Source organism: Bombina bombina, chromosome 4, assembly GCF_027579735.1.
Source record: "Bombina bombina isolate aBomBom1 chromosome 4, aBomBom1.pri, whole genome shotgun sequence".
In the NCBI taxonomy this organism is placed as follows: domain Eukaryota; kingdom Metazoa; phylum Chordata; class Amphibia; order Anura; family Bombinatoridae; genus Bombina; species Bombina bombina.
Genome location: NC_069502.1, coordinates 622,621,772 through 622,765,950, shown reverse-complemented (window position 1 = coordinate 622,765,950; position 144,179 = coordinate 622,621,772). Strand labels below are relative to the sequence as shown.

The 144,179-nt window shown below is 38.4% G+C and overlaps 1 long non-coding RNA gene across 1 annotated transcript; it reads right to left on the bottom strand.

Annotated features, from left to right (window-relative positions):
• Positions 1 to 36,433: 36,433 nt before the first annotated feature.
• LOC128655510 (uncharacterized) lies at positions 36,434 to 129,976 on the bottom strand. The gene is made up of 4 exons (XR_008401832.1): positions 129,925 to 129,976; positions 37,734 to 37,898; positions 37,564 to 37,617; positions 36,434 to 36,923 (listed from the first exon to the last, which is right to left on the bottom strand). It is a non-coding gene; the product is annotated as an uncharacterized LOC128655510 (long non-coding RNA).
• Between the last annotated feature and the right edge of the window lie 14,203 nt (positions 129,977 to 144,179).

Below are 144,179 nucleotides of genomic sequence, written 5' to 3'. Positions count from 1 at the left end.
GGGCTGCTGGTGATGTGGGTGGTGGGTCATGGTCTATTATGCAGGCTGGAGCATCTAGTGAGTCAGGCCACTCCCCCTCACATGGCGGCTCTTGCGAGACTTCCTCCTCGAGATCTTCCAGTGAGGAGGATTGCGGCCGCCATCTTGGGAGGAGGGGCGAAGGCCCAGATCACGGCCCACATGACCGGAGCACCCAAGGTAAATTGGGGAGTCTCCGGATCGTGGATGGGGCCGTAAAAGGCATGGGGCGGGTCTTCGGGGCACCAGGGCACTTACCGGGTTCTGGATCATGTGGCATTTATGTAGTAGGAGGGGTGGATGGCCCACGGAGCACAACTGATGGGGGTATGAGGAGCATGGTAGGCCCAAGAGAGAGTACAAGTGTCCATGATGATGTGTGCGGATGCATGGGGCCACCCGGACCGACAGCTGTTACTTGGGGGATGAGTACAAGGAATGAGTTTGTGCAGTTGGAGGTTGGGCATGCGGGGATGACGCATGTGGGTATGCATGGTGTCCAGTATGGCACAAGGGGGCACGTTGTGCATGGTGAACAGATGCTTAGGCCTAATGCAGGCCAGGGTGCTGGTATGCATGCTCAATCTGGTGGAGTCACATAGGATATCATTAGGAGGGCAGTGGAGGCTGCACTGCGTGAAGTGGGCAGGCCTCAAGCCCCCCCTGGGTTCAGTGTGCACACCCGGGAGGGGTCAGGGCAAGAGGAGATTATCAGGAGGGCTGTTTCAGCGGCTTTGGGTATGAATGTTGGGGGAAGTCAGGGGGAGACGAATGCGAGTTCCTCTTTTGAGGGCTCATTCGTGGACCGGAGTACTCCCCAAATTGCTTTGTCTCCACAGGTTCGAGAAAAAGATTCAACAGCTATGGTGGTTGCAGGGTCCAGCAGAGAGCAGCTGGCAGAGAATGGAGCAGCGCCCCAGACATCGAAGGAAGGATATCAGCCAGCGAACTGTGAGTACTATGCACCCGACATTACACACGCTGACACAGGGTCATCCACTAGCGGTTCAGGCTCAGAAAGTGGGGAGGAATTGGGGCTAGTGGGTAAGGGTCAGCAGAGAATGTTTAGGTGGATTAAAAAAATGGCGGCTGGGCAGGCGAAGGCTAAGGCTGGGGTTTTAGGTGGAAGTGCCAATGGGGGCATCAGTGCTAGGTGGCACCACACACTCCGCAGGGCAGGTTCCAAGGAAGGTGGCTGCTCAGGGGGATATCTATTTCTGTCTGGTGCACTCCCTGTTTGGCCACCTCAAGATAAAGATCATTAGGAAAATTCAGGAGGGGTGATACGTGAATGTGTTCAAGCTCTCTCTGGATGCATTTAGAGCTAGGGAAAGGGCGGCGGACGGCACGGGTCCTAAGAAGGTGCGCAGGCCTGAGACCTATAAGGAATGGTTGAAATGCTTCAGGGTTTTGGCTGCATGTTACATAGATAAATCCCATAGAGGATATCCATATTAGATTTAAGGAAGGGGCATGGCGTGAATACGACATGGCTTTTCGTAGAAAGATGGTGGGCAATCCTTTATTGCATTTTGGTACACAGGACATGCACCTATGGTCGAAACTGGGGTTAGAGGGGGGTTCCCCCTCCCCAGTGCCGGCACGGCAGGGGGAAGCATGTCAGGGACCCCGACAAAAGAGGCGGGGTAGGGAGTGCTGGAAATTCCAGGACAGGCAATATGATTAGGGGGAGCAGTTGCTCCTTTCGTCACATATGCAAGTTCTGTAGTGGCCCCCACCCGGGAGTCAAGTGCGGCAAAAGAAAAGAGCAGGGACAGGACAGACCAGGTCCCCAGCCGGGAGTTGGTGTCAAGGGCCCCAACCCCGCTTAAGCTGGCAGCCATGGGAACATGGCTGGCACACTACCCGGACCAGGATGCAGCATGGTTGCTCTGGTCAGGGTTGGAAGGGGGGTTCCGGATCCCAGTGCTAGGCAAAGTAGTGGGTCTTTCCGGTCATTGGAATTTAAAGACGGCATACGAATTCCCGCAGGTGGTCAGGGAGAAATTGGCATAGGAGGTGGCAATGGGCAGGGTGACTAGCCCATTTGCAGCCACTCCTTTCGCTGATCTCGTGGTCTCTCCTCTGGGAGTTGTGCCCAAGAAGGAGGCAGGGATATTCAGGTTGATCCATCACCTGTCATTCCCAAAAGGGGAGTCAGTAAATGACGCTATTGACACGGAGCTGAGCTCTGTGCACTATCAGTCTTTTGACGATGCATTGGAGATAGTCAGGACTTGCGGCCCGGAGGCCCTTATGGCAAAGCTGGACATTGAGTCCACTTTCCGGCTGCTGCCGTTACACCCGTCAGCCTTCAGGCTGATGGGGATGAAGTTCGAGGGAGCTTACTACGTGGACAGATGTTTACCAATGGGGTGTTCATTGTCCTGTTCCCTATTCGAGTGCTTCAGTTCATTCCTTCACTGGGTGGTACAGAAGGCATCTGGGGGTGGGTCAGTGGCCCACTACCTGGATGATTTTCTGTTGGTCGGGAGAGCAGGTTCCACTGAGTGTGAAAGGCTTATGGAGGTAATGCAGGATATGATGGCAAGGTTGGGATCCCGCTTGCGGAGGATAAAACGCAAGGCCCCTGCATGTGTCTCACATTTCTGGGAATAGAGATTGACATGGTGCGGGCGGTTTGCAGACTACCAGAGGACAAGGTGCATGGGGAAGACAGGGTCCGCATCAAGGAGGTCCAGTCATTGCTCGCCTTCTTAAAATCAATCTCTTTGTTGAATAAATTGGTTGTGTGTAAAGGTGGACCAAATGTTTAATTTTTTATGATCTATTATTATGAAATGTAAAACGGCAAGAAGCATTATGAAGAATTAAGGTAAATCAACCAATAGGTTTACAGTTTACATCTTGTCATCCTTTATGTGAATAGATTATATTGAGTAGATTCTTTATTTTAGTAACATTAATACTCTTGCTGCAAACACAGACAAGTATATGGGTTTTTAAATATGAAAAGGCTAGTTAAATAAGAAAAGCATGAATAAGAGGTACAAAATAAATTACCTTCAGCCTTGATATGTTGCTGTGTGGCAAAGTTTGGCAACACCAAAAATGTATAACGTATAGAACAATCTGTGATGTTTCCCTTAAGATGTAAATGAAGAGCTTCTGGGAAATATTGTACAGTCATTTTTTCATTCACACAAGCATGCAATGTTAGGGAGCTTTGAAATTGGATTGGTATTAAAATGAAGCATTTTACCTTCTTTTTCACATTTAACCCCTTAACGACACGAGTCGTACAGGGTACGTCGCACACAACCTGGTCTTTAAAGACCAGCGACGTACCCTGTACGACTTTGGGGATTAAAGCAGCTGGAAGCGATCCTGATCGCTTCCAGCCGCTTTACGGTTATTGCAGTGATGCCTCGATATCGAGTCATCCTGCAATAACATTTTTCCCCCATCCGATGCAGAGAGAGCCACTCTGTGGCCCTCTCTGCACCGACATCGATGGCCGCAATCGTTGGTGGGTGGGAGCTGACCGTGGGAGGCGGGTGGGCGGCCATCGGTGACAAATTGAAGAGAGAGGGGGGCGGGATCGGGGGCGGGGTTGTTGGGCGCGCGCACGGGAGCGTGCGCGTGCATGGGGGCCGGTGGGTGGGCACGTGCACGGGGAGGGAGCGGGTGGGAACCGCTACACTACAGCACAATAATTATATAAGACTGGCAGTAAGGGGGGATACAATCCCCAACAAAAATAAATCTAAGGGATCTGGGAGCGGGTGGGGGATTTGTCTGTGGGGGGGGGGGAAGCTACACTACAGAAAAAATGGAAAAAAATTAAAAAAACCTAAAAAAAAACCATTTGTATTTGCAAACAGGGTACTGGCAGATAACTGCCAGTACCCAAGATGGCTCCCAGTAAGGTAGAGGTGGAGGGTTAGAGAGCTGTTTGGAGGGGGGGATCAGGGAGGTTGGGGGCTAAGGGGGGATCCTACACAGCTGCATATGTAAATATGCTTTACCATTTTTTTTTAAATTTTAAATATACCTTTTATTTTAGTACTGGCAGACTTTCTGCCAGTACTTAAGATGGCGGGGACAATTGTGGGATGGGGGAGGGAAGAGAGCTATTTGGGAGGGATCCTGGGGTGTGATGTGTCAGGTGGGAGGCTGATCTCTATGCTAAAGCTAAAATTAACCCTGCAAGCTTCCTACAAATGACCTAATTAACCCCTGCACTGCTGGGCATAATACACGTGTGGTGCGCAGCGGCATTTAGCGGCCTTATAATTACCAAAAAGCAACGCCAAAGCCATATATGTCTGCTATTTCTGAACAAAGGGGATCCCAGAGAAGCATTTACAATCATTTATGCCATACTTGCAAAAGTTGTTTGTAAATAATTTCAGTGAGAAACCTAAAATTGTGAAAAATTTTACGTTTTTTTTAATTTGATCGCATTTAGCGGTGAAATGGTAGCATGAAATATACCAAGATGGGCCTAGATCAATACTTGGGGTTGTCTACTACACTACACTAAAGCTAAAATTAACCCTAGATGCTCCCTACATGCTCCCTAATTAACCCCTTCACTGCTGGGCATAATACACGTGTGATGCGCAGTGGCATTTAGCGGCCTTCTAATTACCAAAAAGCAACGCCAAAGTCATATATTTCTGCTATTTTTGAACAAAGGGGATCCCAGAGAAGCATTTACAACCATTTATGCCATAATTGCACAAGTTGTTTGTAAATAATTTCAGTGAGAAACCTAAAGTTTGTGAAAATATTTGGGAAAAAGTGAACAATTTTTTTTATTTGATTGCATTTGGTGGTGAAATGGTGGCATGAAATATACCAAAATGGACCTAGATCAATACTTTGGGATGTCTTCTAAAAAAAATATATACATGTCAAGGGTTAATGAGGGATTCCTGACAGATATCAGTGTCCCAATGTAACTAGAGCTAATTTTGAAAAAAAAAAAAAGGTTTGGAAATAGCAAAGTGCTACTTGTATTTATGGCCCTATAACTTGGAAAAAAAAACAAAGAACATGTAAACATTGGGTATTTCTAAACTCAGGACAAAATTTAGAAACTATTTAGCATGGGTGTTTTTTGGTGGTTGTAGATGTGTAACAGATTGTGGGGGTCAAAGTTAGAAAAAGTGTGTTTTTTTCCATTTTTTCCTAATATTTTATCATTTTTTTTAAAGTAAATGATAAGATATGATGAAAATAATGGTATCTTTAGAAAGTCCATTTAATGGGGAGAAAAACTGTATATAATATGTATGGGTACAGTAAATGAGTAAGAGGAAAATTACAGCTAAACACAAACACCGCAGAAATTTAAAAATAGCCCTGGTCCTTCAGGGAAAGAAATTGAAAAATGGCTGTGTCCTTAAGGGGTTAACTAATATCTTCAGCGTTGGCATTAACATTAGTCTATATATTATGTAGTACAAATATGTTTGTATGCATTTTTAAAATGTACTCACTGTAAATGATACAATGTTGGACACAGACAGGCCCATTTATCAAGCTCTGTACGGAGCTTGACGGGCCGTGTTTCTGGCGAGTCTTCTAAAGACCGCTGCTCCATAACCCTGTCCGCCTGCTCTGAGCAGGCGGACAGGAATCTCAGGAAATCAACCCGATCGAATACGATCGGGTTGATTGATACCTCCCTGCTGGCGGCCAATCAGCAGGGGGCCGCGAGTCAGCAGGGGGCGGCGTTGCACCAGCAGCTCTTGTGAGCTGCTGGTGCAATGTTAAATGCGGAGAGCGTATTGCTCTCCGCATTTAGCGAGGTCTTGCGGACCTGATCCGCAGTGTCGGATCAGGTCCGCAAGCCCTTTGATAAATTGGGGCCACGATCTAGGCCGATGTACCTTGAAGTAAAAATACCCACACAAAACTACGTGTTGGTGGAATCCGTGAGAATTGGGTAGGGGGATATTGCCAATAAATTCTACTTTTTAATAAATACAATCCATGATTACACTATATATATAAAACACACACACAATTATCTTTGCACATGTTTTTCAAGTAACAAAAAACATTTTGAATACATGTGCTTTATTTTTTCTTGTTACTAAAATTATCCACATAGAACTTCCATTAAAAGGTTGCACAATATTCATAAATGAGTCTACACTGATATTGTTGACCACAAAAGGAACATCAAAGCATTAAAACAGCTTCAGCTGTCAACTTTAAAAATTCCAATAGAAAGAGAAGCAGTCTGCCAGGGACAAACAACAGCTCAGTAGCTTGTTCTATGGCCCGGTTACCACCTGGGAGTAGCTTTTTTAGCCCAATTGTGCTTTTCACAGAGAAAAACTTTCCTGAAGTATATCTGTCTGATCTCGCCTATCAAAGTCAGTCCAGTCCCGAAATACCAGGCAATTCTACTCTGAACAAGGGAAATGGCAACCCAGATGATCGTTTTGGCCTCCTTTGGGCTTCGTAACTTTAAAATTCTAGTCAGTAGTGGACCTACATAATAGAGGGCCTTTTTTGCAAAAATGTTTTTGGGCCCCGGATGAAGGTAGCACAGCAATAACCAATAGTAATAATATGCATGTTTCTCTGTATAATGATTCTGAACCAGACTAGCGCCATTATGTTTTTTGTTTTTTTTTCCGGTCAAGTGCCAACTGCGCTCAAAGTAAGATATTTATGCAGCCAGATTAGCATGCATAATACAAGTTGAAATTAAAAAGTTAGCGTGCAAGCGAAAGATTTAGGCACGATAACTTCAGGACTAACTTTCAGCGATATTGCTTATCATTGCTCACGCTATCATTAGTGATCCACTTGTAATGTTATCCTCTGTGTGTGTATATATATATATATATATATATATATATACATAAATATATACATAAACATACAAAATACATACATAGGGGTAGATTTAACAAGGGCCAAATGGCCCTTCTTCCCCTTGTTTCCGCACGAGCCTTCAAGCTCCCTGGATAACTTGTCCGCTGCCTTTGATGCTGCAGTCTTCAATCCGCCTGATCCTATACGATCGGGCTGATTGACACCCCCTGCTAGCGGCCGCAAATCTGCAGGGTGCGGCATTGCACAAGCAGTTCTGGTGAACTGCTTGTGTAATGATAAATGTCGACAGTGTATGCTGTCGGCATTTAGCGATGTCTATGGGACATGATACGCTACAGCGTATCATGTCGGAGGACAGACATTGGTAAATCTACCCCACTGTGTATATAAATACATAAATACTCACTGATAATGATCATGCTGAACTTGACACTAAACAATTATACACTGACATTGTGCACTCTGTGCTGTATAATTATGTTTCTATAAAAATCAAAAATCAAAATTCACAGTACACTTATTTAATTGACAGAAAAGTAATACATTTCTGTTTCATTTGTATTTACTGCAAATTGTCAATTTATATTAGTGGTGCTGCCCTGCTAACCTCACTCTCCCCTGTGAGATTCTCCATCCCAGAGGACTTCATTAGAAGTTAGCTCTCATCTGTCTGGGACTTCCAGGGTCCATCCTGTTTCTTCAGTGAGTTTAGCCCCTGTGAATGTTAGCTCTATAATTTCTTCCCAAGCTTAAGCATTTTTGATAATTGTCACTGTCTCCAAACTTTTCTAAATTAGTAAATATGCTCCACAATGAATTGGTTTACTTAACAGTAAGCCTCTTACCCTTTACAGAAGAAATATAGCAGTCTGCTGTAAATTTCCTGGAAGTATATAGCATGATTTCTCAAAAGGCAATTTACAAATGCCTTGTAAATGGTCAAATGAATGTACATGTTAATGGACTCTTAGACTTAATGAAAATACCTCTGGGTAACATTATTCCATCTGTGCATTTGTTATCTAACCTAGCAAATATGCATTAAGACTGCTACTGTATGTAAAACCTAGGATGGCGGTGGGCAGTTTACTGTACATTATTAGTTATATAAATTGATTCTATTCAGATTATACACGGCACTAAGTTGTTTTTAGTAAATTAAATATATTTTGCTAGACAGACAAAGCAAGTTGTTGGATTTTAAAACGATATGTGTCATTGCTGTATTAGATAGGAGTCTTGTGTCACATACTCTCACACTTAAAGGGACATAATACTCATATGCTAAATCACTGGAAAGGGTGTATTACTAAGGGCTGAACAAGTTTTTTGGCGCTCTTTTCACTTACCTTGACAGGAGAAAACGGCTGAAGTGCAGGGCCGGATTGGGAATTCAGACCAGCCCTGAAAATTTGTTTAGACCGGCCCTACCCCAGACCCCATTCACGTCCCCAGCCATGCCCCCACCCTGCCCAGCCATGGTAAAACTCCTGTGGTCTCCAGCCCAATCCGGCCTTTACTGTCTTACAGGCAGGGGAAGACTGGCAACTTTTGGGCCCGCTTCCTCTAAAATGTTATATATAACAATAAAAACAATCATTCAAGGGAACACACATAAAGATCTGGGATTGTCACATAAAATAACACATTCAAAACATAAGTAATGTTATTTATATAAGTTAATTTCTGATTTAAAATATATGGTTAAATATCATAATATCTGTATCAAAAAATACATTACAATGAGGATTCCTTATTAAAGGAAAAGTAAACTTTGACACACAGCTACTCAGCTTTTGCAAGTAGTACTAAAATAAGTATGAGTTTCATTCATCAATTTTTTTAACACTATATATAACATTGTTATAAACTACCTTTCACTATGAGCGCTCCTATCTCCGTAACTCTGCCTGTCAGTTTTTTTGTTTTTGTTTGTGGATGACGATTATTATTTCAACTGTTTCTATTGGTCCCCCACTGGATTCCCAACATACAAGATTACCGCCCACTACTATCAACACACATGCATGAGTCTTTAAATTTGCGACCGTATCATATGCGCGTTAAACATGTTAAACGCATGCGCATTATCTGCTTGTAAGCTATTGATGTTATAGCGGTGGTAATTATCGATCGCAACGAGCAGTTGATCCGTTTTTTTCTAATTGTAAGTATATATCACGTTAGATTGATGAATTGAAGTACAATATAAATATGCGCATGCGCGAATTACGGTGAAGGACGAGAACACACACGAATGTACACATAAGAGCGGGAGGGCCCGCTCTGACGTGTAAAGTATAGAAATACGGAAAGGGTCGGGTGGGAGGAGTGAATACGGAAAAAGGTATAAGATATCAGATAAAAATAACTTTTAAATAATACTATTAAGAAGAAAAAAACTTAGCGACTATATTTATCTCACAAACATAAATGTATAACTTTATTGCGGATGCTGTAAATTTACTTTCACTTTAAGGAACATGTGCCTCTGAAACAAATACATACAGTATAAGCTTTCATTAGATATTTAAATGGTAAGGAAACTTACAGCAGGTTTTCTCTCTGTCTCTACCTTATCACTGCAGAGAGTTTAGCAGGTGTGACCCCAGAATCTCTCGGCTTGCTGATTTACTTGAAATGCTAGGCTCCTGCAAAATGCATCTAATCGTAGTATAGTCACACTGTCAGTGGCTGCCTCCCTCTCCCTCTTCCCTCCTTTCCGTGTGCGTGGCTACCTAGGACACTGTGAGGAAGTGATGGTGGAGTGGGAGGTCATAGTGTCACCTTTCACTTCTTCCCAGGCAGCTGAGCCTGCAGCACAGATCTGGACGGCCCCTCCTCCTTCTACCCTTGGCCGGATCGATAGCAGTCTCCTGCCTGCATACAGCGACCGTGAGATCCACTTGCAAGAAGTAAGTGGAGGATTTACAGTCTCACAACTGCTGTATGCAAGTCTGTGTCCCTGGTGCAGCCATTTTATTGTGCATAAGTGAGGCCTAGGGAGCAATTGCCCCCCCCCCCCGGCCCAGTCTGCCCCTGCTGACAGGTTTGGCAGGGCAGATAGTGCAGCAGCCGATCCCCCCCCAACCCCTAACAGAGGTGCCGCTACTGGCTTAATAAGTTGAGTTGAGCTCTATATGCTGGGCTGGTGTGTGTGTTTAGCTCCTCCCAGTGCCGCAACTCCACAGCCTCACCTCCTCAATGTGCAGGGCTCTCTCTGCTAGGGCGGTCCACTGGGATTTTTCCTGGTATCCCGGTGGCCCAATCCGGCCCTGCTGAAGTGCCTATACATACCATAAAGAATATGCTGGAGCAGTTGACGGCTTTGGGCAGATGCAGGGGCCCTGAGTGGATCTGGGAGCAGCTTCGCACAGCAGTGGAGCCTGGCAGAAGTCCGGAGGCAGATGCTGGTGGATCCAGGAGAAGGACGCCGGTGTGTTTGAGGGGGAGTCTGGGAGGTGTTTTTTCCTGAAGGATGGGGTGCATCTGAATAAAGTAGGGTTACACTTCTTCAACTTTACTTTAAAAGAGGGAATTGAAAAAGCCGTGGCTGAGGTGGGCAGTGCTCGTCGTTAGGTTGAGCTGTGGCGGGGTGCTTGCCCTGGGTGTGTTGGCTTATGCCATTGTGTGGGCACTTGGTACATCCTGTTGGGGTTGACAGGAGAGGTGGTTTTTCATGGGGAGGCGTGCCTTATGACTGCACGCACAACAGAATGTGGTTTGTTTAAATAAACAAGCTATGGCCTTTTTTATCCCATATTGGAGTATGTGTTTTATTTGGGGGTTTAAAAGGGTTGAGCGAAATGAATGGACAATGTAGGGTCAAGGAGGAACCAGGACGAGGGCAATGGAGGAAGGGGTTAATTGACCCCAATTGGCTGAATGGAGGTTCAGAGAAAGGGCAAGGGGTGGGGACTTGGGCGGGGTTTATTAGTTAGGGCTGAACAAGTTTTTTGGCGCTCTTTTCACTTACCTAATAGGAGAAAATGGCTGAAGTGCCCACCCACCCTCCCTGTTTTTTCAGTGTTATCTTTGTCGCAGCAGTGGCGAGGTGCTTGCCCTGGGTGTGTTGGCTAACGCCATTGTGTGGGCAGTTAGTACCTCCTGTTGGGGTTGACAAGAGAGGTGGTTTTTCATGGGGAAGCGTGCCTTATGACTCCAGGCACAGCAGAATGTGGTTTGCAGGGCAAGCTCTGGTGTTTTTGTTTACAAAGTTTATATGTTTGCTGTAAATTTTAAATAAACAAGCTGCTGCCTTTTTATCCCATAATGGAGTATGTGTTTTATTTGGGGGTTTAAAAGGGGTGAGGGGAATGAATTGACAATGTGGGGTAAATAAAACAATAGCCACTCAGCATCAGCAGTGCTGAGCTCATACTTTGCTGTGATCTCATCAGATTTCACTGAAATCTCGAAAGATTTTATAGTAAACGTCCTTAAACTGAGGAAGGGATTAACATGACTGTGGCCTAACATGCCAGATGCACGCTCACTTGCAAGTCCGGGACTAGCATCCTAATTTTGGATATATGGGTTTCATGGTACTACTACTCCAATATCATTAGTAGGGGATACTGCCACTTTAATGTTAGCTTTTATCCCAATTGTTTGTGTCTGAATGGTGCTTTGTATCAATTAACATTTTCACTTTCAGTTAAAGACACTGAAAAAGGAGATACTGTATAAGCACTCATTTCATCCTTCTCTTGTATTGTGCATGGTTGTCATACATCATAAAAGTTAAAACTTTATTAGAAAATGTTTATATATCTATCAATATCTGCTGTCATTCAGTAAACAATTAATCTAATATTTAATTGTTTACTGAATGACAGCAGATATTGATAGACATATAAACAACAGCCAAACTATTGCAAGTATAACAGTATAACTTCCTTCTTTACATTGAGATATTCAGGTGGTATTTGCTAGTTAACTTTTTACAGCTATTCTGCATCACTTTCATGTGCTCCAACATTTGTGCATCATGTCCCTTTAACTACTTTGATGTAAGTAAGGTTTCTTATTTATAATACACACTAAACACACGCACATTATATCATCATCTTATCTGCTGTCAGCCTACAATCACAATGTAAATAGGGGCAGTACTTCATCCTATAGAGCTTTCAACATAGTAGACTATCTACTTTCCACAAATCAGTCTGCACTTTGCCCTTAAGATACATGCAATATAGATAAAGCCTTGAAACAGTCTGAACGCACAGCATGGACTTTCTTGGGAGGTTTAATAAAAAAAAACATTCTGTAAACATTTTATTAAAAATATTTTTTTTTCCAAGAATGAAAATAAAATCCATGTTGTTTATAATCTGTGCCATTTATATACATTGTTAAAGATCAGAAACATTATAAAAATATAAAAATGAATGACAGATTTGACAGATAGACAGACATACAATGAGAGGGAGAGAAAGATAGACGACAGACAGACAGACAGACAGATCAATACAGGGGCAAAACTACAGGGGGTGCAGAGGTTGCAATTGCGACTGGGCCCCCAAGGGTGGGGCCCAGCTTAAAAAAAAAAAAAAAAAACCTTGACCTGCCACTGCCTGCACTGATATCATGTGAGTGTGACATGATGCTTCACTAGTGTCTCTGACTACAGGGGTTAGTGTTTCTGTTTAACCCATTGTTGTTTATGTGTGTGAGTGTGTGTGTATTTATACATGTATGTGTGTATGTATGTATTTATGTATGTAACTGTGTGTGTATTTATACATGTGTGTGTGTGTATGTATGTATGTTACTGTTTGTGTATTTATGCATGTATTTGTGTGTGTGTGTGTGTATGTATGTGACTGTGTGTGTATTTATACATGTGTGTGTGTGTATGTATGTATGTTACTGTGTGTGTATTTATGCATGTATTTGTGTGTGTGTGTGTGTATGTATGTGACCGTGTGTGTATTTATACATGTGTGTGTGTGTGTATGTATGTATGTTACTGTGTGTGTATTTATGCATGTATGTGTGTAGGTTTGTGGAACCAGCAAATTACAGACCATGTTCCTACAGCATGGGGGGAGGGGTGTAAACAGTGTCACTATACAGTACCACTATATACAGTACGGGGGGCTGGACCATGTCACAGACTACTGTGGTAACTTTATAAAGTACTGGGGTGGGTAGGGTCAGGCCAGCCACCTCATCGGCAGATTACAGACTGTGTCACTGACTCACAATATACAGTACTGGTGGGTTAAACAGTGTCACTATATACAGTAATAGGGGGTCAGACCATTTTACAGACTGTGGGCACAGAGTACCTCCTTTTGCAGACATGTAATCTGATTCACATTTTTTTTTTCTGTGTTAAATGTAAAAAAAAAAAAAAAAAAAAAGGATATGTATCAAATTCACTTTTTTGGGGTGGGGTGGCCCCTTCTTAGATTCTTGCACCTGGGCCCTGTGGTTTCTAGTTATGCCTCTGGATCAATAGATAGATAAATAAATTGGGTGGCTTTGCAATGTGTAAACATCACCATTAATTTGCAATGAGCACCTCCCAATGATTTTCAAATCCATTAGAAAACACCCTTTTAAATATGTTTTCTCATAATATATGAACTTCTCTGTTGTTACGGCCTTGACCTCATAAATCCTCACGTTTGCCTTTTTCACATTACACACCTTGACTTCTTGCATAATACTTTCAAATATTTAAAGTGTTCAACAATTTTCATTTCACATAGCTCAAATCACACTTTTAAACTAGGAAATTTATGTAAAATACAGTCACCACAAAGTAGATATTTGTATATTTAGAAAATGGTAAGTTAACTAGAACTGCTTGTGCAATGTTAAATGCTGACAGCGTATGCTGTCGGCATTCAGCGATGTCTGGCGGACATGATATGCTACAGTGTATCATGTCCGCCAGACAATGATAATACGGCCCCAATAGATGATATATTATAGATAGATAGATAGATAGATAGATAGATAGATGGAAAAATAACCATTCATTTAGAGAAAGTTATTTAAAGGGACACTGAACCCAATTTTTTTCTTTCATGATTCAGATAGAGCATGCAATTTTAAGCAACTTTCTAATTTACTCCTATTATCAATCTTTCTTTGTTCTCTTAGTATCTTTATTTGAAATAGAACGCATCTAAGCTATTTGTTTGGGTCAGAACCTGGAAAGCACTTGTTCATTGGTGGATGAATTTATCCACCAATCAGCAAGAACAACCCAGGTTGTTCACCAAAAATGGGCCGGCATCTAAACTTACATTCATGCATTTCAAATAAAGATACCAAGAGAATGAAGAAAATTTCATAATAGGAGTAAATTAGAAAGTTGCTTAAAATTGCATGCTCTATCTGAATCACGAGAGAAAAAATTTGGGTTCAGTGTCCCTTTAATTTAAAGAAATATAAATGTCAAAACTGAAATATGCATGGGTCCATCTCAATTTTAAATATAAACATTTTGCAATATACTTCCATTAGCAAAATACTAGTAAAATGTATTATTGCCTCAGCGGCATATGCACATATGCTATTTGTGACAGCTGGCAGTGGTGTGTATTGTGTTAGTGAAGACATAATTTGTGTCATACAAGCTGCTGCTGACTCTCTGAGAAGATTTTTAAATACTAATGCAGGGGTCCTCACAGGATATGTGCGTACCATAAAGGGACAGTAAAGGTTCAGAATAATGTTAATGCACTCAGTGCAGAATTATATAACATTATTTAATCGGTAACTTCAAAAATGTAAAAGTATTTACAGATTTTGCAGTGAACGTTGGACTCCGCTCCAGGATCTACTGAATGGGTATTGGATATCAAAAGCGCACTGCGGGCTTGCTGGCTAGTCACAGCACGCCCAGTCGGGCTATTGGACTAAATGTAGCTCGCTCCCTCTACTAGACCAGCAAGCCCGCAAAGAGCTTTGGATATCCAAGACCCGCTCAGTAGATCCTGGAGTGGAGTCCAACGTTCACTGCAAAATCTAAAAATACTTTTACATTTTTGAAGTTACCGATTAAATAATATTATATAATCCTGCACTGTGTGCATTAACATTATTCTGAACCTTTACTGTCCCTTTAACCATAGAAGCAATGTTCTGAACCCTGTCCATACAATTTTGTTTTATTCTTAGTATCTTTGTTCTATAAATTATTAATGAATAGGGAAACATGCTTTGCATCTTTTTCAACCATTCAGCACATATTGACAAGGCTAATTAGCCATTTGAGAAGTGTGGATGATTTTTTTTTTTAAAAAGAAAACAAGGATAAATATATAGTTATTTGGTGAAAATATGATTAAGGTATTTAAATGGCTATAAACCTGCAATAGAAAATGCTCTAAACCTCCATAAATCAGCTAACCACATAGTTAAAGGGATACTAAATCCATTTTTTCTTTAACAATTCAGATAGAGCATGCAATTTTAAGCAACTTATCTAATTTACTCCTATCATCAATTTATATTTGTTCTCTTGCTATCTTTATTTACAAAGCAGCAATGTAAAGCTTAGGAGACGGTCCATTTTTGTTTCAGAACCTGGGTTACACTTGCTTTTTGGTTATCTGAATGAAGTCACCAATAAGCAAGCGCTATCCAGGGTACTGAACCTAAAATGGGCCGGTTCCTAGGCTTTACATTCCTGCTTTTTAACTAAAGATAGCAAGAGAACAAAGAAAAAATGATAATATGAGTAAATTATAAAGTTGCTTAAAATTGCATGCTCTATCTGAATTATGAAAGAAAAAAAATGTAGTAAAAATCCCCTTAAAGCTAGCTTTAGAGTGTCAGTACACTGATAATCCTGGTCTGAACATGGCTGTTGATTGGCAACTATGCACATATACTGCCCCTGATTGACTAAGGGCCCATATTCAGCACTGGACAATTAGTGCCATGCCAGTCTAGAATTAATATTAATTATGTGTTTAACTCCTTTGCAGGAGTTTAACACAATGTAGATATAGGCAAGTAACAGTACAATAAGAAAATGCACACTAGAGCATTTTGCAGCTTTATCTCCCTTAAAGGGACAGTCTACTTAAAGATTTTTACTGTTTAAAAAGATAGATAATCACTTTATTCCCCAGTTTTGCACAGCCAACACGGTTATATTAATAGACTTTTTACCTTTGTGATTACCTTGTGTTTAAGCCTCTTTTTTTTGACAGGCTTGCATTTTAGCCAATTAGTGTTGGTTCCTGCATAAGGCCACGGGAGTGAGCACAATGTTATCTGTATGGCACACATGAACTAGCCCTGTCTGGCTGTGAAAAGCTAATAAAATGCACTGAGATAAGAGGCAGCCTGCAGGGACTTAGAAACAGACAGAGATTTAGAGGTTTAGATGTTATAAAGTATATTAATATAGCAATGTTGGTTATGTAAAGCTGGGGAATGGGTAGTAAAGGCGTTATTTTTTTTAAACAATAAAAAAATAAGTAGACTGTCCCTTTAAAAAAAACAACTAATGAATGAACAAAAGTGATTGGATAAATTAATGTTTTTACCAGTCCACTTATAGTCCTTTTAAGAAAAGTTATGAAGTTAAAGTGAAGGTAAACTTTGATGAATCAGTGCCCTGTTTTTAAAAATGATGAATCCGGCTTCCTCCAATCACGCTTCCCCCCCAGAGCAAACATTGCCTGAGGCCATGCCGCGATTGAAGGAAGCCGGATTCTTCATTGGTGACATAAGAAGACACTTGCGACGGGCGGGCGAAGCACTGGAGCGACTTCCAGAATAAAAGATAAGTAACTATTTTTACAAAAACTGTGAAATGTAAACTTTGATGAATGAAAGTGCCCCTGTTTTTAATAATAGGCACTGATTTATCACTTCACTTTAACTTTTTACTGACATTCAGACTGACAAATCTACATAAGTGACTGTTTTGTTTAAATGATAATTATTTTCTAGTATTTTACTGCTGTTTATCACTTTTAAAGGACCACTAAATACAGTAGACTTGCACAGTTAACAAGTGCATAATAAAAAGACAATGCAGTAACACATGGGGCTAGATGTAATAAGCAGCGGATGCTGCTTTCTCTGCCCAAAGTTTCCGGCTCGCCAGAAACTTAAAGGGGCACTGAACCAAAATTTTTTCTTTCGTGATTCAGATAGAGCATGAAATTTTAAGCAACTTTCTAATTTACTCCTATTATCAAATTTTCTTCATTCTCTTGGTATCTTTATTTGAAATGCAAGAATGTAAGATTAGATGCCGGCCCATTTTTGGTGAACAACCTGGGTTGTTCTTGCTGATTGGTGGATAAATTCAAAAAGTGCTGTACAGAGTTATGAACCAAAAAAATAATAAAAAAAAAAAGCTTAGATGCCTTCTTTTTCAAATAAAGATAGCATGAGAACGAAGAAAAATTGATAATAGGAGTAAATTAGAAAGTTGCTTAAAATTTCATGCTCTATCTAAATCACGAAAGAAAAAAATTGGGTTCAGTGTCCCTTTAAATTAAGAAGCAGCAGTCGTAGGATCGCTGCTACTTAACTTGTCTACCACCTTTTAGGTGGCACACTGCAATCATCCTGATCCGATCCGAATGATTGACACCCCCTGCTAGCAGCCGATTGGCCGCGAATGTGCAGGGGGCGCAATTGCAAAAGCATTTCACAAGAAATGCTTGTGCAATGTTAAATGCCGACAGCGTATGCAATACCGGACATAAATGATTCGCTACAGCGACTGATGTCCGCCCGGCATTTAATAAATTGACCCCTTACTCTGAATTTCAAATAGGATTAAGCAGTAGATTTTTTTCTGTCAACTGGGCCCCCTGTATCATGTGACATATATCAGTCAATCACAGACTAGTATATGTGTACCCTGTGAGTTTGTGCACATGTTCAGTAGGAGCTTGTGCCTCAAAAAGTGTGCATATATAAAAAAAATTGATAATGGAAATAAATTGGAAAGTGTCTTAAAACTGTGTGCTCTACCTGAATCATGGAAGGGTAATTTTGACTTTGGTGTCCCTTTAAGTACTCCTACAGAAGTACAGAACTATAAAGCACAGGAACACTACAAGATTACACATTATTCAGAATATGATCAATTAAGAATGCAGTTGAAAATGGAGAATTCAACAGAAATACAACCAGCACTTGCAAGAAATTTAAAAACATTTAAACAATATAGGATTAGGATAATGAAGTAACCAGTATTCTGCATCTGTATTAGATTTACAATATATTGGAATTACTGAATCCTTTTTAGCTTACACTTTGCATCAATTATTAATGAAACTGTAATGAACATCAAAGCAAGATAGTGACCTAAGTAAATAGTTGCATGTGAAACTGATCATTCTAAAAATGAAATATAAATATTCCAATTTCTTCTAGCAACAACTGATAAGCTGTTAGACAAGAAAACCCTATTTGTTAAGCATGATTTTTTTTGTTCCCTGATTAGATGGGTTTATCACAGTCTTGCTCTGGTTTCTGTACAGAACCATATTTTTATGTCGGGTTATCACACTTGAGAATATGCAATCAGGTTTGCGTGCGAGTAGAGTGTTAGGTTTTTTCAATTGTTTTGCTCCATTGACTTATATCGGGGAATAGTTAACGCACGCACAATATCCTAACCGACTTTTTGCACTTAATGGTTAGCGTGCGAACGAAAATTTTTACTTTCAACTTGTAATACGAGAACTACCCGAAGCATGCAAAAGGCTTACTTCAAGCAGAATTAGTGCAAAAGCAGGATTGTTAAATACCGATCCACTTGTAATTTGACCCCTAGTCGGTATGTATGTTTGTTGGGTTATGGATTTTATAATTGTTATTTTTTTAACTTTAATTGATTGGGTAGTTAGTGTTTGTATTTCTTTGGCGATGTCACCAATATTGCAGGGCAATGACAGTATGTTTTGCACATGCAAAATCTTTTCAGTGTATTCAGTAATAAATGGAAATGTGTTCTTTGGTGTTTATCAAATCCTTTAGCTGTAGAATTTCATAAGTGAAAAATGTCCCTTTAAATATGTCCTTAAGTATCGAGAATTTAGTTTGTGATCAGGAAAACAGGACTGGCATATGTTAAAGGGACACTGAACCCACATTTTATTCTTTTGTGATTCAGATAGAGCATGGAATTTTAAGCAACTTTCTAATTTACTCCTATTATCACATTTTCTTAATTCTCTTGGTATCTTTATTTGAAATGCAAGAATGTAAGTTTAGATGCCGGCCCATTTTTGGTGAACAACCTGTGTTGTCCTTGCTGATTGGTGGATAAATTCAACAACCAATAAAAAAGTACTGTCCAGAGTGCTGAACCAAGAAAAAAGCTTAGATGACTTCTTTCTCAAATAAAGATAGCAAGAGAACGAAGAAAAATTGATAATAGGAGTAAATTAGAAAGTTGCTTAAAATTGCATGCTCTATCTGAATCATGAAAGAAAATTTTTGGTTTCAGTGTCCCTTTAAGCATAGGGCCATTTTTCACCAAAACGATAAAAGAAATGGATATTTGTGATTGTGTCAACATTTTTTTTTACTCAAAGGAAATCTGGCATTAAAGGTAATCCTATTTTTCATCCATAACCAGGGTCTGTTTAACCCTTTCCCATCGTTAGGACGTTCCTAGCCATTTGGCTGTCCTGAAGCCATAGCGGCTTGGTAAATGGGATTACGGGCTGGAGGGCGTGCCTAGCATCATAGGCACTCCCCCCTGACTCAATCCCATCATTCAAATCACGAGATCACATGAACGATCGCATAATTTCAATTTGTTTACATCGAAAACTAGTTCCAATGTAGACAAATAAGCTTCATCAGGAAAGGGTTAAATGTCACTCTAAAACTAAAGGAAGTGATAAGTTGGTAAAAATAATTAATTAAACTTTGTATTTTTATTATTATTATTTCAATCTCTATAAAAAGAACTGTTTTATGGCACAAACACACAGAAATACATCAAGCACTTATTACTGTATGAGGTGGATGGGAGCATCTATAGCACGGAACGCACCTGTTTGCTTCTAGCAATCTGTTTGTGCAGCATTTGCTAGCAGGTGTCATGCTGAGCAACAATTATCCACCTTATGACTTTCTACTTATCTGTATCATGCCTGTTACATCAAGATGAAATGGAAGGATCTACTCTGTATAAAAATAGAAGTTATTGGAGAAGGGTAACCGGTTTTCATCTCTGTAAACTGCATGGGGCTGATGGCTTACTGGCTTTGCACAGTTACAGTGCAGTGGAGAATGCTGAAGAGCAGGTCCCCATTTTGCTGAATACAGACAGTAAGCAATGTACAAGCTGCACCAAAACAGGCTCCTGTAGCAGCCTGGGTACTTTATTCAAGTCATTAGGTACAAATAACTAAATAAAGTAAGGAATTTGATGAGTTTTTTTTTTTTGCAAAGTTCATGTATTAAATTTAAAGGGACGTGAAACCTAATTTTTTTCCCCTCATAATGTGCATACAGCATAAAACTTTTTATTATCAAATGCTTTGTTCTCATGGCAAAACTTCACAGTGCACCAAACGCATGCACACTCCAGTCCTGACAACAAAGGAATATCAAGAGAATAACGTACATTTTATACAGGCTATAGAAAAAAAGTACTTTTACTTTGTAGAAGCATAAGAATTGCAAAATGAATATAACAGCAAAAAAAAATTGTCATACCATTTCTCCAACATTGGTGTGTCCGGTCCACGGCATCATCCTTACTTGTGGGATATCTCTTCCCCAACAGGAAATGGCAAAGAGTCCCAGCAAAGCTGGCCATATAGTCCCTCCTAGGCTCCGCCCACCCCAGTCATTCTCTTTGCCGTTGCACAGGCAACATCTCCACGGATATGGTTAAGAGTTTTTTGGTGTTTAAATGTAGTTTTTATTCTTCTATCAAGTGTTTGTTATTTTAAAATAGTGCTGGTATGTACTATTTACTCTGAAACAGAAAAGGATGAAGATTTCTGTTTGTGAGAGGAAGATGATTTTAGCAGACAGTAACTAAAATCGATTGCTGTTTCCACATAGGACTGTTGAGATGAAGTAACTTCAGTTGGGGGAAACAGTTATCAGACTTTTCTGCTTAAGGTATGACTAGACATATTTCTAACAAGACCATGTAATGCTGGAAGGCTGTCATTTCCCCTCATAGGGACCGGTAAGCCATTTTCTTAGTCAAGCAAACAGAATAAAGGGCTTAATATGGGCTATAAAACTGGTAGACATTTTTATGGGCTAAATCGATTGCTTTATTTGGACATTTTATTCATATTTATGCTGACAATTCACATTAATAAACTTGGGGAACGTTTATTAAACGGCAGGCACTATGTTAGACACCTTTTCCAGTCAGGGGGCCTTCCTAGTTGTAGGCTGAGCCTCATTTTCGCGCCATTACTGCGCAGTTGTTTTCTCCAACATTGGTGTGTCCGGTCCACGGCGTCATCCTTACTTGTGGGATATTCTCTTCCCCAACAGGAAATGGCAAAGAGTCCCAGCAAAGCTGGTCACATGATCCCTCCTAGGCTCCGCCCACCCCAGTCATTCTCTTTGCCGTTGCACAGGCAACATCTCCACGGAGATGGTTAAGAGTTTTTTGGTGTTTAAATGTAGTTTTTATTCTTCAATCAAGTGTTTGTTATTTTAAAATAGTGCTGGTATGTACTATTTACTCTGAAACAGAAAAGGAAGAAGATTTCTGTTTGTAAGAGGAAGATGATTTTAGCAGACAGTAACTAAAATCGATTGCTGTTTCCACATAGGACTGTTGAGATGAAGTAACTTCAGTTGGGGGAAACAGTTAGCAGACTTTTCTGCTTAAGGTATGACTAGCCATATTTCTAACAAGACTGTGTAATGCTGGAAGGCTGTCATTTCCCCTCATGGGGACCGGTAAGCCATTTTCTTAGTCAAAAACAAACAGAATAAAGGGCTTATTATGGGCTAAAAAACTGGTAGACATTTTTATGGGCTAAATCGATTGCTTTATTTGTGCATATTATTCAAATTTAGGCTAACAATTGACATTTATAATCTTGGGGAACGTTTATAAAACGGCAGGCACTGTATTGGACACCTTTTTCAGTCAGGGGGCCTTTCTAGTCATAGACTAAGCCTCATTTTCGAGCCATTAATGCGCAGTTGTTTTTTGAGAGCAGGGCATGCAGATGCATGTGTGAGGATCTAAGAATCTCTGAAAAAGCTTTTAGAAGGCGTCATTTGGTATCGTATTCCCCTCAGGGCTTGGTTGGGTCTTAGCAAAGACTGTATCTGGGACTGTATAGGGGTTAAATTGAAGGGTTTAAGCTCTGAAATTTGGTGTGCAATACTTTTAAGGCTTTAAGACACTGTGGTGAAAATTTGGTAATTTTTGAACAATTCCTTCATACTTTTTCACATATTCAGTAATAAAGTGTTTTCTGTTTGAAATTTAAAGTGACAGTAACGGTTTTATTTTAAAACGTTTTTTTGTGCTTTGTTGACAAGTTTAAGCCTGTTTAACATGTCTGTACCTTCAGATAAGCTATGTTCTATATGTATGAAAGCCAATGTGTCTCCCCATTTAAATTTATGTGATAATTGTGCCATAGCGTCCAAACAAAGTAAGGACAGCACTTCCACAAATAATGATATTGCCCAAGATGATTCCTCAAATGAGGGGAGTAAACATGATACTACATCATCTCCTACTGTGTCTACACCAGTTTTGCCCATGCAGGAGGCCCCTAGTACATCTAGTGCGCCAATACTTATTACCATGCAACAATTAACGGCTGTAATGGATAACTCCATAGCAAATCTTTTATCCAAAATGCCTACTTATCAGAGAAAGCGCGATTGCTCTGTTTTAAACACTGAAGAGCAAGAGGACGCTGATGATAATTGTTCTGTCATACCCTCACACCAATCTGAAGGGGCCATGAGGGAGGTTTTGTCTGAGGGAGAAATTTCAGATTCAGGAAAAATTTCTCATCAAGCTGAACCTGATGTTGTGACATTTAAATTTAAATTAGAACATCTCCGCGCACTGCTTAAGGAGGTATTATCTACTCTGGATGATTGTGACAATTTGGTCATTCCAGAGAAATTATGCAAGATGGACAGGTTCCTAGAGGTTCCGGTGCCCCCCAACGCTTTTCCTATACCCAAGCGGGTGGCGGACATAGTAAATAAAGAGTGGGAAAAGCCCGGCATACCTTTTGTTCCTCCCCCTATATTTAAGAAATTATTTCCTATGGTCGACCCCAGAAAGGACTTATGGCAGACAGTCCCCAAGGTCGAGGGGGCAGTTTCTACTCTAAACAAACGCACTACTATTCCTATCGAAGATAGTTGTGCTTTCAAAGATCCTATGGATAAAAAATTGGAGGGTTTGCTTAAAAAGATTTTTGTACAGCAAGGCTACCTTCTACAACCAATTTCATGCATTGTTCCTGTCACTACGGCAGCGTGGTTCTGGTTCGAGGAACTAGAAAAGTCGCTCAGTAGAGAAACTCCATATGAGGAGGTTATGGACAGAGTTCACGCACTTAAATTGGCTAACTCTTTTATTTTAGATGCCGCTTTGCAATTAGCAAAATTAGCGGCGAAAAATTCAGGGTTTGCTATCGTGGCGCGCAGAGCGCTTTGGCTAAAGTCTTGGTCAGCGGATGTGTCATCCAAGACAAAATTGCTTAACATTCCTTTCAAAGGTAAAACTTTATTTGGACCTGATTTGAAAGAGATTATTTCAGACATCACTGGGGGAAAGGGCCACGCCCTTCCACAGGATAGGTCTTTTAAGGCTAAAAATAAGCCTAATTTTCGTCCCTTTCGCAGAAATGGACCAGCCTCTAATTCTACATCCTCTAAGCAAGAGGGTAATGCCTCACAACCCAAACCAGCCTGGAAACCAATGCAAGGCTGGAACAAGGGTAAGCAGGCCAAGAAGCCTGCCACTGCTAACAAAACAGCATGAAGGAGTAGCCCCCGATCCGGGACCGGATCTGGTGGGGGGCAGACTCTCTCTCTTTGCTCAGGCTTGGGCAAGAGATGTTCAGGATCCTTTGGCGCTAGAAATAGTTTCTCAAGGTTATCTCCTGGAATTCAAGGAACTACCCCCAAGGGGAAGGTTCCACAAGTCTCACTTATCCTCAAACCAAATAAAGAGACAGGCATTCTTACATTGTGTAGAAGACCTGTTAAAGATGGGAGTGATACACCCAGTTCCAATAAAGGAACAAGGAATGGGATTTTATTCCAATCTGTTCGTAGTTCCCAAAAAAGAGGGAACGTTCAGACCAATTCTGGATTTGAAGATCCTAAACAAATTTCTCAGGGTACCATCGTTCAAAATGGAAACTATTCGAACGATTCTACCCACCATCCAGGAAGGTCAATTTATGACTACCGTGGATCTAAAGGATGCGTACCTACATATCCCTATCCACAAGGAACATCATCAGGTCCTAAGATTCGCTTTTCTGGACAAACATTACCAGTTTGTGGCTCTTCCATTCGGATTAGCCACTGCTCCAAGGATTTTCACAAAGGTGCTAGGGTCCCTTCTAGCGGTTCTAAGACCAAGGGGCATTGCAGTAGTACCTTACTTGGACGACATTCTAATACAAGCGTCGTCCCTGTCAAAGGCAAAGGCTCATACGGACATCGTTCTAGCCTTTCTCACATCTCACGGATGGAAGGTGAACAAAGAAAAGAGTTCTCTGTCCCCGTCAACAAGAGTTCCCTTCTTGGGAACAATAATAGATTCCTTAGAAATGAGGATTTTTCTGACAGAGGTCAGAAAATCAAAACTTCTAAGCTCTTGTCAAGTACTTCATTCTGTTCCTCGTCCTTCCATAGCGCAGTGCATGGAAGTAATAGGATTAATGGTTGCAACAATGGACATAGTTCCTTTTGCACAAATTCATCTAAGACCATTACAACTGTGCATGCTCAAACAGTGGAATGGGGATTATACAGACTTGTCTCCAATGATTCAAGTAGATCAAAAGACCAGAGATTCACTCCGTTGGTGGCTGACCCTGGACCATCTGTCCCAGGGAATGAGCTTCCGCAGGCCAGAGTGGGTCATTGTCACGACCGACGCCAGTCTAGTGGGCTGGGGTGCGGTCTGGGAATCCCTGAAAGCTCAGGGTCTATGGTCTCGGGAAGAGTCTCTTCTCCCGATAAACATTCTGGAACTGATAGCGATATTCAATGCTCTCAGAGCTTGGCCTCAACTAGCAAAGGCCAAATTCATAAGGTTCCAATCAGACAACATGACGACTGTTGCTTATATCAATCATCAAGGGGCAACAAAGAGTTCCCTGGCGATGAAAGAAGTGACCAAAATAATTCAATGGGCGGAGGATCACTCCTGCCACTTGTCTGCGATCCACATCCCAGGAGTGGAAAATTGGGAAGCGGATTTTCTGAGTCGTCAGACATTTCATCCGGGGGAGTGGGAACTCCATCCGGAAATCTTTGCCCAAATAACTCAATTATGGGGCATTCCAGACATGGATCTGATGGCGTCTCGTCAGAACTTCAAGGTTCCTTGCTACGGGTCCAGATCCAGGGATCCCAAGGCGACTCTAGTAGATGCACTAGTAGCACCTTGGACTTTCAACCTAGCTTACGTATTCCCACCGTTTCCTCTCATTCCCAGGCTGGTAGCCAGGATCAATCAGGAGAGGGCCTCTGTGATCTTGATAGCTCCTGCGTGGCCATGCAGTACTTGGTATGCAGACCTGGTGAATATGTCATCGGCTCCACCATGGAAGCTACCTTTGAGACAGGACCTTCTTGTTCAAGGTCCATTCGAACACCCAAATCTGGTCTCCCTCCAACTGACGGCTTGGAGATTGAACGCTTGATTCTATCAAAGCGTGGGTTTTCAGATTCGGTGATAGATACTCTGGTTCAGGCCAGAAAACCTGTAACTAGAAAAATTTACCATAAAATATGGAAAAAATATATCTGTTGGTGTGAATCCAAAGGATTCCCACGGAATAAGATAAAAATTCCTAAGATTCTCTCCTTTCTTCAAGAAGGTTTGGAGAAAGGTTTATCTGCAAGTTCTCTAAAGGGACAGATCTCTGCTTTATCTGTCTTACTACACAAAAGACTGGCAGCTGTGCCAGATGTTCAAGCATTTGTTCAGGCTCTGGTTAGGATCAAGCCTGTTTACAGACCTTTGACTCCTCCCTGGAGTCTAAATCTAGTTCTTTCAGTTCTTCAAGGGGTTCCGTTTGAACCCTTACATTCCGTAGATATTAAGTAACTATCTTGGAAAGTTTTGTTTTTGGTTGCAATTTCTTCTGCTAGAAGAGTTTCAGAGTTATCTGCTCTGCAGTGTTCTCCTCCTTATCTGGTGTTCCATGCAGATAAGGTGGTTTTGCGTACTAAGCCTGGTTTTCTTCCTAAAGTTGTTTCTAACAAAAATATTAACCAGGAGATAGTTGTACCTTCTTTGTGTCCGAATCCAGTTTCAAAGAAGGAACGTTTGTTACACAATTTGGACGTTGTCCATGCTCTAAAGTTCTATTTAGAGGCTACTAAAGATTTCAGACAAACATCTTCCTTGTTTGTTGTTTATTCTGGTAAAAGGAGAGGTCAAAAAGCGACTTCTACCTCTCTTTCCTTTTGGATTAAAAGCATTATCCGTTTGGCTTATGAGACTGCCAGACGGCAGCCTCCTGAAAGAATCACAGCTCACTCCACTAGGGCTGTGGCTTCCACATGGGCCTTCAAGAACAAGGCTTCTGTTGACCAGATATGTAAGGCAGCGACTTGGTCTTCACTGCACACTTTTGCCAAATTTTACAAATTTGATAATTTTGCTTCTTCTGAGGCTATTTTTGGGAGAAAGGTTTTGCAAGCTGTGGTGCCTTCCGTTTAGGTGACCTGATTTGCTCCCTCCTTTCATCCGTGTCCTAAAGCTTTGGTATTGGTTCCCACAAGTAAGGATGACGCCGTGGACCGGACACACCAATGTTGGAGAAAACAGAATTTATGCTTACCTGATAAATTACTTTCTCCAACGGTGTGTCCGGTCCACGGCCCGCCCTGGTTTTTTAATCAGGTCTGATGAATTATTTTCTCTAACTACAGTCACCACGGTATCATATGGTTTCTCCTATATATATTTCCTCCTGTCCGTCGGTCGAATGACTGGGGTGGGCGGAGCCTAGGAGGGATCATGTGACCAGCTTTGCTGGGACTCTTTGCCATTTCCTGTTGGGGAAGAGAATATCCCACAAGTAAGGATGACGCCGTGGACCGGACACATCGTTGGAGAAAGTAATTTATCAGGTAAGCATAAATTCTGTTTTTTGAGAGCAGGGCATGCAGATGCATGTGTGAGGATCTGAAAGTTGCTGGAAAAGTTTCTAGAAGGCGTCAATTGGTATCGTATTCCCCTCTGGGCTTGGTTAGGTCTCAGCAAAGGCTATAGCTGGGACTGTATAGGGGTTAAATTTGTAAACGGCTCCGGTTCTGTTATTTTAAGGGTTAAAGCTCTGAAATTTGGTGTGCAATACTCTTAATGCTTTAAGACACTGTGGTGAAATTTTGAACAATTCCTTCATACTTTTTCACATATTCAGTAATAAAGTGTTTTCTGTTTAAAATTTAAAGAGACAGTAACGGTTTTGTTTTAAAAAAGTTTTTTGTGCTTTATTGACAAGTTTAAGCCTGTTTAACATGTCTGTGCCTTCGGATAAGCTATGTTCTATATGTATGAAAGCCAATGTGTCTCCCCATTTAAATTTGTGTGATAATTGTGCCATAGCGTCCAAACAAAGTAAGGACAGTACTGCCACAGATAATGAAATTGCCCAAGATGATTCCTCAGATGAGGGGAGAAAACATGATACTACATCATCTCCTACTGTGTCTACGCCAGTTTTGCCCACACAGGAGGCCCCTAGTACATCTAGCGCGCCAATGCTTATTACCATGCAACAATTAACGGCTGTAATGGATAACTCCATAGCAAATCTTTTATCCAAAATGCCTACTTATCAGAGAAAGCGCGATTGCTCTGTTTTAAACACTGAAGAGCAGGAGGGCGCTGATGATAATTGTTCTGTCATACCCTCACACCAATCTGAAGGGGCCATGAGGGAGGTTTTGTCAGATGGGGAAATTTCAGATTCAGGAAAAATTTCTCAACAAGCTGAACCTGATGTTGTGACATTTAAATTTAAATTAGAACATCTCCACGCACTGCTTAAGGAGGTGTTATCTACTCTGGATGATTGTGACAACTTGGTCATTCCAGAGAAATTATGCAAGATGGACAAGTTCCTAGAGGTTCCGGTGCACCCCGACGCTTTTCCTATACCCAAGCGGGTGGCGGACATAGTGAATAAGGAGTGGGAAAAGCCCGGCATACCTTTTGTTCCCCCCCTATATTTAAGAAATTATTTCCTATGGTCGACCCCAGAAAGGACTTATGGCAGACAGTCCCTAAGGTCGAGGGGCAGTTTCTACTCTAAACAAACGCACTACTATTCCTATCGAGGATAGTTGTGCTTTCAAAGATCCTATGGATAAAAAATTGGAGGGTTTGCTTAAAAAGATTTTTGTACAGCAAGGTTACCTTCTACAACCCATTTCGTGCATTGTTCCTGTCACTACAGCAGCGTGGTTCTGGTTCGAGGAACTAGAAAACTTGCTTAGTAGAGAGACTCCATATGAGGAGGTTATGGACAGAGTTCATGCACTTAAGTTGGCTAACTCTTTTATTTTAGATGCCGCTTTGCAATTAGCTAGATTAGCGGCGAAAAATTCAGGGTTTGCTATCGTGGCGCGCAGAGCGCTTTGGCTAAAGTCTTGGTCAGCGGATGTGTCATCCAAGACAAAATTGCTTAACATCCCTTTCAAAGGTAAAACTCTATTCGGACCAGAATTGAAAGAGATTATTTCAGACATCACTGGGGGAAAGGGCCACGCCCTTCCACAAGATAGGCCTTTCAAGGCCAAGAATAAGTCTAATTTTCGTTCCTTTCGCAATTTCAGGAACGGACCGGCCTCTAATTCTGCATCCTCTAAGCAAGAGGGTAATGCCTCACAACCTAAACCAGCCTGGAAACCGATGCAAGGCTGGAACAAGGGTAAGCAGGCCAAGAAGCCTGCTGCTGCTAACAAAACAGCATGAAGGAGTAGCCCCTGATCCGGGACCGGATCTAGTGGGGGGCAGACTCTCTCTCTTTGCTCAGGCTTGGGCAAGAGATGTTCAGGATCCCTGGGCGCTAGAAATAGTTTCTCAGGGTTATCTCCTGGAATTCAGGGAACTACCCCCAAGGGGAAGGTTCCACATGTCTCACTTATCCTCAAACCAAATAAAGAGACAGGCGTTCTTACATTGTGTAGAAGACCTGTTAAAGATGGGAGTGATACACCCAGTTCCAATAAAGGAACAAGGAATGGGATTTTATTCCAATCTTTTCGTAGTTCCCAAAAAAGAGGGAACTTTCAGACCAATTTTGGATTTGAAGATCCTAAACAAATTTCTCAGGGTACCATCGTTCAAGATGGAAACCATTCGAACGATTCTACCCACTATCCAGGAAAGTCAATTTATGACTACCGTGGATCTAAAGGATGCGTACCTACATATTCCTATCCACAAAGAACATCATCAGTTCCTAAGGTTCGCCTTTCTGGACAAGCATTACCAGTTTGTGGCCCTCCCATTCGGGTTAGCCACTGCTCCAAGGATTTTCACAAAGGTACTAGGGTCCCTTCTTGCGGTTCTAAGACCGAGGGGCATTGCAGTAGTACCTTACTTGGACGACATTCTAATACAAGCGTCGTCCCTGTCAAAAGCAAAGGCTCATACAGACATCGTTCTGGCCTTTCTCAGATCACACGGATGGAAGGTGAACATAGAAAAAAGTTCTCTGTCTCCGTCGACAATAGTTCCCTTCTTGGGAACAATAATAGATTCCTTAGAAATGAGGATTTTTCTGACAGAGGTCAAAAAGTCAAAACTTCTAAGCACTTGTCAAGTTCTTCATTCTGTTCCTCGTCCTTCCATAGCGCAGTGCATGGAAGTAGTAGGGTTGATGGTTGCAGCAATGGACATAGTTCCTTTTGCACGAATTCATCTAAGACCATTACAACTGTGCATGCTCAAACAGTGGAATGGGGACTATACAGACTTGTCTCCAATGATTCAAGTAGATCAGAAGACCAGAGATTCACTCCGTTGGTTGCTGACCCTGGACAATCTATCCCAGGGAATGAGCTTCCGCAGACCAGAGTGGGTCATTGTCACGACCGACGCCAGTCTAGTGGGCTGGGGCGCGGTCTGGGAATCCCTGAAAGCTCAGGGTCTATGGTCTTGGGAAGAGTCTCTTCTCCCGATAAACATTCTGGAACTGAGAGCGATATTCAATGCTCTCAGGACTTGGCCTCAACTAGCAATTCCAATCAGACAACATGACGACCGTTGCGTATATCAATCATCAGGGGGGAACAAGGAGTTCCCTGGCGATGAAAGAAGTGACCAAAATAATTCAATGGGCAGAGGATCACTCCTGCCACCTGTCTGCGATCCACATCCCAGGTGTGGAAAACTGGGAGGCGGATTAGCTGAGTCGTCAGACATTCCATCCGGGGGAGTGGGAACTCCACCCGGAGATCTTTGCCCAAATAACTCAATTATGGGGCATTCCAGACATGGATCTGATGGCGTCTCGTCAGAACTTCAAGGTTCCTTGCTACGGGTCCAGATCCAGGGATCCCAAGGCGACTCTAGTAGATGCACTAGTAGCCCCTTGGACCTTCAACCTAGCTTATGTATTTCCACCGTTTCCTCTCATTCCCAGGCTGGTAGCCAGGATCAATCAGGAGAGGGCCTCGGTGATCTTGATAGCTCCTGCGTGGCCACGCAGGACTTGGTATGCAGACCTGGTGAATATGTCATCGGTTCCACCATGGAAGCTACCTTTGAGACAGGACCTTCTTGTTCAGGGTCCATTCGAACATCCAAATCTGGTTTCCCTCCAGCTGACGGCTTGGAGATTGAACGCTTGATTCTATCGAAGCGTGGGTTTTCAGATTCCGTGATAGATACTCTGGTTCAAGCCAGAAAACCGGTAACTAGAAAGATTTACCATAAGATATGGAAAAGATATATCTGTTGGTGCGAATCCAAAGGATTCCCATGGAATAAGATAAAAATTCCTAGGATTCTCTCCTTTCTACAAGAAGGTTTGGAGAAAGGATTATCTGCAAGTTCTCTAAAGGGACAGATCTCTGCTTTATCTGTCTTACTACACAAAAGACTGGCAGCTGTGCCAGATGTTCAAGCATTTGTTCAGGCTCTGGTTAGGATCAAGCCTGTTTACAGACCTTTGACTCCTCCCTGGAGTCTAAATCTAGTTCTTTCAGTTCTTCAAGGGGTTCCATTTGAACCTTTACATTCCATAGATATTAAGTTACTATCTTGGAAAGTTTTGTTTTTGGTTGCTATTTCTTCTGCTAGAAGAGTTTCTGAGTTATCTGCTCTGCAGTGTTCTCCGCCCTATCTGGTGTTCCATGCAGATAAGGTGGTTTTGCGTACTAAGCCTGGTTTTCTTCCAAAGGTTGTTTCTAACAACAATATTAACCAGGAGATAGTTGTACCTTCTTTGTGTCCGAATCCAGTTTCAAAGAAGGAACGTTTGTTACACAATTTGGACGTAGTCCGTGCTCTAAAATTCTATTTAGAGGCTACAAAAGATTTCAGACAAACATCTTCTTTGTTTGTTGTTTATTCTGGTAAAAGGAGAGGTCAAAAAGCGACTTCTACCTCTCTTTCCTTTTGGCTTAAAAGCATCATCCGATTGGCTTATGAGACTGCCGGACGGCAGCCTCCTGAAAGAATCACAGCTCACTCCACTAGGGCTGTGGCTTCCACATGGGCCTTCAAGAACGAGGCTTCTGTTGACCAGATATGTAAGGCAGCGACTTGGTCTTCACTGCACACTTTTGCCAAATTTTACAAATTTGATACTTTTGCTTCTTCGGAGGCTATTTTTGGGAGAAAGGTTTTGCAAGCCGTGGTGCCTTCCGTTTAGGTAACCTGATTTGCTCCCTCCCTTCATCCGTGTCCTAAAGCTTTGGTATTGGTTCCCACAAGTAAGGATGACGCCGTGGACCGGACACACCAATGTTGGAGAAAACAGAATTTATGCTTACCTGATAAATTACTTTCTCCAACGGTGTGTCCGGTCCACGGCCCGCCCTGGTTTTTTAATCAGGTCTGATGAATTATTTTCTCTAACTACAGTCACCACGGTACCATATGGTTTCTCCTATATTTTTCCTCCTGTCCGTCGGTCGAATGACTGGGGTGGGCGGAGCCTAGGAGGGACTATATGGCCAGCTTTGCTGGGACTCTTTGCCATTTCCTGTTGGGGAAGAGATATCCCACATGTAAGGATGACGCCGTGGACCGGACACACCGTTGGAGAAAGTAATTTATCAGGTAAGCATAAATTCTGTTTTACAGGTAAAAAACTTGATAAATAAACATCTCTAGCCTGCAAGTTCGTAGACGTGAAAGAGCTTACTGCAGACCTGGAATTCACAACTTAAAGTTAACAGTAAAGTTACTTAAAGTTGTACAGTAAACATAAAACAAGGCCCTAATAAAGCACCTAAATATATATATAGCTTCTTATATAATTGATCCAGTGGCGCTTCTAATAATTATTGCAGCAAACTAAAATATAAGTGCTAAATATTGTGCTTAAAATACTACTTCAAGTCATTTGAACTGAATAGTGAAAGATGACAACTTATGATGTTACTAACACATAGAATGTGCCCACAAATAAGACAACACTATATATAAATATATCATAAGGTGCAACCCTGTTATAGCCAATAAAGTTCACCACAATAGATGACAAAAAAACGTGATGCCACAAAATGACAAAGCGTGCCCCTAGTAAACGGACTACTGCACCGTAAAGGTGAGAGTATAGTTCAATCAACTTTCAAGCAGTAGTTCAAACAAAGCAGATCCACTTAAAACCAATGATTATGGTAGCAGCTGTATGTTCACAGTTGGGTTTCTTGTTTTCCACAATTATATAAGATCTTTAAGATAAAGCAAAAAGGCACAGCGCATCTCCAAATCAAGGGTATACAATTATGCATTTACTAAAAAAACGTGAATCTCAGCATTGAATTTGCCATTAAATTGCCATCCCCAGGCTTCCGTAGCTGACCCCAGGTTTGTTAAGGTTTAGAAGCCGAAATGGTAACTTAAGACAGAACGGAATTGCGTAGTGGGACAAATCAACTTAATGGGAAAAGTGGATCTGGGGATAAATAACTTAATTCATTCAATGGGGTCAATTTATCAAGCTCCATAACCTGTCCGCCTGCTCTGAGGCGGCGGACAGAAATCAACCCGATCGAATACGATTGGGTTGATTGACACCCCCTGAATCTGCAGGGGGCGGCATTGCACCAGCAGTTCACAAGAACTGCTGGGGCAATTGGCATTTATCGATGTGCAGCGGACATGATCCACTATATCGGATCATGACCGCTCGCACTTACATAAGTTGACCCCTATGTGCACCTTTTACATTGTAATAAAATCCTCTTGATTTGGAGATGCACTGTTCCTTTTTGTTTTTATCTAAATGTACTATTGCCTGTATATACTTATGCTTTTAACCTCTACTAAGAGACTCTCTTCATTTCTGGACCAGAAGTGCATTGTCAGTATGGAGCTTAGTGGAGGGCAAAAATATTAGCACTATTAAGTGCTAACACTGCTCAAGTTAAACCAATAACGCTACTATTCTTGCTTTCATATTACAAGTTCAAAGTAAAAAGTTTGCGCTCCAGCAAAATACTCAGATACGTAAAATCTGGAGGTCGGATAGAGCAGCCGTACGAAATCCCTTTACCCATAGACTTTTATGGGGTGTGCTACAAACCCTCTTCTGTCTTTTGCACATGCATACATATGCACACATATAAACACATATATATAAACACATATATACACATACATACAAATAAATATACAATTATATAAACTGTTGCGCCCTAATCCCTGTCAAATGTATTGTCCTTGTCATATACCATATTTCTTTAAAACACTTTTTATACATGTATTTCAATAATAAATGTATATATATATATATATATATATATATATATATTTATTTATTTATTTTAAATGAACTTTATTGAAAATCACCTTTACATGGACAAAGGATAAAGTGTGATGGGATGTACCATCATTCACTTTGCACAATATGAAAACCTTGTAGCATAGAATAACATAACAACATTGCAAGTAAATCAAGTGATTGTAACAAAAGGACATACGTTAAAGGGGATCAGAATGAACATTTGAGGGATTTGGCTTGTGGTATCTTCAGAAGACAGCAGTAATATCACAAGATTCCTTAGAGAGTTACAAGTTTAACTTTTCATTTTCAATTGTTATGCTTTTCGTAAAGTTAAATGGTAAGGTACAGTTACCAAACATAGAAATCTTAACTTCTATATCTTACATGTAACTAAGTAACACCATATTTAGCCATATACCCTAGTTCATCACATATTCTTCCCAAAAACACTGGAGGAGTGGCATGACGTCAAGCTCCAATTCTATAATCTAGCTGGGTTGTCAAGAATATTGGGGGCCATGGAATGCACTCATGTTTTAGTGCAGCCTCCCAGGGGAAGAGAGGAGCCATACTGGGACAGGAAGCACAACCACTCGCTGAATATCCAGGTCATCAGTGACGCCACGGTAAGAATCATGAGCGTCCGCTCTGGATTGCCTGGTTCTAGTCACGATTCCTTCATCCTCCGGAATTCATATATATATATATATATATATATACGATCAGTTCCAGGAGGGACAAATGCCAGAGGGAATCCTAATAGGTAAAAGCTCTTATATATTTTCACATATGTATTTTATAGATTTAATTTATTCAGATTGCTAATATCAATGCTCTATTTCTTTTATGCAGGTGATCCTGGATATTCTTGTCTTCCGTGGCTGTTCACACCCGCCAACAACCCCAACAGAGTGGAAGAGGTACTCTACAATGAAGCGCACTTCGCTACCAGATCGGTGATTGAGTGCACCTTTGGTGTATTGAAGAGTCGGTTACGATGCTTAGACATCACCGGCAGTGTTCTTCAGTACACCCCCCTCCAAAGTCTCTATTATTTTCCTTATCTGCTGTATGTTACACAGCATTGCCATTAATATGCCTGATATAGATCTAGAGAGCTTGGATGTCCCGGAGTATGACAATCATTTAGCTCCATTAGAGCAAAATGATGCAAGGGGAGTCCAAGCTCGAGTAGACTATATTCAGGCGGTTTTTAGCCAATAATGTTGTCAAGATTGACAGTGTAACCTACAGTAGTTTTATTTTTATGATATTATTTTACACTATTGTTTTTTTTCCAAAAGATGTGAATTTTGGATATTTTGCAATTATTGTCTTTTAAATTTTGACAAAATGATATGCTATTTAACTGTCTTGCTATTGACCAAAAGTTGTTCATTTTGGCTATCTTGAAATTGTTCAATTTAAAGGTTTGTCAAAACATATCTTTAAATAAATATCTTTTAAAAAACCTTTTATTTTATGCTTGACTCTGATTTTCATTATGAAGTCTTTCTAGGATTGTCAATATATTTACTGAAAAATAAAAATGATTTTTTTTTTAACCTAAAAAAAATATTTGTAACTAAGTTTTAATCTCTCTTGTTTGGTAATGTTAAAGTTACAGCATAGTCACAGGTAAACCTTCATGAATCACATAGGGCATGTAATGGTAAGCAACATTCCTATTTAAAATTCTTATATATTCTTCTTTGTTCTCTTTTTCTTCTTATTTGAAAGATAAAACTAGGTAGGCTCATCTGATAATACTTCAAGGTTACCTCTTATCACATTCAATATGTTTGCTTTTTTCAACAGGGGAGTGCTTTTTCATGTGAGCCTTATAGATAACATTGTTCTCATGCACGTTGCTTGTGGCAGACACTGCACTAATTGACTAATATGCAATTCAATATATATTAAATGAAATACCATGGAGGCCTGTCACGAAATGTTTAGATACCATGTAATAAGAGGTCAAATTTATATTAATGGGACATGAAAAACAAAATATTTTATTTCAGGATTTATGTAGAACATAAATAATTAAACAAATTTTCAGTTTTACTCATACAACAAAATGTGCTTCATTCTCTTGGTATCATTTGTTGAAGGAGCAGCAATGCACTATAGGTTTCTAACTGAATAAATGTGTGAGCAAATGACGAGAGAGAGAGATGAGAGAGAGAAGAGAGAGTCAGACAACATTCAGCAGCTGTAACCTATATTCTTATCTGCTCCTGAGATTAACTACATATGTTTTTCATAAAAGGATATAAGAGAAGTAATCAAATTACATAATAGAGTAAATAAAAAAATGTTTACTATCACATGCTATTTATGAATCATGAAATAAACTTTATTGATTCATGTACCTTTAATAGAATTGTGTTGTTTATTGAAACTGGTTACTAGATAAATAATGGTTTATCTATTCTTTTAAAAAATAAAACCTGTGCTGTAGATTGACCCATTAATCTAATCTTCCACTTTCTATTAAAAGTCTTTCCCTCTCTAACTCTAATCTTTCCCTATTTAATTGACTGCCCCTCTCTATGATCCGCCCCTGTTGCTCGACAGATAATCTCAATGCCTCGTGCAACTCCCAGTGATCAACCCTGTACTGCCTGGCCAGATTTAACATTTCAAAAACAGCTTAATCTTCATTTAGATAAAGCTGTTCTTAACTAGGATCAGCATGGCTAGGAGCTGCTCGAGCACAAGCAGCAGGGGCAAGAGGGGCACAAGGGGGTTTCTGGGGCAGGAGGGGCAGGAGGGGCAGCATGGACGAGAGCATATCGAGCCAATGTTGACTAGGAGATTTCCTGCTCCTGGGATTCCTGAGATAGGTTCTCTCCCAGGAACTCCTCCTCTTCCTCATACAGAATTGCTCTCATCTCACAAAGACACACGGTGATCTCCTCAGACACTTCCTGTGCCGTTTGTTATCTAAAGAAAAGGGAAAACACAAATATTAGAATCACACGCAATTTAAAGTGCATATGAAAGTTAAAATATAGCTTTCCGGATTCAGATAGAGAATATAAATGTAAGACAATTTAGTTTCACATGCATGATTCAGATAGTTAATGTTATCTTAATACACTTTCGAATAAACGTGTATTTTCTATAGTGCTTTGTTCTCTTGGTATCTTTTTTAAAATGAACGCTTATGAGATGTTCCATTTTTTGTTAAGCACATGGGTAGCACTTGCTGATTGGTGTTAATGTAGCCAAACAATCATCAAGCGATACACAGGTGATGATCCAAACATGTGCTTCCTTCTAAGCTTACATTGTTTATTTTTCAATAATAGATAACAATAGAAAGAGGAAGATTTTATAATAGGATTCATTTTTAAATTTTCTTAAAAATGCATGGTCTATCTAAATCCTGAATGTTTTATTTTGACTATACTAATCTTTGAGATACTATTCAATCACAGATTATATCAAAGATCAATTTAATTTAACATTGTTGTTTAATACTGTGATATTCTTGTTTAAGACTATTTAAACATTATGGCATTGACTGTCCATTTTAAGTGAGCACACTTATAACATTAATGTTTGTTCTTGTTTTTGTTACCTGTGGAGGAGATCGAAGAGGTTGGAGGTTGTTCCAAAGCCCTTTGTACCTCAGCTGAAATAAAAAATGTGTATATATATATATATATATATATATATAGTTAAAAATCAAATTTTAATCATAGGGTAAGAGCATTTTAATCAAACAAAATATAACATTAAAAAACATACCTGTTGTTTGGCCAAGACCTGCTGCTTCAGGGGTGCTGCACATTATGTCAGGCATTGCCGCTGCTGAGGAGAAGCTGTGGCTGGACTCAGTCAGGATACTGATGGCCAATGGTACTGTGGCATCAACAGTAGCTGCAACAGCAGTAGCAGCAGCACTAGTAGATGCTGGAAAACATATAATTTAAAAATATACACCTAGATTAGAGTTATGCGTTATGGTTTTAACACTGAAAAAATGGCAATTTCAGCGTAAAAACAGTAATGCAGCAAGTTTTGAGACATTTTTGCATGGGATTTTCATAGCACCCGTATTACAGGTTGTGCGGTGAGGCTAAAATGCTTGCGTTACAGCCTATACCGACAAGATCCATACCGCCATCTGAGAGCAGTAGTTGTGGATTTTGTGTAACAACAATGTTTCACAAAACTCATAACTAAAGTGTTACTAAGTACACTAACACCCATAAAGTACCTATTAACCCCTAAACCGCCGCCCTCCCACATCTCAAACACTATATTAAACTTATTAACTCATAATCTGCCGCCTACCCACATCCCCACTACTATAATAAAGTTATTAACCCCTATTCCGCTGCTCCCGACACCGTCGCCACAAATGTAACCTATTAACCCCTAAACTGCCAGCCCCCCCACGTTGCCACTACTAAATAAACCTATTAACACCTAAACCGCCAGCCCCCCACATCACCACTAATAAATTAAACTATTATGTTACAAATAGGGGTTATAAATCTAATCCAGTACATCATCAAACATATAATAAACAACAACATTCATTTGATCACCAGTATTCTGGTTCCAATAGATCAAGAAACCATCAACATTTTGGCTACAACAATCAACAAAAGTATACTTTTAATAGACCACAACATCAAAAGGTAAATGGTAATGCTCCCCCCAAAACTCCTACAGTTCAACAATATGCACAATCGCCTATTTCCACCCAGAATAGATTTGAAGTTCTACAATCAAATAGTAGAGACCCTAATATGCAAGATAGGAACAATAGGCAGCCTAATTCCCCAAACCCTATGGAAGGGCCTTCCACATCAACTAACTATGTTGAAAATTGGAGAAATTAAGTAAAGGTATATATAATCTGTCCAGCCATGTACTGGACAATGATGAAATTAGAGTTTTAGGCAAAGGACTATCTTTTTGCCCTTCCAACACCCACAAAACTTTTAATCTATTTGTAGATCTAAATAGATTCACTCGTAAACTCTCCTTACAAAAATATTTCGTGAAAAAAATCTTGAAAATCAAAGGTATTGAAGGTATGCCTATTGTAACAGATGCTATGGCCGAAAGAAATCCCCAGTTAGTGATTCACAATGATATTGATCCACTAGTGGATAACCTTTATGAAGGCTATATTCATTCAGACAAATGCCTACCCTCATCCTTCATGCCCCCTCGGGAAGAAGGTTCTTTTATAGATGTATTCCAAAATATGGTTCTGGAGGATTTAACCAACATCCCTAAACATGTTCTAGGTGATTCAAATCTTTGGCCGAATGAAAAGAGAGCCCTTCTAAAATTGTCAAAAAATGATTCAATAGTGATACGTCAGGCGGACAAGGGGGGCGGTATAGTCCTACAGGACTATCAAGATTACTTGAAGGAAGCAGATAGAATAATAAAGGATTTTGAGTACTACAGGCCTCTAGATCAAGACCCTACACTTCTGTTCACTAAGAAATTAAATTCTATTATTCAATTTGGATTTGAAGAAGGAATCTTGACCTTGAAAGAAAAACAATATTTAACACCAAAAAATCCCAGTATTCCATATTTTTACCACCTACCCAAAATCCACAAAAATCTACAAACACCACCAGGTAGACCTATAATAGCAGGTATGAATAGTATCACAGATCATCTATCAGCATATGTGGATTTTTTTCTGCAAAAATATGTTAGACAACTTCCCTCATACATTAAGGACACCACAGACTTACTTCATAAACTTTCTAATATTACAAGAAAAAGTAAATACCTATGGATGACATGCGATGTCAACGCACTCTATTCCAATATATCACATGAAATAGGGTTAAAATGTGTTTCTGAATATCTACATGAAGATTTTTATATGCCAGATATTCAGAAAGAATATATATTGAAGCTAATTGAATTTATATTAAAACATAACTATTTTAAATATCAAGATAATTATTATATACAGACCAAGGGTACTGCCATGGGGACCAGGTTCACTCCCAGCTTCGCTAATTCGATAATGGGTTGTTTTGAAGATATTTATATCAACGGTGGAAGCTGGGATGAGAACCTGGTCTTCTATGGTAGATACATAGATGATCTAATCATCATTTGGAATGGATCATTGGATTCAGCTAGAGAATTTGCTTTTAAACTTGATACTAATGATTTTGGTCTAACCTTCACTCACAAAATACATTTGGAAGAAATTGAATATCTTGATATAGTGCTCACTTGGGATATAAATAATAGGGTTCAATCCAAAACCTTCTTTAAATTAGTAGATAGCAATAACTTTTTAGACTATCAAAGTAACCATCTAAAGAGTTGGAAGGAAAATATTCCATTTAGTCAGTTTAGACGGATTAGGCGTAATTGCACATTATTAGAGACATATGATGAGCAATCCCTTATCTTAAAAAATAGATTTCTTGAAAAAGGGTACCCTCCAATGCTCTTAGAAGAAGGTTACCGAAGGGCAAGAGAACTAAATAGAAATGAAATTCTTAATCCGCTACCTTATAATGGGTTAAATCGATGTAATAGTAACAAAAAGCAGACTACATTTATTACTAACTATAACTCCAACTATAAAGCCATTACAAAAATAATTAAGAAACACTGGTACCTTCTTAAAAAAGATCCGGTTTTAAAAGGGATTTTGGATGATTCCCCTAACATTACATTTCGGAGAGCCCCAACCATTAAACAGAAAATAGCCCCCAGCAAAATCATAATGTCCAAAAGAACATCAGGAATAGGATGTCTGTCCAACAATAGACACCAACAAAAAGGAGCTTTTAAATGTAGAATTAAAAGATGCAACATGTGTAAATATGTCACGCATGGAGCAACTAGTGTCACTTCTTCTATCACAGGATGTACATATGAACTTAAGGATAGATTAAATTGTAGCTCTAATTATGTCATATACCTATTAACCTGTAAATGTGGGATGCAATACCTAGGTAGAACCATAAGGAAAGTCAGAAGCAGATGGGGAGAACACTTTAGAAACATAGAGAAAGGTTCACTCAAACATAGTGTATCAAGACATCATGTTCAACATCATTGTGGTACTAAATGTCAATTTTGCATAACCCCTCTAGAGAGAATACAATACAAGCAAGGAACTAATAGGTTCAAAAAGTTATGTCAAAGGGAAACCTACTGGATCTATAAATTTGGTACTCTCTTTCCCACAGGATTGAATGAGAACATAGATATGTCTGCTTTTTGAATATAATATTTTTGTACATCTTGCTGTGGATTATCAGGTCATCATTTTTTTCCATGCAACACTATAGCTATTTAATATTACACAGGTATTATCAGAGGTGTATATATTGACGTTATAGCTATTTTTCTCCTCTTTGTATATCACAGTACAAATTTATATTATATACTACACATATTGACTTTATAGTCATACATTCATTCTTCTTCACTTGTATATATCACAGCACACATGTATGTATCATACATCACATAAGGTTGATCACATTATAGTCATGATTGGTATATAACACAATCATTTAGGGCACATGCGATGTGTATGTGTGGGTGTGTATATATGTGTATATGTATCTGTGTGTGTATGTGTATATATATATGTATGTATGTATATATGTGTGTGTGTGTGTGTGTGTATATACGTATATGTGTGTTCATGTATGTGTATGTATATCTATATATTCCACTTCAAGATATGGGTTTGTTATACCAACATAGGATATACCGGTTTAATACATGTAATACACCCACTATTATGGATTTCTGAATATATATGCTGCACATTAGAAAACATACACTGTTCACTGAACATTTTTATTTTTATTGTATCATTTTAGTTAAGTCTGCACTCACAATATACACCTCAACATTATCTCCAACACATTAAACAATATTGTTACTACTGTATTTCTATACCATCTTATTTTTGTATATTGAACATAATGTATTACAACCCCGTTTTTACACATTAGAGTAGGTTAATAGATATTCACTAAGTACACTTATCTATTGCTTAATACATACATTTCATATTGCTTAGATTAAGATATTACCACCCTTCACTGAATGTACCTGATCCCGTTTGATCTTGGAAGCTAAGCAGGGCCAGGCCTGGTCAGTACCTGGATGGGAGACTGCCTGGGAACACCAGGTGCATTAGACTTAAAATATGTATGTGTATATATATATATATTTGTGTATGTGTAGATATGGATATGTGCGCACACGTATGTGTATGTATATATATGTGTATGTGTGTGTGTATATATATATAATATAGTTTCAATAAGGCCTGCATAATATAAAGGGCTATCTCCTATAGAAAATCTTGCTTATACATATTTGACCAAAGGCTGTTAACATCAATAGGTGCTTTAATAAAACTTTAACTTATTTAGACAAACTGACAACATACTAAGACATTTGGTATGAACACCAAGAATTAGAATATCATGTACTTTTTATATATGTATGTGTGTATATATATATATTTATTTTTAGTTTTTTTAAAAAGGGTGGGGAACAATTTTTTAATGTTACTATTTTAGAATACCATAATAATATCCTATAACATATGATACTGACATGATATCCACCATAAGATAATGTTTGGCTATGGTTGTTGTTTTTTACATCCTTTATTAACCAATTTGTACAGTACTTGTTTGTTTTTTAGTATAATGTGAATTATTTGGAAATTGTTTTAATCATTGTATTCTAACTATGGTCTGATTGAAACAGGTGTGCACTCACACACCTGATGAGGCACGTTCACTTCCACACCTGAATAGGTGTGGTTATGTTTCACTCTTAGAGTGGTCATTTAGCATTGATAAGCCAGAGCTCTCAGTCTTTGGATAGAAGCCTGAGGAAACAGACAGAGATCTGAGAAACTAGTTGCTTGTTTATCCATTGTTACGGTCACATTTGTGACATTTTATATTGTATTTTACTGCACCATTAAACTATGGTATTTTAACTCTTTGCTGAGAGCCTGAGCTTGATTGAAATCTACCCTGGAGTGATTTGTTGCACTGCCTTGGTCAGTGAACTGGGACACTGTGAACTCCCAGTCTGCCTCTATAAGCACAACAGAGTGCTGCTTTACTTGCGAATATAAAATCTGCATTCACCTTTTTTTACATTTGTCCAAACTATATCACATGAGGAGGCGCCCTTGTCTTTGTGATTTTCTTTGCACAGAGAGAGTATTAACCCCTAAACCTATCACCCCCTAACTTTAAATTAAAATTACAATATTCCTATCTTAAAATAAATAAAAACGTACCTGTGAAATAAAAAAAACTAAGTTTAAACTAACAATTAGTCTAACATAACTATTATACTAAACTATTATACTAAAATTAAAATAACTACCAATTAAAAAAACTAAATTACACATTAAAAAAAACTAACACTACTAACAAAATTTAAGTCTAAAATTACAAAAATAATAAAAAATACTATATTATGAAAAATAAACAAAATTATCAAAAATAAAAACAATTACACCTAATCTAATATCTCTATAAACATAAAAAAGCCCCCCCCAATAAAAACCCTAGCCTACAATACACTACCAATAGCCCTTAAAAGGGCCTTTTTTAGGGCATTGCCCTAAAGAAATCAGTTCTTTTACCTGGAAAAAAACAAAGACCCCCAACAGTAAAACCCACCACCCAACCAACCCCTCAAAATAAAAAAAACCTAACTCTACCAAAAACCTAAGCTACCCATTGCCCTGAAAAGGGCATTTGTATGGGCATTGCCCTTAAAAGAAAATTCAGCTCTTTTACATTGCCCTGAAAAGGACATTCAGCTTTTACCTAAAGCCCAAAACCCTAATCTAAAAAAAAACCCACCCAAAAAAATGTAACAAAAACCTAACACTAACCCCTGAAGATCCACTCACAGTTTGTGAAGTCCAGACATCCATCCTCATCCAGGCGGCGAGAAGTCTTCATCCAGGCAAAGAGAAGTCTTCATCCAGGCGGCGTCTTCTATCTTCATCCCAGCGACGCGGAGCGGATCTATCCTTGAAGACATCCGGCGTGGAGCGTCCTCTTCATACGGTCACCGCCGTACACTGGATCTTTTCAAAATGGTGTCCCTTGCATTCCTGTTGGCTGATTTGATTCTTGAAATTCAAATCAGCCAATAGGATGAGAGCTACTGATATCCTATTGGCTGTTCAAAACATCCAATAGGATAAGAGCTAATGAAATTCTATTGGCTATTCAAATCAGCCAATAGAATTTCAGTAGCTCTCATCTTATTGGCTGATTTTCAGGGTTTTTTTCTAACACTCTCTCCCCATTGATGTCTATGGGGGAAAGCGTGCACGAGCACGTCAAAGCAGCCCTTGGCTTTTGTGCGGTATGGAGCTTAACGCAACCATTTCGCACGCACAAGGAGGCTTTTCAGAAACTTGTAATGGCAGCGTTATGGAGGGTGAAATAATGCAACTTTTGTTGCATTCGTTTTGCACCCTGTTTAGCGCAAAACTCGTAATCTAGGTGAGAGAAAATAAATATTAGTGCATATTATAATGTCAATAAAACAAAAGGCCTAAATATTATTTTAAAAAAAATGTGCGACAAGGATAACGCATGTAATAAAAGTGTAATTGCCTGCCAGCTCATCGGTATCAGGCCCGACCTCATCCAGACCTAGCGACATATTAGTCCCCAACTTCTCCATTAGCAGAGTCTCATATGAAGAGAGCTCTGCCTCATACACAGGCTTCCTCTCGCTGGCCAGCTTTGTCTTCAGGATCCTCTTGATGCCCGAGAACCTTTTTTTTACAATGCTCCACCGATTTCGCATGAACGCCTTCAGCAGAGACACTGCCAGCTATATCTCACCAGATCTCATTTTTTATTGGAGAGAGAAGTCTGCTGGTCTTTGGAACCATAAATAAAATCATAGTGCTCCAGAACCTTGGTTACAAGAACCCAGTTCTGGTCAAAATTGAACTGTATATTTCACCCTGATTTTGTATTACCAGTCTCCGCAGGCGCCATATACAGTCCAAGAAAGAAAAAACAAAAAAGTCGCAAATACAAATGCTTAATTACTCTTACTGAGCTCACACATATAAGCTTAGTAAATCACACACATTAAACTCCATTTTCATGCACCTTTTAAAGTTAATTACTCATGACGTGATCAATCAGCTGTTATTAATTTAATATGCAATCAAAAATTAAATTGTTTTATACTATAATCTTTGTTTACACAGTTATTCAATTCTTAAAGTATATCCTATTCATAAGCCCATCATTGGTGACGCATATAATATTAAATGTTCAAATAATTGTAATAGAAATCACGTGATTAATCCAATTAGCAAACATTAATTTAATATATGTATTTTACTCAATCTACATTCAGATTTTTTTATACTTGGATCATTAGTAACACAGAACTAATTCTTATATTCTTACAGGATATACTTTTTATAAGTCAGTCATTGGTGACACATATAATATAATATAAGATTGAGTTTGGATGCTATATAAATGGTCATGAACACATGATGAATATAATCTGCCAATGAAACATTAATAAGCATTTTCTACTGTCAATAACCAATCAGATTGCTCTATACTTGGGATTGTTGTGTCGCACTTAATAATTTTTTTTGAGTGAATTTGAGTTTCAAACATGTCGCGTCCATCTTTTTTTACAGATGAGGAATTGGTGTGCCTGGTGTACAATATGAACCGTTACTTCCCCAGGATGATTGGAGGAGTCAGAGGAATGGTTTAAGAAGATCGGGACAACATCATCTATGAGATGATGCACAGGATGAGGCTCGTGTCCGGTATAAGAAGGACGCGCCGACAATCTCTCCATCAATTCAGTGACCTGAGACGGCACGAGCAGGAGTGCTATAAAGCTATCAGGTCACTTATTAGGAGATGTAAGTGTAATTTAATATATTGTGTATTATACGTACAAATTATGTATATGTGAATTTTGTATTAGTGGCAAACCTGAGAATTTTTTCCCCCTAAGATTTAATATTTGGCAAACTATAAATTATTCATCATTTGTTAATCGTTTAACTCAGTGATTTGCAACCTTTTTTTTGCCGTGGCACACTTTTTTACATTAAAAAATTCTGTGGCACACCACCATCTCAAAATTTTACAAAATCACACATTGTAGCCTAATACAGGATATATATACAGTGTATGTATATATATATATATATATATATATATATATATATATATATATATGAATCAAAAAAATGAGTTCAAAATCCGTAGGTAGAAAAAAGATAAAAAATATACTTTATTGTGAACATCCAATATTAAAACACATGTTAGAAAAAAGCTAACAGGTTTGACACGTTTCGGCTGGAGCCGTATTCATAAACCTGTTAGTACTATCGCTACTCAAGTTTAAAAACATGTTCTAAGAAGCCATTGGCTGGTGCAGACAGACCTACCAATTTGATTAACTCATACCACACCAAAAGTACATTTGCAGATATAAATGTGTTCAAATGAGGATATATATACACGCTGTACTGTGCTGTCATGCCATGCCTCCTACAAACTATACATGACATATTGACATTCATTCACAAACAATCGTAATGATTGTCTGTGAATGAATGTCAATGTCATGGTTGTAAATGATGCCTGATGAGCCTGTCACATACCTCCCAATATTTCAAAATTTGAAAGAGGGACACCCCCGCACTGTTGTCAGTCTGCCGCGGCACACCTGAGGATCTCTCACGGCACACTAGTGTGCCACGGCACACTGGTTAAAAAACACTGGATTAACTAATAAAAATGATATTTGGGGGGGCGGAGCCAACCAAGATCCAGCATGGTTGCAAATTTGTGAAGCTCCGTGAAGATTTCCCTGGGAGAATTGAATAGAGACACTGAAAAAACATGTAGCAAGCTAATTTGACTCCTGTGAGTTGATGAGTGACCGGAGGCTGCAATTACATGTAATCGGAAGGTGAAGAGCTGCTATATCAACATCCCAATAGATTGTGATCGCATGGTATGGAGAAAAGAGGCGCCATCTTGGCATAACATAAAGGCAGACCACGCTGAAAACCAAGAACGGACGACAAGAGAAACAGGAGAGACCGGCAACAGTGGCTCCTAGGAGATTGCAGCTGTCCCGTATGGTCGAACACGGACTTTAACATCACAAGAGCTAACAGGGCTGAGAAAAAATAGTAAGTGGACAGAGTGCGCAGCTTATATTCAGGAGTGCGTGTCCCTCTGTGTGCTGGAGTTGCTTATATAATACGTTCAGCGGAGCGCTCATAAGAGGGAATAAGCATCTTCTCATAACCCTCGATGTTAACCTAAATAAGCGCTGAGAAGAGGGAGCTGAGGTCACTTTATTAGGGCCTGTTAAGAAACCAGAGATAGCAAATCAGGGCCTACATTTTGTATTCAGAAGATATAATGATAGTACAGCCTGGTCTGTGCCACGTGACACGCACTTATAAAATCTGCTTTATCTAATTTTACCAATACACCTGTAGGAAAGCTTTATTATCTACATAGGTAGCTATTAAACAGATAACACCTACTAGAGTTGGAGTGCACAGATGGCTACTAAACGTCTCCCTAAGGGAGATAAGGCAGGCAAATCAGCCCCAACAATCTCCACAAAGCTGAATACTTATTTTAAAACAATTGAAACAGAGGCTCCTGCCGCAACCAACTCTCCACATTCTAGCAGAGGTTCTTTTGAAGAGGAAATAGAAATTGCTCAATCTGACTCAACTCTTCCCCTGACAAAGGCAGACTTGCAATCCCTACCATCAAAAGAGGATTTTGCATCTTTCATGAACCAAGTAAGTCTGCTTATAAAAGAAAGTTTGACAGAAATTAAAAGAGATGTTACTGACTTGGGTAATAGAGTGTGTTACATTTGGAAGAACATGCTGAAGAGATATCAGAACCAATCAATCTTCATACCATGCAAATCCAGCAACAGACTAAAGAAATCACACAATTGCAAATGCAGATTGAAGATCTGGATAATCGTGGCAGACGCCAGAATCTGAGGATAAGAGGTATCTCTGAAAATATACTAGCAGCTGCGCTCCCACAATATCTTCGGGAGCTTTTTTGCTTCCTCTTAGACAGCAAAGAAGAAACTGAAATACCTTTAGATAGAGCGCACAGAGCTTTAAAACCCAAGCCCCAGGCCACGGCCCCACCGAGGGATATAATTCTTCGATGTCATAACTTCAAAGATAAAGAGAAGTTGCTAGCTGCAGCTAGGAAAAAAGCTCCTATTAAAAAGGAAGGCGACACAATCCAAATCTTTGCGGACTTAAGCCCATTAACCCTATCTAGACGGAGGGATGTGAGGTTCCTTACTTTACACTTGCGTGATCACAATATCCCTTATCATTGGGGATTCCCCTATGCTATAAGGGCTATTAAAAATAATAAGGAAATAATATACAGAGACTTGGAGGACCTTAACCCCTTCTGCTCTCAACTCAACATCCCACTGCCAAAAGATATTCCTCAAGACATAGAACAGCAGAGAGAAAAACAGACAGCGGATCACCCACCACCAGGACCCCAGCGACAAAGATGGACCACAGTGAACAAGAAGTGAAAGACAACTGCGAATCTGGCCAGTCAACACTGTGCTTCACCCATTGACCCACCTTGAGAAATAATCCAGCTAAATGGGTCACTAAAACCTCTGACTTGGTCAGATTTCATCACTCTCTACTGAGACATTCATTGCTTGCAAGACAGTTAATATTAATAAGCTCTCATGAATAAGTACTATAAAATTGCAAAAAAAGGGAAAAAAATATATATATAATATTAATACTCCGGTCACCTTGTTATATTCATTTAAAGTGGGAATCCTGGCTTTTGACCAGGGGCATTCTCCATAGAAAATATAGCTATGATTCTCTTGGGGAAACAATAGTGGTTTTTGCTGCTGTTGTTTACCACCTCCATTTGATTATCAGGAGAAGGATTACGGTCCTTGTTCCTGATCTTGGTTTTCCAATGTTAGGAAATAATTGCTATTGGTTTAAATGTTTTTGTTCTCTGTTTGGTTGTTTTTGTGTTTGTTTATTGATTTGTTTTAATGTCCTCGCAGGATTTCCTTCTACAAATGGGTTGACATTTTTTTTAGTAGGCAGAACTGAAATACAACCTCCCTTATGGTGCCCTTTTTCAGCGTATGGTGGCAATGGGTCTCTACAGCAGATTGTGACATCACTCCCTGGTAAGATTTCTTACACACATCTTATTTACATAGCTCTTCGCATGATAAAGATATGGCTTCCAAACCAATTCTAATTACCTCACAAAATACTAAGGGTCTTAACTCGCCAACTAAAAGATCTGTGGTGTTAAATTGGTTTACAAGACAAAAGAGTTCAATAGTTTTTGTACAGGAGACACATTTCCCCAAAGCAAATGAACCCAAATTTTCCAATAAAAACTTTCCACTGGTCTTTTTTAACTCCCATGAAAAGAAAAAGAATGGAGTGGGAATTCTCCTCCACCACTCATAGCCCTTCACATTGCTTCATACTACATCAGATACAGAGGGAAGAATTCTTATTATAGTAGGCCTCATATACAACAGACCAATCACACTAATTAACATATACGCTCCTAACTCGCATAGGAACAGATTTTTTAATAAACTAAAGTCTCTGATACAAGAAACACGGAAGGGCACAGTAGTAGTGGGAGGGGACCTGAACATTACTCTGGACCCGACTTTAGACACCACATCCTCTAATACCAAAACATCCCTGCACTCCCCTAACTCAGTATATAATTGCATAAGACACGCTGGACTGGTTGACACGTGGAGGATACAACACCCCACACAACGCAACTTTACCTTTTTCTCACATCCCTGGTCTATGTACTCAAGAATTGATCAGCTATACATAGATCAATCCAGCCTCTCACTATTAATAGACACGGACATTGTCCCCACAGCGTGGTCAGACCATTCCCTGATCTCCTTACAGTTAAATTGGCCAGGAGTCCCATTACACCCATTCATATGGAAATTAGATTCATATCTTTTGCATCACCCTCTGACGACACAAAAATTAACAACCTCTCTACAAGAATACTTTTCATTGAATGCGTTACCAGATTCTCATCCCCTTTTTGTCTGGGATGCTCATAAGGCAGTGTTTTTTGGGGAGAATGTATTAAACACAAGGCATTTCTTAAGAAATCATATGATTCCTCACTAAACTCTTTAACTGCTAAATTACATACACAAATATGCAACAAGGTTTCACAGTTCAGTCAATAGGATTTTAGAGAGAGAGAGAGAGATGATTGTATAAATTAAAATTTCATTTTATTGAGTTCTTTAAAACAGACCTGGCACAGCACATAGAAATCCCCACTGCTGACGCGTTTCCTGCCTCACGGGCAGTTCATCAGAGCATACAGAGATCACCTGAAGCTGCTGTTTTAAACACACAGGTACACCAAAAAAGTCCAATCACATAGAAGCTAGGTGAGTGCAAAAAACACCCACCCTTTAACTCATTCAATTCCATTAACATATTATACATTGTTTAAATGTGACTGAACCAATTGGGTTCCTAAGAGGTAACAGCACAAAAATAAAAATACAAAATAAAGAACAAAATATAATTCAAAATATAAAATTTGAATGTTTGGAATAAGCTCTTATTTGGGAACATTTTAAATTGTAACAATTTATCTAAAAAAGTTACGCCTATAATCTGATGTTAATTTAAAAATTGCTAAAGTTTGATAATAATAGTAGAATAGAGGTGAGTTAACCCATAGCCGTTAGGGTATATAAGATAAATGCAAAATGTAATCTAAGGGTCATCACCAAGACTGTATCCGTCAAAATGAAAAAAAAAAAAATAAAAAAAAAATAACTTTAAGCAAGTAATTGAGCCAACAATTCAATCTTTGGTTACATATTCCTGAAAAGGCACATACGAAAGATACATTAATTCTGAATTAGAAAGACACTAAATCTAAAATTGCATAAATTGTAAAATGTTTACAAAAGGTCAGACTGGCCAAAATAACACCTATCTTTCTGCAGTATGTAATTATTGGATACAAAGATTTATATATATAAATCAGCTCCTATCTATGAAAAGTTTGACATCGCTAATTTTATTTATTCCTAGTGGATGACCCGTTTTTAAAGTATGAATCCAAAAAATTTCTCTTTTTGATAAGGCCTGATATCTATCTCCTCCTCTGGCTCCCAATGTGACTTGCTCAATCCCTTGAAAAAGAAAGTGAGCCAGTCTATTGGTATGTGTAAAGAAATGTTTTGCAACTGGAGTCTTTGGAACCTCTGCTTCCAATGACAACAGATGCTCTCTTATTCGATCTTTGAGATTCCTTGAAGTGAGGCCAATGTATTGAAAATTGCAGAATGAGCAAGTTATAAGATAAATTACATACACAGAATTACAGTTAATGGATTCTCTTATTTTATAGGAAATCCCAGTCTGCATAGATTTAAAGCTATTGCCTACAAGTGCATAGTCACAGCATTTACAAGGTTTAGTACCACATTTATGAAAGCCAATATTAGTTGGTAGCCAGTTATTTTTTGTATTCTCCCTGGTTTTGATTTTGGAAGAGAAATTCTTTCTTATTTTGTCACCTATAGTATCAGATCTGCTAGCAACAAAATTACAATTACCAGAGATCAACCTAAGATCAGCATCTCTCTCCAGCAATGGCAATCTCGTTTTGATTATATTGCAGATATCTCCAAACTGTCTACTGAATTTGGTGACAAAATTAATACCTTTTTTTTGTTTCAATCCCTGGTCAGAATTTGAAATAATGCGATCTTTTAGTAAATTATTTCTATCAAAGCTTGACACTAAGCTAGACTGTTTTTTTAAATCCTCTAAATCGTAACCTCTGGCTACCAAGCGCTCTGTCAAATCATTGGCATGTTTCCAATAATCACTTAGATTAGTACAGTTGCGTCTAAGTCTGATGTATTTGGCCATTGGGAGCCAGAGGAGGAGATAGATATCAGGCCTTATCAAAAAGAGAAATTTTTTGGATTCATACTTTAAAAATGGGTCATCCACTAGGAATAAATAAAATTAGCGATGTCAAACTTTTCATAGATAGGAGCTGATTTATATATATAAATCTTTGTATCCAATAATTACATACTGCAGAAAGATAGGTGTTATTTTGGCCAGTCTGACCTTTTGTAAACATTTTACAATTTATGCAATTTTAGATTTAGTGTCTTTCTAATTCAGAATTAATGTATCTTTCGTATGTGCCTTTTCAGGAATATGTAACCAAAGATTGAATTGTTGGCTCAATTACTTGCTTAAAGTTATTTATTTATTTTTTGACGGATACAGTCTTGGTGATGACCCTTAGATTACATTTTGCATTTATCTTATATACCCTAACGGCTATGGGTTAACTCACCTCTATTCTACTATTATTATCAAACTTTAGCAATTTTTTAATTAACATCAGATTATAGGCGTAACTTTTTTAGATAAATTGTTACGATTTAAAATGTTCCCAAATAAGAGCTTATTCCAAACATTCAAATTTTATATTTTGAATTATATTTTGTTCTTTATTTTGTATTTTTATTTTTGTGCTGTTACCTCTTAGGAACCCAATTGGTTCAGTCACATTTAAACAATGTATAGGTGAGTGCAAAAAACATTGAATGAGTTAAAGGGTGGGTGTTTTTTGCACTCACCTAGCTTCTATGTGATTGGACTTTTTTGGTGTACCTGTGTGTTTAAAACAGCAGCTTTAGGTGATCTCTGTATGCTCTGATGAACTGCCCGTGAGGCAGGAAACGCGTCAGCAGTGGGGATTTCTATGTTCTGTGCCAGGTCTGTTTTAACAAACTCAATCAAATGAAATTTTAATTTATACAATCATCTCTCTCTCTCTCTCTCTCTCTAAAATCCTATTGACTGAACTGTGAAACCTTGTTGCATATTTGTTGATGTTTAATAAGAGTTCAGGAGAGCTCTAACAGTTCCAGCATAGGACAGCATACGTCACAGGCACTTACCTGTCGAATTAACAGTGAAGTATACACAGCGTTCATGCCGGAGGGCAGACGGTTTACTAACAAGCACATCTGAGTCACTTGTATCCGCTACTAAGCTGAAACTGTCTGATACATACAGCTATCGATTGACACCGGAGTGGTAAGCACGCTGTTTATGCATTATATAAGTCTGAAGTGTATATTATAGGAACGGTTCTTTTACCTGTAAACTCTGTGATTTCCGCACTTGTTGGGGCCTCTAATGAGGGGTTGTTCACAAGAGTTATATGGATATTACTATTACACTGTACTAGTCAAACACAATACCTTGAAATATTGTTTAAATTACATACACTACAGTTACAACATAAGAGATCTCCATCAGATCGTCCCACTCTTAGCACACTGGCAACAACGAGAAATGAACTTAAAACTTTACTTTATTCAGATGCTCAAAGAAAAGCCTTCCAACTTCGGAAGAAATATTTCTATGAAAGTAATCGGCCCGGAAAAATATTAGCAAACACTCTCAAAGATAGAGATACAAACACACATATCCATAGACTGAAGACTTCACAGGGAGACTGCATTTACGATAGTAAAGCCATAGCTACACATTTCCGGGATTTTTACCACCAAATACAATTTAGAGAAAGGAGACACTCCAGTACACGAGCAGGACATGACAACATACATAGTATCAGCTAACCTAAATAAGCTATCTCAGTCTCAATCAACAGAATTAGAGACACCTATTTCCTTAACAGAAGTTCTGAAGGCTATCAATGACTTACCGATAGGGAAAAGCCCAGGTCCTAATGGATACAATAACCTATACTACAAGACTTTCAAAAACATAATAGCCCCCCACCTTCTAAAGGTCTTTCACTCCTTAGATGAAGGTTCCCAATTATTGAAAGACTCCCAATCAGCTCACATTTCAGCAGGGCCGCCCCTGACTTAACCATTGATCAGGCCCCCCCTCCTTTGACATGTGCAATTTTTGACCAAGTGACTAAAACATATATGCACTTTATTCTTAAGTGTCTATTTAAATTTGGAAATGTTGTAAAGGTAGTAACATACAAACACACAGACACACTCATACACTGAAACACACACACACAATCACACAAAAGGATTCACATATAGACACTCTAGCAGCCACGCAAAGAAACACACTCAGACACAGACACCCAAACAGAAACTCAGCACTTGTTTACATTGACCTGACAAGTAATGAGGTAAACTACAGTTTTGTTAAAAAAAAAAGGAGATTTAGAAAACAAAATATGGAGTTCTGATTATCTTTTTGTAAAGGAAGATGACAACTAAATTATGACAACAGCATGCAGTGGCTGCAAGGAAGGGCCCTGAACTGCCTAAACAATAATTTAAAGATTAAATGGTAGATTGGTGACTTCTGGAAAGGTCTCATTAGTCTCAAAGTCTGTAGAAAGATGTGAATAATCAGTAGTAAGGTCAAAATGTCCTAAAAAGGAACAGACAATGGACACACACACACACACACACAAACTCAAACTTGCACATATACCCAAGGAAACACTGACAGAGACAGCCTTAGAAAACACACAAAGACATACACACACACACACACACACACACAGACACCCACAGAAAACACATAAAGACATGCATACACACCCTCACTGAGACATCCACAGAAAACACACAAAGACATACACACACCCTCACAGAGACACCCACAGAAAATACACACCCTCACAGAGACATCCACAGAAAACACAGACATACATACACACACATAATCACAGAGACATACACAGAAAACACAGACACACACACCCACCCTCACAGAGGCATCCAGAGAAAATACACAAAGACAAACACATGCCCACCCTCACAGAGACACCCATAGAAAAAGCTCAAAGACATATGCATACACCCTCACAGACATCCACAGAAAATGCACAAAGGCATACACACCCACCCTCACAGAGATACCAACAGAAAAAAAAATACATACACACTTATAGAGACACAAACCAAAGCACAAAGACATAAATACAGACACCCACAGAAACACTCACAGGAGGAAACATTTATGCACCTTGCATCCCCTAAATCAACAGTGTGTGACATGCATGATTAAAAAAATGCAGAAATTAAGAGATCACTTTTTAAAGAATCATATTTGTAAATGTGCAAACAAAAATAATTCTGTGAATTCAAAATTGTACATTAATGATCTGGGTAGATGGCTAGATTAAGAAAAGTACTTTTAAAAGGTTGACAGATGTTTTTTTGATATTTTCCCCAATTTCCCCAACCAAGAGCACCACTTCAAATATAGTGTACAAATGTTCCCTGTACTTGTGGATTTTCAAAATGCTGTACTCTATATGGTCTTGGTGGAACCATAAGCTGTGGTACTCATACCATTAGATCTGGTTAAATGCAGGATTCAAGCTTGTTGGTATGCATTTCAAAATTAAGTCAGCTGTAGAGTAAACTGAAGAGTTTTAAGTTAACCTGTCTCATTTCCAACACCGAGCAATCTTAGTCTGAGAGTATAACATGTTATGCAGATGTAAAAATCTTAGATAAAATGCCTCCTTCTATCTGGAAAGTCCTTGCATAAAGGGGCAGTAAACTGGAATGTAATATATATCATTTGTGTATTGAGGAGGAAACATTTCTGCATGGTTTTAAATACAGAATTTCTACAGCATTGTAAAATAATCATAAATACACTGCTGCTAAAAAAATGTGTTTTTATGGACCCCTGGCCCCACCATACAACTACTACCACACTGAAGTTTACAATCTTAAATTGCACAAAGAAATAAAAAAACATTTGCTAAGTAATTCCTACCTCCTCTGCAAATTAAAGTGATCAGCCGTCTGACTCAGGCACACACTCTACAAACAAAGTGCCAAGTCTGTCTCACACTGTGCATAGTGGTTTAGTGCACACTTAGAAATCCTCTCAAATGCTAATACTTTACTCCTTGTAATAACATTTCCCATGCTCAATTAGCACTCTGCTGTAGTACCCACTGGTGGCTGCCAAAATAAAAAAAATTTTTTATTTTTTTTATTTTTTTTAGTTCTTGTCTCATGGGGGCCCCCCTAGCCCATTGGGCCCCTGACAGGAGTCACCCCTGTCCCCCCCTGATGGCGGCCCTGCATTTCAGTAATTCTAAAGCCTGACAAGCCACAGGATGACCCAGCCAGTTTCCGTCCAATCTCACTTCTCAACACAGATTTAAAGATACTGGGGAAAATTCTGGCAAATCGCATAAACTTAGTTATAAATGACTTAATACATACAGACCAGGTGGGCTTTGTCCCTGGTCGAGAGGCCAGGGATAACATTCTCAGGGCTCTTGTCCTCATGGAATACGTTAAGCATCATAATATTGAGTCGGTGCTTGTGCTATAGATGCGGAAAAAGCATTCGACCGGACCAATTGGCAATTCTTAAAAATAACATTACATAATATGGAATTTGGCCCTAAATTGATCAATAGAATTTTTAGTTTATACACACACCAGAATGCAAAAGTGAAGGTAAACGGAATACTGTCATCTACATTTCCTATACGCAACGGAACATGACAGGGATGCCCCTTATCCCCAATTTTATTTGTTATAATGATGGAAGTTTTTGCATCTCACATACGTAAGAACCAAAAGATAAAAGGGATATCGTTTGATCAGCAGGAATACAAAATAGCTATGTACGCAGATGATGTACTCTTTACGGTGACCTCCCCAATTGAGACTATTCCGGAAATACTTATTGAGCTGGACAGCTTTTGTAGGTTTTCCAATTTTCTTGTTAATAAAAATAAATCGGAAATTTTAAATGTTACACTCTCAAACCCCAAATTCAAATCTTTATCCACAATATGCCCACTTCGGTTAAAAACAGACTCAATTAAATACTTAGGGATTAATGTTTCCCCTAGTCAGAAAATACTCTTTGACAAAAATTACAATACACTGCTGCTCAATACGCAATCTGACCTTAAATCATGGGCAAACAAACCTCTGTCCTAGTGGGGACGAATACAGGCCATAAAGATGACCACACTGCCTAGAATTCTGTATATATTACAAGTGTTGCCATTATATCTCCCCAGATGGTTTATGACCCAACTTCAAAATAGTATAAATATGTTTGTGTGGGGAAGATGTAAACCTAGAATTAACAGAGACACAATGCACAGACCAACCTTATATGGAGGATTGGGTCTCCCTCGAATAGAGGAATATTACCTTGTGGTGACATTACAGAGAGTGTTAGATTGGCATAGAAAAAAGGAACATAAAGCATGGGTAACAATAGATTCACATATATTTAAAGCCCCCCTTGTACACGCCCTTTGCTGGGTGCCGGGTGACCTTAGACCTCCTCAGTGAAGGCACCTAGATATACACAAACAGCTTTTTAGGAATTGGGACCACATAATTGCCACTAGACCTCATATATCTACTAGAAGATCTCCCTTATTCCCCATTGCACTAAATGTTGAAATGGTAGGTGGACTTGACAAAGGTTACAAAAGACTCACGGAATGGGACTACACAATCCCCTTATTTAACTTTACTGAGGCAGGTAAGCTCTTAGAGAGGGACAAACTGACACATATCGCTGACGGCAGATTTGCCGAATGGTTGAAATATGCTCAACTACATCATTACATCCACATGTCTCCATTTAAGTCGGATCTCTTGAGGCAGCTCACCCCGTTCGAACAGTTATGTCATAATGGGACTACACCGAAAGGGACACTCTGAATTTCACGTAAACGTCTCATCAACAATCTTCATAACACCCTTCCATCATACTCTTTAAAATGGAACATGGACTTAACAGAACGTATAGATCAAAATACTTGGGAAAACATTTTTAAGCTAGTTAAAAAATCCTCTACATCCCCAAATATATTGGAATTAAATTTTAAAATACTTCTCCGGTGGTATTTGACCCCATCTAGACTACATAGCATATACCCAACTACGTCCAGCTCTTGCTGGCGAGGTTGTAGAGAACATGGCAATATGTTACATATGTGGTGGAGCTGCACCAAAGTACGCCCCCTATGGTCAGCTGTAGATCTACAATATAAACAGCTTATATCACCAGAATTTGCACGGACCCCTAGTATAGCCTTACTTAACAACCTACCTAAATTAACTTGCTGCTTAAAACTACTAGCCCTTCAGATAGGCCTTAACAGTGCGAGGAGGATCATAGCACGCCAATGGAAGAAGTCTACTACACCCACTAGAGAAATGTGGCTAGATGAAGTAGAGGAACAATTTTCCCTAGAAAAATACGGCTATCTATGCCATAATAAGCTAGAGTTTTATTTAAATGCGAGGTTTATATGGGAAGATACCCTTTTCAGATTAGAGAGACCATCCTCGTCAGGTCCCTCACGTATACAACAAACCTAAGAAGGGTTAAAGTGAGGTATAGAAACTTTAACTCAGTTGAAAGAATTAGAAAATAGTGGGACTTGCAACATATAATCTCACAAACAAAAGATGTCAGAGTTGTTCTAAAGGGTTGCCTACTCTTTCTCTATCTGATAGGGAATGTATCTAAAGGAGATGGATATAATTTACAAATTTTGAGCGAGGTTAACCAGTTTGTCGTTACTGTCACCTTCGATCTGTTTGTTCCTGATTTGCATTTGTGTGTTGTTGGTTTTGGAATTAGCTTTGAAATTTGTGCAAGGCATTAATTTATGGCACCCCTTCAGATGTTAACCTTACTACTGAATGCATGTATCTGTATATGATATGGTTCTGTTGAAAGCTGAAATTCTGTATTTACAATAAAAATAATAAAAATAATAAAAAAAAAAAAAATGATATTTGACCCTATTTAATCTGAAGATGAAAGATCAAAGAAAATGAGAACCAAAAATAAATTATATATATGTATATATATATGTTTTGTTTAATATATATATATATATAATTTTTAAAACTTTGTTTTTATATTCCTATGCTTAAAGGGACAGGAAACACCAACATTTTATTTCAGGAATTGGATAGAACATACATTTTAAACAAACTTTCCAATTTCATTACATTATTAAATTTGCGTTGTTTTTTTGTTATCCTTTGCAGAAGGAACAGCACTGCACTACTGTCAGCAAGATGAACACATCTAGTCAGCCAAACACAATAGACAAATGTGTGCAGGCAACAATCTGCAGCAGCTCCCACTTGTTTAGGATATGTGAGTATTCATTTTCAAAAAGGGATACCAAAAGAAGAAAGCACATTTGAAAAGAGAAGTGATTTTAAAAGTGTCTTAAAATTCCATGCTCTATCGAAATCATTCTAGTTTAATTTGGGCTTTCCTATCCCTTTAACTGCATGTATATATATATAATTTTTAATCGGTTGTCATCAGAAGAATACAATCTCCATGCATTACAGCTGCAGAAACATTACACAGAAGAAAATATAGCACATGGATCTAATGTTGACATACATCTTTATATGGGGACATCCTAAAACATTTAATGTGAAAATGGCTTAATGTAGCTTAATTAGTAAAAAAGTGGCCAAATGTTAATCAATTGCTGCATAATTTTGCACAACCCAAGATTTCCACTATCCAAGGGTATCCTAGAAGTTTCATGGTATTTGGTTTCGCACAAGGCAAATGAGTGACATTAAGCTTGTTTTTTGGGGAGCTTAATGTGGCTTAACGTACAAAATTTAACATATATTTTAACCAATTTTCCCCAAACTTACCACAATACATTAATCTATGGATTCAAACATATTCTGAAAATTTCAGGACATTTGATAAAACATACCAAAAGTTATTTGCATTTAACAATTTTTTTACAATCCTAAAACATTTAATGTGAACAGCTTAATGTAAAAAGAGCTTAATGTACCAAGATTCACTTAAACATCGATCAATTGCCTTGAAACTTGGCACAAACTCAGTTTGTTGGTTCAATGGTATTTGGTGTCCCACAAGGCAAATGAGTGACATTAAGCTTGTTTTTTGGGGAGCTTAATGTGGCTTAACGTACAAAATTGAACTTAGATGTTAACCAATTTCCCCCAAACGTCCCACAATACATTAATCTATCTATTCAAACATATTCTAAAATTCTCAGGACATTTGATAAAACATACCAAAAGTTATTTACATTTAACAGTTTTTTTACAATCCTAAAACATTTAGGCCTCTAGTTATCAAGCCGTCAACCACAAATACACTGGAATTCCGCAGCATATTTGTGGTGAGGCTGATTCGCCTTAGTTATCAACCCCTACTGCCCGGCAAAAGTAGAATATAGTGAAGTAAGCTTCGATCTGCCGGACTCAGTCCAACACAGATCGATGCTTACATCACTACAGATGTTCCGAACACAAGTTCGGCACAATCTGACTACTTTTGGTAGTTATTAAACTACTACCAGGTACGCTCGCCACTATTCCGGGCCAGCGTACCTGGATTTCAATCCGCCGCCCTGGAGGCGGCAGATCCCATAGGAATCAATGGGAGTCTGACCATAGCGAAAGCTCATGTTCGCTGCTGCCCGATATCCCATTGATTCCACATGTACCCCAAGTCTAAACACCCCTAATCTGTCCCCCCCTACACCACCGCAACTAAATAAAGTTATTACCCCCTAAACCGCCGCTCCCGGACTCCGCCGCCACCTACATTATAAATATTAACCCCTAATCTGCTGCCCCCTATACCGTCGCCACCTACATAAACTAATTAACCCCTATCCTGCGGATCCCGGACTCCGCCGCAACTAAATAAATTGTTAAACCCCTAAACCGCCGCTCCCGGACCCCATCACCACCTATATTAAAATTATTAACCCCTAAACCTAAGTCTAACACTAACCCTAACCCCCCTAACTTAAATATTATTTTAATAAATCTAAATAAAAATTACTATTATTAACTAAATTATTCCTATTTAAAAATAAATACTTACCTATAAAATAAACCCTAATATAGCTGCAATATAACTAATAATTATATTGTAGCTATTTTCAGATTTATTTTTATTTTACAGGCAACTTTGTATTTATTTTAACTAGGTACAATAGCTATTAAATAGTTAATAACTATTTAATAGCTCCCTAGTTAAAATACTTACAAAATTACCTGTAAAATAAATCCTAACCTAAGTTACAATTAAACCTAACACTACACTATCAATAAATTAATTAATTAAATAAATTACCTACAATTACCTACAATTAAATTAAATAAACTAAACTATAGTACAAAAACACAACAACACTAAATTACTGAAAATAAAAAAGAATTTTAAAAAAAGAAGTTTAAACTAATTACACCTAATCTAAGCCCCCTAATAAAATAATAAAGCCCCCCAAAATAAAAAAATGCCCTACCCTATTCTAAATTACCAAGTAACCAGCTCTTTTACCAGGCCTTAAAAGGGCTTTTCGCGGGGCATTGCCCCAAAGTAATCAGATCTTTTACCTGTAAAAAAAAATACAACCCCCCAACATTAAAACCCACCACCCACACACCCCTACTCTAACCCACCCAAACCCCCCTTAAATAAACCTAACACTAACCCCCTGAAGATCATCCTACCTTGAGCCGTCTTCACCCAGCTGGGCTGAAGTCTTCATCCGATGGGGCAGAAGAGGACATCGAGACCGGCAGACATCTTCATCCAAGCGGCATCTTCTATCTTCATCCATCCGACGAGGAGCTGCTCCATCTTCAAGACCTCCGGCGTGAAGCATCCTTCCTGGCCGATGCACTAACGACGAATGACAGTTCCTTTAAATTACGTCATCCAAGATGGCGTCCCTCGAATTCCGATTGTCTGATAGGATTCTATGCAATCAGATTGGAGTTCAATCCGATTGGCTGATCCAATGAGCCATCTTGGATGACGTCATTTAAAGGAACCGTCATTCGTCGTTAGTCCGTCGGCCAGGAAGGATGCTCCGCGCCGGAGGTCTTGAAGATGGAGCCGCTCCTCGTCGGATGGATGAAGATAGAAGATGCCGCTTGGATGAAGATGTCTGCCACTCCAGATGTCCTCTTCTGCCCGGATAGGATGAAGACTTCTGCCGGCTGGGTGAAGACGGCTCAAGGTAAGATGATAATGAGGGGGTTAGTGTTAGGTTTATTTAAGGGGGGTTTGGGTGGGTTAGAGTAGGGGTATGTGGGTGGTGGGTTTTAATATTGGGGGGTTGTATTTTTTTTACAGGTAAAAGAGCTGATTACTTTGGGACAATGCCCCGCAAAAAGCCCTTTTAAGGTAAAAGAGCTGGTTACTTGGTAATTTAGAATAGGGTAGGGCATTTTTTTATTTTGGGGGGCTTTATTATTTTATTAGGGGGCTTAGATTAGGTGTAATTAGTTTAAACTTCTTGTAATTCTTTTTTATTTTCTGTAATTTAGTGTTTGCTTTTTTTGTACTATAGTTTAGTTTATTTAATTTAATTGTAGGTAATTGTAGGTAATTTATTTAATTAATTTAATGATAGTGTAGTGTTAGGTTTAATTGTAACTTAGCTTAGGATTTATTTTACAGGTAATTTTGTAAGTATTTTAACTAGGTAGCTATTAAATAGTTAATAACTTTTTAATAGCTATTGTACCTAGTTAAAATAAATACAAAGTTGCCTGTAAAATAAATATAAATCCTAAAATAGCTACAATGTAATTATTAGTTATATTGTAGCTATCTTAGGGTTTATTTTACAGGTAAGTATTTAGTTTTAAATAGGAATAATTTAGTTAATAATAGTAAGTTTTATTTAGATGTATTAAAATAATATTAAAGTTAGGGGGGTGTTAGTGTTAGACTTAGGTTTAGGGGTTAATAAGTTTAATATAGGTGGCGGCGGGGTCCGGAAGCGGCAGTTTAGGGGTTAAACATTTAATTTAGTTGCGGCGGGGTCCAGGAGCAGCGGTTTAGGGGTTAATGAGTTTAATGTAGGTGGCGGCGGTGTAGTGGGGGCAGGATAGGGGTTAATAACTTTAATATAGGTGGCGGCGGGGTCCGGGTGCGGCGGTTTAGGGGTTAAACAATTATTTATTTACGGTGGGGTCCGGGATCCGCAGGATAGGGGTTAATAAGTTGAATATAGGTGACGGAGGTGTAGTGGGGGGCAGGATAGGGGTTAATAGGTATAATGTAGGTGGCGGCGGGGTCCGGGAGCAGCGGTTTAGGGGTTAATACATTTATTATAGTTGCAGCGGGGTCCAGGAGCGGCGATTTAGGGGGTAATAACTTTATTTAGGTGCGGGGGGATCCGGGAGCAGCAGTTTAGGGGGTAAAACAGTGTAGTTTAGTGTGGGTGCTTAGTGACAGGCTATCAAAAAAGCTGCGAAGAAGCCGATGAGCAGCGAGATCGATGACTGTCAGTTAACAACAGTCGGCTGCTCATTGCTCTGTACTCGGTGCGCGGCTTCTTGACAGCTTTTTTGATAACTTTGGAGAACGTATTCAGGTCCGCGGCAGTGATGGTAGGTGAGCTTAGGCGAGCGTATTGGGGTGGCAAATGCAGCTAAGTAGACGTCTTGATACATAGGCCGCTATATGTGAGCAGCTTAATGTAAAAAAAGCTTAATGTACCAAAATTCACCAAAACTTCAATCAATTACCTTGAAAATTGGCACAAACTCAGTTTTTCACTTTCCAAACCTATCCTAAAATTTTCATGGATTTTGGTTTCCCACAAGGCAAATGAGTGACATTAAGCTTGTTTTTGGGGAGCTTAATGTGGCTTAATGAGTAAAAAAGTGGCCAAATGTTAATCAATTGCTGCATAATTTTGCACAAACCAAGATTTCCACTATCCAAGCCTATCATAAAAGTTTCATGGATTTTGGTTTCCCACAGGGCAAATAAGTGACATTAAGCTTGATTTTTTGGGAGCTTAATGTGGCTTAATGTACAAAATTGAACTTTGATGTAAACCAATTTCCCCCAAACTTACCACAATACATTAGTCTATCGATTCAAACATATTCTGAAAATTTCAGGACATTTGATAAAACATACTAAAATTTATTCACATTTAACAATTTTTTTACACTCCTAAAACACTTAATGTGAGCAGCTTAATGTAAAAAGAGCTTAATGTACCAAAATTCACCTAAACATCAATCAATTGCCTTGAAACTTGGCAAAAACTCAGTTTTCCACTTTCCAAACCTATCCTAGAAGTTTCATGGATTTTGGTTTCCCACAAGGCAAATGAGTGACACTGCGCTGGTTTGGTATACCTGTCTATGGGCCAAAAAACTATGGCCGAAGGCAGAAATATACAAGTGTAACTTCTAGGTTACGCCGTATATAGGATACCAAACCAGCGCAAAATTTGGCGTCGCCAGCTTTTGCGGGCGACGCTGCATATCGGCTCGGGCCCTAGGTACCTGGTAAAAGCCAGCCTCATTTAGTGCACCAGTAAATATCCAGTTCTAATACAAGTACTGGTGGGCTACAATGGATACAAAGGCAAGTTAGCCCCTTTGATGCAAGAACAAACAATTGTAAACATCTTTTCTAGGAACCACCCTGTAATAGTTTGTCCCTGTAAAAGGTAATGGGTAGCAGACTTGGTTCTTGGTTCACCATCCTAGCTCGCTTATTATAATTAAAGACAGTTCTTTCTCTTCTAAAAGGAAAAAATGCCAAGTGCTCTTCCTTGCAACATCTCACCATCATGCGGCTTAACTAGATACACACTATTATTTTCACCTCATATTCCAAGTAAGAAAATATTCACATCCAGACATTGTGTATTAATCACATTACCCTCATGGTACTTACCATACCAAATAAAGGGAGAAAATTATTACCATTGAAATTATTTTATATATTTGGTAACTTCTATTAAAGAGAAATCACAATTAAACATTCATGATTCAGATAGGGCATGCAATTTTAAACAACTTTCCAATTTACTTTTATCATTAAATTTGCTTTATTCTCTTGGTATTCTTATATGCTAATTTCTAAGCCCTTGAAGGCCAACTCTTATCTCAGTGCCTTTCTTAACAGTTTTTCACAGCTAGACAGCACTAGTTCATGTGTGCCATATAGATAACATTGTGCTCACTCCTGTGGAATTATTTATGAATCAGCACTAATTGGCTAAAACTCTGTGAATAGCACTGAGATAAGGGGAGAGTCTGCAGATATACAAGGTAATCATAGAGGTAATAAGTGTATTAATATAGCAGTGTTGCTTATGCAAAACTGGGGAATGGGTAATAAAGGGATTATCTATCTTTTTAAACAATAAACAGTTTCAAGTAGACTGTCCCTTTAACCATAATGCCCTTTCTGAAAGAGGATATACATTGCTAAGAACGTTGATTGAGTCTAAGTTATACAGGTTAACTTCTCCACAAACGTCATGAATGCAATGTACTTGCTTATAGGTATTCAGAAAGAATATCAGCACCTAGCTTCTATTGCCATTGTTCGATTCATGCTGGTTTGTCTAGTGTACAATATTTAGAATCTGGGAGGTTCCAGACAGCTTTTATATCACCTGAAGGTGCTTTCTCTGTGTGAGTTGCTTCTTTATATTCAAGATACCTGTCTAATTTGACTGAATTATGTTATGTGACGCCCTTGTTTTTCTTCTTTTAGATTAATATACTAAGAGGCTGGTCAATACCTCTTTCCAAGAATCCGTCTGGGCACAACCCTGAGTCATTTTTTCATCATATAGGAAAACATGTGGCCATTTCACACCTTTTGGGGTATTTAATGTCTCAAATATTTGATTAAACTCAAGGGGAGGAGACCTTGACGTCACATGGCCCTGGGCCTATCAGCTTTAGCCAAGTGCTGTGGCTAACTCTTCCATTTTGCTTTTAATCTAGCTGTGTATTTGCAAGAGTGCCAGACTTTCTATGTGTCATATATATATATATATACACAGAATGTCTATGATTACGGCCATAATGGCTGAAACATGTTAGACTGTGTTTTATCTCTTATCCTGGAAGCTCTGCCATTTATGCTTTTAAATTGAAGAATAAAGCCTTTTGTTTTTTATCTGCTTGGGACGCCTGGATTTCTTCTTTACTAAATACATATATATAAGTTCCAAACAGACAAACACTCTCTGGCTTTTTGAAAAAACTGATTTTACTGTGTACAAAGCATACAGTAGTTAACGTTTTCGTCCTCAGACATACAGAGTACATTTACTTACCACCTACTTAAGTGCTACCAATACCTCCCCAGGTGAAAACGCTCTGCCACATCCGGAACACCGTAGGACATCAACAGCGCAACTGCGCATGCGCTAATAGAACTATGGGTCTCCCTCTGGGCCAACATAAAAAAAGCAAAATTAAAAACAAGTATAGACTTGCGGTACTGCACAAACATGATATGACAGAAATTAAACATAGAATACATAGAATACATTCTTATTTGGTCTATAAATCTGTATGGTATCCCTGACAGACAAATCATATCAAGGAATCCTTGATGCACAGCATATTCTTCAAAGGCGATCAGCCCGTTCTGTCATAGATATCACACAGAGTAACCACAGTAATCAAGTATATACAAGGTAGTTAGGCAAGGAAATTAAACATTAAATAACCAGTAATAAGTTGGTAAACATACCCAATATGGTGCACACACTAAATAAGCAAAGGGGACATATCCCCACATACGAACCATATAGCTGGACACACCAACTAACCAGAAGTAAGGACTACCCATGCACAAATGTTAGGGAACAAAAAAAGGGTGGGGAAAAAGGAGAGGGAGAAAGGGGAGGAAAAAGTAAGCGGGGGAGAAAGAAAGAAGGGGGGAAGAAGAGGAAAAGGAAAAAGTGAAAAAAGAGAGAAGAAAGGGAGGGGGCAAGGAAATTGTTCCCTGTTCACATTTATGAACAGGGAAAAAGAAAAAGAAAAGAAAAACTAAAAATAAAATTAAAAAGAAAAATTGTATACATCATTAGCAAGAAAAAAATTACTAATATTTAATTAGTGTACATACATAAAATAAGAGTTCGTCCTGGCGTGCATGCTAAAACACCACCCCATATGTGTTATACATAAATGGGCACTCTAACTAATCAGAAAAAAAGGACAACCCATTATCCACACCTTAGGCATCAAGATTGCAACAGAGAGAGAGAGGGGGGGAAAGGGAAGGGGTAAGGGAGGGGTAGAAAAAAGAAAACGAGGGGGGAAAAGAGAGGGAAAAGGGGAAGGAAGAGGGGCAAGAGGGAAAGGGAAAAACATGCTCCTTCAAAAAACTATGCATCTAGCTGGTATACAAGGCATTACAGAAAACAATGAAGATCAAAGTTAGTATTCAAGCCCCTGGGTAATAGCGTCTACAAGGTAAAAATCCATTTGGATTCCCTTTGGAGAAGCATCTTAGCTCTATTTCCACCCCTCACAGGCGCTGGAACATGATCAATAATCATGTATCTGAGATCAGAAACACTGTGATTGTGTGTTACAAAATGCTGTGCAACCGGCTGTTCAGAGCTGCCAATGCAAAGAGCGGTACGTATGGCCGACCTATGGTTGGCCATACGAACCTATAGGTCATCCTGGGTCTTGCCCACATAAAATTTCCCACAGGGACAATGGATCATGTATACTACATTTGTAGTGGTACATGTGACCCTGTAATTAATGGTAAACCGTTTGTTTCTCCAAGGGTGCACAAAAAAATTACCCTGAGATAACCCATAACAGGTCACACAACCACTACATCTGTAACACCCATTTTTCTCAGAACCTAACCAGATTCTGTTAGTATAGCTTTGTTTGTATCAGTACATAGTAGTTGGTCACAAAGTGATCTCCCTTTCCTGTACCCTACCATGGGACTATCAAATTTATCCAAAGGTAGAGATGCATCAGTTTTTATAATCTCCCAGTTCTTCTTGAGGATATGTGGTATACCCATTTTATCAGGTGTAAATTCTGTTGAGAATATAAGCCTCTTATTAACAGAGTCTCTCTTTGTCTTTACTAGTGCCCATTCTTGGGTCAGGGAAAGGGACTCATCCAATGGCTTACGTAGATATTTATCACTATATCCCCTCTCCTGGAATTTGTGATACATCTCATCTAGTTGTTCAATTTTCTTGATCGGATCACTATTGCTCCTGACTACCCTTTTAAACTGCGATGGGGTGATGACAACTCGTAACTTCCAACAAAGGGTTGCGGTCATTAGCCTTATGGAATAGTGTGGTGGTTAGTCTGGTACCTACTTTAATTAATCTTAGGTCCAGGAAATCAATGGTAGTATTGTCACAATTCATTTTGAAGATCAAATTATGGTTCTGCTGATTTAGTGTCTGCAACCATTCTTCCAGGTCATGTTTTGACCCACTCCACAGTAGTATAAGGTCATCAATATACCGTTTAAAAAACTTCACCCTAGAATCCTTGAATGCCATTGTATCCTCCTCCTCAAAGCATGCCATGTACAGGTTGGCATACGATGGGGCCACATTTGAACCCATCGCCGTACTGGCAGTCTGAAGATAGTAGCTGTTTTCAAATTTAAAGTAGTTATATTTCAAACAATACTCAGTAAGATCGAGGATGACATCAGTAGGTGGACCAATATAGGGATACTTGAGCAATTTTCTCCTGATAGCTGCCAAACCTTCACTGTGCGGAATTACAGTGTATAGGCTGGTAACATCCAACGTTACCAGCAAATCCTCAATCCTAACCTCAGGCATATTTCTGATAATTTGGATCACCTGTATAGAGTCCAAAATGAATGAGGGCATATTATGTACCAGCGGCTGAAACAGAGTATCCAGGTAGGTGGCTATAGGTTATAATATAGAACCTTTGGAGGATACTATAGAACAACCTGGTGGGTGTTTGAAGTCTTTATGTACTTTAGGGAGCATATAGATTATCGGGGTGATGGGAAACTCCACCATCATATACTCTCTAAGATCCTTGGAGAGGTAGTTTGACTCCACAGCCATCTTGATAAAGCTGTCCACTTGCTTTTTGAATTCCTTAGTAGGGTCTCCATCCCTATATATATAGTGATAAATATCTAAGTGAGCCATTGGATTAGTCCCTTTCCCTGACCCAAGAACGGGCACTAGTAAAGACAAAGAGAGACTCTGTTAATAAGAGGCTTATATTCTCAACAGAATTTACACCGGGTAAAATGGGTATACCACATATCCTCAAGAAGAACTGGGAGATTTTAAAAACTGATGCATCTCTACCTTTGGATAAATTTGATAGTCCCATGGTAGGGTACAGGAAAGGGAGATCACTTTGTGACCAACTACTACGTACTGATAACAAACAAAGCTATACTAACAGAACCTGGTTAGGTTCTGAGAAAAATGGATGTTACAGGTGTAGTGGTTGTGTGACCTGTAATGGGTTATCCCAGGGTAAATTTTTTGTGCACCCTTGGAGAAACAAACGGTTTACCATTAATTACAGAGTCACATGTACCACTGCACATGTAGTATACATGATCCATTGTCCCTGTGGGAAATTTTATGTGGGCAAGACCCAGGATGACCTATGGGTTCATATGGCCAACCATAGGTCGGCCATACGTACCGCTCTTCTCATTGGCAGCTCTGAACAGCCGGTTACACAGCATTTTGTTACACACAATCACAGTGTTTCTGATCTCAGATACATGATAATTGATCATGTTCCAGAGCCTGCGAGGGGTGGAAATAGAGCTAAGATGCTTCTTCAAAGGGAATTCAAATTGATTTTTACCTTGGAGACGCTATTACCCAGGGGTTTGAATACTAACTTTGATCTTCATTGTTTTCTGTAATGCCTTGTATACCAGCTAGAGGCATAGTTTTTTGAAGAAGCATGTTTTTCCCTTTCCCTCTTGCCCCTCTTCCTTCCCCTTTTCCCTCTCTTTTTTCCCCCCTTGTTTTCTTTTTTCTACCCCTCCCTTACCCCTTCCCTTTCCCCCCCCCCCTCTCTCTGTTGCGATCTTGATGCCTAAGGTGTGGATAATGAGTTGTCCTTTTTTCTGATTAGTTAGAGTGCCCATTTATGTATAACACATATGGGGTGGTGTTTTAGCATGCACGTCAGGGCAAACTCATATTTTATGTATGTACTCTAATTAAATATTAGTAATTTGTTTCTTGCTAATGATGTATACAATTTTGCTTTTTATTTTATTTTTAGTTTTTCTTTTCTTTTTCCCTGTCCCCCCCCCCTTTCTTCTCTCTTTTTTCACTTTTTCCTTTTCCTCTTCTTCCCCACCCCCTTCTTTCTTTCTCCCCCGCTACCCTTTTCCTCCCCTATCCCCCTCTCCCTTTTCCCCACCCTTTTTTTGTGCCCTAATATTTGTGCATAGATAGTCCTTATTTCTGGTTAGTTGGTGTGTCCAGCTATATGGTTCGTATGTGGGGATATGTCCCCTTTGCTTATTTAGTGTGTGCACCATATTGGGTATGTTTACCAACTTATTACTGGTTATTTAATGTTTAATTTCCTTGCCTAACTACCTTGTATATACTTGATTACTGTGGTTACTCTGTGTGATATCTATGACAGAACGGGCTGATCGCCTTTGAAGCATATGCTGTGCATCAAGGATTCCTTGATATGATTTGTCTGTCAGGGATACCATACAGATTGATAGACCAAATAAGAATGTATTCTATGTATTCTATGTTTAATTTCTGTCATATCATGTTTGTGCAGTACCGCAAGTCTATATTTGTTTTTAATTTTGCTTTTTTTATGTTGGCCCAGAGGGAGACCCGTAGTTCTATTAGCGCATGCGCAGTTGCGCTGTTGGTGTCCTACGGTGTTCCGGATGTGGCAGAACGTTTTCACCTGGGGAGGTATTGGTAGCACTTAAGTAGGTGTTAAGTAAATGTACTCTGTATGTCTGAGGACGGGCGGTGGCCCGAAAAAACGTTAACTACTGTATGCTTTGTACACAGTAAAATCTGTTTTTTCAAAAAGCCAGAGAGTGCTTGCCTGTTTGGAACTTTTTTTGTATTTATATTTGGCAGGCACCCTGAGGGTTGAATGGATGAGCATGTGCTGGGTTTCCTGGGCTTTTGTGTATATATATATATATATATATATATATATACACACAGTACATTTATATATATATATATATATATATATATATATATATATATATAAAACACACTCCACTTGCCAATATGACATCAACCTGAGCACACTTCAATGAAAAAGTTAACCAGCCCCCCTACTAGATGCCAGCATTAATTTTATCCACTTCCCTTTTTATCTAATACACCGAGTTGGATAATGAAGATGGTTCTAGGTATATGTTTTTTTTTAGAACAGTAAAACTGATGAATGGAATCAAAATGTAATATTGAAGAACGAAGAACTTTGTCACATAAGTAAAAGGTTAAAACACTGCCATTTTACCTTACCTCTCCTACCTCTGACATTTCATCAAATTCTAAACGACAATTTAAAAACAGTCAATTGGAATTAAGAGAAAGCTTTACCTCACCACTGAATAATTTGAACATGTTGTTCCACTTTATTGTAGAAATAACTATAACCAACCTGCCTATCCACAGTGGAAACAAAGCAAGCTGTATAGCTATAGAATCAGAGGTAATAGAACAGTTTTTGTTTGTTTGTTTGTTTTTTTTAATGGTTGACGTCATTTAAGTTGCAGTCTGGCTTTCGTCTTTTGAAAATTAAAGGCTTAACATTAAAAAACATACATTATGTACTTTTGTTAAAGCAGTAAAGAGATCTAAACTCGGAAGAAATGTGAGGACATCAACAGGAGAAGCAGACTGCCGACTTAAAAATCAAGGTCCTATATAGGGTCCCATTTCAACCCATCAGAGGTATCATATAAAAATATTACATGTATAATGACTTATTTGCTTCATTTTCAATATTATTCCAATTCATTAGAATATTAGTTACTATCTTAGGCGTGGATTGCAAACTATTTAATTATTTTCCCTAATAATGTAAAAACAGGAACTGTCTGAATATGTAATTTGTGTCACACAAGCCACTGCTGACTCTCTGAGAAGGTGTTGTGTTTGAATACTGGTGCTAAGGCTCTCACCGTATATGTGCGTTTGTTGCAGAAAAACAAATAACATATTAAAAGCATTTTTGCTACTGGAAGTATATTGCAAAAATGCTTCTATTTGAAATTGAAATCCCCCTATGAATATTTAATTTTTTACCTTTCTAACCCTTTAAATTCTGATCACAAAAAACATGATTGCTGATAGAAATTCCGTACAGGAAGTTGAAATTAATGTAACTCGCAATCATGAAAATGCTAGTATAAAATAAAAAAGAAACATTTTAGGAACGTAATTGCTAAAACACCATTTATAGATATTCTGTAACAACTTTAGAGTGTATAGCTCATAACCATGATAATAAATTTATTGAAAATCTTCTTGGAATACTGGCAAACATACTGAAAAGGACAGTTTTATACTTTATCAACACCCTTTGTGTGTTGAATTCAATGGGGGGTAGTTATCAAGCCGTCAACCTCAAATACGCTGGAATTCCGCAGCGTATTTGTGGCGAGGCTGATTCGCCTAAGTTATCAAAGGCTAGATACCGGCAAAAGTAGAATTTTGTGACGTAAGCTTCGATCCGCCGGACTCAGTCCGACACAGATCGATTCTTACGTCACTCCAGATGTTCCGCACACAAGTGCGGCACAATCTGACTACTTTTGCTAGTTATCAAAAAACTAGCAGGTACGCTCGGCACTTTTACGGCCCAGCGTACCTGGTTTTCAATCCGCCGCCCTGGAGGCGGCGGATCCCATAGGAATCAATGGGAGTCTGACCATAGCGAAAGTTCATGTTCGCTGCTACCAGACATCCCATTGATTCCTTTGGGAAATGTCTGCACCTAACACCCTAACATTTACCCCGTGTCTAAACACCCCTAATCTGTCCCCCCTACACCGCCGCAAGTAAATAAAGTATTTACCCCCTAAACCGCCGCTCCCGGAGCCCACCGCAAGCTATAATAAACATGTTAACCCCTAAACCGCCGCTCCCGGAGCCCACCGCAAGCTATAATAAACATGTTAACCCCTAAACCACCGCTCCCGGAGCCCACCGCAAGCTATAATAAACATGTTAACCCCTAAACCGTCGCTCCCGGAGCCCACCGCAAGCTATAATAAACATGTTAACCCCTAAACCGCCGCTCCCGGAGCCCACCGCAAGCTATAATAAACATGTTAACCCCTAAACCGCCGCTCCCTGACCCCACCGCAACTATAATATATGTATTAACCCCTAAACCGCCGCTCCCTGACCCCGCCGCAACTATAATATATGTATTTACCCCTAAACCGCCGCTCCCGGACCCCGCCACAACCTATATTAAATTTATTAACCCCTATCCTGCCCCCCCACATCGTCGCCACTGTAATAAAATTATTAACCCCTATCCTGCCCCCCCTACACCTTCGCCACTATAATAAATTTATTAACCCCTATCCTGCCCCCCACTACACCGCCGCCACTGTATTAAAATCATTAACCCCTAAACCTAAGTCTAACACTAACCCTAACACCCCCTAACTTAAATATTAATTAAATAAATCTAAATAATATTTCTATTATGAACTAAATTAATCCTATTTAAAACTAAATACTTACCTTTAAAATAAACCCTAATATAGCTACAATATAAATAATAATTATATTGTAGCTATGTTAGGATTTATTTTTATTTTACATGCAAATTTCAATTTATTTTAACTAGGTACAATAGCTATTAAATAGTAATTAACTATTTAATAGCTTACCTAGCTAAAATAAAGAGAAATTAACCTGTAAAATAAAAACTAACCTAAGTTACAATTACACCTAACACTACACTATACTTTAATAAATTATTCCTATTAAAAACTAAATACTTACCTGTAAAATAAACCCTAAGATAGCTACAATGTAATTTATAATTCTTCAGCGCCGCTTGGAGGATCACTTCATCGGATGGAAGATTTCTTCAGCGCCCCTTGGATGATGACTTCTGCCGCTCCGGATCTCCTCTTCAGTTCCATCGGTGGCTCGGTTGAGTGAAGACGACTAAAGGTAGGATGATCTTCAGGTGGGTAGTGTTAGGTTTTTTTAAGGGGGGTTTGGGTTAGATTAGGGGTATGTGGGTGGTGGGTTTTAATGTTGGGGGGGGGTTGTATTTTTCTTTTACAGGCAAAAGAGCTGAAATCTTTGGGGCATGCCCCACGAAAGGCCCTTTTAAGGGCTGGTAAGGTAAAAGAGCTTTGAACTTTTTTAATTTAGAATATGGTAGGGCATTTTTTTTATTTTGGGGGCTTTGTTATTTTATTAGGGGGCTTAGATTAGGTGTAAGTAGCTTAAAATTGTTGTTATATTTTTTAAATGTTTGTAACTTATTTTTTTTATTTTTTGTAACTTAGCTTTTTTTATTTTTTGTACTTTAGTTAGTTTATGTAATTGTATTTAATTGTAGTTATTTGTAGTTAATTTATTTTATTAATTTAATGATAGTGTAGTGTTAGGTTTAATTGTAACTTAGGTTAGGATTTATTTTACAGGTAATTTTGTATTTCTTTTAGCTAGGTAGCTATTAAATAGTTAATAACTATTTAATAACTATTCTAACTAGCTAAAATAAATACAAAGTTACCTGTAAAATAAATATAAATCCTAAGATGTATCTGTAGCGAAGGAAAGAAGGCGCCAAATAGGGTGATATCGCTACAAACAAATATGATGGCAAAGTGATAAAGATTATTACTCACAAGCCGAGCGGCACTGGATTGTGCCTTCACAAGCAGACCGGGACCTCAGCGTCGCTCGGGAGACCAACCAAGGCAATACCCAATCGATGGTCAGGAACACGCTACCGACAGCCAATCAGGGCCCGAAGCGGTAACACACCTTTCTTTCGAAACCTACCGGTCTCTACACTCCCAGCTGGGAATAGATGATACACCACAGGTGCCGGGAAATTCCTCCAATTCCTCGGTAGTGATGAAGGAAATGGAATAGTGGATAAAGGGGAGAACAAACTCCAGCAGGATATATAAAAACAAGTTTATTAAAATAAACATAACATTTTAATAAACTTGTTTTTATATATTAAAATTTTATATTTTTTACAGTGACGGCAGTGTAGTGGGGGGCAGGATAGGGGTTAATAAATTTATTATAGGTGGCGACGGTGTAGTGGGGGCAGGATAAGTGTTAATAAATGTAATATAGGTTGCGGCGGGGTCAGGGAGTGGCGGTTTAGGGGTTAAACTATTTATTTAGTTGCGGCGAGGTGCGGGATCAGCAGGATAGGGGTTAATAACTTTATTATAGAGGGCGACGGTATAGGGGGGGCAGGATAGGGGTTACTAAGTATAATGTAGGTTGCGGCGGTGTCTGGGAGCGGCGGTTTAGGGGTTAATACATTTATAAGAGTTGCGGCGGGGTCTAGGAGCGGCGGTTTAGGGGTTAATACATTTATAAGAGTTGCGGCGGGGTCTAGGAGCGGCGGTTTAGGGGTTAGTAACTTATATTGAGTTGCGGGGGGCTCCGGGGGCGCCGGTATAGGAGGTAGAACAGTGTAGTTTAGTGTGGGTGCTTAGTAACAGGCTAGCAAGAAAGCTGTAAAAAAGCCGAAGAGCAGCGAGATCGGATGAGTGATAACTGTCACAGTCCGCTGCTCATCGCCCCGTACTTGGTGCGCGGCTTTTTGACAGCTTTTTTGATAACTTAGGCAAATTTTTGCAGGTCCGCGGCGGCGATGTGAGGCGAGCTTAGGCGGGCGTATTGGGCCAGCGAAGGCAGGAAAAGTAGACGCGTTGATAACTACCCCCAAAATGTCCATTTTGTTGCCAACATGGGGCTCATTTCCATTGAGCTTTAATAAGGTTTGCACAAGGTTGCTGTTGGAAGCAATTTCATTTATCCACTGCTTCCGATGATGCGTTATACCTCAATATCACATCCCACAGTAAGTATTAGAAGCGATAACTTATATCAGGTTTACAATGAAAGCGCAAACCATTAATACACTGTCGGAGGCTGTCGATACATTGAGAAAAATGACACCCAGCTCAACTAGGTGTAAAAGAGGAAAAATAAGCTTTTTGAGTCTAAGTTCCCATTGAAATTTTAAATCTTGCAAACAATGCAAGTGTTTCAATGTAGAACCAAAATTGTAATATATCATATTTATTGTTGTCCCATGTATAGGAATAGTTGCACTTATGTTCTTATGGCAATATCAGTATGTATTTACATATAAAAATATATGCAAGCACATATCTACAAAATTCAAACTAGACCTATGCCTAGGGTAGCAATACATATTAGATGTATTAGTAAAGTGGAAAATATAATTATAACACAAAAATAGTATTTGCTTATAGTTAAAAATGTGTATAATTGGCCCAGAAGGAGCTCTTTTTAGGAATTTGGGAATCATGGATCATGTACTCTGAGGCATTAAATTGGTAGCTTAGAAGAGCGTGACCGGACTCCCATATAGCGGACCGGACTCCCATATAGTTTTAAACTAAGTTGGTGTGGAGATGGGTGATTGCAGGGACGCTTGCTTAATCCTTTTCTATGTTAACTATTATCACTGTATACTTCATATTCTACATACACTTGCCTTATAATCTGTGTAAGAATCATTGTATTTGTTGTTGTTATTTGTTGTATTATTATTGTTTCTATGAGAAAACCTAATAAAAACAATTTCAACAACAACAAAAAAATGTCTAATAAATTCACGTATCTGTTTTTGTTTCTCTTTAGAGGTGACCACAGATAAGGAGCACAGACCTTAAACATACATTTTATAGTGTAAGGTCAGGTTACCATAGCAATTAACTTGATTTTCAAGAAATCCGACGATGGATTGAAACATCCAAACACCTGAGTCTACCACAGTATTCTCTCATGAAATAAAGAATGCTAAAGTCTAGATTACAAGTGGAGCAAAATTAGCACTTCCACTCATGTGTTAATGTTGCTAGACGGTGGCTTTTTGCATGCAGCGTATTACAAATTGAAAGTAAAAAGCTTTCGTACAACCCAACACGTACATAAAGCCGAACTTTGAATATTGCAAACACCTAAACATATTCTACCATAGACTTCAATGGAGCATGAAAAGTGGGGAGAAAAACAAATACCCTTACTCACCTGCAAACTCGAACGTGTTTACTCGAGCACACTAACCCGACATGAAAAATGAATATTTCACATTCCAATGTTTTTCACATAGCAGAATATGTTCTATTTATTCTTAATATATATATATATATATATATATATATATATATATATATATATATATATATATATACATATACAGTCGTATGCAAAAGTTTAGGCACCCCTGAGAATTTCCATGATTTTCATTTATAAATAATTGGGAGTTTGGATCAGCAATTTCATTTTGATCTATCAAATAACTGAAGGACACAGTAATATTTCAATAGTGAAATGAGGTTTATTGGATTAACAGAAAATGTGCAATATGCATCAAAATGAAATTAGGCAGGTGCATACATTTGGGCACCCTTGTCATTTTGTTGATTTGAATACCTGTAACTACCTACCACTGATTAATTGGAACACACAATTGGTTTGGTGAGCCCATTAAACCTTGAAATTCATAGACAGGTGCATCCAATCATGAGAAAAGGTATTTAAGGTGGCCAATTGCAAGTTGTTGTTCTCTTTGACTCTCCTCTGAAGAGTGGCAACATGGGGGCCTCAAAACAACTTCCAAATGATCTGAAAACACAGATTGTTCAACATTATGGTTTAGGGGAAGGCTACAAAAAAAGCTATTGCAGAGATTTAAGCTGTCAATGTCCACTGTGAGGAACATACGCCTAGATTACGAGTTCTGCGTTAGCCTTAAAAAGCAGCGTTAAGGGGTCCTAATGCTGCTTTTTAATGCCCGCTGGTATTACGAGTATGGCAGGTACAGGTGTACCGCTCACTTTTCTTCCGCGACTTTTGGCTACCGCAAATCCCCTTACGTCAATTGCGTATCCTATCTTTTTAATGGGATTTGCCTAACGCCGGTATTACGAGTCTTGGAAGAAGTGAGCGGTACAGCCTCTACCTCCAAGACTCCTACCGCATAAAAAAGTCAGCAGTTAAGAGGTTTATGGGCTAACACCGGAACATAAAGCTCTTAACTACAGTGCTACAAAGTACACTAACACCCATAAACTACCTATTAACCCCTAAACCGAGGCCCCCCCACATTGCAAACCCTATAATAAAATTATTTAACCCCTAATCTGCCGACCGGACACCGCTGCCACCTACATTATAGCTATGAACCTCTAATCTGCTGCCCCTAACATCGCCGACACCTATATTATATTTATTAACCCCTAATCTGCCTCCCCAACATCGCCTCCACCTACCTACAATTATTAACCCCTAATCTGCCGACTGGACATCGCCGCCACTATGATAAATGTATTAACCCCTAAACTGCCGCAATCCCGCCTCGCAAACACTATTATTAGCCCCTAATCTGCCCACCCTAACATCGCCACCACCTACCAACAATTATTAACCCCTAATCTGCTGCCCCCAACGTCGCCGCTACTATAATAGTTATTAACCCCTAAACCTAAGTCTAACCCTAACACCCCCCTAAGTTAAATATAATTTAAATAAATCTAAATAAATTTACTATAATTAAATAAATTATTCCTATTTGAAAATAAATACTTACCTATAAAATAAACCCTAAGCTAGCTACATTTACAATTAAATAAATTACCTACAATGATCTAAACTAAAATACAATTAAATAAACTAAACTATATTACAAAAAAAACACACTAAATTACAAAAAAATAAAAAAATATTACATAAATTTTAATCTAATTACACCTAATCTAAGACCCCATATAAAATAAAAAAGCCCCCCAAAATAATAAACTTCCCTACCCTATACTAAATTACAAAAGTAATCAGCTCTTTTACCAGCCCTTAAAAGGGCTTTTTGCGGGGCATTGCCCCAAAGTAATCAGCTCTTTTACCTGTAAAACCCAACATTACAACCCACATACCCCTATTCTAAAACCCACCCGATCCCCCCTTAAAAAAAACACTACCCCATTGAAGATCACCCTACCTTGAGCCGTGTTCACCCAGCCGGGCAGCGATGGGCCATAAGAGGACATACGGAGCGTCTTCATCAGATCGGGGCAGAAGAGGTCCTCCGTCCAGCAGAAGTCTTCATCCAAACGGTATCTTCTATCTTCATCCATCCGGCGCAGAGCGGAGCCATCTTCAAGACATCCGACGCGGAGCATCCTCTTCTTCCCGACGACTAACGACGAATGAAGGTTCCTTTAAATGACGTCATACAAGATGGCATCCCTCTAATTCCGATTGGCTGATAGGATTCTATCAGAAAATCGTAATTAAGGTAGGAAAAATCCAATTGGCTGATGTAATCAGCCAATCGGATTGAAGTTCAATCTGATTGGCTGATTGGATCAGCCAATAGAATGCGAGGTCAATTCTATTGGCTGATCCAATCAGCCAATCGGATTGAACTTCAATCCGATTGGCTGATATCATCAGCCAATCGGTTTTTCCTAACTTAATTCCGATTGGCTGATAGAATCCTATCAGCCAATCGGAATTCGAGGGACGCCATCTTGGATGATTTCATTTAAAGGAACCTTCATTTGTCATTAGTCGTCAGGAAGAAGAGGATGCTCCGCGTCGGATGTCTTGAAGATGGACCCGCTCCAAGCCGGATGGATGAAGATAGAAGATGCCGCTTGGATGAAGACTTCTGCTGGGTGGAGGACCTCTTCTGCCCCGATCGGATGAAGACTTCCGGATGTCCTCTTCTGGCCTATCGGTGCCCGGCTGGGTGAACACGGCTCAAGGTAGGGTGATCTTCAATGGGGTAGTGTTAGGTTTTTTTAAAGGAGGGATTGGGTGGGTTTTAGAGTAGGGGTGTGTGGGTGGTGGGTTGTAATGTTGGGGGGGGTTCTTGTATTTTATTTTACAGGTAAAAGAGCTGATTACTTTGGGGCAATGCCTTGCAAAAAGCCCTTTTAAGGGCTGGTAAAAAAAGCTGATTACTTTTGTAATTTAGTATAGGGTAGGGAATTTTATTATTTTGGGGAGCTTTTTTATTTTATTAGGGGGCTTAGATTAGGTGTAATTAGATTAAAATTCTTGTAATATTTTTTTATTTTTTGTAATTTAGTGTTTGTTTGTTTTTGTAATATAGCTTAGTTTATTTAATTGTATTTTAGTTTAGATCATTGTAGGTAATTTATTTAATTAATTTATTGATAGTGTAGTGTTAGGTGTATTTGTAACTTAGGTTAGGATTTATTTTACAGGTAATTTTGAAATTATTTTAACTAGGTAGCTATTAAATAGCTATTAACTATTTAATAGCTATTGTACCTAGTTAAAATAAATACAAAGTTGCCTGTAAAATAAATATAAATCCTAAAATAGCTACAATGTAATTATTAGTTATACTGTAGCTATCTTATGGTTTATTTTATAGGTAAGTATTTATTTTCAAATAGGAATAATTTATTTAATTATAGTAAATTTATTTAGATTTATTTAAATTATAGGGGGGTGTTAGGGTTAGACTTAGGTTTAGGGGTTAATAACTTTATTATAGTAGCAGCGACGTTGGGGGGGCAGATTAGGGGTTAATAAAATTTATTATAGTAATTGCGAGGCGGGATTACGGTGGTTTAGGGGTTAATACATTTATCATAGTGACGGCGACGTCCGGTTCGCAGATTAGGGGTTAATAAGTGTAGGTAGGTGGCGGCGACGTTGGGGGGGCAGATTAGGGGTTAATAAGTGTAGGTAGTTGGCGGCGACGTTGGGGGGGCAGATTAGGGGTTAATAAATATAATATAGGTGTCGGCGATGTTGGGGGCAGCAGATTAGGGGTTCATAGGGATAATGTAGGTGGTGGCGGTTTCCGGAGCGGCAGATTAAGGGTTAATAAATGTAACATTAGGGGTGTTTAGACTCGGGGTTCATGTTAGGGTGTTAGGTGTAGACTTAGAAAGTGTTTCCCCATAGGAAACAATGGGGCTGCGTTAGGAGCTGAACGCTGCTTTTTTGCAGGTGTTAGGTTTTTTTTCAGCCAGCTCAGCCCCATTGTATCCTATGGGGAAATCGTGCACAAGCACGTTTTTCCATCTTACCACTACCGTAAGCAACGCTGGTATTGAGGGTAGAAGTGGAGCTAAATTTGGCTCAACGCTCACTTTTCTGAGGCTAACGCAGCCATTCAGAAAACTCGTAATACCAGCGTTGGCTTAAGGGAGCGCTGGAAAAAAAGGAGCGTTAGCCCTGCAGGTTTTACCGACAAAACCCGTAATCTAGGCGTATGTGAGGAAATGAAAGACCACAGGCACAGTTCTTGTTAAGGCCAGAAGTAAAATATCGGAGAGGCAAAGGCAAAGGATGGTGAGAACGGTCAAAAACAGCCCACAGATCACCTCCAAAGACCTACAACATCATCTTGCTGCAGATGGTGTCACTTTGCATCGTTCAACAATTCAGAGTATGGGAGAGTGATGCGGAAGAAGCCTTTTCTGCACACACGCCACAAACACTTGAAGTATGCAATTGCACATTTGGATAAGCCAGCTTCATTTTGGAGTAAGGTGCTGTGGACTGATTAAACAAAGATTGAGTTATTTGGTCATAACAAGGGTCGTTATGCATGGTGGCAAAAGAACACAGCGTTTCAAGACAAACACTTGCTAGCCACAGTAAAATTTCGTGGATGTTCCATCATACTGTGGGGCTGTGAGGCCAGTGCCAGTACTGGGAATCTTGTTAAAGTTAGGGTCGCATGGATTCCACTCAATATTAGCAGTTACTTGAGAATAATGTTGAGGAAATCAGTCACAAAGTTGAAGTTATACTGGAGCTGGATATTTTAACAAGACAACGACCCAAAACACTGCTCAAAATCTACTTTGGCATTTATGCAGAGGAACAAGTACAATGTTCTGGAATGGCCATCCCAGTCCCCAAACCTGAATATCATTGAAAATCTGTGGGGTGATTTAAAGCGGGCTGTCCATGCTCGGCAACCATCAAACCTAACTGAACTGGAGATGTTTTGCAAGAAGGAATGGTCCAAAATACCTTAATCCAGAATCCAGACACTCATTACAGGCTATAGGAAGTTTCTAGAGGCTGTTATTTCTGCTAAAGGAGGTTCTACTAAATATTATTGCGATATTTCTGTTGGGGTGCCCAAATTTATGCACCTGTCTAATTTCGTTTTGATGCATATTGCACATTTCCTGTTAATCCAATAAACCTCATTTCACTACTGAAATATTACTGTGTCCTTCAGTAATTTGATAGATCAAAATGAAATTTTGCTTATCCAAACACCCAATTATTTATAAATGAAAATCATGGAAATTGTCAGGGGCGCCTAAATGTTTGCATATGACTGTATATATATGTATATATATATATATATATATATATATATATATATATATATTTGTGATTTTTTTTTGGGTAAAATATATAGCTATACCTATATATATATATATATATATATATATATATATATGGAGAAAATGGTTCCTAGAATTGAATGAACTAGAACAGCCCATCAAATTCAAGATGTGTTACAGCGAAGATAGAGTTGAGTTCTTAGACCTTTGTATCTTTAGGGATGGCAGTGGTATTGGAACTACACTGTATCAGAAACCAACGGACAGGAACTCTGTGCTACATGCACGTAGCTGTCACCCTACATCTCTTCTGAGAGCCATCCCCAAAGGCCAAATGTCCAGAGTGACTAGAAATAATACCAACAAGGAGACTCAGAAAACACAGCTCCAGGACATGGCATTGAAATTCATGGCCAGGGGATATAAGTGGCAATACCTACTTGAGTGTATGGGCGAACAAGATGATGCCAAAGAAAAGGAGGAGAGAATGGCCACTAAACGCATGACCTTTACATCAAAATATTGTCCGGATACTAAGTATATTGGACATAACCTTAAGGCACATTGGCATATCATTCAAAGTGACCCCATACTACCATTTGGAGATTGGGATAGTCCGAGAGTAGGGTTTAAAAGAAATCGAAACCTAAGAGATCAACTGGTGGTGACTGACCCAGTACACTGTTATGATAACAAGACTTGGCTAACTCATAATAAGAAGGGATGCTTCCGATGTATAGGGTGCACCACGTGTCACTCCATGATCCCTGGAGCCACCTTTCGCCATCCGGATATGAACCTTAACTACAAGATACATCATTACCTCACTTGTACTACACCCTTTGTGGTCTATCTCATCAATTGCCCGTGTGGGCTGTTCTACGTGGGAAAAACGGTTGACGACTCCCGCACCCGCATGGCCAACCATAGATCAGCGATTAGAGCTGCAATTAAGAAAGGAGGCAGTGACCAACCCGTAGCACACCATTTTGCCACCAGTGGACACAGTGTCCAGGACTTAAGATTCAAGATCATTGACCATGTACCCGTACCCCCAAGAGGAGGGGATAGACATCGGACATTACTTCAACTAGAATCCAAATGGATGTACAAGTTGAACACACTACGCCCGAGGGGTCTCAATGTCAGCTTGGACTGGCATTGTTTTCTGTGAATCCAGGGGACTTATAACTCAGATGAGTCTACCAAGAGGATCTTAGATGGACATATATTGATCCCTGGACCATTCTTGAGTATCTGAGAGTCCATGACCCATTTTATATGCTCACTACTTCAGATGATCTTCATTTCAGGTTTTTCTCCCCTTGGTTTCCTTTTCTACTTCTCTCTTATACTTTGTTATTTTTAGGTTTTGAGCCTGGTCTTATTCCTTCTTGTCTTATTCTTTTTCTTCCTCTCATGGTTTCGGTGTCTATCTCTGGAGGTTTTGTCTCTTCTTTTGCTGCTATTTCTGGGTTGTGTATCTCTATCTATTGATCATACTTTATTCATTTTATTTCTCTATTTCTTTACTTCTTGTGATTTTGTGTTCTTTTCCTTTTTCTTTATTTCTTTCTTTCTTTATTTATTTAATTTTATTTTATTATATATTACTTTATTCTTTTATTATTATTTTCATATATCATTTTAATTTTTGATCTTTATTTTGTTATTTTATTTTTATTTATTTTTTAATTTTTTTATTATTATTATTTATTTTTTTATTATTATTATTTTTATTTTCTATTTTTATTTTTATTTTTATTTATTTATATTTATTTTTATCTTTGGTTACATTTATTATTATTTTTGATTATTATTTATATCACTTTAAGTTTATTTTATTTTATTTGTACTCGTTTTTCCAGTATTATTTTTTATTTTCTTCTTTTTTATTTATTTTTTCCTATATATTTTATGTCTACTTTTTGTCTATTTCTTTGTTTGCCTGATTGTACTATGGTTATTATTCCAGTATTTATTGTCGCTTGGTCTAGTGATTCTCATATATGTCACATGTCAGACAGATTGCATTATGTTTATTCTGCTGATTTGGTCTATTGACTAAGGCCTAGATTTGGAGTTTGGCGGTAGATGGGCTGTTAACGCTACGCTGGCTTTTTTCTGGCCGCACCATAAAATTAACTCTGGTATCGAGAGTCCAAAAAAATGCTGCGTTAGGCTCCAAAAAAGGAGCGTAGAGCATTTTTACCGCAAATGCAACTCTCGATACCAGAGTTGCTTACGGACGTGGCCAGCCTCAAAAACGTGCTCGTGCACGATTCTCCCATAGGAAACAATGGGGCTGTTTGAGCTGAAAAAAAACCTAACACCTGCAAAAAAGCAGCGTTCAGCTCCTAACGCAGCCCCATTGTTTCCTATGGGGAAACACTTCCTACGTCTGCACCTAACACTCTAACATGTACCCCGAGTCTAAACACCCCTACCCTTACACTTATTAACCCCTAATCTGCCGCCCCCGCTATCGCTGACCCCTGCATTATATTATTAACCCCTAATCTTCCGCTCCGTAAACCGCCGCAACTTACATTATCCCTATGTACCCCTAATCTGCTGCCCCTAACACCGCCGACCCCTATATTATATTTATTAACCCCTAACCTGCCCCCCACAACGTCGCCGCCAGCTACTTACAATAATTAACCCCTAATCTGCCGACCGCAAAGCGCCGCCACCTACGTTATCCTTATGTACCCCTAATCTGCTGCCCCTAACACCGCCGACCCCTATATTATATTTATTAACCCCTAATCTGCCCCCCTCAACGTCGCCGACACCTGCCTACACTTATTAACCCCTAATCTGCCGAGCGGACCTGAGCGCTACTATAATAATGTTATTAACCCCTAATCCGCCTCACTAACCCTATCATAAATAGTATTAACCCCTAATCTGCCCTCCCTAACATCGCCGACACCTAACTTCAATTATTAACCCCTAATCTGACGACCGGAGCTCATCGCTACTATAATAAATGGATTAACCCCTAAAGCTAAGTCTAACCCTAACACTAACACCCCCCTAAATTAAATATAATTTAAATCTAACGAAATTAATTAACTCTTATTAAATAAATTATTCCTATTTAAAGCTAAATACTTACCTGTAAAATAAATCCTAATATAGCTACAATTTAAATTATAATTATATTATAGCTATTTTAGGATTAATATTTATTTTACAGGCAACTTTGAAATTATTTTAACCAGGTACAATAGCTATTAAATAGTTAAGAACTATTTAATAGTTACCTAGTTAAAATAATAACAAAATTACCTGTAAAATAAGTCCTAACCTAAGTTATAATTAAACCTAACACTACCCTATCAATAAATTAATTAAATAAAATACCTACAATTACCTACAATAAAACCTAACACTACACTATCAATAAATAAATTAAATACAATTTCTACAAATAACTACAATTACATAAACTAACTAAAGTACAAAAAATAAAAAAGAACTAAGTTACAAAAAATAAAAAAATATTTACAAACATAAGAAAAATATTACAACAATTTTAAACTAATTACACCTACTCTAAGCCCCCTAATAAAATAACAAAGACCCCCAAAATAAAAAAATGCCCTACCCTATTCTAAATTAATAAATTTAAAAGCTCTTTTACCTTACCAGCCCTGAACAGGGCCCTTTGCGGGGCATGCCCCAAGAAAATCAGCTCTTTTGCCTGTAAAAAAAAACATACAATACCCCCCCCCCCAACATTACAACCCACCACCCACATACCCCTAATCTAACCCAAACCCCCCTTAAATAAACCTAACACTAAGCCCCTGAAGATCTTCCTACCTTGTCTTCACCTCAACAGGTATCACCGATCTGTCCTGGCATCCGGTGCTGAAGAGGTCCAGAAGAGGCTCCAAAGTCTTCCTCCTATCCGGCAAGAAGAGGACATCCGGACCGGCAAACATCTTCATCCAAGCGGCATCTTCGATCTTCTTCCATCCGGTGCGGAGCGGGTCCATGTTGAAGCAGCCGACGCGGATCCATCCTCTTCTTCCGGCGTCTCCCGACGAATGACGGTTCCTTTAAGGGACGTCATCCAAGATGGCGTCCCTCGAATTCCGTTTGGCTGATAGGATTCTATCAGCCAATCGGAATTAAGGTAGGAATATTCTGATTGGCTGATGGAATCAGCCAATCAGAATCAAGCTCAATCCGATTGGCTGATCCAATCAGCCAATCAGATAGAGCTTGCATTCTATTGGCTGATCGGAACAGCCAATAGAATGCGAGCTCAATCTGATTGGCTGATTGGATCAGCCAATCGGATTGAACTTGATTCTGATTGGCTGATTCCATCAGCCAATCAGAATATTCCTACCTTAATTCCGATTGGCTGATAGAATCCTATCAGCCAATCGGAATTCGAGGGACGCCATCTTGGATGACGTCCCTTAAAGGAACCGTCATTCGTCGGGAGACGCCGGAAGAAGAGGATGGATCCGCGTCGGCTGCTTCAACATGGACCCGCTCCGCACCGGATGGAAGAAGATCGAAGATGCTGCTTGGATGAAGATGTTTGCCGGTCCGGATGTCCTCTTCTTGCCGGATAGGAGGAAGACTTTGGAGCCTCTTCTGGACCTCTTCAGCACCGGATGCCAGGACAGATCGTGATACCTGTTGAGGTGAAGACAAGGTAGGAAGATCTTCAGGGGCTTAGTGTTAGGTTTATTTAAGGGGGGTTTGGGTTAGATTAGGGGTATGTGGGTGGTGGGTTGTAATGTTGGGGGGGGGTATTGTATTTTTTTTTTTACAGGCAAAAGAGCTGATTTTCTTGGGGCATGCCCCGCAAAGAGCCCTGTTCAGGGCTGGTAAGGTAAAAGAGCTTTTAAATTTATTAATTTAGAATAGGGTAGGGCATTTTTTTATTTTGGGGGTCTTTGTTATTTTATTAGGGGGCTTAGAGTAGGTGTAATTAGTTTAAAATTGTTGTAATATTTTTCTTATGTTTGTAAATATTTTTTTATTTTTTGTAACTTAGTTCTTTTTTATTTTTTGTACTTTAGTTAGTTTATGTAATTGTAGTTATTTGTAGAAATTGTATTTAATTTATTTATTGATAGTGTAGTGTTAGGTTTTATTGTAGGTAATTGTAGGTATTTTATTTAATTAATTTATTGATAGGGTAGTGTTAGGTTTAATTATAACTTAGGTTAGGACTTATTTTACAGGTAATTTTGTAATTATTTTAACTAGGTAACTATTAAATAGTTCTTAACTATTTAATAGCTATTGTACCTGGTTAAAATAATTACAAAGTTGCCTGTAAAATAAATATTAATCCTAAAATAGTTACAATGTAATTATAATTTATATTGTAGCTATATTAGGATTAATTTTACAGGTAAGTATTTAGCTTTAAATAGGAATAATTTATTTAATAAGAGTTAATTAATTTCGTTAGATTTAAATTATATTTAACTTAGGGGGGTGTTAGTATTAGGGTTAGACTTAGCTTTAGGGGTTAATCCATTTATTATAGTAGCAATGAGATTAGGGGTTAATAATTGAAGTTAGGTGTCGGCGATGTTAGGGAGGGCAGATTAGGGGTTAATACTATTTATGATAGGGTTAGTGAGGCGGATTAGGGGTTAATAACTTTATTATAGTAGCGCTCAGGTCCGCTCGGCAGATTAGGGGTTAATAAGTGTAGGCAGGTGTCGGCGACGTTGAGGGGGGCAGATTAGGGGTTAATAAATATAATATAGGGGTCGGCGGTGTTAGGGGCAGCAGATTAGGGGTACATAAGGATAACGTAGGTGGCGGCGCTTTGCGGTCGGCAGATTAGGGGTTAATTATTGTAAGTAGCTTGCGGCGACGTTGTGGGGGGCAGGTTAGGGGTTAATAAATATAATACAGGGGTCGGCGGGGTTAGGGGCAGCAGATTAGGGGTACATAAGTATAACGTAGGTGGCGGTTGGCAGATTAGGGGTTAAAAAAATTGAATCAAGTTGCGGCAATGTGGGGGGACCTCAGTTTAGGGGTGCATAGGTAGTTTATGGGTGTTAGTGTACTTTAGGGTACAGTAGTTAAGAGCTTTATGAACCGGCGTTAGCCCAGAAAGCTCTTAACTCCTGCTTTTTTCCTGCGGCTGGAGTTTTGTCGTTAGAGCTCTAACGCTCACTTCAGAAACTACTCTAAATACCGGCGTTAGGAAAATCCCATTGAAAAGATAGGATACGCAAATTTTTTTTTTTCTTTTTCTCCTCTTTTTTTTTAAATATTTTTATTATTATTCAACAAGACACGAACATATACATTCTGGTAGTAACCACAAACATAAATGAAACAAAAACCATCATGATACATGGGTTACATTTTCCAAAACAATATGAAAATCTCAGTCGCAATATCATGCCACATCTCTATTACGATTTAATTTCACTCCAAAAACCGTCATGTCACCAAAATCAAACAAACTAAAGGCATTTCTGTTACTAACCCTATACCACAATTATACCTTATGTGGCTAAATCCCTAAAAATGAAAGCTAAACTCTTATTAAATTAATTGTACCCATATCCATAACAGATATGTCTAACTGTTATTTATCTATCCAGACCTACCACTAACCATGTTTCCAAAGCGCTACCTAATAAAAAAAAAAAAAAAATAAATAAATAAATAAATGAGACACATATAAGACACTCCGACGTCCAACCCTCCACTCCGACCCTGTCCTATCCATGCCCTTACCACATCATGTTGCCCCACTATTACACCATGCACTGGGAAAATGACCAGCCAACACTTGTAATTGCACGTATTCTGTATCCTTAAAAGGTTTAATCAATCTGATTTGAGTTTCCACTGGGAATGACAAAATAAATATTTTCCATTGGTTAAAAAATAATTCTAACTTTCTCTCTGTGGAATCTCGAAGATTCCATTGTTCCAGTAAAAAATGCGCAGTCAACGCATTCTTAAGCTTCTTTACATTAGGGGCAATTTTTGCTTTCCACGCTTTTAATATCATATTACGACCCAAAAATATGATCAGATTAATTAATCTACGATTCTGTGGAATTGTCTGCGATTTTAACAAGAAAAATATTTCCGTTGCCTGTGGCTGATACTCTATTTTCAGTGTGGTCTGCATCCAATAAGCTACTTTAGCCCAAAATTGATTAATCTTTGGGCAGGCCCAAAAACAGTGCATTAAATCCGCCCTAACGGATGAGCATTTAGGGCATACATTCTTCACCCTATACCAATTCGCCAATCTAACTGGTGTTAAGTATGTCATAAAAGATAATTTCACCTGTGTCTCCCTCCAAGTAGTCACCACCCAGCCTTCTCCACTTGTTTTGAAAGTGTCCTCAATATCCTGGGGGTTTATCTCAGGGAAAAATGTATTCCATTTCGCAGCTATATATTCTCTTTGAGCAACCGATGATTCTTGGTTAAACAAATTATAGAAAGGAGCTATAGAATAGAAGCCCTTTTGAAAATTATTGATTCTAGTTTGCAGTTCCGCCGAAGACCAATCCGATCCATAATTTTGCTTAAGTTCAAATATGAAATGTCTCACTTGCAAATATGCATAAAAATCTTTGTTCTCAAGTCCAAACCGATGCATTAACTCGGTAAAAGTTAATGGAACATACTCTGAGTCTAGGATTTGTGTAACAAATACTAATCCTTTAAGAAACCAATTTTTAAAAGTTTTGTCTGACAATCCAGGGGCAAAATTTGGGTTACCTGTAATAGATAAGTACTTAGAAACATAGGGCGCACATTTTACAAGAGTGCAAGCTTTTGGCCAAGCTAAAATAATATATCTATATGTTTTGAGGACAAAAATTGATGATGGGAGCGCCGTCATTGGACAGTGAAGACTAGCGTCTAAGCGAAATGGAGCTACTAGAGCAGATTCCCAAGCCATAGCCGTAACTTGATCTTGTTTCGTTAACCAATCTACCGCGATTTTTATGCGTGCTGCCAAACTATATAGTTGTAAATCGGGGAGAGAAAGACCAGCCGCTTCTTTGTTACGCATAAGACGCGAAACAGAAATACGTGGTCTGGCGCCTCTCCAAATTAATTTAGAACAAGCCTTATTGTAATTATTTATGTCTGTCTTATATATAGGTATTGGGATATTTTGTATAAGATAAAATATTTTGGGAAAAATAATAGTTTTTATAAGTGTAACTCTAGCTATTAATGAGATGGGTAGATTTATCCAACCCTCCATACTCCTTTTGCAGTCTGAGAAACATTTACGAAAATTTAGGTTATACCAGTCATCTGGATTAGCGCTTAATTTGATACCGAGATAAGTTATTTGAGAAGTTTCAGTAAACGGATGTCTAATAAAATGTTCTCTTTTATTCAACCATAATAATTCAGATTTAACGAGGTTGATTTTGTATCCAGAAATAGAGCCGAATAATTCTATTGATTCTAGTAACAGTGCAAGATTTCGGTCAATATTACTCAAACAGACAAGAACATCATCCGCGTACATTAACAATACTAATCTCTGATCTCCGATACGAATCCCATCCAATTGTTGTCGAAGCAAGATCGCAAGTGGTTCCAATGATAAATTGAACAACAATGGAGAAAGAGGGCATCCCTGTCGCGTACCTCGTTGTAAAGTCATACGTTTTGAAATTTGACCATTAATCAGTAGTGTTGAGATAGGAGAAGAATATATTAACTGAATAAACTTATGTATATGTCCAGAGATACCGAATTGTTCTAAAGTAAAGAAAAGATGTTTCCATGAGATACGATCGAACGCCTTTTCGGCGTCCAATGTTAATAAGGCTAAATCTGGTACGTCTCTATGACATGTCGCTCTAAATTTATTCCAGACGAAATCTAGAAGTGTCAAAACCTTTCGCATATTTTTAGAGGGATTCCGTGCAGCCATAAAACCAGATTGGTCTTCATGAATAATTAGCCCTAAACATGGTTTCAATCTTTTTGCTAAAACAGACGTTAATAACTTATAATCCGTATTTAACACAGAAATTGGCCTATATGACTCTGGAAGATCTAAATCTTTATTTTTTTGGGGGATCAGAGATATTACTGCGGCTGCAAAATACGGAGAGCATTTATTATTTTCCACAAAATAGAAATTAAACAGTTTCTTGAGGGACGGAATAATGTTGGGATGTAGAATCCTATAAAATTCAATAGGGAGGCAATCTGGCCCCGCTGCCTTATTGGTTTTAGCAATTTTAATTGCTTCAGAAATTTCATCTTCTTCAACCGGTTTATTAAGATCCGCCAGGATTTCTGGGGAGATTTTAGGGATCTCAATTCTATCCCAAAAATCTTTCTGTCTAGATACTGGATATTCTTCGGCTCTATAAAGTTTGGAGAAATAATCATAGAAAGTGTTGATAATATCTGAATTATTGGTAAACCTGTGTGAGTTAGATCTAATGGCCGTTATTATGTTCCGATGCGTTTTTTTCGTTAATCTGGCCAAAAATTTGGCAGATCTACCAGCGAATCCGCCATATAGAGCTTTTTGCTTCTGAAGTTCTAGGGCAGTTCTTTGTTTAATAAACACATCTCTCGTAGTCTTGGCATCTATATATTTTTGACATTTTCCATTTCTACGATCCCTCATATATGCTCTATATGTGTTTTTTACTTGATTGCTTAATTGCAATTCTTGTTGTCTAGTTTTTTTTTTGAGTTTGCACATATATGCCTTAATTTGGCCTCTCAAAACGGCTTTCGCTGCTTCCCAGTATATCTCAGGTCTGTCTTTATAAGCTTTGTTAAGACTTTCGTATTCTTTCCATTGAATATTTAACCAGTTTTTAAAATTAACATTGTTCAATAAATATTTGGGGAAAAAAATAGTTTGATTATTGTTTATTTGTATGCGAGGAACATTAAGTGCTAAAGTGATCACCGCATGATCGGAAATTGTTATATCTCTGATGTCTGCTTTCCATTCTAACCCGATCATAGCTTCTGCAACCAGGAATAGATCTATTCTGGAGAGAGATTGCTTTCCTTTTGATAGACAAGAAAAGGCCCTTAAATCAGGGTTTTGTATACGCCAGATATCTAATAATCCCAATTGCGCACAGAATTTTTGCAGAATACGGGTCTTTCTATCGCGCGTACAACTATTACCTTTATTCAATCTATCAAGAGTAGGATCTGCCAATAGGTTAAAGTCACCTGCCACTATCAGGTTTTGCCCGATAAACTTATGCAACAGAGATATCATCTTGTCCCAAAAGGATTTATCAATTTTATTAGGCCCATATACATTGCACAATACGTACCGGGTTTTATTAATTGTACTTTCTATGATTAAAAAACGCCCTTCCAGATCCACGAAAGTAGATTCTATTTTATATTCCAAACCTTTATTGAAAAGGATAGCCACTCCTCTTTTATGCGCATTATATGAGGCGGCAATTACCTCCCCCACCCAGTTAGTATGCAGTTTCATAGATTCCATATTATTTAAATGCGTCTCTTGCAGGAAAGCCAAGTCTGGTTTCATTTTTGCTAAATGCTTAATTATGGTTTTCCGCTTTATTGGGGAGTTTATGTCCCCCACGTTCCACGAAACCAAATTAAGAGTCCCCAACATATATCCTTGCCCTAAGAAATCTTACCATGTAACCCATCTATAATTATGTAAATGTGAGGCAACCAAGCTGTCAGGAGGCGAGGGGTCGAAGAGGAACGAGGAGGAGGGAGCAAAAACAAACAGGGAAAGAAAAAAAAGAAAAAAAAAAAAAAGGAAAAGAACCCAACAAGGTATAAAAATAAAAAACTTTTTAAAACACAGAGACCATAAAATTACATTATGATACATCAACACTTTAAATATTAAGCTTCTAAGCAGCAAACAGTATTCTCTATACAGTATTCTCACTGTATACCCAATTTCATGCATAAAGATCTTGCCTCTTCAATATTATTCACAACATAGGATGTTCCTGCCTTATGAATCAGAAGTCTGGCTGGGTATACTAACCTAACATCACATTCTGCCTTCAAGAATTTCTCAAAATAAGGGGACATTTCTTTTCTCTTCAACCTTGTTTCTACAGAAAAAATCTTGAAAAATTGCAACTCTATGCGACTTAATATTCAAGGAATTAAGTTTCCGGTAGTGATTCAAAAATAATACTTTGTCCTGATAATTGACAAATTTAAAAATAACCGGCCTCATTTTCGAGGTACTGTTATTTTCTCTCAGTGCCCCAATTCTATGCGCTCTTTCTATCAAAAATGGTGTGGAAGGAGGGGGGATCAGGAGTGCCTGAGGTAGCGTGACGGAAACGAAATGTAATAGATCTTGAAATTCAGCTGTTTCGGGTAGGCCTATCACTCGCAAGTTATTGCGCCTTGACCTATCCTCAAGGTCCTCTACGCGAGCCTGTAACTGAGTGAAGGCCTTAATCCCGAACAGCTGCTACCGCTTCCGAGGTATTCATTCTGTCCTCTAGATCCGACACTCTCGTCTCCACCTCCTCCATTCTAGCAGTAAATTGCCTAATCTCACACGTAAGGTTAGAAATCTCAGATTTAATTTCTTGCTTGACTAAATCAAGGTGTGGGGCCATCATTTTTGCCACTTCAGTGGCGAACTCTGATATATCATTAAAGAAATTTAAAGTGTTTCGATCCTGCGAGGTATCATGAGACACTTCTGTGTTTTTAGCGTTCGTTTTTTTGTCTTTCTGTTTAGGTGGCATTATCGGAGAAGAGTTCTTTTGTTGAGAAATGAACCTCTCCATTCAAATCAATATAGGTGTAAATGTGCTGTATATCGGGACTAATGTGTCACTGTGTGTATAAATAGTGGCACTCAGTGTAATACCCCACCAGGCCAGGTGAGGGGGAACAAAAAAAAAAAAAAAACACAATTCTAATTCAATTTGTGTTTCTGTGTAACACAGTGCAAAAAAAGGATATTCTCCTTCAATTTGTGCCAAAAAAAGTTAAATTTAGGGATAGAAAAAAAATGAAAAAAAAAAAAAAGGAATAAATTCTAATTCAATTTGTGTTTCAGTGCAACACAGTGCAAAAAAAAAAAAGAGAAAAAAAAAAAAAAAAGGGGTAACTTCAGTGAGTTCTATTCAAAAATGTGAATTCAGTGTTTCTCAGATCACTCTGAGAGAGAGGAAAAAAAAAATAGGGATATTAAGTGTTTTAAAAAAAAAAAAAAAAAAAAATTGCGGCTACAGTGAATTCTATCCAAAAAATGTGAATACGGTGTTTCTCAGATCATTTAAACTACAAAAAATATGGAATAAAATAAAATTATATACAGAGAGGAACTCAGAAACAACTTCTATACCTAAATCAAATAAACTAATTTGATACCATAAATTATACTAAGCGATCTCACTTCCTCTTTCAGGAGGTCCTAGATGTGTTTATTCCTTCTCATTTGGTCAATGCAGCTTTAATATTGTCTTATGGTTACTGCTTAATGAGCAATTTATACACAGTTAGTATTACCAATGAAAAGCTAAGCAATACTTCTATCTAATAGATGAGTAAATCTTAACAGTATGCTGTTCTGTAGCTGCTGGTATGAGAATAATTCCACACCTAGGTTAGTCAATTTGTTACCATGAAATACTTAATAAACATCCACAGGGAAAAAAAACCAAGGCATCCTACACAGCCTAGAAGCAAAAAAAAAAAAAAAAAAATATTTTGCATAAACTTATAAAACTTTGTCAGTAGCTGAAAAGGAAAGAATCTTATCTATATATATAAAGTAATAGATACAGGTATACAATGTATATAATTCTACGTTTCGAAAAGCATCTGAAACACTGTATCTGTCAGAACTCTATATGCAAGGAAAACTTTGCCCCCACACAATATATTTCCAGTCAAGACCGGTATTTAAAGTATCCCTGCCAGCATATTCTTATCCCATCAATGTATTGGAAGTCCGGTGATGTTGGTTAACAACTGTTCCGATATTCAATCAGTTCAGCAGACAAAAAAGAAAGCCCCTGTATTGTATAGCAGGGTCAAAACACAGTATAATCACCAAAAGTACCTTGTATAGCCCCGCAAAGCTGTATTGCTGGTATTCTACCTCCTTGTCCCGCACTCCGATAACTCCAGACACAGGTCCCACTTTTGCAGCTCCAGAGGTAATACAGGGCCTGCTCTCCTCCTAGATTCTCCAATTTAGCTTCGGATTCTCAGCCTGGTATTTTTTACTTTTTGCCCTAGGAGACCCTTAGTAATCCACACAAGGCATATTGTTAGTAGTGATGTTTCATCTTTGGACGCCAAAAATAGCTTATCTTCTTTCAATGCGCCTCATATAGCGCCGTCTCATTGAGCTGCGTTCCAGCCAGACACCACTCCAGGCTTGGCACTTGGGGGTCGTGGGGAATGCCTTCTCCCTGCACAGAGCCGATTTCTCCAATTGGCGTTTTCCAGATCAGTGACATCCAAATGCTAAGTGCCCACGAATGAGCATCCAGCGGCCCTCGGCGGACAACCCGTGGAGGGGAGAGCCCCTCTACTTAGCCAGACAGTCACCTATCGAACGCTTCCCAAGCGACCTATAACCATCGGCTGTCACGATTCCAGCCAAGTCGCCGGTGGCCACCCAGGGACTTTAAGGTAAGTGAAGAGGCGGGGTAGAGAACAAGGTTTAACCCGGCAAACAGAAGAGGTACCTTGCTTAAGCCGCCCAGCAGCGTTTTGTGTCCGGTGAGGATTTACCTCCAAGCTCCGTGGGACAGCAGATCAGCCGCTTGTCAAGCGAGTCCCAAGTGGCAGGAAATTATCAGACGCTTCAGTCCCAGCCAAGCCGCTGGTGGCCACCCAGGGAGTTTGTAGTAAGTGAAGAGGTGGGATAATATATGGTAACCCGCGTATTCTTTGTACCTCCAGAAAGTACAATGTTTAGTCCGGTAAGCAGGTACAGTGCTTCAGCAGCCCAGCAAAGTTTTTGCTTCAAATAAGGACTTCCCACCGAGATCCGCTAAAAGTACAAGCCCTGATATAGCAACTCAGAGCAACGTACACTTCGGCAGATTGGAGAATGGTATAGCTCCTAAGACAGAGCAACGAAGCGGACGGTAGCAGCTACCTGCACCAGCCACCTACACGCTCCACCCCCAAACGGAAGTGAGGATACGCAATTGACGTAAGGGGATCTGCGGTATGGAAAAGTCGCGGCTGAAAAGTGAGCGTTAGACCCTATTTTGAGTGACTCCAAATACCGGCGGTAGCCTAAAACCAGCGTTAGGAGCCTCTAACGCTGGTTTTCACGGCTAACGCCGAACTCTAAATCTAGGCCTTAGTGTTCTTTACATAGGATGGCGACTGAAAGCCAGCCGTAATCATGTGGCAATATATTTATTCAGATCTTGTTCTGCACCCGATTTTTATTTGCAGTTTCTATGGTAACTGCAAATAAAAGATAGAGCTAACTAAAAATGATATAAGGATATGCTGATCTTTTGAGGTTGCCGTGATTGGGTTCAATGAAGAGTGGGTAACATTTTATTAAATTGATTTTTAGTTAGCTCTATTAAAGTGTAGCATAGTCTTAGCGGTCATTGTAAGGATTTCCCCTTCGGCGGATTTGTGTACAAGGTTGCTAAAGCAACCAACCACTGTGTAAGACATGGCGCGCAATGCTTGATGTATAAGGTTGCTATGGCAACTAACCTTGAATATGGCATGGCGCCCAGCACCGACGTCAAAGCATGGCCGTGAGTAGCGTGTCTCTCGCCTTACTCCAAGTAACCGCATACATCAAACAGGTATTGTAACACTGACCAAATGGATAGAGTTGTAATCTTCTCTTTTTTTAGTAATATAGTTTAATCTTAAGTAAAGGGATGTCTTTGTAAAACTTGGTTTCTGGGGTTGAACCCTAATACGGTCCCTGATGTTTAAAGGTATCCATTGCCCATCTAGGTTGTCTTTATCACGAGTAATCAGTTGATATTGCACGTATCACAGTTTGTTTATAGTTCACTTTAACCAGGGTGTTAGATATATAATAGATGTATATTTTCACTTGTGTGTGATGATAATATTTTGACGCCACTATAATTAGCACATTATAAGAATTAATGCATTTTTATATTTTATATTTTATTGCTCACATCTATTGCTCTGTGTAATGATTTATTTGATTTATTTTATGTATACAGAGCTCTTCTGTCTTGTACTTTACACTAGGCTTTGGATAGCCAGTACTTGTTTATTGAGGATCACCATGACAACTGTCTTTTGAAATTTGGCGCAATTTCTCACTGGGGGAAGGGCTTGTTTTGTTTAAATTTTCAGTTGAATGCAATTTTTGTTTGTCTGAGGAAGGGGAGTGTGTCCCCGAAACGTCACGCTTGATTCATTAAAAAACTCTTCATTAACAGACCAGAGAGTGCTTTCCATCATTCATATATTCATATCCACTAGCACCCTGGCATTTAATATTTTGGAAGTGAGAGTGTTCTCATTAAATCATTATTATATATATATATATATATATATATATATATATATATATATATATATAGACATACATACATACAATCTCCAAGGTGGTTTAGCACTCATGACCATAATCCTCTGACCGGGGTGCTGCAGCAAACAGAACACAATCCCCAACAAAAGTAGGCACTCGTCGGATTTAAATATAGGAATCCTTTATTCCATAAATGTGACCTTTCTGAGTTTTACCTCTGTTTTCAGACCCATACAAATAAACACAATTCAGAACACATCTTATATACCCTACTCACCAGCTAAGTGAAATCCATTATCGCTATTCACCGCAAACATGCTGGATCCAGCAGCAGTCACCCGGTGCTATGATCGTGTCACTATATATTTCGTGCTACTTATACCTTTAAGAGATGCCAAAAGACTTCAAAACAAAAATAAAAAAACAACAAAAAAACAATATGTCTATTAACTGATGAAAACAAAAACGATACTAAAGGCAGTGTAAATAAGCAAAGACTAAATTAACCTGCACATCTATCTGACTGTTCTAGACCTATATATTTATAATAAGGGAACAAACAGGAAAAGCTATGCCTATTAGACCTAAACAATTACAGTACTACAAAGATACTCAACCAAAGATAGGCTAATGTATACAGAACTAAAAACCTTAGAGAAACATCTAAATGGATATATCTACTATTAAGATCTGGGGCAGCAGCCTATATAAAGCTTCTATATCTATACAAAATCAGGGAATTTCTTCATATATACAGCTGAAACACAAAATTGAACACAGAAATAGAAGATAAAGCAAAAATAAAAAAATGAAATAAAATAAAAGGGGAAACCGAGAACAAAAAGAGAACAGAAAGAAGAAAAAGAAAGGGAAAAAAAGAGTGTAAGAGAGGAGAAAACTACAAAAAACTATGCCATTCCACTTTCATATTTAGACCCTTCGGGCTCAAGGTATCCAACTCAAAAGTCCATTGACTTATTCCGAGCACCTCCTCTGTGTAATGGGGGCACATGGTCAATTATAGTGTAGCGCAAGTCAGCCACATTATGGCCACTTTGCAAAAAATTACGTGCCACAGGTTGATCACTTTCTTTGTTTTTAATAGCTGTGTATATTGCACTCCTATGATTTGCCATCCTGGTTCTTAAATCATCACTTGTTTTTCCGACATAAAATAAACTGCACGGACAGTGCAATAGATAGACTATATACTTAGTCATACATGTTACTCTGTGCATTAGATAATATTTATTTCTATGTCTTGGGTGATGATAGAAGAGTCATCCCTGCAGCCTATTGAAAGGGGGAGAATTCTTTCTCAAGCAGGTTTCTAATAAATCCAAAATAAATTCAAAGGGAGGACCTACATATGGATATTTAAGTAACTGTCTTCTTACCACTGCCAAGCCTTCTTGATGAGGGATAACAGTGTATAGGCTAGTGACATCAAGTGTCAAGCAGATCACTTTCTTTCACGTTTAAATCTCTTATTGATTTGATCACATCACCTGAGTCCTTAATGTAGGTGTTCATATTCTGTACCAGCGGCTGTAAGAGGCTATCCACATAGGTAGCCAAAGGCTGCAGTACTGAATCCACATAGGCCGTCCTGGTGGTCTTTTTAGATCTTTGTGGATCTTTGGCAAAGTATAGAAGATTGGGATTTTTGGATGATCCATTTTCAGATATGTCAGTCTCTGTTGGTCTATCCAATTATCTTCCAGAGCACCCGTCAGATAGTCGACAATTTTTAAACTTTTTTAAACTTAAGAGTTGGATCTCTTGGAAGTTTGGAGTAGTTTGCGGTATCATTTATTTGTGCCTGCTTTTGTTGGGGATTGTGTTCTGTTTGTTGCAACCCCCGGTCGGAGGATTATGGTCGTGAGTGCTAAACTACCTTGGAGATTGTAACATAATTTGTTTTGAGCACCCGAGAGTGAGAGAATTTATCTTGTATACACCAGACTGTGTATCTCTACTCTAATATGTCACAACCTTAACTTGATACTACAGAGGATACTGGTAGCTCTACCATTCAGGGAGCTAGTGTATTCATGTATTCAGAAGATGATGTCATTGAGATTATATTTGATACACTAACAACTGGCCCTACCGACAATCCAGTTATGCACTGCTAAAACTGAAGGAAAGAGAAAAAGATCTGGAGCTACACAAACAATATTTGTCTGAATATCACAGGAAGCGATTCATACCCAGAGGGTTTAGAGTTAAAAATGTTCCCACCCTGGGCAGGATTAATCCTGCATTCTGTGAAAGGTGGTGCAACATTCTTAATAAATGTGCACTAGACCTAATGCTTCTAGTGATCCAAGAAGTTAGAGCCCTACTATCACAGGTTAGAACTAAAATTATACATTACACAACTGAGCATAATAGTACTAAAACTTCAAAGGGAGGGGAAGATTGGGAGAATAAACTTCAAACACAACTCGATCAGTACCAAAAAGAGCTTACAGCCTTTCAGAATAGGAAATTTGAGGCGGTATTGGAGGATTACCAAGAAAAGAAAAGTATATAAATGGCTTTTAAAACCAGAAGAATGACAGAGGCTCAGAGAATATCACCCCAAAAGATTCAGAACAAGAAGACCATTAAATCTTACCACAGTAGACAGCTCAGGTTCAGACACGGAACAGAACACACTAACATGTTCACAGAGAGAAGAGGAAGTAATTTGAATATCAAAAAATGCTGGAGGGGTGTCCCCACCCAAGGAGGGGGCAATATAAGAAACAGACCCCTAAGACAGAGGAGATAACAGATCATATTGTGGTTAATATTAGCCAAAGGGCATTGTCCAACGATGAAATATCACTCCTACAAAGGGGACTATCATTCGTCCCAACAAAATGTACAGACAACTTTGACCTCCATATAGATGTTTCAACGATCCTTGAGACTCAAAGAATATTTTGGCACCACAACCACAGAGCATATAAAGGGATTAAGAAGAAGGGGTACATTTTACCCAAAAAGTACAAATGCTACCATCCAGATGTTCAGCAAAAAACTGGAAAGATATCTGAATAATTTGCCAAAGTCACAAAGGGATAGGGCTAGATTTAACCTTACTAAAAAAGAAAGACAAGCCATGAAGAATTTGGCGGCAGATAATACAATAGTACTGAGGAGAGCAGACAAAGGAGGTGCGATAGTGATAGTATTGGGAGGAAATCCTCACACAACTAAATGATACCACAACCTACTCCAAACTTATAAAAGATTTAACTCTAAAGTTTAAAAAAGATATTGATGAATATCTGACGGGTGCTCTGGAAGATAATTGGATAGACCAACAGACACTGACCACAGTGAAAGTGGATCATCCAAAAATCCCAATCTTCTATACTTTGCAAAGATCCACAAAGATCTAAAAAGACCACCAGGACAGCCTATAGTTTCTGCTGTTGATTCAGTACTGCAGCCTTTGGCTACGTATGTGGATTGCCTCTTACAGCCGTTGGTTCAGAATATGAACACCTACATTAAGGACTCAGGTGATGTGATCAAATCAATAAGAGATTTAAACGTGAAAGAAAGTGATCTGCTAGTGACACTTGATGTCACTAGCCTATACACTGTTATCCCTCATCAAGAAGGCTTGGCAGCGGTAAGAAGACAGTTACTTAAATATCCTTATGTAGGTCCTCCCTTTGAATTTATTTTGGATTTATTAGAAACCTGCTTGAGAACGAATTACTTTAGATTTGAACGCCAGTTCTACCTTCAACTTATGGGTACAGCGAAGGGGTCCAGTGTGGCCCTATCCTACGCTAACCTATTTATTTCCGAATTTGAGAATAATGGAACAGGCTGCTTCACCAGACCAGAAATTCTTTACTTTAAGAGATACATCAACTATCTGATGATAATTTGGGCAGGTAGTGAAGAAGATCTACAAATATGGTACAAAGAATTGAATGCTGAACATACTACCCTGAAATTAAAAATGAATTATAGCCTAAATGAAATCGAATTCCTGGATATAAGAATCTATAAGGAAGGGGATAGACTGAGTACAACTCTATACAGAAAACCAACATACAGGAAACCACTTTTAGATGCATCAAGCTGTCATCCACCATCCCTAAAAAAGGCCCTCCCCAAATCACAGTTTATAGGGGTGAGGAGGAACAACACGAATAAAGACCTAGCAGAATCACAAACCAAAGAAATGAGCAATCGCTTCATCCAGAGAGGATACCAGAATAAATTGTTGCAAGAATATATATCCTCAATTAAAGACGGTGACAATAATGTTAAGAAAACAGATGAACTAAAATAAAGATAAAATGACCATGACCACAACGTACTCAGCGGCTAAAAATAGTTTTCTAACATACTCAAGGATAATTGGCACATACTTTGTTCAGATGAAGCATTACCATATAAAGGGATGGGAATCCCCAGAGTAGGTTTCAGAAGGAGCAGATCACTCAAAGACATTCTACAGAGAACAAATCCCATACATTGCTACAGTCCGAAGACATGGCTTAATGAAGCAAAGCCAGGTTGCTACAAATGTAGCGGATGTACCACCTGCAATGGGCTGCAGGGAGGATGCTTCTTTCATCACGCAAGAAATAGAAAGATATATAATCTAAAGCACAGAGTGACATGTACGACTAAGTATATAGTCTATCTATTGCACTGTCCTTGCAGTTTATTTTATGTTGGAAAAACAAGCGATGATTTAAGAACCAGGATGGCAAATCATAGGAGTGTGATATGCACAGCCATTAAAAACAAAGAAAGTGATTAACCTGTGGATCCTCATTTTTTGCAAAGTGGCCATAATGTCGCTGACTTGCACTATACTATAATTGACCATGTGTCCCCATTACACTGGGGAGGTGATCGGAATAAGATCCTTATGCAGAGAGAAACTTGATGGACTTTTGAGTTGGATACCTTGAGCCCGAAGGGTCTAAATACAAAAGTGGAATGGTATAGTTTTATGTAGTTTTCTGCTCTCTCACTCTCTCTCTCTCTCTCTCTCTCTCTTTTGCTCTTACTCTCTCTCTCTCTTTCGCTCTCTTTTCTCTTTCTTTCTTTTTCTTCTTTTTTCTTCTTTCTGTTCTCTTTTTTTTTTTATAATTTTTTTATTGAGGTAGCACAAAACATTGGTACATTTACAATGTATAGACATGTTACATCACATCATATACATAGGTAGTATTACATATTATAACAATTAATGATGACATGACCATAAATGATTACTTTAACCTCCCTTTTTTTTTTTTTTGAATATAGAAAGAAGAAGAAAAGAAATATAGATAGAAAAGGTTTATGGCTATTCGCTAAAGTGCAGAACCTGTATAAAATAGCTTGTTCACATTTTCATCCAAGATTTGTATCCCATGTCTTACATCATATAGCATACTTGCTATGTATGTACTCTTCCCAAATAAAAAGCATCTCATGAAAGAAATCTTGTTGCATTATTTTCATATAATGGTATTCCTCCAGTCTTATGTATAGTGTCTACCCATAAAGCTATAGAGGGGATTTGTTCTTGCTTCCAATGTTGTGCAATTAATACTTTGGCACTGTTAGATATGACTTGAAATAAGGCTAGGTATGTTGCAGGTAATTTTTTGGGAGGTTTATTAAGAGCCACAGTAAAGGGTCCAATGGAATGTTTGTTCCCAGTATCTTTTCTGTATGGGTTACTACATCTCCCCAAAAGAGGGTGATTTTGCTGCAACTCCACCAAATATGTCCCATGTTCCCTGCCTCTTTTTTGCATCGCCAGCATAGGTCAGATCTTTGTGGATATAAGGTCTTTAAACGTGCAGGGGTATAATACCAGCGATGTAGAATCTTGAAATTAATTTCTAAGATCTTGGCTGATGTAGAAGCTTTTATTGTTCTTTTAAATATTTTACATAAATCTCTAGGGGGTACATTGATTTTAAGTTCTGTTTCCCATCGTTTCATATATTGATATTCTGTGCCTATCGGGACCTGTTGTAGTATATTGTATATTATGGATAAGGTATGTCTAAAAGGGGATTTTGAGATGCATAATTTTTCAAAGTTTGTTGGAGAGCGTATCAAGTTATTTTTCCCTTTGTGACATTGGAGAAATGAGTGAGCTTGCAAGTAGAAGTACCAGTTACGAAAAACATGTAGATTATTTTCTATGAGCTTCGAACTAGAGTGCATTGACCCAGCTTCAGTAAGAATATAAAAAGGTAAATTACTTTGCCTATCTAGAGGGTTTAGTTTACCCATTTCTAGACCCGGAAGGAATTCTGGATTTCCTAGAAGCGGTGTTAGAGGTGAGGGTTTGGATGAAAGTAATGGGTACACAACCATCAATCGATCCCACATTTTAAAAGTTTCTATAATTATATAGTTATCCATTAACTTTGTCATTCTTTCAGAGTATTCTAGCCAACACAAAGAACCTAAATGATGATGGCGGTTTATTTGATGTTCTATCTTAACCCATGTCTTGTCCTTCTAATTAGTGTGCCAATCTACTATTTCTTTCTGTTCTCTTTTTGTTCTCTTGTATGTGGTGCCTAAATTTATATATATATATACAGGCTACACTATAAAAGACCCCCTAACTGGATCTTGGATTCAAAGTGCCAAAGTTGGCTAAAGTATATATAAAACAGGATAAATCAGGAACAAAGCTGACTGAAAAGGAGGGTGATATTGACAATGGTATATCTAACAATGTATAATATATAATATAACACCTACAGTTGGTCTTTCTATATAGGCAAATAAGTATAGAAACTGGTAGTTTAAAAAATGCTTAAAACAATTTATTTACCGTATATTAAAAATTTATATAAAAAAATATTACATTTTTTTTATAATGAAAAAGGAGTGACTCAGGATTGCTCGCTCTCACATATATATTAAGTCAAGTCAAAAACTGTTCAGATAAAATACAATGCAATTGGATTCAATGCTATAGAAATGCATATAATACAATTGGTATACAATGTAATAGATAAAGTGCAAAAAATGAATACACTGATAGAAGAGACAATCTCAGAAGATCAAAATAGTTCAATGTCTGGATAGATCTCTGGTAAGGATACCGGTTGGTTACCTATGCAAACGTGTACATGTGCAATAAAAGGTAGTAAACTGTGGAAAATGCAGTAAAATATGGCCAAAAATTGCAAAAAATGCAATATATATATATAAAAATCAAAAACTAAAATTGAAAGATCATAACGTGAAAGATATGTGAAAGAATAAAAAATAAATATATATATATATACTGTATATATATATATATATATATATATATATATATATATATATATATATTATATTATATTAAAGTGTCCAAATCAAAATTAAGAAAAAAATTCAAAGGTATAATTCCAATGATAATATGTATATAATACCCCAAAAATATATAAATATGCGTATATGTGTCCAGTGGTATTATAGTACTGATGATACAATCCAAGGCCTAGATTTAGAGTTGGGCGGTAGCCATCAAAACCAGCGTTAGAGGCTCCTAACGCTGGTTTTTACCGCCCTCTGGTATTTGGAGCCAGTCATTAAAGGGTCTAACGCTCACTTTCCAGCCGCGACTTTTCCATACCGCAGATCCCCTTACGTCAATTGCGTATCCTATCTTTTCAATGGGATCTTTCTAACGCTGGTATTTAGAGTTGTGGCTGAAGTGAGCGTTAGAAATCTAACGACAAAACTCCAGCCACAGCAAAAAGTCAGGAGTTAAAAGCTTTCTGGGCTAACGCCGGTTCATAAAGCTCTTAACTACTGTGCTCTAAAGTACACTAACACCCATAAACTACCTATGTACCCCTAAACCGAGGTCCCCCCACATCGCCGCCACTATATTAAATTTTTTTAACCCCTAATTTGCCGCTCCGTACACCGCCGCCAACTACGTTATCCCTATGTACCCCTAATCTGCTGCCCCTAACACCGCCGACCCTATATTATATTTATTAACCCCTAATCTGCCCCCCACAACGTCGCCGCCAGCTACCTACAATTATTAACCCCTAATCTGCCGACCGGAGCTCACCGCTAGTATAATAAATGTATTAACCCCTAATCCGCCTCACTCCCGCCTCAATAACCCTATAATAAATAGTATTAACCCCAATCTGCCCTCCCTAACATCGCCGACAGCTAACTTCAAGTATTAACCCCTAATCTGCCGATCGGAGCTCACCGCTACTCTAATAAATTGTTTAACCACTTAAGCTAATTCTAACCCTAACACTAACATCCCCCTAAGTTAAATATAATTTTTATCTAACGAAATAAATTAAGTTTTATTAAATAAATGATTCCTATTTAAATCTAAATACTTACCTGTAAAATAAATCCTAATATAGCTACAATATAAATTATAATTATATCTTAGCTATTTTAGGATTAATATTTATTTTACAGGCAACTTTGTAATTATTTTAACTAGGTACAATATCTATTAAATAGTTAAGAACTATTTAATAGCTACCTAGTTAAAATAATTACAAAATCACCTGTAAAATAAATCCTAACCTAAGTTACAATTAAACCTAACACTACACTATCAATAAATAAATTAAATAAACTACCTACAATTAGCTACAATTAAACCTAACACTACACTATCAATAAATAAATTAAATACAATTCCTACAAATAAATACAATGAAATAAACTAACTAAAGTACAAAAAATAAAAAAGAACTAAGTTACAAAAAATAAAAAAATATTTACAAACATTAGAAAAAAATTACAACAATTTTAAACTAATTACACCTACTCTAAGCCCCCTAATAAAATAACAAAGACCCCCAAAATAAAAAAATGCCCTACCCTATTCTAAATTACAAAAGTTCAAAGCTCTTTTACCTTACCAGCCCTTAAAAGGGCCCTTTGCGGGGCATGCCCCAAAGAATTCAGCTCTTTTGCCTGTAAAAAAAAACATACAATACCCCCCCCAACATTACAACCCACCACCCACATACCCCTAATCTAACCCAAACCCCCCTTAAATAAACCTAACACTAAGCCCCTGAAGATATTCCTACCTTGTCTTCACCATGCCAGGTATCACCGATCGTTCCAGGCTCCGAAATCTTCATCCAAGCCCAAGCAGGGGCTAGACATCCATCATCTGACGGCTGAAGAAGTCCAGAAGAGGCTCCAAAGTCTTCATCCTATCTGGGAAGAAGAGTAGATCCGGACCGGCAACCATCTTCTTCCAAGCGGCATCTTCTATCTTCATCCGATGAGGACCGGCTCCATCTTGAAGACCTCCACCGCGGACCCATCTTCTTCTTCCGACGACTTCCCGACGAATGACGGTTCCTTTAAGGGACATCATCCAAGATGGCGTCCCTCGAATTCCGATTGGCTGATAGGATTCTATCAGCCAATCGGAATTAAGGTAGGAAAATTCTGATTGGCTGATGGAATCAGCCAATCAGAACCAAGTTCAATCCGATTGGCTGATTCCATCAGCAAATCAGATTGAGCTTGCATTCTATTGGCTGATCGGATCAGCCAATCGGATTGAACTTGATTCTGATTGGCTGATTCCATCAGCCAATCAGAATTTTCCTACCTTAATTCCGATTGGCTGATAGAATCCTATCAGCCAATCGGAATTCGAGGGACGCCATCTTGGATGACGTCCCTTAAAGGAACCGTCATTCGTTGGGAAGTCGTCGGAAGAAGACGATGGGTCCGCGGTGGAGTGTAGTGTAGTGTTAGGTTTAATTGTAGATAATTGTAGGTAGTTTATTTAATTTATTTATTGATAGTGTAGTGTTAGGTTTAATTGTAACTTAGGTTAGGATTTATTTTACAGGTAATTTTGTAATTATTTTAACTAGGTAGCTATTAAATAGTTCTTAACTATTTAATAGCTATTGTACCTGGTTAAAATAATTACAAAGTTGCCTGTAAAATAAATATTAATCCTAAAATAGCTAAGATATAATTATAATTTATATTGTAGCTATATTAGGATTTATTTTACAGGTAAGTATTTAGATTTAAATAGGAATAAGTTATTTAATAAGACTTAATTTATTCCGTTAGATAAAAATTATATTTAACTTAGGGGGGTGTTAGTGTTAGGGTTAGAATTATTTTAAGGGGTTAAACAATTTATTAGAGTAGCGGTGAGCTCCGATCGGCAGATTAGGGGTTAATAATTGAAGTTAGCTGTCGGCGATGTTAGGGAGGGCAGATTAGGGGTTAATACTATTTATTATAGGGTTATTGAGGCGGGAGTGAGGCGGATTAGGGGTTAATAACTTTATTATAGTAGCGGTGCGGTCCGCTCGGCAGATTAGGGGTTAATAAGTGTAGGCAGGTGGAGGCGACGTTGAAGGGGGCAGATTAGGGGTTAATAAATATAATATAGGGGTCGGCGGTGTTAGGGGCAGCAGATTAGGGGTACACAGGGATAATGTAGGTAGCGGCGGTTTACGGAGCGGCAGATTAGGGGTTAAAAAAATATGCAGGTGTCAGCGATAGCGGGGGCGGCAGATTAGGGGTTAATAAGTGTAAGGTTAGGGGTGTTTAGACTCGGGGTACATGTTAGAATGTTAGGTGCAGACGTAGGAAGTGTTTCCCCATAGAAAACAATGGGGCTGCGTTAGGAGCTGAACGCTGCTTTTTTGCAGGTGTTAGGTTTTTTTTCAGCTCAAATGGCCCCATTGTTTTCTATGGGGGAATCGTGCACGAGCACGTTTTTGAAGCTGGCCGCGTCCGTAAGCACCGCTGGTATCTAGAGTTGCAGTGGCGTTAAATTATGCTCCCTTTTTGGAGCCTAACGCACTGAAAACCCAGCCATTCTGTGAACTCTAAATACCAGCGGTATTTAAAAGGTGCGGGGGAAAAAAAGCATGCGTAGCTAAAGCACCCCTTTGGCCGCCAAACTCTAAATCTAGCCGCAAGTGTCCAAATAAGTGTGTATATTATTAGTAGTGAGTCCTGTGTCCAAACTCGATATCCAAGAGGTCCCGCTGCTGGGATAATAACTAGTAATAAATAATACAATCCTAAAAAAGAAAAGAAAAAAAGAAAGAAAAAAACAGTGTACAAAATGCCGTTTATAGGTACAGGCTATTGTTGTTTCCAAATAAACGATCCTGAGAGAAATAGAAAGCCTCACAATCCTCTTTTTTAGGATTGTATTGGAGGAAGGGGTGTGTCCCTGAAACTAGTAGTAGTAACGTATACACAGAGTCTGGCCAGGCAAGTGTTTGTAGTTTCTCTCGCTCTTCATTTATCAGAGTACTATATGATTTTTAGTTTTTTAAAAGGTTTTTATATTTGTGATTTAATACTGCATATTTATATGTTGTACATTTTTATATTGTATGAAAGTGGGGACAATAGTGCTCCATTTTATCTCAAAAACTTTAATTTGCCCTCCATTGTGCAAATAGTTTTTTAACCTATGTGTTAGGACTATATACAAAAGCAACATGTAATACTATTGCTTTGTGAATAGGTATATGTTATATCTTTTTAAATGTTCTAAGACATGGTCTGTCAGTAAAATAAAGTGTTTTCTGCAGTTCAGCCCTAAATCAAGTGATTAGATACCTAGTATATACTAGTGGCATACAATTTTTAGTTGATTGCAACTAAGTAACTAAAATATACATTTCTCAGTGTGTGGCACTCTCCTTTTTTAACTATAATATATATAGTAATACATATATATATAGATATATATATGTATTACTAGCAGGTGTCCCAGCACTCCAGCCTAGGCAACGTATCATCCATCTCGGTGCAATCCTCAAACGGTCATGTATAGATTAGTTTGGAAGTGAAGGGCACTATCAGGGTTTTTTTGAGAAACACAAAATGTTTTTATTTTGAACAACGAGTCATCAAGGACAGAGTCGATGTTTTGGCTCACATCAGAGCCTTCTTCAAGACAAAGAAAATCTGTAAAACATATAAAGAAAAGGAAAAAATACTAATATGATATGCAATATACAGTGATAACAAAACCCAACACCATAACTACCCTAAATTAAAAACTTTTGAGAGGATAAACTTTAACTCTAAACCAACAGAGAGACAGTACTAAACACCCAATCTCACTAATATCCATCTACCCACCAAAACCAGACTGATATAGAGCCAAAATACTCTTAGGGGGTATCCACCCGGATACAAAACATAAGATACAGCACTTGTACAATGTGCTACAGTAACCAGATTTGTGCACAAAAGGGGTATGAACCCACATTACATGACTCAACAATCAAGAAATTAATGCAGAATCCGGGATGCGGCTAAATAATTCACTAAAACTCAATTGTAAGTAACTTACAGGTATAGAAATTAAATATCAATAATTTACTGAAGTAACAAGCTGTACATGTGATACAGTGTGATTATTCTATCCCTTTTAATGAGATTCTGCAATACAAAGACGGAAAACCATGTAATAAATATATTATAATCCACCGATATGACCACAGATGAGTTTGAGAAATGTTATGAAAACTGTCGTAAAGATAAGTAAACCCCAAGCCTTATACTTAGTGAGTGCTTAGATATGTTACACATAGAAGCATACATCCAATCAAAATCAGACTGTGGACACATTAACTGAAAACACTAAGTAGTTATCCAATGCATATATTGATGTAAAAACGTAACTAGCGATTTATACAGCATATTTGAAACCAAACATACAGAGCGCAATAACAACATATATGGTTAACATGGTAGAAAATAATAGCTGTGAAGAAAAAGAAAAAGGCAAGATCAATACTCACATAGTGAGGGACATAGCCAAACTATTATATAACCTGGCTAGATTTATAAGCGGTTGCCACTTTGCTAAACCACTAAATCCTCATTATGCAGGGAACACACAGTGCCGAAGCCGCGCCGTTCATTAGATAGCAAAGCATGAATCAAACATTTACCGGAACTGCACACAAAGATTAAAAAACCACCAAACGAGGCCATCTGTTGTGTATCAAATGAACCTCCTATGTTTTAACAACCACACAACTATGTGGAACTTTAAAGGACAACTTAGAATAGAAACACAGTGTTATAATGCTGTAACAAACCACAGCTCCTACCTCAAGTCGGCGTGTAGCCGTGCTCCCAAAACAGGAAATGTGCTCATAAAGAGTATATCACCTGTGCAGTCTAATAAGGCTTAAAAAAATGCGTTCATAGGTCCAGGCTCAGCGTTTGTAAGTGCGTAGCAAAAACAGCTGATCAATCAAGACAACCCGCGGTCTGGCAACTGACACTTTAATACTTATATCTGTCCAATATGCATTGAAAGACAGACTACTGCACAGACCACAACAGTAAAAGGCACCCTTACTTTAAAGTATAAACACCAAATGTGCCCATATATTAAACCGACAGATAGTGCCATAATTCCAGGGAACCGTACTACACCAATTATCACACTGTTGAGCAAACAAATCACATAGATATCACAATCAGGATGAAATGGTACCCTACAATTATGCTAAAATTCAGACCGGGGCGCACTGGTAATGCCTTAACCGTAACAACGTGGTCCAAAAAAGAATACAGAAAAATGTGAGCATCAGTAGTCTAACACACACATATATCAGAAAGCCAAACCTCCAGGGGGGAGAAATAGTGAAACTTAGAACTGACAACCTAATACGAGCAAAGGCTAACAATATTACTAACACTAGAATTATGGTGTGGGTGTTTCACAACTGATATATTCTGTAACACAGAGGAATACCATGATATAAGTATATATATATATTGCATTTTTTGCCATGTTTGGCCATTTTTTACTGCATTTTCCACAGTTTACTACCTTTTATTGCACGTGTACACGTTTGCATAGGTAACCAACCGGTATCCTTACCAGAGATATATCCAGACATTGCACTATTTTGATCTTCTGAGATTGTCTCTTCTATCAGTGTATTCATTTTTTTGCACTTTATATCTATTACATTCTATACCAATTGTATTATATGTATTTCTATAGCATTGAATCCGATTGCATTGTATTTTATCTGAACAGTTTTTGACTTGACTTAAAGGAACATGAAACCCATATTTATTCTTTCATGATTTAAAAAGAGCATGCCATTTTAAACAACTTTCTAATTTACTTCTATTAGCTAATTTGCTTCATTCTCTTGCTATACATTGCTGAAAAGCATATCTAGATAGGCTCAGTAGCTGCTGATTGGTTGCTGCACATAGATGACTCGTGTGATTGGCTCATCCATATGCATTGCTATTTCTTCAACAAAGCATATCTAAAGAATTAAGCAAATTAGAAAATAGAAGTAAATTGGAATATTGTTTCAAATTGTATTCTTTACTTGAATCATGAAAGATTTTTTGGGGGTTTAGTTTCCCTTTAATATATATGTGAGAGCGACCAATCCTGAGTCACTCCTTTTTTATTATAAAAAATTTTTTAATAACATTTTTTATATGTTTTTAATATAAATAAATTGTTTTAAGCATTTTTGAAACTACCAGTTTCTATATTTATTTGCCTATATAGAAAGACCAACTGTAGGTGTTATATTATATATTATATATTATACATTATTAGATATACCATTGTCAATATCACCCTCCTTTTCAGTCAGCTTTGTTCCTGATTTATCCTGTTTTATATATACTTTAGCCAACATTGACGCTCTTTTTGTTCTCTGTTTCCCCTTTTATTTTATTTCATTTACTTTACTTTAGCCAACTTTGGCGCTCTTTTTGTTCTCTGTTTCTCCTTTTATTTTATTTCATTTTGTATATTTTTGCTTTTTCTTCTATTTCTGTGTTCAATTTTGTGTTTCAGCTGTATATATGAAGAAATTCCCTGATTTTGTATAGATATAGAAGCTTTATATAGGCTGATGCCCCAATTCTTAATAGTAGATATATCCATTTAGATCTTTCTCTAAGGTTTTTAATTCTGTATACATTAGCGTATCTTTGGTTGAGTATCTTTGTAGTACTGTAATTGGTTAGGTCTAATAGGCATAGCTTTTCCTGTTTGTTCCCTTATTATAAATATATAGGTCTAGAACAGTCAGATAGACGTACATGTTATTTTAGCTTATTTAGATGCCTTTAGTATCGTTTTTGTTTTCATCAGTTAATAGACATATTGTTTTTTTTTTGTTTTTTGATATTTGTTTTTAAGTCTTTTGGCATCTCTTAGAGGTATAAGTAGCACGAAATATGGGTATCACTTTATTTTGTATTGTTTCAGCGGCTGGTCGCCTTGGCAATGTACGGCGCCCTATAGTGACGCAATCATATCGCCGGGTGACTACCGCTGGATCCTACACATTTGCAGTGAGTAGCGATAATGGATTTCAATTAGCTGGTGAGTAGGGTATATGACGTGTTCTGAATTGTGTTTATTTGTATAAGTCTGAAGACGGAAGACGTCACATTTATGGAATAAAGGATTCCTATAATTAAATCCGGCGAGTGCCTGCTTTTGTTGGGGATTATATATATATATATATATATATATATATATATATATAATTATATAAAAGTAAAGATACAGATATCTATAGGAATATATGTTTAAAAATACTTAGAACATATTTCCCTATGTGAAGATCATTGGAATGTGAAATATTTACATTAAATACATAGCTAAACACTTTATTAAATGTAAAAATTGCTAAATATGATTTTTCATGGTTTCAGCTACTGGACTGCTAAGGGCTCGAATGCACTTCTATATTTGTATACATACTGTATGTATTTGTGTTTATATGTGCCTGTAAATACATATATTAAATGTATTTTTGGTGTGTTTTGTGCAACTTTATTGTCTTGCGTAACAGTTAACCAGAGCTCTGATACCTCTTATCACTCATGCCCAACAGTTAGTGCACCACTTGCAATCTCGCCCTAAGAAAGTCAAGTAAGCGTAGAGGTAAATTGTATATTTTGTTAATTCTCGATGAATTTATATTTGTGTGATTAACATACAGTGCTGTGTAATATTATAATTTACTTTTTTTATTAAAGTGAACTTAACGTGCACAAAAATGTTAATGTTGAAATAGTCGTTGAAACAACAGCAGTAGTTAAAACAGGCCATAATGAATTATCAAGAGGTAAGGACTGAAAAGCTTCTGAAAATTTGTACTGAAATAGAGCTCTGGAATTCTGTAAATGTAAAGTTAATGCACTATGAAGCCAATGGAAAAACTAAATATTTGGGTTTTCTAATAAGTCACATTATGGGGCCGATTTATCAAGTTCCGTATGGAGCTTGATGCCCCTTGTTTCCGGTAAGAGCCTTCATGCTCACCGGAAACAGAAGTTATAAAGTAGCGATCTAAAGACCGCTGCTCCATAACTTGTCCGCCTTCTTTGAGGCCGCTTACAGAAATCAACCCAATCTGCAGGGGGCGGTATTGCACAAGCAGTTCTGGTATGCTGTCAGCATTTATTGATGTGCAGCGGACATGATACGCTACATCGTATCATGTCAGCTCGCACTATGTTAAATATACCGCTATATGAGGAAAACACCTGCAAAATAGAAAAAAGTGTCAGGAAATTAAAAGGGGTTTAACACGTTCGCTCAAGCGCAATTGAATTTAACGCGCATCAGGATATCATGACTTCAGAGTGCATTGGAGCCCTTTACAGTCAAGTAGCTTAAAACCTGTAAAAACATATTTATGCAATAGTCATATTTTAAAATGTGTATAACTACTGTAAATATTTCACACCCCAATGTTCTTCACATAGGGGAATATGTTCTATGTATTTTTAAATAGATATTCCTAAATATGTATAGATATATACCTATAAAAATATTGTCACTTAGAACATTTATGTGCAGAAAATGATAAGTGGAGATCAAAAACAAATATTTGGTGGAAAACCCCTAATTTTCAATCACAAATTTCATGCATCTAGCATGCTCTCTTGTATTCTTGAAAATGCTCTATGCAACACAGCCAGGTAAATTAAGGTGTGACTGGAGGACCACCAGATCAAGACAATGTCATGGCCAGCCCAATTTCCAGATCTAAACCCCATTGAAAACCTCTGGAATGTGATCAAGAGGAAGCCATCTAACAAAGCCAAACTGCTTGAAGTTTTGCGCCAGGAGTGGCATAAAGTTACCAAATAGCAATGTGGAAGACTGGCGGAGAGCATGACAAGACGCATTAAAGATGTGATTGAAAACCAGGGTTATTCCACTAATTATTGATTTCTAAACTCATGCTAAGTTAAAACAGTATTCTGTTTTTTAAAAAAAAAAATGAATATGAAATTGTTTTCTTTGCATTATTCGAGTTCTGAAACCACTGCATCTTTTTTTGTTATTTTGACAATTGTCGTTTTCTGCAAATAAATGCTCTAAATTACAATATTTTTATTTAGAACTTGGGAGAAATGTTGTCAGTAGCTTATAAAAGAAAGCAAAAATATTAATTTTACTAAAACAAATACCTATAAATAGTAAAACCAGGGAAACTGATAATTTTGCAGTGGTCTCTTTATTTTTTTCCAGATATATATATATATATTATTTTTTTTTTAAACAACAATTAAAATTATGGGGAGGCGAAAAGTGAGTTTAAAATCCTCCACTAAATACAAAATTCTCTCTCTCTCTCTCTATATATATATATATATGTGGAAAATATCACTATGATTTGCGTCCAGGACTAGTGGACCACTGGAAATTTCAAGATGTGTAATATATATATATATATATATATATATATATATATATATATATATATATATATATATATATATATATATATACAGGTGGCCATCGGTTTACAATGGTTCAATTTACACCGTTTCAGAATAACAACCTTTTTTTCCAGTCATGTGACTGCTATTGAAAAGCATTGAGATGCAGTGCATTTATTAAAATAGCCAGTAGGTGGAGCTGTACGCTTGTGTTGCAGCAAAGCCAAGCAAGCTGAAATTAATCAGTTTAACCAGAACTAAGCTATTGAGCAGATTTCAAAGGAACAAGCTCTTCCTGTCTATAAATCAGTCCAGATTGGAATGCTTAGAAAGAACTGTTTGCAGAAAAATGCAAGAGAAGTCTGTGTTGTGTGATTATTTTATTAGGTTTATAATGCTGTTTAGCAAATGCTTTTGTTCATTAACTTAGTTTAATTATATATTCTGTGTTGTGTGATTATTTTATTAGGTTTATAATGCTGTTTAGCATTTAAAGTCTTCATTTCAAAGCTTTAAAAATAATGTATTAGGTGTTAATTATGACAATTTTGAGAGGGGCCTGGAACCTAACTCCCTCATTTCCCATAGAATTACATTATAAACTGGGTTTCAATTTACAACGGTTTCGATTTACAACCATTCCTTCTGGAACCTAACCCCGGCGTAAACTGAGGGCTACCTGTATATATATATATATATATATATATACACACAATAAATATATACAGTATATATATATATATATATATATATATATATATACCTACTCTGTGTATCTGCACTCACAGTTCAAAAGTGTCTTCCACCAGGGTGCAAAGTCAAGTTATTTGTAGAAGATCCAAGCAGGGACTGCACTCACTGGATTTAGAAAATACATTAATATTTATTAAATGGTGACGTTTCGGGGTTTGCAGACCCCTCCCTCAGACCAGGATCTTTTCATGTGACAACACTGAAGAATTGACTTTGCTACAATGTAAAGTAGTGAGTGTACAGCCTAACAGTGCAAATTTGCTGTACCCTCAAAATAACTCAACACACAGCCATTAATGTCTAAACCGTTGGCAACAAAAGTGAGTACACTCCTAAGTGGAAATGTCCAAATTTGGCCCAATTAGCCATTTTCCCTCCCCGGTGTCATGTGACTCGTTAGTGTTACAAGGTCTCAGGTTTGAATGGGGAGCAGGTGTGTTAAATTTGGTTTCATCGCTCTCTCATACTGGAAGTTCAACATGGCACCTCATGACAAAAAAAATCTCTGAGGATCTGGAAAAAAAAGAATTGTTGCTCTACATAAAGATGGCCTAGGATAAAAGAAGATTGCCAAGAACCTGAAACTGAGCTGCATCCCAGTGGGCAAGACCATAAAGTGGTTTCACAGGACAGGTTCCCCTCAGAACAGGCCTTGCTATGGTCGACCAAAGAAGTTGAGTGCACGTGCTCAGCATCATATCCAGAAGTTGTCATTGGGAAATAGATGTATGAGTGCTGCCAGCATTGCTGCAGAGGTTGAAGGGGTGGGGAGTCAGCCCATACGCTGCACACATCAAATTGGTCTGCATGGCTGTCATCCCAGAAGGAAGCCTCTTCTAAAGATGCTGCACAAGAAAGCCCGCAAGTCCTGTGGTCCGATGAGACCAAGATAAAGTTATTTGGTTCAGACAGTGTCAAGCGTGTGTGGCGGAAACCAGGTGAGGACTGGAGTGTCATGGTCTGGACCTGTATGAGTGCTGCCGGCACTGGGGAGCTACTTTTCACTGAGGGAACATGAATGCCAACATGTACTGTGACATACTGAAGCAGAGCATGATCCCCTCCCTTCAGAAACTGTGCCACAGGACAGTATTCCAACATTATAAGGACCCCAAAGACACCTCCAAGACGACCACTGCCTTGCTAAAGAAGCTGAGGGTAAAGGTGATGGACTGGCCAAGAATGTCTCCAGACCTAAACCCTATTGAGCATCTGTGGGGCATCCTCAAACGGAAGGTGGGGGAGTGAAAGGTCCACCAGCTCTGTGATGTTGCCATGGAGGAGTGGAAGAAGACTCCAGTGGCAATCTGTGAAACTCTGGTGAACTCCATGCCCAAGAGGGTTAAGGCAGTGCTGGAAAATAATGGTGGCCACACAAAATATTGACACTTTGGGCCCAATTTGGACATTTCCACTTAGGCGTGTACTTTTTTTGTTGCCGAAGATTTAGATATTAATGGCTGTGTGATGAGTTATTTTGAGGGGACAGCACATTTACACTGGCTGTACACTCACTACTTTACATTATAGCAAAATGTCATTTCTTCAGAGTTGTCACATGAAAAGATATAATAAAATATTTACAAAAATGTGAGGGGTGTACTCACTTTTGTGGGATACTGTATATTTATATATGTATATATATAAATATATATATAGTCACCTATTCAATATTAACAGAGATTGCAGTCCATGTGAAGGTTTCTTAAACATTTAAAAGTTCAACATTTATTGAGTATTATTAAAATGTATTACATTTCATTTATTAAAATCCAACATCACCATTTCTGACAAAATACAGCTGCTCATATAATGCATTTTCTGCCTATACGGCACATCGACATATATATATATATATATATATATATATATATATATATATATATATATATTGTGTGTGTGACTGTGTATATATATATATATATATATATATATATATATATATATATATATATATATATATAATTTCTGTACTACAATGGAAGTAAAAAACATAGGGCTCACTTCCATTGAGCCGTTAAAAAAGGAGCCGTAAGCTACCGAAGTGGCCGACAGCTAAAAGTCATTTACAGCTCCATTTTAGTACCAGGTTTCCATTGTAAAAGTTTCCGCTTTACGTGCGGTCGCTCTTTTTGTGTAGGTATAAGTTAGCGTTGTGTTAACGTTTCCACCCGATGCCGGATTTCTAAAACATTAATATGTTACTATGGTAACCCGACCTTACACTTGATCGCATATATAAATCTATTAACCCCTAAACCACCAACACCCCCACAATGCAATTAACCTAATTAAGCTATTAACCCGTAAACTGCCATGCCCCACAACGCAATCTAGCCATTTAAACTATTAACCCCTAATCCGTCATGCCCCCATATCGCAAATAACTCATCAATAAGCCCCCTAACCTAACACTCGCTAAATTAACCCCATTAAATAAAACAAAATACTCCTAAATTACAATTAAAATAAAAAGCCTAACGTTAATTTAAAAATAAAAAACCTAAATTTTAATTAATCTTAAATTACAAAAAAATAAAAAAAAGTCTAACATTACATAAAATATTAAACCAAATTATCAAAAATAAAAAAATTATACCTAATCCCTATGAAAGTCCCCCCAAAATAAAATTACTTGTTCAAAAATCCGGGCAACTCATAAATGTTAATACAGCAAGCTGTAATTATATGGAATACAAATCTGAATTTGTTTTATACCCAAATTATCTGTACCGAAATCTTTACCGAGCAGGGAAATATTGACACCAATTATAGACAAAAATGATGCTACTACAAATCTCCTTAACGTCAATACAACTTTTTCCTTACATGCAAACATGGCAGCCTTTTAAGTATCCATATGTGTGCATAACAAGGCTGAATTTTAAAGTTCTTCCTAAGAGTAAACACTACAACATGGCAAAAAAAGTTCATAATAGTGTAAAATGTGTCAATATCTGGTATTTCTTATTCAGAGTCTGATAAAATATCATATCATGGGGTTGATTCCAATCCTCTAGAAAAATGTATCTAATCAATTATCTAAAAAAAATCCCCATTAAAGTCTATGAGGTTTTTCGTGCATAAAACATTTGATAAGCTTTACTAAAGGATTTTGATTGGCCCCTTAATGTCATAATGGTGTTTACTTTATCTTTTCGATCCATTTTATCAACATTTTTCTGTTACTGATCTCTGTTTTTCAAGTTCTGAGTGATACACAATTGAAACAATAGCAACATTTCAGTATTGGGAAAAGTTAAAAACATATCAGAGCAGATAGCAGGAAAATGACTGACACAGAAGGGCACAGAAAAGTGATCACAATCCTCTCTACCACAGGTTTACAGTTAATTTTGGCAACAAAATAAACACATCACATTCAACCCAAAATAGTGTTGATAAAGAGAAAAAAAAAATGTACTTTTCAACATGTTTGCTTTTATTCCAAGACAATATGGAAAAATTCCATTTTAGGTGTATATTGACTATAAGGTCTAGATTCATTAAACCTATTTTTAGCACTATTGTATAGTCCCTCAGTAGTGTGGGGAACAATCATTTAAATAAATATATATATATATATTTATATATATATATATATATATATATATATATATATTTATAAAAGTATGATTTTCATTGACAGATATGTGATATCTTGTACAGCTAATGAGATCTATCTATATATCTATATATATATCTATATATATATCTATATATATATATATATATATACATATATATATATATATATATATATATATATATATATATATATATATATATATATATATATATAAAAGTATGATTTTCATTGACAGATATGTGATATCTTGTACAGCTAATGAGATCTGCAGGAAACACGAGAAAATGGAAATCTCAACCACAACATCGAGAAATGGTGCTCAGCAATCACACTCTTAATATCTTTGGCTTCATTTCATACACACATTTTTGTAAACTACATTATTGCCAGGCTCCTCTTGGCAATCGCGGCATTGTGTTCAAGCGTATTTGCCATTTAATTTTGTTTGTTTAAAACTGAAATATACACTAATAGAAATGCTGCACAGAGAAACCCTGTTCTTTACAGTGGGATTGAGGTTTGGAAATTGTGGTATTACAGTGAGTTCTGCAATTTTTTTTCGTGGGAAAATGGAGATTAACCCTCATGTAAGTTAACAATGTCAGCTGTGTTTGACTCGAAAGATTGTGATCATTTTGTTAATGGAAAACAAAGGCAGTTCCCATTTTTCCAACATCAGAAAAAAAAAATGTTACAACATTGACGGAAGTTTATATAATGCCAATACTTGTTCTATTCCTTTACTGAAATTCCTAAGTTTCCATATGATAATTCTGTACATGCCGCTGCATGTAAAAAAGGGTATTAATATGGTGATGTAAAGTTGAAAATTATAAGAATAGTTAACATGTGTTTGACGGGTTGATTCAGTCCCTAGTGTATAGTTGTTGCCAATTAATGTGCTCCATATATAAAAATAATATGGGTGATATATTTTTTGAATGGCACAGTTTTATTGAATGACATAATCACAGTGACTCAAATAAGAGCTTACTTTATAAAACTCTGTATAGTACTTAGTCTGTATAGAGCAGTATGAAAGTAGGGCAAGCTTACTGTCTTCTTTAACAAATGTAAGACACATTTTTCATTCACTTTCTAAAAATAACTGATCTCTTTGTACGCTTTATAACCTCACGAGGACTTTTGACAAGGTTTTTTATTTTATTTTAGCACTGTAGATACCACTGGCACTAAATAAATTACAAATAGTATTCAGCAATCCTTTTAAGTGACAACAAAATTAACATGCATTACTCACTGTCTCAATATTTTATGTATATTTGTTTTACTTTATAGTAGCAGAAGGAAAAATACAAATGAATATTGTTGGAGTTTTATGTTAGCTGTTAAATTTAGTAACCCGTAAGCAAAATCCAATAATGTAACAAAGAGCACTGCTAACTATAAGACAGTGATGCGGATCAAACACAGCTACATGAATCAAGAGATCTAGGGAAAGCATAGGCCCGACTCAAACCCATGAGATTTCTACCCTTCCACCACTTGAATTAGAAAAAAAAAATAGGAAATTAGTCAATTAAATTTAAGGGAAATCTACTTAAGCACATGAAAAAGATATGAAATAAGTGTATTGCAGACATTGCAAAAAGATTTTTGGAGGGATTGTCATGATTCTTTTATAGAAGCAAAGTAAAAAGTAAATATGGCGACTAATTAATTCAGTATTGATAATGACAGTTCAATATGCAAATTCATTTTTTTACTTAACCAATAATATTAATTCATATGCTCGAATTAATAAAATTTGTTTCACATTATAATTTCCTTTTTTTAAAATATACAAATAATGCATTCTAATAATTGTACAAGTATTGGTAATTAAAACTGATATTTTATAACCTTTTATTAAACATTATAAAAATATTATGACAGTCAAGATATGCTTTTCTGAAACAGAAAATATATATATATATATTGTTTAAAAAGATAGATAATCCTTTAATTACATATTCCCTAGTTTTGCATAACCAACACAGTTATAATAATACACTTTTTACCTCTGTGATTATCTTGTATCTAAGCCTCTGCAGACTGACCCCTTATTTCAGATCTTTTGACAGACTTTCATTTTAGCCAATCAGTGCTGGCTCCTAGGTAACTCCACATGCGCGAGCACAATGTTATTTATATGAAACACATGAACTAACGCCCTGTAGCTCTAAAAAAAACTGTCAAATGTATTCAGATAAGAGGCGGACTTCAATGACTTACACATTAGCATATGAGCCTACCTAGGTTTAGCTTTTATCTAAGAATACAAAGAGAATAAAGCTAATTTGATGATTAAAGTAAATTGGAAAGTTAAAATGACATGCCCTATCTGAATCATGGAAGTTAAATTTTGACTACACTATCCCTTTAAGCAGTTGTTGTGTTTGAGGTATTACTTCACTTCATTCTCCATATTTCTCACCTTTCTTTTGTCACCCCATTTTACTTCCAATCTTCATCCTCTCTTCATTTATGTTTTTCCCACTCCCTGTTATCTCATTTTCTGACATTCAGACTGTAGATATAATCTCTGGACTAGCTTCAGTCCACTGACAAACTGCTGAAAACCACTGGCATTGAAAAGAGAGAAAGCTTTACAAGCACACCATATTCTGCTAAGTTATAGATACCTAGATATGGTTTGGACTCCTTACATTTTATCAATCACAGTTTCTGGCTCATAAAATAATACCCGCATTTGATGAGTGCTATATTGCCAGCATCTGGCATACGAAAGTTAAGTCATTTAAATATTTTTTTTATAACATAAAGTGACGTTTTTATTGCTTATATAGAAATAACACTGCAAAGCCACTTTTAATTGGAAACATGTTCTGCTTCATATTATGTTCTGTGGTCATTTTTCTAACACACAAAAACACATATATGGTCTGTTTTATAGGAAAAGGGAATAGTTGGTAAATGAGTGTGGGAAATTGCTGGTCAGATGACTGTGATTAATACTTTATTAATGCAATCATAGTAAAATTCATAATATGTTCTATGGTAACATGTAATTTCATTCAGACATTAAAGTAACCTGCTAATTATTTTGACATAATTGTAGGTATTACCCATTATCTTCTACAGCCAATTAATAACCACAGCAAAGTCACTGCTTAGAGAAAAATACAGGTTTGTAAAAAATAAAAATCTTCAGAAACGACATTATTTCTGTTAGAATTCCGAATTACAACCTATAGTAGCATGTGATACTAGTTTATATAGAATCCTTCTTAGTTTACTATCAGAGGAGGCTCCTCCAAAATTGGCTTAGGGGCCAATTTAACAAACCCTGGGCCCGATCCGATATGCAGCGTCGCCCGCAAATGCCGGCGACGCTGAATTTTGCGCTGGTTTGGTATCCTATATAAGGCGTTACCTAGAAGTTACGCCCGTATATTTCTGCCGTCGCCCGTAGTTTTTTGGGCCATAGGCAGGTATACCAAACCAGCGCAGTTTGGTATCCAATATACAGCGTAAGGACGTACGTGGCGAAAATGGAGAAATCTTACTCCATTTTCACCTCGCCACAAAAAGCAGCCGTAAGAAGCCTTACGCTGACTATTGGAGCCCCGTAACTACCTAAACTACCTGCAAAATAAAACACCTAACGCATGCGCAATGTCTATCTACCTGTCAACCGCGATGCCCCGCCGCAATCCCTAATAAAGTATTTAACCCCTAAACCGCCGCTCCCGGACCCCGCCGCCATCTACATAAACTAACCCCCTACTGTGAGCCCCTAAAACCGCCACCATCTAACTGATCTATCCCCTAATGTGAACCCCTAAAACCGCCGCCATCTACCTGATCTATCCCCTAATGTGAACCCCTTACACCGCCGCCATCTACCTTATCTATCCCCTAATCTGACCCCTTACACCGCCGCCACCTATATAAAAATTATTAACCCCTAATCTAATCCCCCTATACCGCCGCCAGCTATATTAATATTATTAACCCCTAATCTAATCCCCCTAAAATAATTATCTCTATTACCAGCCCTTAAAAGGGCCTTTTGCGGGGCTTTGCCCCAAAGTAAACAGCTCTTTTGCCCTATAACCTGCCCTCCCTACACCGCCGCCACCTATATTAATAGTATTAACCACTAATGTAAGCCCCTTACACCGCCGCCATCTATATTAAAATTATTAACCCCTAATTTAATCTACCTACCCCGCCGCCAGCTATATTATCTATATTAACCCTAAGTATATTATAGTTAATATAGTTATTACATTATATATATTAACTATATTAACCCTAATTATATTAGGGTTAATATAGTTAATATAGTTACTATAGTATTTATATTAACTATATTAACTCTATCTAACCCTAACACCCCTAACTAAATTCTTATTAAATAAATCTAATTCATATTATAAACTAAAATATTCCTATTTAAATCTAAATACTTACCTATAAAATAAACCCTAAGATAGCTACAATATAATTAATAATTACATTGTAGCTATGTTAGGGTTTATATTTATTTTACAGGTAAATTGTTAATTATTTTAACTAGGTACAATAGCTATTAAATAGTTAATAACTATTTAATAGCTACCTAGTTAAAATAATTACCCAATTACCTGTAAAATAAATCCTAACCTAAGTTACAAATACACCTACACTATCAATAAATTAAATAAACTACAAATATCTATCTAAAAATACAATTAAATAAACTAAACAAAATTACAAAAAAACAAACACTAAATTACAAAAAAAAAAAAAGATTACAGCAATTTTAAGCTAATTACACCTATTCTAAGCCCCCTAATAAAATAATAAAGCCCCCCAAAATAAAAAATTCCCTACCCTATTCTAAATTATAAAATACCCAGCTCTGTGCCAGCCCTTAAAAGGGCTTTTTGCGGGGTATTTACCCCAAGTTAACAGCTCTTTTGCCTGTAAAAAAAAAGAACACAACACCCCCCCAACATTACAACCCACCACCCACATACCCCTATTCTAAACCCACCCAAACCCCCCTTAAAAAAACCTAACACTACCCCCTGAAGATCTCCCTACCTTGTCTTCACCCAACCGGGCCGAACTCCTCATCCGATCCGGGCGATGTCTTTATCCAAGCGGCAAAGAAGAAGTCTTCATCCCGGCGATGTCTTTATCCAAGCGGCAGCAAAGTCTTCTTCCATCCGGCAGCATCTTCCATCAAGCGGCATCTTCAATCTTCTTTCTTCGCTCCTCCGATGCGGAGCATCCATCCCGGCCGACGACTGAACGACGAATGAGGTACCTTTAAATGACGTCATCCAAGATGGCGTCCGTCGAATTCCGATTGGCTGATAGGATTCTATCAGCTAATCGGAATTAAGGTAGGAAAAATCTGATTGGCTGATTGAATCAGCCAATCAGATTGAGCTTGCATTCTATTGGCTGATCGGAACAGCCAATAGAATGCGAGCTCAATCTGATTGGCTGATTGGTTCAGCCAATCGGATTGAACTTGAATCTGATTGGCTGATTCAATCAGCCAATCAGATTTTTCTACCTTAATTCCGATTGGCTGATAGAATCCTATCAGCCAATCGGAATTCGACGGACGCCATCTTGGATGACGTCATTTAAAGGTACCTCATTCGTCGTTCAGTTGTCGGCCGGGATGGATGCTCCGCGTCGGAGGAGCGAAGAAAGAAGATGGAAGATGCCGCCGGATGGAAGAAGATTTTGCTTCCGCTTGGATAAAGACATCACCCGGATCGGATGAGGAGTTTGGCCCGGTTGGGTGAAGACAAGGTAGGGAGATCTTCAGGGGGGTAGTGTTAGGTTTATTTAAGGGGGGTTTGGGTTAGATTAGGGGTATGTGGGTGGTGGGTTGTAATGTTGGGGGGTGGTATTGTGTTTTTTTTTCAGGCAAAAGAGCAGTTTTCTTTGGGGCATGCCCCGCAAAAGGCCCTTTTAAGGGCTGGTAAGGTAAAAGAGCTTTGAACTTTTTTAATTTAGAATAGGGTAGGGAATTTTTTTTATTTTGAGGGGCTTTATTATTTTATTAGGGTGTTAGAATAGGTGTAATTAGCTTAAAAATCTTGTAATCTTTTTTTTATTTTTTGTAATTTAGTGTTTGTTTGTTTTTTAATTTAGTTTAGTTTATTTAATTGTATTTTAGTTTAGATATTTGTAGTTTATTTAATTTATTGATAGTGTAGGTGTATTTGTAACTTAGGTTAGGATTTATTTTACAGGTAAATTGGTAATTATTTTAACTAGGTAGCTATTAAATAGTTATTAACTATTTAATAGCTATTGTACCTAGTTAAAATAAATACCAAGTTACCTGTAAAATAAATATAAACCCTAAAATAGCTACAATGCAATTATTAATTACATTGTAGCTATCTTAGGGTTTATTTTATAGGTATTTAGATTTAAATAGGAATATTTTCATTAATAATATTAATATTAGATTTATTTTAATAAGAGTTTAGTTAGGGATGTTAGAGTTAGATACTGTTATTATACTTAATATATATATAATATAATAACGATATTAACTATATTAACCCTAATATAATTAGGGTTAATATAGTTAATATATATAATATAATAATTATATTAACTATATTAACCCTAATATAATTAGGGTTAATATAGTTAATATAGCTGGCGGCGGGGTAGGGGGATTAGATTAGGGGTTAATGTGTTTAATATAGGTGGCGGCGGTGTAGGGGGATTAGATTAGGGCAGTGGCGTAGCGTGGGTTGTCAGTGCCCAGGGCAAGGCAAGTATTGCGCCCCATCCCCATTTTAGATATGCTGCTTCTTCTTACATTTGGGACAAACCAAGCAAAGACCCAAGCCTGGTAGATCACATAAAGCAAGGGACACTGTCTCCTCTCCCACAAAATGCTCCCTTAACCATCTTTACTGGATAACTAACAGTTATTGCTGATGATACCCATATCCCCAAAATATGTCCCTTGTCATAAGCAGCTGCTAATCAGTAGCGCCTTACAAACAAAGCCATGAAAATAATATATTGGCAATACAAGAGGCAGTGGGTGAAGCCTGCAAGCATTATGTGCTATCCCCCTGTGATCAAACCCTGTCTGCAGCTCTCCAGAGCTGGGCAAATATATACAATATTACATTTTAAGATTTATTCTCATTTTACACATGGGGGAAAGCCCCCCTTAACCCCCATCTGGTGGTGACATGTGCTGCTCTGTAAAACTTCATGGTACAAATACTGCAGACCACAGGGTGCACCCACCCCCACATTGCAGCAACCCATATTGTATATGTGGTGCAATAGGTTTTTGGTAAGTCGTTAAAAAGAGGAAAAGGGGACACACAGGTTGGCAGCTATTAAATAAGGTTGTCCCTGCTGGGCAGACTGTCTTTTGGGTGCCAATGACATATAAAAGTGTGGTATATATTCTACCTTAATAAATATAACAATTGTAAGTAATCAATATAAAAGGGGAATGGGACATACAACCCAGCATTACATACATATATGGGGGGAGGGTGTATGGTATTTAGGGGGGTGCTGTTAAATTTATTTACTAACACAAATTATAGTTATTTATTTTTACTTTAAATGCAGTAAAGGTGGGTTTAGTGTAAATAAAAAAGGCAATGAGCACCCAAACCCTAAAAATCGGTAAAAGTCCACACCTCAGGAGTCCAGCAAGAAATAGATTCAAGATGGTGAATTCATAGGACTTCTTTGATAGGAGACAAACACAGTGAAATGCCTGGTGAGCAGCACAATCCTGGTGCCAGACAGCACACAAATCCCTAAATCTACTTCTGCCCTAGGAAGATCATGGAGGGGAAAAATCAAATACAGGAAACAAGGTCTCATTTTTGTCAACTGTCACAAATATACTTTTTTTGTGCAAGGACAAGATGGCGTAAGTTGTAATCAGAATCCGGTCAAACATGAAAGTATGGTCTCTGATCACCCCACCATCCCACTAACTAGGTAACTGGGGTTAACAGAAATGCAGAGCCCAGCCATGCTGCCACCAGTGCCACGGGTTTGAAAGAGATTTATTGCACTTTTTAAGGATTCCTCCCCCCACCTCTGCTTAGAGATCCTTAAAAAGTGCCCCAGGCAATGCATGGCATTCTGGCTCTGGGTCCTTTGTTGGAAGGGAACTTACTTGTTGGGTAATAATAGAACCGTAATTAAGCTGCATTTTACGTGTTGCTAGTATCAGGCAAAAACAGGGCTATAAGTAAGTCTGGTACTGACACCTTACCTTAGTCACGGCATCACCACATTCCTGACGGGTCGCAGAACAGAGCTGGGGGCCTGTCAGAATTTTTAGCCTCCCTTCTTCCCTTTGCTAAATTGAGGCTGAAAGCGCCCCTCAGAATTATGCGCCCAGGGCAACCGCCCCTGTTGCCCCCCCCACGCTACGCCACTGGATTAGGGGTTAATACATTTATTATAGGTGGCAGCGGTGTAGGGGGATTTAGATTGTAGGCAAAAGAGCTGATTACTTTGTGACAAAGCCCTGCCAAAAGCCCTTTTAAGGGCTGGCAAAAGAGCAGTTTACTTTGGGGTAATGCCACGCAAAAAGCCCTTTTAGGTTTAGTGGTAGGGATAGTTTAGTATTTTAGGGGTTAAATAATTTAATATAGATGGCGGCGGGGTAGGGGGATTAAATTAGGGGTTAATAATTTTAAAATGGCGGCGGGGTAGGAATTCACTTTAGGGGGTAGGTAAGGTAGATGGCGGCGTTGTAAGGGGCTCACATTAGGGGGTAGGTAAGGTAGATGGCGGCGGGGTAGGGGCTCACTTTAGGGGGTAGGTAAGGTAGATGGCGGCAGTGTTAGGGAGCGGCGGTTTAGGGGTTAATAACTTTATTAGGTGGAGGCGGGGTCCGGGAGCGGCGGTTTAGGGGTTAATAACTTTTTTATTGTTAGGATAGTGAGGGGGGATAGCGGATAGAGGGTTAGACGTGTCGGGCTATGTTTAGGAGGCGTGTTAGACAGTGCGGGTGATTTTATACTTTAGTCAGGTTTTGTAGGCGCCGGCAGTTTCTAACGTGCCGTAAGTCACTGGCGACGCCAGAAATTTGTACTTACGCAGATTTCTGGACATCGCTGGTTTATCCGACTTACGGCACGTTAGCATCTGACGGCGCCGTATATTGGATAGCTCGAGTTGCGAGCTGAAACTGAGGGCGACGCGGGTTCCCTTGCTTGCGCCGCAAACTACGCAGTATATCGGATCGCGCCCCCTGTATGCAGCCATATGCAGCTGTTTCTGCGCAAGCCTTCAGGCTCATCGAAAACAGGAGTTAAGAAGCAGCGGTTCCCTCTCCTTAACTCATCTGCCACCTCTGAGGCGGCGGACAGCAATCCGCCCGATCAGATATGATCGGGTTGATTGACACCCCCTACTGAATGTTCAGGGGGCGGTATTGCACAAGCATTTCACTAGACATGCTTGTGCAATGATAATTGCTGACAGCGTATGCTGTCGGCATTTAACGATGTGCGGCAGACATTGTAAGAAATTACTCTTAAATAACCAAAGGATCTTATGTTAAAAACCATTCACGTCTAAAAATTAATATATAAATATATTAATAATCGGCCCTGTACAAACGAATTTCATATACTGTACTGTATATCTTTGAAACCCTCCAGAAACAGACAACCATACTACCTTCTACCATTTAAACCATCATACATTTATTAAAGAATAGATAAATAACAAGATTACATGTTATTGTTTACAAGGTTAAACACATAAAAACAATTTAACAGAGAAATAATACATAAATGAATATTACCCCGTTTGTTTCTTGTGGGAGTCCTGGTTACAGCTTGTATCGTTGGTGTTTCCCTTCCAAAGATGAACTCTGTCTACCATTATTTCTCCCTGAATCTTATACCCTTTAAAACTGCTGATAATACACTTTTGGCTATGTTCCAAACTAGGTATTGTGAGTTATTTGAAGCCCTTTGCAATACTTGTCACTCCCATATCCATATATGTTATATGCTTGTTTACTATCTAGGTCAGCATTATACCATGCCTGAGTTTAAAATAGTCATAAGGACACACTAACCTTCTCTATAACAATATGGACACCATTTATATACTCATTAAAATCTTACAACATGATCTGCTACAACCGATCATATTTGCCTTGCACAATGATAAATCGGCCCCTTAGGGTATTTATTTTTGTATTTTACAGTTAGTCGAACTATCTGTTTTTATTATTGTGGATTCAGTGATGCAATTCATTAGCAGTCACAATGATTATTCCAAGGTATCTGTATTGTGAGAATACACGGGACAGTATATGCTTATAACTATACTGATGTGTGTGTGTGTGTGCTTGCATGTGTAGATAGGTGTGCATGTGTGTGTGGATAGATAGATAGATAGATAGATAGATAGATATTTTTCCCCAAGGTGCCCTAAGATCAAACTATTATCTGTATTGTGAGGCTACATAGGACAGTATATGCAATATAACCACACACACACACATATTTCCAATAACTTCCTCTCTTCCTCATGGTGAAGCATTATTGATCAACGTGACAGTTATACACATAGGTCCAGATTACAAGGGGAAGGCTAATGTTTGTGCAGAACACGATAGCACTTAAGGTCAGGAGGCTGCATTCATTTGCCCATTACACAGATAACCCCTTCACCCCTATTCCCCACTTCAACTTATCTAAACCTTATCTAAAATAAACCCACAGACACAGGACTTATGGCGAAATGTGGAAAGGTCACGATTTATTATTTATTGAATTTTGCCACATTTAAGCTTTGTATTGCAAAATTCAGCCATAAATAAACTTTAAACACCAAACAATGCCACTGCATTAAAAAACAGAATTTTGGGACCCACGGCTAGGGGGGGTGGACCACCACCACCCCCCCTGGCAGGGAAGTTGGAGAAGGGAGAACCCACGGCATAGCCCTCCCCCTAGATAGACCACCAGATCACCCCTCAGGGCTGAGTATGCCGCGGGATCCTCCCACCCCCATTCTGCCCCGCCCATGTGCCAGACCCAAACTTCACCGCTTGTTGTGATTGTATCACCTAATTACAAAAACAGCTGCCGATTTTTATCCTCCAGCCAGCGTAGATCACCAGGTCACCTACTGCCCTTCGGTTGCGCTGTATTCTTCCCCTTATTGAGGAGCACGGGCGGCCTTACTGCGACTCAACCAATTAGTCAACGTCCTGCCCTTAGCCGTGCCGCTACTGTTCTCTTCACCTGACCTCTCCGATTATTGCATCGTGTTCTGCTGCTTCTAGGGTGGGAGGGTGGGAAACAAAGAAAAAAGGTTAGTGACTACTCCTTGCAGTCCCCTTCCTTATATCCCCTCTTTCTCTGCCCCTCCCCTATCCATTCTCTTGACCAATGCCTGTTCTTTTGGCTCCAGCAGTCTTTTCCTCTTATCTTTGCTACAACCCCCACCTGGCACACCTAACTCTCCTATTGTTCTCCTCCAGCAGCATCTCCCTTATGACGTTCCCCTCACATACGTTCCATACACTAGTTTAAGGTCAGGAGGCTGCATTCCTTTTCCCATTACACAGATAACCCCTTCACCCCTATTACCCACTTCAACTTATCTAAACCTTATCTAAAATAAAGACACAGACACAGGACTTATGGTGAAATGTGGAAAGGTCAAGATTTATTATTTATTGAATTTTGCCACCTTTAAGCTTTGTATTGCAAAATTCAGCCATAAATAAACTTTAAACACCAAACAATGCCACTGCATTAAAAAACAGAATTTTGGGACCCACGGCTAGGGGGAGTGGACCACCACCACCCCCCCTGGCAGAGCAGTTGGAGAAGGGAGAACCCACGGCATAGCTCTCCCCCTAGATAGACCACCGGATCACCCCTTAGGGCTGAGTATGCCGCGGGATCCTCTCACCTCCCATTCTGCCCCGCCCACGTGCCGGACCCAAACTTCACCGCCACCAAAAGAGCCCCTCTCTTTCGGCCAACACCTTTCCTCCTCTGTGACCTTTCCTTACCTTTACCAACTCATGGCACATCCCTTTGATGTCCGCCAGCATCTGGTCATTCCCTTCATCTGTCAAGTGCACACCATCTCGCCTGAATAGCTCCTCTTTTTTTGCCGCTAACAGTGGGTGCTCCATCACTCTGCCCCCTATCTCCCTCATTACCTTCGCTGCTACCTGATTCACCTTTCTCCTTGATCTATATCCCGCCTTACTCATATACGAGTTCCTCCAGTACAATCTTGACACTATGTTGGACCATATCACCAGCACTGATTGCCATGCTACCTTTAACCATCTCATTCCTTCTGCCACTTTTTCTTCCAGCTCTCTGAGTGGGTATGCTCCTATATTGTTTTCCCCGAGGTGTATAATCAGGGCATCAGGACATCCCCATCTTAACCTTGCCTGCTGTACTGTTGGCACTAACTCATCCCACCTAATCCCTCTTTTGCCTATCTATCTGATGCTAGCTTCCTTATGCGAAAAACCTATGTGTACCCCTTGCCCTGACGCTGCTGCCCTAGCCTGCGCCCAATAAACGTAGGAATGCCACACTATCCAAACTCTTAATGTTTTGCCTGTAATAAAACAAATTTCACACGTTAGTAACTATTCATCTGCGCTTTTCCAAACCTCGCCGCACACCAAACCAACACAGCAATAATAATACCATCTTATCTATATCCCTCCTGCCTTACTTTCTCGCATCCTAATGTATGACTTATAGGCTGCCGATTTCCATCTACCCAGTTTTTTTATCTGTTCCTCTGAACAGCCTCTGCTTGCTGCGGCGGTTGCCGCACCTATTCTAAAGTAGTGTGGTGCAAAGTATGCACTCCCCCACCCTAGCTTCCTCACCACCCTCTGCAGTACGCTCTTGAATTGAAAGATTGTTACCTCCGACCCATCCGCATGACGCAGGAATGCTCACCCTTTGCCACTTTGAGTTGCTAGATAACTTTTAACACAGGCCACCGGGCACAGTGTCCCTCCTGTCCCTACCATATTCAACCATGCCCCTTTTCCTTCTGTATCTGTCTTGGATCGTCTTACAAATACCAGCACTGCTTCCTCCCCGCATCTCACGTCTCCTGTTTCTACTCCCCCTTTTTCTACCTTCCTGTTTTTTGGCAGCAGCTCCCCTATCCTCATTGCTCTTGTGGAAAGCCACTATGAATGCTGTCCTGAAAATTATCGCCTCGTCTGTGCTTGCGCAAACCCCTGGCAATACCCCTACCATTCTTTCCAATCTATCTTCTGTTATTGGTTCCCTCTTTCTATCTTCTGTTATTGGTTCCCTCTTATCTGTTACCTTCTCCTCATCTCTTCCGCATGCCCTCACAATCTTTTTCACTATGAACTTCTTAGTCCAATCTATTCCACCATATAGCTGCGTGCAATATGCTATCCCCGCTAGCACTGATCCTAACTGCTCTTTTTTAACCCCTTCTCTCCTTAGCTCCATCAACCTTTCTAGGAATCTTCCTTCCTCCCCTTCTCGTTTCCCCTTCCTATGCTTGCACTATAGTCCCCAATATTTGCTGTAAACCGCCCATTTACTTGGTGCCAGGGCCTTCGACGAGTTCCTTGATTCCGTCTATCCATTGCCAATCTGCCAAAGAAGTACAGGGCAACATTCACCTTCCTGTCTGGCATTGGGGGCTAAACCCTAAACTTCTCCCATTTAAAACGGGATAGCGTATCCGCCACTACATTTCTGAAACCCAGAATATGTTTGGCCCTGATACAGATGTTATGCTTTAAACATTTTAGCACCAAATACCTTAGGTACCTAATTACTGGTAGCGATGATGCCGATAGAAGGTTGATGACCTCTACCACTCCCCTGTTGTCCGACCAACAGATTAATTTTCTATTTGCTAACTCCTCGCCCCATAACTCTATTGCTACCACTATGGGGAATAGCTCCAGCAGTTCCAAGTTCTTAACCCAATCCATTTCCTTCCATCTTTCTGGTCACCCTCCTGCACACCACTTTCCCCCTTTCCATAAAAAACTCAAGTTCCTCCGCTAGAATTTCCTTCTCCCAAATCCTCACCCCATTAAACTGGATCAAGAATGAATCCCACACTTTGAGATCTTCCTTCAATTATTTGGTTATTCTGATTTTATGTTCTGGCTTCTTTATTCCACAGGTACTCAACTCCAATCTTCTCTTAAATACTCTGCCCACTGGTATAACCTTACACGCAAAGTTAAAAATTCCTAGGACTTTCTCCATTTCCCTGAGTGATATTTTTCTACTCCCTACAATTTCCCTTATCAGATCCCTGGCCTTTTTCCCCTTCTCCTCTGGTAACTCGCATTGGCCCTTCATGGAATCTATGATTATACCTAGCAAGACTAGCTTGGTACAAGGCCCCTCTGTCTTCTCCATAGCTACCGGTACACCCAAAAATTTCCAACATTCCCAACTAATTCACCTTTAACCTATCGCAATTGTTAGCTCCCACTAAGCCTATCAACAAAAAAATCATCTAAATAGTGAACAACATTGTCCATACCAGACTTCTTAATGCTTAACCAATGCAAAAAAGAACTAAACGAAATTGAACACCCTATGGGTAAACTTTTATCAACATAATAGTTGCCATTAAAACTTGCAACCTCTTAATTTAAAACTCTCTGGGTTAAGGGGCAACAAACGAAATGCTGAATCTATGTAAATTTTTTATAACAAAGCTCCCTTACCCAAAGCCCGCACCATATGCACTGCCCTGTCAAAAGACTGGTATTCAACAAATGAATCATTTTTAGCTATTGCATCATTTACTGACCCTCCCCTGTGGTAAAATAGGTGTTGGATCATCCTGTACTTGCCCTACTCCTTCTTTGGGACTACGCCTACGGGATACACTACTAAATCCTCAATCGTTTTTTCTTTAAATGTGCCTGCCATCCTCCCTAATTTTACCTCCTTGTCCAATTTCTTTTGCAGCAAACTGGTACCACAAAACCCTCAGACAAACTATGCTCTAGAAATGTTCTATCCTCTATGTTCTCATATGCCTGTAGTTCCTGTAACAACCTATCTATCATCAGAGGTGTTTTGGCCAACCCCCAATCCAACTCCACTGCTGGTATTACCCTGCCCTTGAAAGGAATACCTGGGCCTATTCACATTGCCCCTTTTACAATCCACACCAGAGTGACTTCCATTACAATATCTACACACATGCGTATATATTTACAGGAATTCCCTCGAACACACCTCTTATCGTACAGACACAATTATTTTTCTGCCATAGCATGGTGTTTATCAGCTTATTTCCCCTATGCAACCACTCCTGCTAGTAACACCACGCATATTAATTAATAAATCCAGGAGAAGCATGACCATCTGAAACTGTAAACCTGGCTTATCTAGTTTACATAGCTTCTGAACAATGCCTTAGCTTAAAACAACAATCCACCCCTTACTTCCCTTTGCTAACAAAGTAACTTCCTTAAGCTGTTCCCTTGGTATTCTGTCAGTACACTGTACTAAGGAATTTAAACTTTAGTTTTTCATTCCCTGTAATCCCATTAATTTATAACCTTCCCTTCTCCCGACTGATTTTCTTTAATTAATAATAATAAAGACAGACACAAAAGTTTGGCGTTCTCTCCCCTCCATTAGATATTTTGTTCATTAGAATATCTTGGCGGTGTATTCATAGAAACATAGATATTGATGGCAGATAAGAGCCATAGGCCCAGCAAGTCTGCCCGACCTTACCTAACAGTATAAACTTATCTAGTTCATAGGATAGCCTTATGCTTGTCCCATGCATTTTTAAAGTCCCCCACAGTGTTTGTTGCTACTACCTCTTGAGGAAGTTTATTCCATAAATCAATCACTCTTTCTGTAAAGAAGTGCTTCCTCAACTTACTCCTGAATCTACTACCCTTTAGCTTGAGCTCATGACCCCGTGTTCTTGAATTTTCCATTTTATGTAAAATACCCACAGCCTCAGTTTTACTAAACCCTTTAATGTACTTGAAAGCTGCTATCATATCACCTCTTTCCCTTCTCTCCTCTAAGCTATACATTCAATAAATATTAGTACAATTTAGTAGTGACCTCCTAATGAGATTATTTATGGATTATAAATATTAATAATTAATTACAATAATAAATTTTTTTTGTCAGCAATACCTCCAATTCATATAGTAGAATCTTAGCAGTGCACCCCAGAAAATTGTTATATAATCTCAGTAGCGCACTCCAAAATAATATACGATTATTATCAAATATTAATATTCAATCCCAAATAAAATATTTCCTAATTTCTGAACAGGTTATTTTTTTTTATAAACACAGTGATTATATTTATGCAGTAAATAGAATATTGATATGACCAGATACATATTAATTGATTTTTACCGTATTAAAAATATAATATAAAGCAAGGTATAGAAATATTTAGATTAATTAATATTCAATTAAATCGTCTGTATCCTGGATATGGTCACCATATTATTAGGAATTAAAGGGACATCTAACCCAAACCCCCTCCCCCGTGACTTAGACAGAGCCTGCAACCCCAAGCAACCCCCTAATCTACTCACCCCATCAAATACTCCACGCCCTCCTGCTATCCATATCCAAAAAAGAAGGCATCTAAGCTTTTTTCTTAGTTCAAAACTTTGGACAGCCCTTTTTTATTGGTGGAAGAATTTATCCACCAATCAGCAAGGACAACCCAGGTTGTTCACCAAAAATGGGCCGACATCAAAACTTATATTCTTGCATTTCACATAAAGGTACCAAGAGAACAAAGAAAACCCGACAATAGGAGCAAACCAGAAAGCCAGCCAAAATCTCATGCCCCATACGAATCACGAAAGAAAAAACCCGGGCCCAGTGTCCCCTCAACTTAAAATCAAAACTAATTAACTATCAAATATCACAATATAATGTTACTAGATATTACAATTATAATTAGCCAGTAACAATAACTGATTAGGCATATGGCTTATTTAACAACGTTTAGCTAGCAAATGTCCAAACCGAATAGAATTCCTGGCGGTATAATATAGCTATCTAACCATATAGTCTTACATGACTTAAATAATCAATCAGAGCAATGTATACCTTACTAACAGATAAATATATAAACCAATACAGCCTAATAAGTCTGATATAGCCACAATACAATTTCAAAACATTTACCAGTAACTAAAAATTAACTTATGCTATAAAATACAAAACCTTTTTCCACAGTGATAAATTCACAAATGCTAGTATAATTATTATATAGGATACACTAATATATTTAATATTTATTTATAGACATAACAATACACATTTAAATCACAGCTTCAGCTATGCTATTGCTATAAAGAAAGCTTAAGCAGTAGTACCAATTTATACGTTACCAGCAGCAATTTAGCAATGATTGAGACTTCAACATCCAAAGTTGAACCAAACAAAGAAAAAAGGTTAGTGACTACTCCTTGCAGTCCCCTTCCTTATATCCCCTCTTTCTCTGCCCCTCCCCTATCCATTCTCTTGACCAATGCCTGTTCTTTTGGCTCCAGCAGTCTTTTCCTCTTATCTTTGCTGCAACCCCCACACCTGGCACACCTAACTCTCCTATTGTTCTCCCCCAGCAGCCCCTCCCTTATGACGTTCCCCTCACATACGTTCCATACACTAGTTATCTGTGGACTGCGCTAATATTAACCCCTTAATGACCGGACCATTTTTCAATTTTCTTACCCTTAATGACAATGGCTATTTTTACATTTCTGCAGTGTTTGTGTTTAGCTGTAATTTTCCTCTTACTCATTTACTGTACCCATACATATTATATACCGTTTTTCTCGCCATTAAATGGACTTTCTAAGGATACCATTATTTTCATCATATCTTATAATTTCCTATAAAAAAAAATATAAAATATGAGGAAAAAATTGAAAAAAACACACTTTTTCTAACTTTGACCCCCAAAATCTGTTACACATCTACAATCACCAAAAAACACCTATGCTAAATAGTTTCTAAATTTTGTCCTGAGTTTAGAAATACCCAATGTTTACATGTTCTTTACTTTTTTTGCAAGTTATAGGGCCATAAATACAAGTAGCACTTTGCTATTTCCAAACAACTTTTTTTCAAAATTAGCGCTAGTTACATTGGAACCCTGATATCTGTCAGGAATACCTGAATATCCCTTGACATGTATATATTTTTTTTTAGAAGACAACCCAAAGTATTGATCTAGGCCCATTTTGGTATATTTCATGCCACCATTTCACCGCCAAATGTCATCAAATAAAAAAAAAGTTCACTTTTTCACAAATTTTGTCACAAACTTTAGGTTTCCCACTGAAATTATTTACAAACAGCTTCTGCAATTAAGGCACAAATGGTTGTAAATGCTTCTTTGGGATCCCCTTTGTTCAGAAATAGCAGACTTATATGGCTTTGTGGTTGCTTTTTGGTAAGTAGAAGGCCGCTAAATGCTGCTGCGCACCACACGTAAATTATGCCCAGCAGTTAAGGGGTTAAATTAGGTAGCTTGTAGGGAGCTTGCAGGGTTAATTTTAGCTTTAGGGTAGAGATCAGCCTCCCACCTGACACATCCCACCCCCTGATCCCTCCCAAACAGTTCTCTTCCCTCCCCCACCCCACAATTGTCCCCGCCATCTTAAGTACTGGCAGAAAGTCTGCCAGTACTAAATAAAAGTAGTTTTTATTTTTTTTAATAAAAAAAAATAAAATGTTTTAGCTGTGATGGACTCCTGCCTTAGCCCCAACCTCCATGATCCCCCCCCCCAGCAATCTAACCCTCTCCCCTACCTAATTGCCGCCATCTTGGGTACTGGCAGCTGTCTGCCAGTACCCAATTTGCCCCCCAAAAAAGTGTTTTTAATTATTTTTTATTACTAATTTATTTTTTTCTGTAGTGTAGCAGCCCCCCACAATACCCCAACCCCCTCCCCCTCCCAGATCCTCATATATATATATTTCCCCCCCTCTTCCCACTCATTGGTGTCAGTGTCAGTATTTCCCCCCCTCTTCCCACTCATTGGTGTCATTGGTGTCAGTAGGTGATCGCGGGCGTGCGCGCGCACCCGCGCGCGCACGCGCACGCGCATGCGCGCCCCCCGCACGCTCCCGGCACCCGGCGTGCACATTGCACTAACAGGAGCCGGATGCCGGGTAGCGATGGGCCGCCCACCCGCCTCCCAGTTGCGCTCCCACCCACCAACGAACCGGCCGCATCGCTACCGGTGCAGAGAGGGCCACAGAGTGGCTCTCTCTGCATCGGATGCTTTCTAAGGGTATTGCAGGATGCCTCAATATCGAGGCATCACTGCAATACCCTGAGAGCTGCTGGAAGCGATTGCGATCGCTTCCAGCACTCTCTTAGACAAGTGACGTACCAGGTACGTCCATTGTCACTAACTGCAAGTTTTTGCAGGACGTACCTGGTACGTCACTTGTCATTAAGGGGTTAAAGAGCAAATTGATATCAACAGTCCAACTCGTATCTGCAGTTGAAATCCACAGGAAACACTACATATAGACCAGGAAGAGCATTTGATGGATAGAATAATTTATTCCATGTGAAGAACATAGGAATGGGAAGTATTCCTAATGCACCTTTGGTTTTAGCGCAGTTTTAGCTTAGCACGGAAGCGATAAATAGAAAATGCGTTTGTTAGTGTGCCCCATAGAAGTTTATGGAGAGGGAAATAGCACAGTCTTTCGTTCCCATACTAACTTTTTACTTTCAACTTGTAATACCAGCTCTAACAAGTGGTAATGTTTTACCTTGAGCCCAATTAGCTCTCATGAGTGATACAAATTTATAGCTCAACTTGTAATCTAGCCCATAGATTGTTAAAATGATAGAAAGTGATACAGAGGTCTAAGTACAGAAAGAGGAGGGGATATCATAAAGTCATGTGCGGGACTGAGGTGAAAATTACAAAGAGGATGACAAAACATGTTTCAGACCAATTGTTCATCATGACACTACTCCATCCCTAATTTGAACCCACAATTTATTTTTATTTTTAGGCAGAGGGTTTGTGGGAACTAATGGAGCTGTGTTAGTATTGGCTACTCATCTGTTCCTGAACACACGCTAGATGGAACTTTTAAAGGGACAGTGTAGTTAAAACTAAATACAGGGAGAAAATCATCACCACTGAAATAATTGTATATACTTGGTAACTTATATTAAAGAGAAATCAAAATTAAACTAGACATGTGCGGTTCGTTTCGGATTAATTCGGAAATTCGGTAAATTCGGTAAATTCGGAGATTCGGATCGATTCGGATTTCCGAATTAAAATACTTCCGAATCTACCGAATGAATCCGAAATAGCTGCCGTATCTCCGAATAAATCCGAATTAGCTCGTTAAGATTCGGCATTTCCCCATAGGAAACAATGGGAGTTTCGGCTGAAAAAAAACTAACACCGCAGCCCCATTGTTTCCTATGGGGAAACACTAAGTCTGCACCTAACACCCTAACATGTACCCCGAGTCTCTAAACACCCCTAATCTAACACTTATTAACCCCTAATCTGCCGCCCCCGCTATCGCTGACACCTGCATTATTTTATTAACCCCTAATCTGCCGACCGAATATCGCCGCCACCTACATTATAGCTATTAACCCCTAATCTGCTGTCCCTAACACCGCCGACCCCTACATTATAGTTATTAACCCCTAATCTGCCTCCCCCCAACGTCGCCGCAATCTAACTACAAGTATTAACCCCTAATCTGCCGACCCGATATCGCTGCCGCCTACATTATAACTATTAACCCCTAATCTGCTGTCCCTAACACCGCCGACCCCTACATTATAGTTATTAACCCCTAATCTGCCTCCCCCAACGTCGCTGCAATCTAACTACAAGTATTAACCCCTAATCTGCTGACCCGATATCGCCGCCGCCTACATTATAACTATTAACCCCTAATCTGCTGTCCCTAACACCGCCGACCCCTACATTATAGTTATTAACCCCTAATCTGCCTCCCCCAACGTTGCCGCAATCTAACTACAAGTATTAACCCCTAATCTGCCGACCCGATATCGCCGCCGCCTACATTATAACTATTAACCCCTAATCTGCTGTCCCTAACACCGCCGACCCCTACATTATAGTTATTAACCCCTAATCTGCCTCCCCCAATGTCGCCGCAATCTAACTATAAGTATTAACCCCTAATCTGCCGACCCGATATCGCCGCCGCCTACATTATAGCTATTAACCCCTAACCTGCTGTCCCTAACACCGCCGACCCCTACATTATAGTTATTAACCCCTAATCTGCCTCCCCCCAACGTCGCCACAATCTAACTACAAGTATTAACCCCTAATCTGCCGACCGCAAATCGCCGCCACTATAATAAATGTATTAACCCCTAAACCGCCGCACTCCCGCCTCGCAAACACTATAATACATTTTATTAACCCCTAATCTGCCCTCCCTAACATCGCCGCCACCTACCTACAATTATTAACCCCTAATCTTCCGCCCCCATCGTCGCCGCTACTATAATAAGGTTATTAACCCCTAAACCTAAATCTAACCCTAACACTAACACCCCCTAACTTAAATATAATTTAAATAAAACGAAATAAGTTTACTATAGTTAAATAAATGAATCCTATTTAAAAATAAATACTTACCTGTAAAATAAACCCTAAGATAGCTGCAATATAACTAATAGTTACATTGTAGCTATTTTAGGATTTATTTTTATTTTACAGGCAACTTTGTATTTATTTTAACTAGGTACAATAGTTATTAAATAGTTAATAACTATTTAATAACTACCTAGCTAAAATAAATACAAATTTACCTGTAAAATAAATCCTAACCTAAGTTACACTAACACCTAACACTACACTATCATTAAATTAACTAAATAAATGAATCATATTTAAAACAAAATACTTACCTGTAAAATAAACCCTAATATAGCTGCAATATAACTAATAGTTACATTGTAGCTATTTTAGCATTTATATTTATTTTACAGACAACTTTGTATTTATTTTAACTAGGTACAATAGCTATTAAATAGTTATTGACTAATTAATAGCTACCTAGTTAAAATAATTACAAAATTACCTGTAAAATAAATCCTAACCTAAGTTACAATTAAACCTAACACTACACTGTCATTAAATAAATTAACTACAAGTACCTACAATTATCTACAATTAAATAAACTAAAGTACAAAACCCCCCCACTAAATTACAAAAAAAACAAACACTAAATTACAAAAAATAAAAAAATATTACAAGAATTTTAAACTAATTACACCTAATCTAAGCCCCCTAATAAAATAACAAAGCCCCCCAAAATAAAAAAAAATGCCCTACCCTATACTAAATTACAAAAGTTAACAGCTCTATTACCTTACCAGCCCTGAACAGGGCCCTTTGCGGGGCATGCCCCAAAGAAAACAGCTCTTTTGCCTGTAAAAAAAAAACACAATCCCCCCCCCACATTACAACCCACCACCCACATACCCCTACTCTAACCCAAACCCCCCTTAAATAAACCTAACACTACCCCCCTGAAGATCTCCCTACCTTGAGTCGTGTTCACCCAGCCGGGCCGAAGTCTTCATCCGATGGGGCAGAAGAGGACATCCAGACCGGCAGAAGTCTTCATCCAAGCGGGGCAAGAAGAGGTCTTCCATCCATCATACAAGTACCAAAATACAAACAAACACTAAATTACCAAAAATAATAAAATATTACAATAATTTTAAACTAATTACACCTAATCTAAGCCCCCTACTAGCTATTAATATAGCTTCAATATAACTAATAGTTACATTGTAGCTATTTTAGGATTTATATGTATTTTACAGGCAACTTTGTATTTATTTTAACTAGGTACAATAGTTATTAAATAGTTAATAACTATTTAATAACTACCTAGCTAAAATAAATACAAATTTACCTGTAAAATAAATCATAACCTAAGTTACAATTACACCTAACACTACACTATCATTAAATTAACTAAATAAATGAATCCTATATAAAACTAAAGACTTACCTGTAAAATAAACCCTAATATAGCTGCAATATAACTAATAGTTACATTGTAGCTATTTTAGCATTTATATTTATTGTACAGGCAACTTTGTATTCATTTTAACTAGGTTCAATAGCTATTAAATAGATATTGACTATTTAATAGCTACCTAGTTAAAATAATTACAAAATTACCTGTAAAATAAATCCTAACCTAAGTTACAATTAAACCTAACACTACACTATCATTAAATAAATTAACTACAAGTACCTACAATTAAATGCAATTAAAAAAACTAAACTAAAGTACAAACCCCCCCCCCCACTAAATTACAAAAAATAAAAAAATATTACAAGAATTTTAAACTAATTACACCTAATCTAAGCCCCCTAATAAAATAACAAAGCCCCCCAAAATAAAAAAAAATGCCCTAACCTATACTAAATTACAAAAGTTAACAGCTCTATTACCTTACCAGCCCTGAACAGGGCCCTTTGCGGGGCATGCCCCAAAGAAAACAGCTCTTTTGCCTGTAAAAAAAAAACACAATCCCTCCCCCCACATTACAACCCACCACCCACATACCCATACTCTAACCCAAACCCCCCTTAAATAAACCTAACACTACCCCCCTGAAGATCTCCCTACCTTGAGTCGTGTTCACCCAGCCGGGCCGAAGTCTTCATCCGATGGGGCAGAAGAGGACATCCAGACCGGCAGAAGTCTTCATCCAAGCGGGGCAAGAAGAGGTCTTCCATCCATCAGAAAAGTACAAAAAAACAAACAAACACTAAATTAGCAAAAATAATAAAATATTACAATAATTTTAAACTAATTACACCTAATCTAAGCCCCCTACTAGCTATTAATATAGCTACAATATAACTAATAGTTACATTGTAGCTATTTTAGGATTTATATTTATTTTACAGGCAACTTTGTATTTATTTTAACTAGGTACAATAGCTATTAAATAGTTAATAACTACCTAGCTAA